This window comes from Ceratotherium simum, chromosome 8, assembly GCF_057802395.1.
Source record: "Ceratotherium simum simum isolate JZ-2026a chromosome 8, ASM5780239v1, whole genome shotgun sequence".
NCBI classification, from domain to species: domain Eukaryota; kingdom Metazoa; phylum Chordata; class Mammalia; order Perissodactyla; family Rhinocerotidae; genus Ceratotherium; species Ceratotherium simum.
This window is the reverse complement of record NC_141907.1, coordinates 17,530,378-17,674,556: the sequence shown is the minus strand read 5'-3', so window position 1 is coordinate 17,674,556 and position 144,179 is coordinate 17,530,378. Positions and strand designations below refer to the sequence as shown.

Genomic DNA, 144,179 nt, shown 5'->3' with positions numbered 1-144,179 from the left:
TAACTTTATATCCTCTACAAGAACTCCCAAATAAATTTAATCCCTGTTTGGGATTAGCCCTCAAATGTAGCTCTAAGTGTTTACTAATTATTATTCTGGCATCCCTCCATGTGGTAAGAATCATAGTGCAGGAATCGCAAATGAACACCGTCCCCAGGAACCAGCCAGGCCGTGTAAATGAGTGAAGTATCTCTGGGGATATACCAGCGTGTGATAAATGGCCTCACCTCAGGTGACACCAAAGCAATAGTGAGTGGGGAAGACTATGGCAAATGGGACAGCTCCTGTGCTTTCCTAAGGGCACAGCCACTTCTCAGCTCCAGTGAATTGTGGCCATGTGGGAATGGTGGCCTAGTATTCCTCAATGTGTTAAATCAGAAATCTCACTTTAATGGAAAGTCTCTTGATTTTTCAATGTTGGTAACTAATTTAAATTTTAAAAGAAATTATTTGCGCTGGGAAATCTCACTGACAACGTTTGAAGGGAAAATCCAGCTAGAGTTTTATAGTAACTCTGGTAACCACGTGGGAGACGGAGGGGAGAGAGTGAGATTGGAGGCAGGAAGGTAGTTAAGGACCGAATGGCCAGGTGAATGAAAATGTTGGCCAGTATTGGAGAAGTGCAAAGAGTTCTGGAGAATTCTGGAGTTCTGGTGGGCTAGAGACTTTCAGGAGATACAATAGGCGGGACCTAGAAGCCAACTGTGTAGGGTTAAGAGCCTATGGAAGAACTAAAGTTTCAAGTTTCTCTGGGGTCCCAGGAAAAAAAAAAACTGCTGGGGCTCAGGTGGAATGTGCGTATTTTTATCAGTAATCTGAAATCCAATTATCCATCTTCCGCAAGTGCAGACACCACTCCTGCGCACAGAGAGTAATTATACCATGTATGGGCTCAGTTTTGATTTTTCAATCAGAGGATGCACTGATACCATTGCTACATTTGCTTGAAAGGTCACGGCTTCAGTGGTTTAGACGCTGGAAAGCAAAGATGAAAATAGAAGCAGAGTGATTTTGTAAAACAGATGGGGGAAAGCAAAGGAGGTCAGTCTACAGTCACTGGCAGGAGAGAGGGATGAGAGAGGCGAAGTTAGGAACTAAAAACTCTCATGTAGACTATGATGCTATAAAAACAGGAAAGGGGGGTGCAGCTGTGAATCTCCCCATTCTGAGTTAGCTTGATACTGAAAATTGAACAACTGATGGTTCTCTGTTGTGTTCCCTATAGAGTGAATGTTTTGTCTATTGCATAAAGACAAAGTTTAAATTACCTTTGAAGTCCTGGAAGTATCTATCATCTCTATTCAGAGACAAAAATAAGAAGCGTTGGCAGGGGGCAAATGTCAGAACACAAAATAAAAAGCACCAGTCGTATCAACTCAACAGTGTTTTTTGGGCACTGCAGATCAAAAGAAGGCCCTGATGATCCAATATTGATTAATACATGGTCCAAGCTCTCAAGGCAGATAAACATTTAAATAACTAATAGCAGGAGGATAGAACAAATATTTTATTAGCCATTTTAAAGAGATTGAGCTTCAGTGTCCAAGGGATAGATATCCGAGTGGCAATGTCCATTTGTTGGGAAGAAGGGCCTAATCTCCAAAAGAGATGTCATGGCTCAACATAATCGCTCAAAACATAGCTTGGGAGTCAATTCTAGCAAAGTCTAGAGATGACTGACATTTCCCAAAGAAAAATTATAAAGCAAAAGGAATGGTATGCCAAGGGTGGAGCCCAGAAGAAGATTCTTTTTTTTTTTCAATATTTTATTTTATTTTTTATATTTTTATTTATTTATTTTTTCTGTGAGGAAGATCAACCCCGAGCTAACATCCATGCCAATCCTCCTCTTTTTGCTGAGGAAGACTGGCCCTGGGCTAACATCCGTGCCCATCTTCCTCCACTTTATATGGGATGCCGCCACAGCATGGCTTGACAAGCAGTGCATCAGTGCATGCCCGGGATCCAAACCCGGGCCGCCAGCAGCGGAGGGTGTGCACTTAACCACTATACCAGGAAGCCTACCCCAGAAGATTCTTGAAATGTGGTAAGCAGGGATTTACTAGATTCACACAGGATAAGCAATGCAATACTTTGTCATTCTTGACTTGTACAGTAAGGGGCATTTAAGCAGTTGGGTTCATAGACACTTGAAAGAGGAGAAGGCCAATGTAGATCTGGGGATGATGACGTTAACTGCGCCAGTGAGGGTCAAAGAGGTCCAAACACTGCTCTGTAATTAAAATGTGAGATGAGGAGGAAAACAATTTGAAGTTCAAAGTAAGTACATAGGTTGTACTGAATCCTCTTCCCTCTGCCATCTTGCCTTCTAGGTTTAAAATCAGTCCCAACTCCTCCATGAAGCTTTAACTAGTCAAGCAAACTGGTTGTTAATTCTTCCACTTCTGAGGTTCTAGAGCACTTACGTCTAACCCTTCCTTGACACTTACTGTTTTACAATTTTGCCTTATTAGCTTGTGTGTATGCCTGATTACTAGGATGGTGATTATAAGTGGTCATCCAAAGTGGAACGCTTTCGAGAGTGAAACTAGGACAGGCAGAATGCTATTGGTGCTATTGATAATTACTGAGGGACAACAGGCATAAGTGAGAACTGTCCTGAGCAACCTAGGTTGTGCCGTCAACTGGACTTATTTCCCTAACTGAGCCACATGGTTCTTTTATCTCCTCAAGGCTTTGCACAGAGTAGATTCAATGACTACATTAGATGTCATAGAATCTAACGTGGAGATTATTACATGACCCAAACTCTTCATTTTATAGGTGAGGTAACTGAGATCCAGAGAAGTTATGTGACTTGCCTGTGGCTGCACAGCTAGTTCTTACCTTGCAGGTCTGTTCTCTTCATGCCTAATCTTGTTTTCTTACTGATACCAGGGACTGATGTCCTTTCTCAGATCTTGCCGTGGGTTTAGAGCCTGGTTGATTAATAACGTTGTCTTGCCTCTTTGGTCAGATGTTGATGTCAGCTTTTTCTACCTCCTCCTACCGTGATCCACAGTGATTAAAATTGTGGTGAGCACATTAAATGCTCAGCAAATGTTAATTGAATTAACAAGTGATCATTGAAACAATGATTCTTATCAATGAAAAGGACTTGAAAGTAATATAGTCAGGTCCTCTCATAAATAGGGAGAATGAAACTCAGAAAGCATTACATGACTTGCTCTAAGGTCAATTTAGTTAGTGGTAAACCCAAACTAAAACAATTCTCCTAGGTCTTTTAATTCCCAAACCAGTATTTTTCCTGCTATGCCCCACTGCTTTGAAAGTGACAGGCAGCAAAATGTTAGCGACCTAAAACGTGAAGTGACATCATAATGGTTTATATTTTTTCTTGTTGTTTCCAAATGCCGTCTTATGTTACAGGACCCTCCACTACAACCCTATGAGGCTGACAAGGAGGCTGAACTGTTTTACAAATTAGGCAATCAAAACTCAGAGTTTAAGAGACTTGGGACTGAATTGGTTCAATTTCCTGAAATACAGAGAATACAAAGAAACTTGCTCAATCTTAATACTGCCCTTGAAAGAAAGTTTTTTTGTTTTTTTTTTTTTTATAATTTAGCAAGGCAAAGCTCTGTCAGCAAAGATATTCTTCAGGGAAGGAGTTGGGATTGTATATTAACAAGATTTCTCCAAGTTACTCATCACCCAAGAAACAATATCCTGATTTACTGTTGCTCTTATGGGGAATTCTTACAGTCAGAAAATCATGGTTCTTTGTTATTTTGGCTAGAAAGGTGAAGAATGTTGGAATCATGTAGTGAGTGGGTTAATGCAAAAGTATGTGACAAAACTTTCAGAATTCCAATTAAAGACATAAACAGAAAAATAAAGAAAAATTAAATCAACAAATCGCTGCAGAGTGAGCTTAAATGTTTCAGGTGTGATGCTGAATTACTGATGTGACTCGCTCTGAGCAGCATCCAGAGTGCTGGCTTCCCCCACAGGACTTCGAGGGGAACTTGGTATTCTCTGCAGCTTCACACTCTTTCTAATTAGGGAGCATTTAGGCTCATGTTTACTTCGCTAGAAAACATTGACCTAAATCAACCCTATTAACAAAGTTTCCCAGGTTGTTTTGTTGCTTTGCTCTGCTGAAGTTCGATTGAGACTATTTCTGATTAAATTAAATGTAAATGAGAGAAGAGAGTGAGAAGAAATGGCAAACATTTTCATTTCTTCCAGAATCTTTGCTAAGTAATAGCTGAACAGCTGTTTTCCTGGGGGTTCATTGGGATCATGAGTTGCCTCATGGAAGTCAGGGACCATGCTTTGCTCACAGTACTTATTTCCAGAACCTCAACAAGCATGAGACTTATAATGGGACCCCAGGAACCACTTGCTGAATAAACCAGTGAGTTACAGTCTGGAAGGCTTCTTGGGCCGACTCCCTGGGCTTCTTCAGCCAAATGGAGGGCTTCCTTGCAGTGCCCCACACACTTACCTTAGCAGTGACCTTATTGGGTTGTAATTGTTTATGTTTTGATTTTGTGTTTCTTTCCCATCAGAAAGTCATCTTCCAGAAGTCAGGGACCTTTTAGATTTTTTATTCTATTTTTTTTATCAGTTGTGACTCTCCATTGCCTCCATATCATTGCCTAGTGATGTTTAATGAGTATTTATTGAATAAAAGAACTAAGGAGGGCCGGCCCCGTGGCTTAGTGGTTAAGTGCGTGTGCTCCGATGCAGGCGGCCCGGGTTCGGATCCCGGGCGCGCATAGACGCACTGCTTCTCCAGCCATGCTGAGGCCGCGTCCCACATACAGCAGCTGGAAGAATGCGCAACTATGACATACAACTATCTACTGGGGCTTTGGGGGAAAAATAAATAAAATTATAAAAAAAAAAAAAAGAACTAAGGAATGAGTTTCTGGTATCATTTCTCCCTTAACTTATGAAGGTAAGATCTAATTATTTATTAAAAAAATGCATAATGTTTTTACTTGAGAGAAAAACACCATCATTACCTACCGAATACAACATAAATATAGTATAACATAATGTGATATCAGTAGTATACAATAATAAGCTATAGTATACAAAACCTAAGACAATGTAAATCATATATAAATATATGACATATTTTAAGTAATGTAATATATTATGATATAATATAATATATAGGGAATAGCAAATAATGTTCAGTGTAAAAGTAGATTTTGTTTTCTTATACTTGGCCTCTTTTTTCTTCAGTATATCATAAAATTTAAAATGACATACACACAATCAGGACTCAGCTCAATTAGTTCAGTCTTAAAGCTCTGGAGTTAGTCCATTTTGTGGCCTTGGGCAAATTGCTTAAACCTCGTTAAGACTCAGTTTCTTCATCTTTAAAATTTATAATAATTTGTACCTTGTGAGTTATTATGATAACACTTAACATTTATTGAGCACGTAGTATGCCCAGGACATCACCACGAACACTTTCTTCACATCCTCAACCTTGTGTCTAGAGACTGTTATCTGTCACTTGTAACAGGGAGGAACCTGAGGCTTAGAGTGGTCTTTTTGTGTGTGTGTGTGAGGAAGATTAGCGCTGAGCTAACATCTGTTGCCAATCCTCCTCCTTTTGCTGAGGAAGACCAGCCCTGGGCTAACATCCATGCCCATCTTCCTCTAGTCTAGATGGGATGCTGCCACAGGATGGCTTGACAAGCGGTGCGTTGGTGTGCGCCTGGGATCCGAACCTGTGAACCCCGGGCTGCTGCAGCGGAGCGTGCACTTAACTGCTACACCACTGGGCCAGCCCCTAGAGTGGTCTTTTTTTTAAGAAGGATAAAATACTTTGTAAACCACATACTGTCTTACACCAAAGAAGGAAGTCTTAACTTAGAAACTTATATGTGTTTTTGAGGATCATGCAAAAATACTTTTTTTTTTACTTTTCATGAAATGGAATCAAGCCAAGACCAAGAAACTCCACATCATACATTAGAAATAAAAAATACCAGACGCTTGAGATGAAAACAGCCACAGAATCAAGGCCTAAATATCCCAGAATCTACACTGGGGATACCCCAAATATTAAAGGGTTGTATTTCACAATGGGGATGGGTTCCAGGACAGAGAGGAGAGGAGGAGAGTCATGGGGTGGGGAGGGGGTCCAACCTGGTCTATGGGATTTAGAACCGTATATTTGCATAGGGTTCTTGTTGTTTATGTGCAAGACCTCTTGCTCCTCATGTTTTAGATATACTTATGGAAAGACAAGACATTGTGATTATTAGTTTATAAATCTGTTGCTTTACATATTACCATTGTTAGGAAAAAGGAAAATTTATTCAGATACAAATTTTATATCAAAGTATTATCACCAGTCTTCTACACAAAGAAATCTGCCCCCTTACCTGGGGGTTTCCGTCTCACTAGCAAAAATCACTCCAACTTCTACCAATTCAAGGCTCCAGTGCCACTGTTATAATCTCCTAATATGATCAGAAGGATGGTAGCGCCCTCCTAATGTGGGTGATTTTGCCTAAAAATAAACACACAAAGCTGGTTGAATGCTCTGAAATCCGTGTGTCTGGAAGAGGTGGGAGAGAAACATGTGTCAGAAATTTGTGCTTACTCACCTTTTATACATGATTCAACTTGGCTTTTAAACACTTTAATGCTGCTTGGGTTTGAATACAGACAGGATTACTCCCAGGCCCCAAATCTTCGTTTTCTCTATGATGTTTAAATAAAGTAATGCATGTAAAACGTTTAAGACAGTGTTTAGCCCATGGCACATGCTCCATAGCTATTAGCTACTATCCTCTATACTGTACTATTATCATGAACATCGTCCTGATGTTGAAGGAAGCATCCCTAGCAGAGAGAGCTGTCCTCCTTCTATGTTCCATGTCATATTTATTATAGCCACTTATTACACTTTAATTGTTGGTTAACTTCTTCCTTGCCTCCACTAGCCTTCAAGAGGTTTAAGAGCAAAGATTATGCCCAGCACATTGTAGATGCTGAGTATGTGTTTATTAAATTGAAGGAAAATATATTTAGCTAGATTCATTTATTTTTCTCATAGTACTTTGTGTAGATTCCCACCTGACCTTGGAAAAGGCACTAGTTGATTATATAAAAACAGTTTGCATCCTTGGAACAAAATATTTTTTATAGTAGGACTTTCTTTCTTTCAAAAGGAAAAATAAGGCCATCTCACAGGCTATAATAAATGATGTCATTATGGCTGATAAAACAATCCAAATGCACATGTGGCTCTGTTTGTTGCTTTGTAATAGAAACTCAGGGCCATGCTGTCATTGAATTTCCAAAGGTTTTTACGACGCAGAAGTCTATTTAAAACACACACACACACACACACACACACACACACAAACACACCATCATGTCTAGTATATTCATTGAATTGTAGAATTTTTTGTGCCTAGCCTCTTTATTCTAAGAGAGTGCCACAGATGGCATAAAATGATTGACATAAAATGATTGATTCAACACCAGAGAGATTATTATGACAGAACTGAGATGAGGATTCTGGTGTCTTGACACCCTGGTCAGTGTTTCTCCACCCCTTCACTTATGCATCCATCTGACAACTAAAAAAAAAAAACTTTGGAGGTTCAAGTTGGCCATTTTTCACTATTGGTCTACATGAGATAGCCCTCTTACAGTGTGGTTGGAGATATTCTATGGGGCCAGTTTCTCAGAATTAGCACCCTTCCACATGTAGGGGGCTGCTTTCAGGCACCCTGTCACTTTAGGGTAAAGGAACGTGCTCTGGACTCTCATGAACCCGAGCTTGAATTCTGAGTGTGACTTTCGTAGCCTTTCTGAGCTTCTCCTCATCTGTGTAGTCATCACTTGAATGCCTTCCTGTCGCACTCTTAGCCTTGGCTTCCCTTCGCCTGTCCTCTCTTTCCTCCTGCACTCAGAGCTGTGGCTCTCTTCTCCCTCTTCTGCCAGGATCCAAAGTTAAGATGCTCAGCATGTTTCACATTTATATCTACCTTCTTCCTTTGTTTCTCTAAACTTAGGCATCACTCCTCCCTTCACCGAAGCTAAGTTATCTCATTCTTTACTTTCACAGCACTCTAAGTGTTTTTTTTGTGTGTAATGATATTCTATGTTAGTCTGCCCTGTGAGACTATAAGCTTCACGATGATCGTGGATTTTGTCTGCTTTATCCATGAATGTATATTAATCAGTTTTGAATCTTGCACAAATATTGAGTGCATAATTAATGAAGAAATATATAGTGTTTGAGTAAAAAATCATGTGAGCCAGGGCATGCCTGACCTTGGAATGGATGAGCTGAGAAGAATGGAACCATCTCCAGTTTCAAGATTATTGTATCTGGATCAAATGGAAATGAAGCAATCATTTTATATCATTTTTAAAGTTTAAAAGTGGAAAGACCATAGAACTGAAATTAAATGGACCCTCCAGTAAGGCCACTGTATCACCCAGATTAGTAACCAATTAAGAAAGCTTCATCTCAATAGTGTTCTCTGAGTTGCCTGAGGATTTTGGTGTTTGTTGTTGTTGGTTTGGGAGATGTTATTTTGTAAGTCCTAAATGGCTGCATTGGATAGTGGCCAAATACAGGGATTTCTAATATGCCTTTAAAATAAATTATTTTATTCAGGTTTTGAAGATACTTGAGGTTTGCAGGTTTTGCTGTTTATTTCATAAAATGACTGTTTTGCCCTGTCTTAAATTTCCTATTTTTGCCATTTTAAATGTGGTGTAGGTATACTGGACTGGGATTCAGAATTCATGAGTTCTAGAACCATTTCTACCACCGGCGAGTTTTGTCATTGTAGTTAAGATGCGTATCCTGTCTGAGCCTAAGTTTTATTCGTGTAGTGAACACAGCAACTTGTCTTATAATCTCTCCCCTTCTTCCAAAACACACACACAAGCACACACACTCTTATCATAGATGTGATAATATGTTATTGAGTCAGTACTTTGGGAATATTGAGTTTGTTTGCTGTCCATAAAGGTTATAGAAGAGTAGCATCTAGCCTCTTGGAATTTTTCATATCTAATATTCTTTTTCTGTATTGTTAAAATAAGTATTAATGATCTAAATTGAATACAAATTTAGGTAAGTTTTGCTGTTATTTTATATAGGTACTGCCATGTATAATACTGATTAATTTATCTCCGACAGCAAAATAAAACATGGTGATCAATGTTTCTGATTGATTTTTTCTGCTGGGATGGTGTGAGTGTACACTGATCGGAGCTGGTTTTTACTGCTGATCAGACTGATGAAGCACAATCTCAATAATTATTTTGTTTTGATGTGAGTTTCTTCTCTGACGTCCACATGGATTTGCAGGCAGATTGTGACAATGCACTCTTATGACAGAAAGAGACATGTTTAGATCAGAGAAAAACCACTTACAGCAGGAATTATGAGCTAACACTGTTGTTAGCCCTAATGTTCTCTCTTTACAGTGCCCCTTTCAAGATGTGCATAATTGATACTGCCATAAGCACTCTCCCATTCTTTTTGCACAGCTAAGAGAATAGAGAAGATTGGAATGCAGAATAAAGACCCAGGATTGTACAGCAAAATTAATTCTGTTCTATTTCATAAAATATTCCATTCATTAGAAATGAATATTTTCATTGCAAATGAACCGAGACAGGCAGATAGGCTGAGCTAGTCCTTTATTTTGTTTTTCCCAGATGATGATGCCAACAGATAGCAAAAACTCAACAAAGGTTTGGCATGTGCCAGTCAGTTATTTCAATGACTATCTCTTTTTTAAAGGAAACATATATAGGCTTCACAAAGTAATCCTTTTGCTCTTGTGGCCTTATCTCCTTAGGTATCCCTCATTTTTAGAACACATATGTGTTCTTATCACTCTGAGATATTTGCTTCCAGAGTGAAAATGTTTTTCCAGCCACAACCTGATTCCATGTTCTGGATAATACTAATATCAGCTGGGAAGAATCTCAGGATTGAGTCCAATAAGGGTGCTCATGTGGTGGGTGCCCTCTGAGATCCAACACACGATGTTAACCTTCAACAATGATCAGGAACCTCTGTTGGAGGAATCAAGCCCTTATGGATACTTTAGAGCAATTTTAAGAGTTTTTCATTAATAAAAATGATAATGAGGACAATGATAGATTCTGCTTGTCAAGTACTTTCTGTCCTCACAAATTCCTGTGGGAAAGGTGTTAATATATCCATTTTATGAAAGAGTAATCTGATGCTCAGAACACTTAGATAACTTGCTGGAGGTCACACAGTTGGTAAGTCATGGAGGCAGAATGTGAACTCAGCACTGTCTGATAACCACTGTGTTCTCCCAGCTTTGGGCTGCTGCCTCTTATTTCTGATTCCAGCGTCACTTCAGTCAAGTCTTCTCAAACACCCACACATGTTGTATCCTTGTACTGAAGGCAGGTGGCGTCGTCAGCTTTTCATGTAGGGCTAGTGCTTCATTTTTCAAGAAGCACAGAGAATTAATCCAGCAAGGGGAATTTGAGAGGCTACTCAAATACCTGAGCTCCTGGGACAGTTCAACTTTTTTAATTATCTGGAGTGAAGGCTTCCCACAAAGTGAAACCTTCAGAATAGGGCCAAACTCGGAAGTGAAACACAGAAAGAAAGGTCCTCTGTGGTGATAGTGAATAGACAGAAGCAGGTAAAATAGCCGAGATGAAGTCAGGGTCTGAACATTGCCACCAGCGTGCTGTGATGGTGCCACTGCGGATAAAAAAGGAAAGGTGGGCTTTCATCGCCAGGGAAGGGATAATGACCAATTAAGAAAAAACAGCAAAGAGAGACAAAGGAAAGAAGAAAAACCAAGAGAGAAAAAATGGAAAGGAGTGCGACACAGAGAAAGTGAGTGGATGGCTGTGTCAGAGAAGATAAGAGAAGATGAAGTACTTTGTATAAGGAGTGACAACAGGGTGTCAAGTGACAGCTATTCTAAGAGCAGAAAGGAAATCTAAACTAAGGGAAAAAACCGTTTCTGTGTTTAAGACAAGAATTAGAGAACAAAGAACAATTTAATGATTAGAGATAATATTGTTAATTCTTTCTATTATATTTACTAATCACTTCCGCATATGATATTTCATTTAATCCTCACAAAAATTCTGTGTGGTAGGCTAAGTGGATGCTTCCACCTCTGTTTTAGAAATGTGGAACTCTAGTGTCTGAGAGGCTAAGGGACTTGTCTACTTGCTTGAATAAACAGTGGAGCTGAAACAAGAAAACGAGTGTTCTGGCCCCATCTAGTTCTCTTTCACTATGGACTGCTGGGCATCTTTGTGTAACGTTAAAAGTACATCTACCTTAGGGTGGCTTTGTCACATATGCTTGGGGCATTTAGTTACTGGGCTAGTCTGGACTTCTTAATTTGAAATAGCCATAGGGATAAACGTACGTAAAGAGTATAGCACTGAGTGTATTTCACCTGTTTCATTTTACTAACCTGAGCTAGTTAGGATGCGTTCATTATGGAATAGGGGTCAAGTATGTCCCAGGTGTGATTTGGGCAGAGAGTGGTGAGGTGGAAACTCAGCACCGGTGGTCTTTGCAATAGAAGCAGGAAGCCAGATTGACTCACCTGCAGCATGTACAAAGGGAGTATGAACTACAGTGGTTATCCTTTGTTCCTGTCTGCCCAGGGTCTCTTTCCCTTCTCATCTTCTTGGTTGTGAATGTATAAGGTGGGACTGACCCATCACCCTTCCTCTAACCCCAAGCAACTGGAAAAGGGTTATGCCCCTCACTGGGCCAATCAGTGTCTTCCGTGGTTACTTTCTGCCAGAATAGGTGGAAAAGATACGTTGCTTTCCATGGCTATTGTTCAGGGGATGTGGGTCGGGGGCTGCCATCTGTCATCTTTTCCACCTCATGGAAGGAACCTGATAGAAAACTCAGAACAGCAAGAGCCCCTGGCCCCGCTGATTGAGTCTCCAGAACATAGAATCAGATGCATCCTTGAACTTTCTGTTTGAGGTAACAAAGAAATCCTCGGGTTAGTATGAGTTGAGATTTGGTTACTCTGCAAATCAGAGTCATATGCAAATACATAGTGTGTCATGATAACAGTCAATACTTACTGAATGCATACCATACGATGAGGCATTCTTCTAAGAACTTTCATGCATTAATCATTTAATCCTCACAATAATCCTATGACATATACACCATTATTATTTCTATTTTACAGATGAAGAAACTAAGGCAGAGAGGTTAGATGACTTGCCCTTAGATCACAGAGATGAGAAGATGCAGAGCTGGATTTGAAACCAGGTAGTCTAGCTATACTCTGTGAACTCTACCCATTCTCTGGCTCTCTTTGTGTAGGTCTCCCCATCTCTCTCGCTCTCTCTCTCTCCCTCCCTCTCTCTCTCTCCCTCTCTCTCTCTCTTCCTCCCTCTCTCTCTCTCTCTCTCTCTCTATATATATATATGGAGGTATATATGTGTGTGTTTCCATACATATATGCACTTAATCTTAATATATATACTTCTCTGTAATGTGAAAATTCTCAGTAATAATGGAATTAATGTTACAAGTTAGAAGATTAATGTTGGTTATGTGCATGGAAATAAGTATCTTAAATTTCATCCCAGTGTCATGGACAAGAATAGAAATGACTACTAGAGCCTAAAAAGAAACTATGGATCTATGAGTGTTTTGGAAAGGGTATAAATAGGAAAATTAAAATGAATGAGTATAATATTGAAGCATCCATATTATATGACATTAAGTCTCTGAAAGAGCTGGTAGTTAGCTGGCCAAATCTTTTTCAGAAGTAAGAAACCAAACAAAAACCTAGAAGCAGCGAGGTATAGGCACTAGAGCACATTGTATATGATTATTGTAGAGAGAAAGATCCCAGTGGGGAGGAGTCTCTGAACAGGTGTTTACTGAAAACTAAGATATTTTGTGAGCCAGAACATTTAACCAAGCCAATTACTGGGAACTTGCAAGGTTAGAGATGTTATCATAAAGCTAGAAAACACAAGAACACTGTATTGGGGAAGCTGCAGAAGAATTATCTAGATATTTCAAAAAAATCATCTTGAAGCACCATCCAGTCCCTGGGTTTCTTTATGTTGATGAATCTGAGTCTGTTTTTCAGGGATTCTCAACTCTAAGTTACAGTTAGTGAATCCCATGCCAAGATGTACTTGGAATTGAAAGTGTTAACTCTCTCACCATGCACCGCTGACATATGCCGCCATAAAAAATAAATTTTCTTATTTTAAAAAGTGTCATGGTCCTATAACTTCCTATTGTATCATGCGAACAAATGCAAAAATATAGGTAAACACTTTTGAAAAATATGTTCTTATGCTTTTAGAAAAGAATTGTCTTTGAATCATGATTGCATCTTAGGACAGGGGTAGGCAGATGGGACAAATTCAGCCCTCCACTGGTTCTTGTAGGGCTGGTATACTAAGAATGTTTTTCATATTTTACAATGTTTGAAAAAATCAAAAGAATAATAATATTCAGTGACTCATAAAAATGATATGAAATTTAAATTTCAGTGTCCATAAATAAAGTTAATTAGAATACAGCCACAGTCATTAATTTACATATTGTCTATGGCTTTTTTGTGCTATGTCAGCAGAGTTGAGTAATCGTGTATGACTCACAAAACTTAAAATACTTACTATCTGACCCTTTATAGAAACAGTTTGCTGACCTTGTCTTAGGATAATAAAGCTATGATGGCGGGAAGCGCTTGAAACGCTCATCCTAGGGAAGCAGCGTTAGTGCCTCGAAACAAACAAACAAACAAACAGACAAATAAATCAATGTGTGTGTGTGTTTGAACCATCCTGCCTGTTATGTTGATATTACTTCCTGTAGTAAAATCATAAACCATGTTGAATTAAAATATACAGTGTTAGTTTAGAAATTTTTTTGTGACAAGTTTATACAATCCTCTGACAAGTGATGCAGTGGGCTATCAATTTCATTATAACATAAAATACCTATATTTTATTTAATAATAGAAAGACTTTATGAAAACTGTGTCCTGTTGAAATATGTAGTCTCATGAAGATAAAAAAGGAAAACATTTAGGTTTTGGAATGAGGTTTTCTTATAATGTCTAGGTTAATTTGTGAAGTGAACAAATTCATGGATTTTTTTCACCCCATCAGTGGATTTGGTAAGGTAAGTGGGATAAAAAATGCATGTCAGCTAGCAAGATTACGATTCCTGTGCTCCATTGTACTACAATATAGAAATTGCAGTTAGAACACTCTGAACATATGATAGGCAAAGAAAAGAATACTCAAAAAAGGGTAGAGAGGGCCGGCTCCGTGGCTTAGCGGTTAAGTGCGCGCGCTCTGATGCTGGCGGCCCGGGTTCGGATCCCGGGCGCGCCCCGAGGCACCACTTCTCCGTCCAACGCGAGGCCGAGTCCCACGTACAGCAACTAGAAGGATGTGAACCTATGACATGCAACTATCTACTGGGGCTTTGGGGGGAAAAAAATGAATAAATAAAATCTTTAAAAAAAAAAAAAAAAAAAAAAGGGTAGAGTAACTCCATACCTCGGAGTTTACCGCAGAATTATTGTGCTCATGCTGTTTGTCTGTCTGTAATTACCAACCAGCTTGTTTTTCTTATCTCTACATTCATGAATTCTACCCATATATTTTATTTGTTTTAAACATTTTATTTCTTTAAAAATATTTGAAACATAATATATACAAAATATATATTTAATTATGCAGGTTGAAGAATGATAGTATCATTGTATACTCATCTTTTATCTCTTCATTACTTTTTTCCTCTGTGTTCTTAAAAAATGCTTTTTCTATTTTCTATCATAATTGCTTATGTATATGTGTCTTATATTCCTTTGAAATACTGTGAGTTTCTTCAAGGCATGATCTTTGACTCATTCTTCATTTCCTAGTACCTGTGAATGTTCACAGTACTTAGGACATTACCTTTGACAGAGTAACTACTCAAACAAATGTGTGCAGAATGAATGAGTGAGTGTACTGCAAGCACTCTGTGGAGAGAAATCTTTCATTACCTGACTCTTTCTTATAGTTACTAAGCTTAAGAGCATTCAGTAGGCAATTAGCAAATGTTGAAATTGAGTGAAAAGCCCTGTTATTCAATTCAGGCACACTCCTGAATGTGTGTGTACAGGTGCTGTGCTGTCCTATGAGTTAATTGGACATTTTCACCAAAGTACTAAATATAATACAGCAGCACCCTGTGAAGTTGTCGAAGTGTTCAAGGCTACCTTATCCATTTATCGAAGACCACCAGTTGCATATACTATAATTGTCATACTTTTTCTCTCTTTTCCCGGCTCTTTCTGTTAGTCATGTCAAGTTGGTCTGCATTTTGGTGCCCTCATTATAGGTTTGAAAATGTCCCTACTGCTCATGTCATTGGGTCCTTTAGCTCTGGGCTGGTCTTGTCTCTTGTCCTCCCTTCTCCCCCACCATTTTAAACTCTTCCCCTTTCCTCCTTATAACACTTCTAAGCTTCTTGATTTCGCTTTACCAGCCAGTGAGAACATTCTTTTTCCAAAGATGACAGTTAACTTCAAACAAACCATGAATATTTGACCTGCTCACCTCTACTTACCTTGGCTGCTTTTGCCAGTGCTTGCTGTGAGAGGCTATTTTTTAAAGTTCTAATTTCTAGCTGTTCTAAGTAGGAAAAGGGGCTGGAATCTGACTGCCTCATAAATAAAATATTACCCTGTTATGCCATCTTCACTGTTAGATTGTTACTTAAGAGCGTGTTATTTTTCAAGGCCAGGAAAATGACTGAGTATTGAAGACTTAAGACTTGATTCAATTGTAAGTGACCTTATCCACGTACAATAAACATTTTGACCAAATGCTTTCATCATAAACCACTTTTACCTACTATGTGAAACTTCTTGAAATTCTCAGTTGAAGACAAATAATTTTGAATTCAGAACTATGTAGAATTTGTATTTTGTGAAACATATAGAGAAAGGGATGCCCAAGGATCTGGAATGTTAGGTATATTGGACATACCTATTATGTACGTGAAATTCATTGGGTAGCTAGTCAACTCAAACTGCAGGTAATATGTAAATAGTTAAGTTAAATAACCAATATGCATTTCCATGTTGTAAACATAATTCTTCATTTGTTATGGAGAAAGTATTATTTGGAAGATAATCTTGAAGATAGTTTCTTGGTAGATTAATATCATCGAAACATGTTGATGCCTCTATAATGAAGTTTAGACTATTATAGGGTTTTGGATTTATACCTTTTAGTAAGGAACATGAGCTGTGACATCAGATAGATCAGGTTCAAATCCTGGCTCCGTTGCTTATTAGCTGTTTTATCTAGTCCGTGGTTTCCTCATCTGTAAAATATCAGTCTCATAATGTTGATGAGAAGATTAAATAAAATATAATATAAAGCCCTTGATGAAATATCTGGAATATAGATGTTCAAGAAATGATGGTTATTATTAGTAGTTGGGTTTTATTCTTCTCGCCTCACAATAAATAGCAATAGTTGTTATTAAGTGTTAATTTAGTTTTCAAAAGGTGCTAATTGACAAGCTGAATAATATTTTGCAAAGTTAATTGGTCTGATTATATGAATTGTGAGATAATATATAAGAACATATTTTGCAACATTTGGGGGCTTTTAGTTTCCTTTTATGAGGATTTTAGTAACATCCACTTTGAAATAATATAAAAACAAAAATCCATCTTTTTGGATAAAAAAAAGTTTCTTACTATTGAGACATGGGTATGAAACACTAATTTTTACTGAGCACTAATTTTGTTCCAGGGACTGTTCTAAGTACTTTACAGTCAACTAACTCTAAATCTTCACAACAACCCTACGCAGTTGGTACAAAGGCTGTCTTTACATACAGATGAGAAAATTGAGGTACAGAGAGGAAGAGAAATGGCAGAGCCTGGATGGAAGCCTGTGCTTCTTCACTCTCAGCCCTGCACTTGTAATCATTATATATGCCACCTTAATATTAGGGAGAGTTACACTTCGAGTAATGAGTCCTATTTGGAGGCAAATATTACTTGTTAGAAATTTGTATTAGGTGAAGATATATGCCAGATGGAAATTGCGATATAGAAATTTTAGAAAAGTAAATGCATCTCCGTGGAGCTCCACAAATCTACTATAAAAATGTGCTTTTAAAATGTAGGTCAAATTTGTAATGAGATAATGTGTGAGTAACCTCTCGTCAGAGCACATATATGGTGGACATTTTAGAAATTCTCAGTTAACACTGAATCAGATTTCTACCTATTATAGTAATTTTTTTGAAAGTTGTCAAGACATGAAGAGTCATTTTGGGATCTGGATTATCAGATATGTCATTTTATTGATGAATAATTTATCCCAGCAAGTTTTCAAAGCTTTTTGCTTTTTTAGTATATAAGATTCTGCCAAGGTTTTTGGTTTCTTGTGATTGCTGTCAACTTTTGAGAGAGGGATTCCTAAAAGGGAGGCAAGTTGCAGTAGTATCCACCAACACAGATTTTGCTGCTGAAAGGAGCCATCTTTAATTTACTTCTGGTTAAAATAATTAACGTTTTGATAGCCAGAAGTTATAACAATACTTTGTTTTCAGATAATCTTAAGCACAATAGAAGTGGACTCTTTTAGAAAAAGAATCACCATAAAATTTTGTGTACAACTAATCCTTATTTATCTCAGAGCTTATTTTTAAAAGTCTCAGTCCTGGACTTTTGACAATGTGGATATCCATTTATTTTAAGGACTTATCAGAAAATTTCAAAACAAGCATTTGACCTATAGATATTATATAATTCAATCATATACTTGGAATACTTTTGGGAGCACAGGGATATGTTTCATAAAATTTGACAGCCATCTTGAAACCTTTCAAGAGTGGCCAGATGGAAGTCATCGCTCATGTAGAAAAAGAATCTATAGGCAGGAATTTCTGGGTACATGTGAAGGAGTAAAGAGACATGGGGAGGGGGAATAAGATGGCAAATCAAATTTTGTCTCAACATAAGGAAGAATGTTCTCATGATAAGGTCCCATTAAAATGGAATGGGTTGTTGGAAAAAATTGATGAGTGTTTTCAAAGAGAGCAACTGACCATCTGTTAGGAATGGTATGGAAAGAATTTCTTTCAGGTTGCTGAGTTTGGATTAAATGATCTGTATGGACATTTTTAAATGTGATGATCTAAGAAAGTAAAATGATAGAATGTTCCAACTTTAAAAATGTTGAGGATCACTGCCTTAGTTCATGAGCATTATAAGAATTAAAGAAAGAACATACCTCAGAGCTCTTCCTAAAAGTTTCCAAGGACCGTTTCAGCAGAAAAAGTAATTTTTGTAGTTATTTAAAAAAAAATTTATGAAACAAGTATTTGGAAGACAAAGGGCAATTTATAATGATTTCTTCCACATACTAGGTAGTAACAATTTCACAGCAGATAGATCTCTATTAGGAAACTATCTCAATGGTATCAGTTAGTGTGATTTGTTTGTAAGCAATAGAAACTGGTGGTGCATGACATAAGCAATAAAGGAATTTCTTGATAAGACAGGTTAGCTCACAGAATCAAAGAAAGTTCTAAGACGGTGGCTTTGGAAAGGACATGAACCAAATCCTCTATGAAGATCTGAGTATCAGAAACTAGTATATAGTGTCTCCAGGATGCCATAAGGGGGATGAACGCTAGCCATTAGATCTTTGTGTCACTCTGCTCAAGATTCAAATTCTGGTGAAAAGGTGTTAAGAAAATATAATTTTGAGGCCTTGCTTGGATCATATGCTCACTCATTGGCCTGGGAAAGAAAAACTCCTCGATTAACAACTCCACCAACATATTCCCAGAGCAAAATTGAGGTGCTGTTATTAGAAAGAGAAATGTAAGCTAGACAGAGGGAAACCCAGCTATGTACCATAATGAGCCACTTTGATTTGAGACATGAAATCTTAACTCCTCTCAGCCTCCTTCAACAGTGCCCACCCTCCTTAAAATTAATGTTCTGGAAGAGCAGGGCACAATATAGAGATGAAGTTCTGCACATAAAATGAAAGGCATTTGGAAATTCAGAGAGGAGTTTATGCAAAGTTTTCTACAGTGAAAAGAAGAAATAGAGGAACTACAACAATGTAAAATATCTGGGCTCTATGGAGGGCCGTAGCCAACTTGAAATTCCTCAAGGTGGGGATGATTGATGGAGTTTTAGCTCAGTCATATCTAATATTCTAAGTTGTTGCTTGTACTTAGCATAACTAGCTCTTCTCCATTACCCTAAACCTGGCCTACAAGTCTGCTATGCATAAGGATCTTTTCTTCATGGCTCTTTGGAATGGTGAAGAATCAGTGTGGAGTGCAGTACAGTAATAACAGAAGAGGCCTCCACAAAAGCACGAAGAGTTAATGGGAAGCAAGCCCTTGACTAGGAAACGAAACTGTCCTGAAATTCATGAGAGTGCTAGGATGCAGAGTGGGGAGGGAGAGTTTCCACATAATTTGAAGTGAAGATTTAAGGCATCTCACTTCTACAATAACCCATATGACAGCTCTTTATCCTACAGTTATTCTTGTCCCATGTCAGACGTGGTTCTGTGCTCAGTATTGGCTCACATTTTTCAAAAAGGAATGTACTTGTACAAGAGTATGGGTATTCTCTCTTTTATAGGAAAGATGGAGGAAGTGAATCACCTCACATATATTACAGTATATTTCAAAATCATTCCTCTAGAAGATTTAGAGATATCTAACTTCAGATTTTCATAATAGTTGGGTTGCATCAAATGGATGTTAATACAAATAAATTATTGTCTAATTTAAATAATAGCTTGCAAATTCTGACAAAATAATGTTATTTATTAAAACTTCAGTTTTTGTTTTTTTTTTTTAATTTTTTGTTTATTGCAGTAACATTGGTTTATAACATTGTAAAAATTTCAGGTGTACATCATTGTACTTCTATTTCTGCATGGACTACATCATGTTCACCACCAAAATACTAATTACAACCCATCACCACACACATGTACCGAATTATCCCTTTCACCCTCCTCCCTCCCCCCTTCCCCTCTGGTAACCACCAATCCAATCTCTGTCCCTATGTGTTTCTTTATTGTTGTTATTATCTACTACTTAATGAAGGAAATCATACGGTATTTGACCTTCTCCCTCTGACTTATTTCACTTTGCATTATACCCTCAATGTCCATCCATGTTGTCACAAATGGCTGGATTTCATCGTTTCTTATGGCTGAGTAGTATTCCATTGTGTATATATACCACATCTTCTTTATCCATTTGTCCCTTGATGGGCACTTAGGTTGCTTCCAAGTCTTGGCTATCGTGAATAAGGCTGCAATGAACACAGGGGTGCATGTACCTTTGCAAATTGGTGTTTTCAAGTTCTTTGGATAAATACCCAACAGTGGAATAGCTGGATCATATGGTAGTTCTATCGTTGATTTTTTGAGGAATCTCCATACCGTTTTCCATAGTGGCTGCACCAGTTTGCACTCCCACCAGCAGTGTATGAGAGTTCCCTTCTCTCCACAACCTCTCCAACACATGTTGTTTCCTGTCTTGTTAATTATAGCCATTCTGACGGGCGTGAGGTGATATCTCATTGTAGTTTTGATTTGCATTTCCCTGATAGTTAGTGATTTTGAACATCTTTTCATGTGTCTGTTGGCCATCTGTATATCTTCTTTGGAGAAATGTCTGTTCAGGTCTTTCGCCCATTTTTTAATTGGGTTGGTAGTTTTTTTGTTGTTGAGATGCATGAGTTCTTTATATATTTTGGAGATTAAGCCCTTATCAGATGTATGGTTTGCAAATATCTTCTCCCAATTGTTAGGTTGTCTTTTCGTTTTGTTGATGGTTTCCTTTGCTGTGCAGAAGCTTTTTAGTTTGATGTAGTCCCATTTGTTTATTTTTTCTATTGTTTCTCTTGCCCGGTCAGATGTGGTGTTTGAAAAGAGGTTGCTAAGACCGATGTGGAAGAGCGTACTGCCTATGTTTTCTTCTAGAAGTTTCACAGTTTCAGGTCTTACATTCAAGTCTTTAATCCATTTGGAGTTAATTTTTGTGTATGGTGTAAGGTAAGGGTCTACTTTCATTTTTTTGCATATGGCTATCCAGTTTTCCCAACACCATTTGTTGAAGAGACTTTCTTTTCCCCATTGTATGTTCTTGGCTCCTTTGTCAAAGATTAGCTGTCCATAGATGTGTGGGTTTATTTCTGGGCTTTCGATTCTATTCCATCGATCTGTGTGTCTGTTTTTGTGCCAGTACCATGCTGTTTTGGTTACTATAGCTTTGTAGTATATTTTGAAATCAAGGAGTGTGATACCTCCAGCTTTGTTCTTTTTTCTCAGGATTCCTTTAGCTATTCGGGGTCTTTTGTTGTTCCATATACATTTTAGGATTCTTTGTTCTATTTCTGTGAAAAATGTTGTTGGAACTTTGATAGGGATTGCATTGAATCTATAGATGGCTTTAGGAAGTATGGACATCTTAACTATGTTAATTCTTCCAATCCAAGAGCACGGAATATCTTTCCATTTCTTTGTGTCTTCTTCAATTTCTTTCAGCAGTGTTTTATAGTTTTCGGTGTACAGATCTTTCACCTCTTTGGTTAAGTTTATTCCTAGGTATTTTATTCTTTTTGTTGCAATTGTAAATGGGATGGTATTCTTAATTTCTCTTTCTGCTACTTCGTTGTTAGTGTACAGAAATGCAACTGATTTTTGTATGTTGATTTTGTATCCTGCAACTTTACCATATTCGTTTATTACTTCTAAGAGTTTTCTGGTGGATTCTTTAGGGTTTTCTATATATAAAATCATGTCATCTGCAAATAGTGACAGTTTCACTTCTTCCTTTCCAATTTGGATCCCTTTTATTTCTTTCTCTTGCCTGATTGCTCTGGCTAGGACTTCCAGTACTATGTTAAATAGGAGTGGTGACAGTGGGCATCCTTGTCTGGTTCCTGTTCTTAGAGGGATAGCTTTCAGTTTTTCACCATTGAGGATGATATTAGCTGTGGGTTTGTCATATATGGTCTTTATTATGTTGAGGTACTTTCCTTCTATACCCATTTTATTCAGAGTTTTTATCATAAATGGATGCTGGATCTTGTCAAATGCTTTCTCTGCATCTATTGAGATGATCATGTGATTTTTATTCTTCATTTTATTAATGTGGTGTATCACGTTGATTGATTTGCGAATGTTAAACCATCCCTGCATACCTGGAATAAATCCCACTTGATCATGGTGTATAATCTTTTTAACGTATTGTTGTATGCGATTTGCTAGTATTTTGTTGAGGATTTTTGCATCGATGTTCATCAGTGATATTGGCCTGTAATTTTCTTTTTTTGTGTTGTCCTTGTCTGGTTTTGGTATCAGGGTAATGTCAGCTTCGTAGAATGAGTTAGGGAGCTTCCCCCCCTCCTCAATTTTTTGGAAGAGTTTGAGAAGGATAGGTATTAAGTCTTCTTTGAATGTTTGGTAGAATTCACCAGGGAAGCCGTCTGGTCCTGGACTTTTATTTTTGGGGAGGTTTTTGATTACTGTTTCGATCTCCTTACTGGTGATTGGTCTATTCAAATTCTCTACTTCTTCTTGATCCAGTTTTGGGAGGTTGTATGATTCTAAGAATTTATGCATTTCTTCCAGATTGTCGAATTGGTTAGCATATAGTTTTTCATAGTATTCTCTTATAATCTTTTGTATTTCTGAGGTGTCTGTTGTAACCTCTCCTCTTTCATTTCTGATTTTACTTATTTGTGCCTTCTCTCTTTTTTTCTTGGTGAGTCTAGCTAAAGGTTTGTCAATTTTGTTGATCTTTTCAAAGAACCAGCTCTTGGTTTTATTAATTTTTTCTATTGTTTTTTTGGTCTCCATTTCATTTATTTCTGCTCTGATTTTTATTATTTCCCTTCTTCTACTGATTTTGGGCTTTGTTTGTTCTTCTTTTTCCAGTTCCTTTAGGTGCATTGTTAGATTGTTTATTTGAGATTTTTCTTGTTTGTTGAGATAGGCCTGTATTGCTATAAACTTCCCTCTTAGAACCGCTTTTGCTGTATCCCATAAATTCTGGCATGTCGTATTTTCATTTTCATTTGTCTCCAGGTATTTTTTGATTTCTTCTTTGATTTCTTAGTTAACCCAATCGTTGTTCAGTAGCATTGTGTTTAATCTCCATGTATTTGTGGCTTTTCTGATTTTCTTCCTATAGTTGATTTCTAGTTTCATACCGTTGTGGTCAGAAAAGATGCTTGGTATTATTTCAATCTTCTTAAATTTATGGAGACTTGTTTTGTGGCCTAATATGTGATCAATCCTGGAGAACGTTCCATGTGCATTTGAAAAGAACGTGTATTCTTCGGTTTTTGGATGGAATGCTCTGTATATATCTACTAGGTCCATCTGTTCTAGTGTGTCGTTTAAGGCCAATGTTTCCTTATTGATCTTCTGTTTGGATGATCTATCCATTGGTGTAAGTGGAGTGTTAAAGTCCCCTACTATTATTGTGTTACTGTCTATTTCTGTTTTTATGTCTGTTAATAATTGCTTTATATATTTAGGTGCACCTACATTGGGTGCGTAGATATTTACAAGTGTTATATCCTCTTGTTGGATTGTTCCCTTGATCATTATGTAATGCCCTTCTTTCTCTCGTTTTACAGTTTTTGTTTTAAAGTCTATTTTGTCTGATATGAGTACTGCTACCCCAGCTTTCTTTTCATTGCCATTTGCATGGAGTATCTTTTTCCATCCCTTCACTTTCAGTTTGTGAGTGTCTTTAGGTCTGAAGTGTGTCTCTTGTATGCAGCATATATATGGGTCTTGTTTTTTTATCCAGTCAGCCACCCTATGCCTTTTAATTGGAGCATTTAGTCCATTGACGTTTAAAGTAGCTATTGATAAGTATGTACTTACTGCCATTTTTTAACTTTTTTTTTTTCCCTCAGTGTTTTAGTAGTCCTTCTCTGTTCCTTACTTCTTCTATACAGAATTGATGGTCACTTTAGTTTGACCTCTGTCTGAAAGCTGTACTCTTTAACTCCCCTCCTCCCTCCTTTTATGTTTTTGATATCATATCCAACTTCTTTTTTGTGCATTTGTATCCATTACGTTCTAATCGTGGAAATAGATAATTTTTCCTATTTGTGGTCTTCTCTTTTCCCCTTAAATCAGTCCCTTTAACATTTCTTGTAACACTGGTTTCTTGGTGACAAACTCCTTTAATTTTTGCTTATCTGGGAAAATTTTGATCTCTCCTTCCATTTTGAACGATAACCTTGCTGGGTAGAGTATTCTTGGCTGTAAGTTTTTTCCTTTTAGCACTTTAAATATATCGTGCCATTCTCTTCTAGCCTGTAAGGTTTCTGCTGAGAAGTCAGCTGATAGCCTTATGGGGTTTCCTTTGTATGTAACTTGACATTCTCTTGCGGCTTTTAGGATTCTCTCTTTATCTTTAATTCTGGACATTTTGATTATGATGTGTCTTGGTGTGGGCCTCTTTGGGTTTATCTTGTTTGGGGCTCTCTGTGCCTCCTGTACCTGGATGTCTGTTTCCTTCCTTAGGTTAGGGAAGTTTTCATCTATTATTTCTTGAAATAGATTCTCTGCCCCCTTGTCTCGCTCTTCTCCTTCCGGGACACCTATAACACGGATGTTAGTGCGCTTGATGTTGTCCCAGAGTTCCCTTAGACTGTCCTCACTCTTTTTAATTCTTTTCTCTTTTACCTGTTCACCTTGGGTAATTTCTTCTAGTCTTTCTTCCAGCTCACAGATCCGTTCTTCTGTATCCTCTACTCTGCTTTTGAGTCCCTCTAATGAATTTTTCATTTCCAGTATTGTATTCTTCATTTCTGATTGGTTCTTTTTATATCTTCCATTTCTTTGTTGACATTCTCACTGAGTTCATCTATTCTTCTCCCCAGATCAGTGAGCATCCTTAACACTCTTAGTTTGAACTCTCTGTCAGGTAGGTTGCTCATTTCTGTTTCACTTAGTTCCTTTTCTGGGGTTTTGTCCTGTTCCCTTACTTGGAATGTATTCTTTTGCCTCCTCATTTTGCCTCTTTCCCTGTGCTTGTGTCTATGTATTAGGTAGGTCAGCTACGTCTCCTGCTCTTGGATAGGTGACCTTATGTAAGTGATGGCTTAGGAGGCTTCCAGTGTGCTTCCCTCAGTTCTCAATGTTCCAGGGGTGGCCCCTATGTGGGCTACGTGTGTCCTTCTATTGTGGCCTGTTAGCTCTCCCTATAGGCGCCCAGGGAGGCTGAGTTATGCTCCTGGCCAGCTGTTGTAATGCTCAGCTGCTTGTAGTTGTTGTGGGCCCTTCAGTCTCTTTATCAGGTGTGGGGAGCCCCAGCACAGTTGGCTGCAAGTTCTAATACCACATCTGTGTTGCAGTATTTCTTTTAACTGAGTAGGCCCCCAGCGTGGCAGGTTGTTAGGCTCAGGGCCTTACAATTGCAGTAAGCCTCTAGCCTATTAGGTCTCTTGTCAGCTCTCTGAGGATTGCAGCTGGGTGGGGCTGGCCTCAGGCACAGGAGCACCCAATTGTTTCAGGCTTTGGAAGGTGGGGCAAACCTCCTATGTGGGTCTTTGAGAAGCACAAGTCTTCTGCAGCTGACAAGCCCTGTTGCCCACAGGTCCACACACACAGTCAACACAGTCCTGCCCCGTGTGAGCGCCCCGACTTCCCCAAGCGGACCCAGTCTCTCCACGGCGGGAGCCCCACACACTCCGCCACCACCCCACACTCTCCACCCGCTCCTTGTGCACACCCTGCCCCGCTCAAGTCAGCTCAGTTGCCAGGCTGTAGAGAATCCAGTCACCAATCTATGCAGGCCCACACGTTGCCTGAGGGTTTGTTGTTGGGTGGGGCCAGTCTGTAGGGTGGGCTGCCTGCCCCAGCTGAGCTGGATTAAATCGGTGCTCTAGCAGGTGGAGCAGACCCTGGGCTAGCAGGTCTCAGGGAGAACTCCAATGGCATCTGTGTCAGCACACTCACACCAGGCCACAACAATGGCCACCGCCAATGTCCCAGTCCCTGGAGAGGTCTCACCCCTCACGGAGATGCACTCAGGGCCTATTAGGTGAGTCTCTTGTCACCGAAGCACTGTGCACCTTTCTTTCTGGTGATTTTAGGATGCTTTCTGGAACGGGTCAGTTTGTGCGCGGGCCCTTTAAGAGCCAGTTTTAGTTTCTTTGTGAACCGGGTTTTCTGGGGGTGCTCCCCAATGCTTTAGTAGCAGGCAAAGTCAGATATTCTGCCACTGGTGTCGATTGTGCTGGGTCCACAAAATGCCCACAGCGGCGGCGCTCCCAGCTCAGGGCCCCCTGCCTCCAGGGAGGCTGCATACCTGTGCGCTGCTCCCGGCGGCCATGAAGCTGGCGGCTTGTGAAGGCGGCGTTTTTCCTCTCCAGAAGGGAGTCTCTGCCTCCTCCACCTCAGTTAGGATTGTCCGTTGTTGCAGGAGTTCCTCTTATCCAGTTTTCAGTTGTGTCTCAGGGGTAATTTTTCCACGAGTAGTTGTAAATTGGCTGTGTCCACGGGAGGAGGTGAGTTCAGAGTCTGCCTATGCCGCCATCTTGACTCCTCTCCCCCAAAACTTCAGTTTTGATTTATTCATTCAAATACATTTTCCATATGAATGTAAATGCTAGGATATTTATCCATTTATATATACTGAATAACTTTTAAATTTAATAAAACTCAGTGTTGAGAGAATATGTTTCAAAGAAACAGAGCATTTTATCTTCATCAAAACCGTTAGAGGCATACTGCCTTCTAAAGGATAATTTTAATGTAATTCAAGGAACTCAATTGTGTCCTTAAAAATGACTTTTTCTCCTTCTTACTGTATCTTAAGTAACTGGACTATTTGAGTGAGAGGAGTTCACAGAAAATCATGTACTGCAGTAATATCATGTAACTATCATGAATAATGGGAATATGAGATATTCAAGAGTAATTTTGTTCATTATTTTTATTGATCAAGTGTAATATGGGCAGAAAATTTTGTAGTCTTTTTTTTTTTTAACTTTAAGGACCTACAGCCTAAAACTGTATTTACTTCCCTATAGATATAAATGTACACCTTTTTGCACTTGCCAAAGAGAAGTGGTGGGAGGTTCAGCACAGAACTTGATGCTGATGGCTGAATGATCTTTAAAGTGATATCAGCATTTGAAATATAGTCCAGTATGAATTTGTAAAAGAGTTGTGTAATTATAGTATTGCATATTGGTAGATATAAAATGATGATAGACCAGCAGGTGACCGGAATACATAGAAGAAACTCATTAAGGAAGAAATTTCACTCTTACTTTGCTGAGATGAGAAGGTTCTCCATGAGACCACGCCCTCGCACCGCTGTCCCAGTGGGAGAGTCATGTAGGCCCATGTACTACCAGTTCAGGAAGGGGCCTTAAGATCACCTTTGGCGGGCTGGCCCCGTGGCTTAGCGGTTAAGTGCACGCCCTCCGCTGCCGGCGGCCCGGGTTCGGATCCCGGGCGCGCACCGACACACTGCTTCTCCGGCCATGCTGAGGCCGTGTCCCACATACAGCAACTAGAAGGATGTGCAGCTATGACATACAACTATCTACTGGGGCTTTGGGGGGAAAATAAATAAATAAATAAAATCTTTAAAAAAAAAAAGATCACCTTTGGCAATAGCCCTACTTTTACAGTATGAGAGTTTGAGTGATTTTTCAAGACCACAAAAATAATTAGGTTGCCAGAAGGCGTGGCACCTCGGTCTCCTGACTTTTCTTCATGTCATTTTCATGGGTTCCTCTTAGTCACTGCTGGTCCAGGAAGTTTGAGGATAAAAAGAATTTTCCCTCATCATTCTGCATTCTGGACTCTGAAAGGAAATAATCAGATGGACTATTTCCTTTTCCACTGTATAGCAGAAGATGCAGGCCTTATTACCTGGAGTAAAGTATGGGAACTAGAAATTGCTTTTTCATCCTTAAATTTTGTATTCAATATTTTATAGCACTTAAGTGAGTAATGAATTATTTTTGTCCTAATTAATTATATATGAAGTTCTTTTAGCAAAATTTAATGTAATTCCACAAAATGACAGGAATAGGGAGAAAAATGTGCCTGGAGATAATTGGCCCAGTGCTGCACAAAAGAATTGAAGACGTTCTTTTGGTGGAAATATTGATGAAATTTCTAAGAAAAGCCTATTCACTAGCAGTGGGAGATAATCAACTTTGGATTATTCAGGATCCAGAAATCCAATTTATAAAATTTTCTTTCTGTCTTTGCACCGTCTCAATTAAATGAATTTAAATTTGGGGAGCAAACTCATTTTGAACACTTCTATGGACATATCATAACTTAATTATTTAATTATGCCTGTGAGCTGTGGGGGAGAAAGAGAAAACCTCCAGAAACTCTCAAAGTGGGTGGTTGTTGATTTTTTGGTCTATTCGGTATCTTTGCCCCTTCCTCTTGGTATTTATCTCAGTTTGTGTTTGAGCTTCCAAATCTTCCTCACAAAACCTCTGCACTTCGGGGGAAAATAAATCCACCTAGCTGCTGGATTAAGGCCATCAGTATATCCTAGGCTCCAACCACCAAGCTGTTTTCAGAGCCCTGGAAGTAGTTGAGCCCAGGAAACATGTGCTGGGGTTTTCTGGGAAGAAGCTCCTTTGCTTCTATAAGAGAGTGACAAGGAACTTTCCATTCCTCCTTCCCTAAGAACATTTCCATTTCCTTTGGGAAACAGTAGCTTTTACAGTATGAGATAAGGTGTCATGTTAAAACATTGTGATTAGAGATCTAGTTAACTGTGAATTTACCAATAACCATGTTTTGTGATTTTTTTGAAAAGATGTGTTTTTTTCCTGGAAATGTACACTGAAGTAGAATAAAATGAGGGAAGTGTAAACACCGTTATCTTGGGTTAAAACTTTGAAAAATAGGACATCTCTTGGCACTGTTGAACACCTGGCTTTTCCCAGCAGGCTATAGCATCCCAATCACAGAGAAAGGTGAGGCAATTATCTCCTTTCTGCTCTTTCTACTTTCAGGCAAAAGCTGTTGACGTACAATAATTGAGTTTTCTCAGGGTGTCTAAAGAAGAAAAGGCTTGTCATCAAGAGGTGCAGCCCAATCCTTCATATTTATCTCTCTCTGTAATTTAAAATTTTTTGTTATAAAATATGTAATACATAAATGAAATATAAATTAAAGATTGCCAAAATGAAAATCTGTGTATTCATTTTCCAAGCTCAAAAGTAAAGCATAGCAGGTAATTTAGGAACCCTCTGTGTGCCCCTCACTGATTTGCTACCAGTAGATCCCCCAAAGTAACCACTGCCCTGAATTTTGCCTTGATTTTCTTATAGTTTTACCACATATGCTTGTATCCATAAGCAATATATTTTTAGTTTTGCTTATACATAGTTGAACTGTGTAAAGTTGTTATACTATATGTATTATTTTGTGACTGTTTTATATGCTAAATACTATGTTTTTGAGGTCAGTCTATGCTGAAGCTATTACCTGTGGTTCATTCATTTTCAGTATTGAATAAGTATGCCTCATTCCATTTATCATTCTCTTCTTGATTGAAATTTGATTTGCTTCTGGTCTTTTTTATTACAAACAGCCAAGATCATTGTCATGCATGTCCCTTGATGCATATGTGCAAACGTTTCTTTAGGAAAGAGTTACTGAGTTATATAGGGTATGAAAATGTTAAACTTCGTATATAATGCTAAAATGTTTTCCAAAGTTTTTGCACCATTTTATTCCCGTTCCCTGCCACCCATAATTGTTGAAAGCTTGGATTGGTTCACATGGTCATCTGTGCTTACCATTAGACAGTGTTAAATTTTTGATGTTGTTAGTAGTTATACAATGGTATTTCATAGTTAAATTACATTTACCAAATTGCTAATGAGATTGACCATCTTTTTATTTGATAGGCCACTTAAAATTTTCTGTTGTCTTTTTTGAAAACTTTATTTCCCATATATCCCCTATCCCCACACATGCAGAGCCTCCCCCAATATCAACATCACTCAACAGAAAGATGCATTTTTTTTTTTAACTGAGGATGAACCTACATTGATACATAGTCACCCAAATTCCATAGTTTACCTTAACGGTTCACTCTCGTCTATTGTACATTCTATGGGTTTGGACAAATGTATAATGACATATATCCCTTACTATGTATCCTACAGAATATTTTCACTGCCCTAAAAATCCTCTGTGCTCTGCCTGTTCATCTCTCACCCACCTCACCCCTGGCAACCACTGATCTCTTTACTCTCTCTATAGTTTTGCCTTTTCCAAAATGTCATATAGTTGGAATCATACAGGATATAGCCTTTTCCGGCTGTTATAAACATCCCTATGTAGGTTTTTGTATGGATATAAGTTTTCAACTCCTTTGGGTAAATACCAAAGAATGTGACTGCTGGATCACATGGTAAGAGTATGTTTAGTTTTGTAAGAAACCTCCCAACTCTCTTTTGAAGTGGCTGCACCATTTTGCATTCCCACCAGCTATGTATGAGAGTTCCTGTTGCTCCACATCCTTTCAGCATTTCATGTTGTCAGCGTTCCAGATTTTGGCCATTCTAATAGGTGTGTAGTGGTATCTCAGTGTTGTTTCAATTTGCATTTTCCTGATGACATATTATATAGAGCATGTTTTAATATGCTTATTTGCCCTGTGTATGCCTTCTTTGGTGAAGTGTTTGTTAAGATCTTTGGCCTATTTTTTCATCAGCTTGTTTGTTTTCTTACTGATGAGTTTTAAGAGTTCTTTGTATATTTTGCATAACAGTCCTTTATCAGATGTGTCTTTTGCAAATACTTTCTCCCAGCCTGTCACTTGTCTTCTAATTCTCTTGACATAGTCTTTTGCAAAGCAGATGCTTTAAATTTTAATGAAGTCCAGCTTATCAATTATTTCTTTCATGGGTTGCATCTTTGGTGGTGTATTTAAAACAGGCATCACTATAGCCAGGGTCATCCAGGTTTTCTCCTGTGTAATCTTCTAGGAGTTTTATGGTTTTGCATTTTACTTTTAAGTCTATGATCCATTTTGACAAATGTATAAGGTCTGTGTCTAGATTCATTTTTTTTTTTTTTGCACATGGATGTCTATTTCTTCCAGCACCATTTGTTGAAGGGATTATTTTTGCTAGTGGGAAAGCTTTGAGTTTCTCACCATTAAGTATGTTAGGTGTAGATTTTGTGTAGATGTCATGTAGTTGAGAAAGTTCCTTTCTATTCCTAGTTTACTGAGGGTTTTTATCATGAATAGGTGTTAGATTTTGTCAAATTCTTTTTCTGCATTTATTGATATGATCATGTGATTTTTTCTTTTTTTAGTGTTTTGATGTGATGGATTACATTGCTTGATTTTCTGATGTTGAGCCAACATGTATCTATATTCATGAGAGATATTGGTCTGTAGTTTCATTTTTTTGTAATATCTTTGTCTCATTTTGGTATTAGGGTAATGCTGGCCTCACAGAATGGGTTAGGAAGTATTCCCTCTGCTTCTATCCTCTGAAAGAGATTATAGAAAATTGGTATAATTTCTTCATTAAACATTCGGTAGAATTCACCAGTGAACACTTTTGGGCTTAGTGCTTTCTGTTTTGGAAGGTTATTAGTTATTGGTCTAATTTATTTGATAGATATAGGCCTATTCAGGTCATTTGTTTCTTCTTGTGGGTTGTCTGTTTTTCACGTTAATTATTGAGTTTACCAAATTAGTCAAATATTAGTGTAACTAGCCTTATATCATCTCTGCTTTGTTTTTTTCACTCTTTTTTAACTTTTATGTAGTATAATTTATCACTATCTTTTATGGTTTACACTTTTGTTTAAAAAATCTCATTCTATTCTAAGGTTGTAGTGATATTTTTATGTATTTTTTTCCTAAAACTTTTAAAAATTTGCCTTTCGTGTTTATGAATTTGATTCTTCCTGAATTGTTTTGGGTTGAGAAGGGTTTCAAATTTATCTTTCCCCCATGTGGATAATTAGTTGCCCAAGGACCATCCTCTCTCCTTCAATCCGCAGATCTCACCCTGTCTCTATGTAGTGCTGGGTCTGTCTCTGGGCTTGCCATGTCGTTCTGTCCATCCTTGTGCCAGTGCCACAATACTTTAATGAACATACCTTTATAAAAAATCTTTATTTACAGCAGAGCAAGTTTTCTACTTTGTTCTTCCTCAAGTGTGTCTTGACTAGTCTTGTCTCCATTCTTTTCCATATAAATTTTAGAAGAAGTTTTTTAAGTTCCTTGGAAAATGCTATTGAGATTTATTGAATCTCCTGTACATGAACATGGAATCTTCATTCACTTATTTATGTCCTAATTACCTTTCAACAAAATTTTATTTTCTTAATTAAGGTTTATATATCTTTTGTTAGATTTACTTCTAGGAATTTTGTTGCTTTTCTTCCTAGCCTAAAAGGTATCATTCCTCAATATAGAAGTTTTCTGGCTTTGGCTGGTTTATATAAATGAAATGTAATTAAATTTTTTATTGATTTTTTACCATTACTTAATAAGAATTAATAAGAGATTTATTTATCTGTATATTTGTGTGTATGCAGTCTATGTAGACAAATCATCTGCAAATAATGCTTCTCCAAATATTTAATTTTATTATTTGTTTTAGCTTGGTGTAGTTTAGTTTATTGTCTTATTGCTCTGGCTAAGACCTCCGTTACAATACAGAATAGAAGTGATGATACCGGGTGTTATCTCTTCCCTAGTCTTAAAGGAATGATTTTAACATCTCACATTTCACCATTATGGGGACTGTTCACTGTAGGCTTGTGTAAATGTCATTTATCTGTTTCAGAAAGTCCTTCTATTTTGATTACTAAAGCTTTGTAGCATAGTTTGAATTTAGGAAATGTGATGCTTCCAGCTTTGTTACTCTCTCTCAAGATTACTTTGGCTATTTGGGATCTTTTTTAGTTCCATACAAATTTTAGGATTGTTTTTTCTATTTCTGTGAAAAATGCCATTGAAATTTTAATTGAGATTTCATTGAATCTGTAGACCATTTTGGGTAATAGGGACATATTAACAGTATTAATTCTTCCAATCCATGAACACAGGATATTTTTCCATTTATTTGTGTCCTCTTTTATCATCAATGAAAACTCTAAGACGTTGGACAGATACTTTTTATTTCATCAATGTCTTATAGTTTTCATTGTACAGGTCTTTTACCTCCTTAGTTAAATTTATTTCTTAATATTTGGTTGTTTTTGATGCTATTGTAAATAAGCTTGCTTTCTTAATTTCTCTTTCAGATAGTGTATTGTTTTTTTATTGAGATGTAATTGACATATAACATTATATTAGTTTCAAGTGTACAACATAATGATTTGATATTTGTATACATTGCAAAATGATCACCACAATAAGTGTAGTTAACATCTGTCACCATACATAGTTAAAGAAATATTTTTTATTTTCTTTCTTCTGATGAGGACAGATAGTTCATTGTTAGTGTATAGAAACACAACTGATATTTCTATGTTGATTTTATATCCTGCAACTTTACTGAATCCATCTATTCTAACAGTTTTTTGATAGAGTCTTTAGGATTTTCTATATATAAGATTATATCATCTGCAAGCAGAGATAATTTTACTTCGTTTCCGATTTGGATGCCTTTTATTTCTTTTCCTTGCCTAATTGTTCTGGCTAGGACTTCCAGTACTATGTTGAATAGTGGTTAGAGTGTGTATCTTTGCCTTATTCCTGATCTTAAAGGAAAGACTTTTAGCTTTTCACCATGGAGTATGATGTTAGCTGTGGGTTTGCCTTTACTATGTTGGGGTACATTCCTTCTATACCTAATTTGTTGAGAGTTTTTATCATGAAAGGATGTTGAATTTTGTCAAATGCTTTTTCTTTATCTATTGGAATGACTATATGATTTTTATACTTCATTCTGTTAATGTGGTATATTATATTAATTGATTTGTGGTAATCAAAACAGTATGGCACTGGCACAAAAACAGGCACATAGACCAATGGAACAGAATAGAAAGCCCACAAATCAACCCACACATATATGGACAACTAATATTTGTCAAGGGTGCCAAGAACACACAATAGGGAAATAGTCTCTTCAATAAACGGTGTTGGGAAAACTGGATATCGACATGCAAAAGAATGAAACTGGACCCCTGCCTTACACTGCTCACAAAAATTATCTTGAAATGGATTAAAGACTTAAATGTTAGGCTTTGAACCTTAAAGCTCCAAAAGGAAAACAGAGAAAAAGCTTCCTGACTTTGGTCTTAGCAATGCTTTTTTTGGATATGATGCCAAAAGCATAGGCAACACAAGCTAAAATAATCAAATGCAGCTACATAAAACTTAAAAAACTACTGCATAGCAAAGCAAACAATCAGTAAAATGAAAAGGCAACCTATGGAAAGAAAACATACTTGCAAATATACATTTGATAAGGGGTGAATATACAAAATGTATAAAGAACTCATACAACTTAATAGTAAAAAAAACAAATAATCTGATTAAAACACAGGCAAAGGACCTGGATAGACAATTTTCCAAAGAAGATACACAAATGGCCAACAGATATGTGAAAATTGCTCAACATCACTAATCATCAGGGAAATGCAATTCAAAATGACAATAAGATATCACCTCACACCTGTCAAGATGGCTGTTATTGTAAAAGACAAGAGATAACAAATGTTGGTCAGGATGTGGAGAAAAAAGAACCACTGTCCCCTGTTTGTGGGAATGTAGTTTGGTATAGCCATTGTGGAAAAGAGAATGGAGGTTCCTCAAAAAGTTAAAAATAGGACTACCATATAATCCAGAAGTCTCATTCCTGGATATATATCCAAAGAAAACAAAATCAGTGTCTAGAAGAGATATCTGCACTCCTATGTTCATTGTAGCATTATTCTCAATAGCCAAGATATGGAAACAAATCTAAGTGTTGACAGGTGAATGGATAAAGGAGATTTTGTGTAGGGCTGATCTTCCTCACCAAAAAAAAAAAAAATTTTTGTGTATATATACAATGCAATATTATTCAGCCATGAGAATGAAGGAAATCCTGCCATTTGCAAAAACATGGATGAACCTGGAGGGCATTATGCTAAATGAAATATGAAATAGAGAAAGAGGAATATAGTATGGTATCATTTATATGTGGAATCTTAAAAAGAAAAAAAAAAAAAAGCATATCTTAGAGAAACAGTAGAATGGTGATTGCCAGGGGCTGGAGGGTGGGGAAATGGGGAGATGTTCATCAAAGGGTACAAACTTTCGGCTATAAGATGAATACGTTCTGAGGATCTAATGTACAGCATGATGACTATTGTTAATTGCATACTTGAAATTTGCTGAGAGTAGATCTTAAGAGTTCTCATCACACACACAAAAAGAGTTAACTATGTGAGGTGATGAATGTGTTAATTAACTTGATCTTGGTAATCGTTTCACAATATATATCAAATCATCATGTTGTACACTTTAAATATGTACAACTATATTTGTTAATTATTCCTTAATAAAACTCGGGAAAAAAAGATGTAGGAGAAAAAGAAAGTCCCTTCTTTGCTAGGATTATTTTGTTGTTGCTTTTATGATCTTCTCAGTCATCTGTTTGTTTTCAATTTTGTCAATTTCTATTCTTTATTCTTTCCTTCTTTTTCCTACCTCCTATGTTCTTTAATCATTAGTCTGTTGTTCTTGCTCTAAATTCTTAAGTTGATGTTGAGCTCATTAATTCTGAACTTTTCCCAACCTTTCTGTATATACCATGTTAATTGGATCCACCAAGTTTTGATATCTAATGTCAGGTTTTAAACATCATCTAATTTCCTAATGATTTCTACTTGGACCAATGAGTGATTTGTACTGCTTTAAATTTTCCAAATGTAGGTAGTTTTTCTAGTTACTTTTTGTTATTGATTCCTAGTTTAATTACTTTGTGATTAGAGAATATGGTATATACTCTATACTGTATGATGCCAATCCATCAAAACATGGAGAATATTGATCTTTGTGTGTATGTGTAAATGTTCCATGTGAAAAATATTCTCACTGTTAGATGTGTCGTTCAACGTATATACATTTGAGCAAGCTTGTTCATTGTGTTGCTTAAATCTTCTGTAGCTTGAACAATTTCTGTCTGCCTGATATTTAAATTTCTAAGACACCACAAACTTTTTCAGTATTACCATGTAATTCCATTAATTTTTGCTTTATATGTTATGGGGTTGTGTTATTGGGGTGCATATCATTATATTGTCCTTCTCTTTACCTTTAACAGTGCTTTCCATCCCTTACAGCCTATTTTCTTTACTAATAATATAGCTATACCAGTTTTCTTGTGGTTTGTGTTTTGCTCGATTGATCAATTGATTTCAAAATCTTTGCTTTCAACCATTTGAGGTTATGTTTTAGATATGTCTCATGTATGCAGCATATAGCTGGGATTCTTTCATTCATTTCTATTTACTTTGCTGAAGTATTTGGGTTTGTTTCTATATTATTTGTGAATTTTCTTATTCCTTTTTTCCTATTTTCTTTTCTTTCCTTTATTTACTCTTTATTGTTTTCTTTTAGATATTTTTTCCTTTTTTTATTTCATTTTTTTTCCTCTGGCTGTTTGGAAGTTTTACACTCAATTTCCATTCTTCTAGTAGTTACTTTTACAGTTCACTATTCCTAATTAACAAAATTTAAGATTAAGAAATATGTGTCCCCATCTTTTGGAGCTACACAAGGATCTAAGGGCACTTTAATGGCCATCCTCCCTTTGCAATGTCAGCCTTATTTTTTCCTCTATTTTCATTCCATCTTCCATTTCCTTCATGTGTATTTTTGCAGAGTTACCAAAATATTAACTCATATATTTCCCTTCTTTTCTTATTGTATTTCAAAGTTCCCATCTGGTATCATTTTTCTTCATTCTTAAGTATATCTGTGATTGTTTTAGTATATGTTTATGGTAAACTCTCTATTTTGGCTTTTGTCTGAAATTTCACTGATTTGCTTTTGGTTTTGGACAATAGAACTGAGTATAGAATTTTATTTGATTTTTTTCCCTCTCCGCATTTGGAAGATATTTCATGCTGATTGTATGATTGTTTAGAAGTCAGTCATCATTCTAATTGCTGTCCAGCCCTAAGTCTCTTCCTTTTTCTTTTGTCTTTTCTTTTTTCTGCTTTAAGATCTTGTCCTTGTCTTCAGTGTTTCCTAAGTTCACTATATGTGTCTAGGAATTGGTTTCTTTTTATTTATATTGCTTCAATTTATATGTCTTTCTAGAGTTCAGGATTCATGTGTTTCGACACTTTTGGAAATTTCTGTTATCTCTTTGAATATGATTGCTTCTCCATTCTCTCAGTTATCTTTTTCTGGAAATTCAGTTATGTGTGTGTCAGAGAGCTTCATATTTTACCTTGGTGTATCTTATCTGTTTTTTTTTTTTTTTTTATTTCCCATCTCTTTGTTTTTCTGTGCTTCCATTAGGGTGAATTCTTTGATACTGCTTCCCAGTTTACCAGTTCTAATCTGTTTAGTCTTTTCATTGAGAATTAATTTCAAGTATATATTATTTATAGAAATTCTGTTAGATTTTTAAAATATACTCACAATTTTAAAAAATGTGTCTCTTACTTCTAAGTCATATTTTAAAAATTTATTTTTTAATGGTATTAACATATATATATTTAGCATCCTGTGGAGGTAGTTCTAGTAAGTGAAGTATTTGTGGGTCTGATTCTACAGTCTTTTTTTTCCCCCCGACTCTCCTTAACGGTGCTTTTTTTCTTGTTTTTAACTTAGAGCTGTTCATTTTGCTTCAGCCTTTATATATGGGCATTCTTTGAGGACTGGGTGGAAGGCATTTTCTCTAGAGAAAGCTTTCGTTTGTTATTTCAGACGTCAGGGAGCATCGCCACACCTGGAACACTCTAAATTCAAACTGTGGCTTGCTATTTTCTTTATGGCACTGTAGTGTAAATTTAGACTGAATCCATATGAGGTCCAACTTGTGGTTATGAATTCTCAGGAGGGTTTATTTATTTATTTCCCCTCAACCCAGTGACAAATTCAAAACAGGCAAGTTTCCTTGTTATCCTGTTTTGTGTGGCAAGACTCTTTCTTCTCCAAGTTTGTGGTTCTGTATTTATGCAGAGGTTTCCTGTCCTCTGGACATCTTTCAAAGAATCTTAAGTTTTCTGGAATTCATCAGAAACCCTCAGGAGGAAAGCAAACTTTGGTGCTTAATTACCTACTAGTTTCTGCTTGACTTTGTTTTGGGCCTGTCTGAAATTCTTCCTTTGTTTCAATTCATTGGTACGTTAGAAATTTTTTTCAGTATTTTATTAAGCATTATGATTGTTTCTTCTATACTGTTAGACGTTGAAGTCCCCAAAGAAGTATTTTTTAAATTCTGTTTCTTTTGCTTTGTTCCTAAGTCTCCTGTATTGCTTCCTTCTTATTTTTTTTCTCACGAGTTGATTATGGGAGTTAAACACAGTTTTATGAATTTCTACTAAGAAGAAATTTGAGATGCACAAATTGTAACCATTTTTTTTTGCAGTATACTGTAGATTTTATAGAGCACCTATTTAGTGTGAAATATTCCAATGCAGTTGAATTTATTGTTTGTTTTTAAATTTTATTGCTTATATACATTTGTGTTATTGACTAATTGGATTATTATTGTAAGATATAGTCTTGTTTACTTTTTATGAGGGGATCAATTACACTACCAAAATATTGCACATTGGAAGCAATAAAACTACACACCAGTTTATTCAAATTCATTTCCATGGTAATTTATTTCTGATATTATTCAGTTCTGTATATTTTAAACATTTTTTTCTATTGTGCAGACAGACTCAAAAAATTCTATTGAGGTTGCTTCTGTCATCATATATAGGTTTTCAGTATTTGCTTTAAATCTCAAACTCTTGAACTCTCTTCAGCTAAAACATAACCATTTCTACTTGTTCACTCAATTTTCGTTATATGTAAATGATATAATTTATGTAGTTAATTTAGAAGAAATAAATTATCTTTTGTTATTTATAGCAAAGAGTTTTCTCTAATTTACAATTACTTGGTTTTTAATAGAGTCATTGGACTTTATATTACTTGCAAATTTTTATTCCTCCTTATTTTCTTTCCACATGTGATATTTTTAATGTGTTTGAACACTAATTTACTAAAGCAGTCTTATTTCAGTAACCATTCTCTTAATTTCAATTAAGTCCTATAGCTTTTCTCTTAGACTAGTTTGAATAAGTTATTTAAAAAAAAAATAACCTCTTCATTGACTAGTTCTGTGCTTTTTGTTGTTGTTGCTGTTCTGTTAATACATGAATATACATGAATATACTAAGACCAAGATATCTGGGTGGGAAGAGTCTAGGAAATATTTAAAGGATTTTAACTAGGATGGTACACCTTTTATGGAAGTAGTCTGCCTGTCCAAATATTTCTGAATTCTTACTCATTTAGTGTAGTCAGTATGAAGTCATTGCATTGCTTTAGTTAACAAATCCTTATTTCTTGTATGCTTATGGTGGATTTTCCAAGTTGAATAGTTCCTTTGGCAGACAAAATCCCCATATACCTCGGTCAAAAATGACTTTTGTGGATTTCAGCTGTACATGGACATTTAGGATAAGATCTGAATGAAATCTAATGGCTTGTGAGACTCTATATGTTCTATATATCACTCTATACCTTTCTAATCTTATCTCTTAGCACTTTCCTTTTAGCTTGCTAGGTATCAGTCCTGCTGGCCTCCTTTTGGAATCCGAAAAGGCCAATTTCATTCCCACTCTAGGTCCTTTGAACTTGCTATCCTCCCTCCTTAAAATTTACATGATTGGCTCTTTCTTTTCATTCAGGTCTCATCTTAAATGTCACCTCCCTAAGAGGTCCCTGATTCCTCATTCTAAATTATCCATCATGATCTTTCACATTTTCCTGTTTTGTTTTCTTCACAAAACCTGTAAATACCAGAAATTATCTTGTTCTCCCTGCTGAAAAGTAGTTTCCATGAGAGCAGGGCATTATCTACCTTATTAATTTCAACATCTGTGATACTGAACTATGCACCTGGCAGAGTAGGTACTCTTATGTTAAATAAATCAGTGAATGAGTCTAGATAATGGAATTCTCCTCAATATAATATTATTGTTGTTATAATAACAATATGTAATAGTTCATAGTCTTAGTTTTTAAAGCATATTCACACGCTTTATGTCATTATCTTCACTCATGTGGGAACAATGTTAATTATCATAAGGGTAATAAATAAATTTTATATAAAAGCAGCCTAATGATAGGACTTTGAAGTACCTTACATAAACCTTGTGATGGGAAATTTCATATTCTGGTAAAGTTTGCTTCATTCTCTACAAATACCTTTCTTGGGAATAAAAGTGATGTGTGAGGAAGCAGTTACCATGGTAAACTTAAATTTTCAATAATGCAAGTGAACTTCCTTTGTAAAAGTCAAAACTAAATGTCATAGATGTTTTTTCCAATTGCCTGTTTTTTTCATGTTTATTTCTAGAAAGTATTTTGTTCTCTTTTTATTTTTTTTCCTCCTGAATGAGTAACATCCCTCAGTGGCACTTGATTAGGTAGGATGAAAATTCTAGAATCCTCTTGGCTCTATACGAATATGTTTACCATTTAAGTCAAGTTCTGAAATGAAAAATATGAAATAATCCAAGAGTGTGGTAAAGTTTGAGCACTGCCAAAATTGACTTCAAAAACTTTGTCTTCTATTTGTTTTTCTTTTTGTAAGAAGGGGTATATCAGTTAGATTTTGCTGTATAATAAACCACCCACACTATTAGTGGCTTAAAACAACAATCATTTATTAGCCTGCAATACTGTGGGTTGGCCATTTGGGCTGGGTCCAGTTGGGCAGTTCTTCTGCAGGTGTCTCCTGGGCTCACTTTCACAACTGCCATCAGCTGGAAGATTGGTTGGGGGCAGGTTAGTACTGGATCACATGTCAACAGATAGTCACATGTCTGGCTGTTGACTTCAATGATGGAGGCATTGTTGCCTGTGTCCCTAGTATGTAGGGACATACTACACAGGGACACTGTGCCATGTGTACCTAGTATGTAGCAGGCTAGCCCAAGCTTCTTGACATGGTAGAAGCAAGATGGGGGAAGCCCCATTGTACAGGCACTTACTAAGTCTCTGCTTCTGTCATATTTGCTAATGTGCTATTGGCTGAAGTATATCACATGTCCAAGACCCGATGCCAAGAGGTAGAGATATACATTCCACCTCTTACTGTGAGGAGCTGCAAAGTCGCATTGGAGAGGGGTATACATATAGGAATGAGGTGAATTGGTGGTCAGCTTTCTGTGATTTACTAGACAAAGTTCCTAAAATCATCTTTTAGAATCAAAAAATCACAAAGGGAAGAAATTTCAAAGTTTAATCACTGACTGAGTGCTTTTCTAACCTTTTAACCTGAATTCCCAGCTAAGTTGTAGTTCTCAATTTTGATATGTGTAACATCTTATATACGTATTGATATGCAGATTCTAGCATCCATCCCCTACCCCATTTTGATTCAGTATATTTGGGGTGTGGTCCAAGAATTTTTTTTTTAACTTATCAATGAATCGTGATGTAGGAGGTCTAGAAGGACTGTATTTTTCTGAAGACAGAATAGAAATGGTATGCATGCTTATGTCTGGACAAGAAATATAAGGTAATCTGTTGAAAGCTTACACTTCTTTGAAATTCATGTTTTATTTGAAAAAATAGAATCATATAACACATAGTTTTATTTAACCTCTAGCAAAATTCAAGTTAAACTCTGGTAAGTTAGATTCCTGTTTACCCATGTGATAAATTTTCTTTTCATATAAGTAAACTTAAATAATATGAAAAACAATTTGTAAAAATGTGTATTATGGAAGTGCAAATTGTTGTTATAATTGATAATATACTCTCCATGAAATCAGTTCCTGTATGAAATATTTGTCTAAAAAGGATCTTTCTCATTGATTTTGAGCATTGTAGATTTAAGAAAAGGGAGCAGCTTAAATAGGGAAATAGCAAATTAGATATTTTTTCTAAGGGATATATGTGCTATTTCTAAGTAATAAATCAGAAAAATTATATTTAAGTTCTAACTTCTTAGTCAACTATATTATTTATGTGAAAATGATTGGATAAATATTTTAATAAAATGCTTAGTACTGGTTATAATCTTATATTGTGCCTTGTAAATTTGATTTATATCTGCTTAAATACAGGTAAACCATCTGCTAGGCAAATAATCTCTACCACTTTATAATCCACTTGTTGAAACAACACTATGAAAACTAACAGTTTACCATGGAGCGAAATGCTAGGTGCATGTATGGTTAGAAAATAACAAGAGACAAATTTATGTGTAAAAACATTTGTTTTAGAGTAATATTATCAAAGAGTCCTGGGCAACACATTGAGTTTAGTACCCTTTGGCTGTATGTGTTGTTTGATTATCAGATTGGGTCTCTGGATTTGTTCTTAATAAAATCCCAGAGGAAGAAACTCTGTTCCTTGCAACTACTTACAGGAAATCACAGGAAGACTTCTGGAGAATGGTTCTGCCTCTGGAGACTGGCTAATTAAACAGTTTTATTATCATCTAATAAAAGACTGCCAGTATGCTGTTTGCCATTTCATTTTCTGAAAAAACATAAGGAAAATTGAAAATACGATTTGTTCTGTCTTATGTCCTGTGAAGATAATATCAGTATGCATATGTCTTTTGGTAAATCATGTGTGCGGATGCCGGGTAGAAATCCTGATGAATTCATTTATAATCCTGATGCAAAGTCAATGCCTACCTTATTTCACTGATTGTGATTTTGCTTCCAGAATAAGTTGGGGACCTAGTCTTTCTCCTGTGTCTTGTTTTGTAAACATTAGCTTCAGGGCTGAATCCTGAGCTACCTTTTATTTATGGATGCGCGTGTCAAACATGCTTGCATTCGGGAGAATCACTGTAGAGATGAGAGTTAAGAAAGAGGTTATTAAGTGCATTTCTTATTTGTTAGCCAACAAGTACTTCAGAGTCCAAGTGAGAAATATCAGTCTTCCCTGTTTAAGTAAAATTCTCTCATTGTGGCGTTTTAACATGAGAGGTTTAATAAATAAGGTATAAAATTTTAAATTGAAATGTTTTAAATAAGTTTACTTATATATGGTATAAAGCAATGTGGGTAAGTGCTGGAACTTCAAGTATCTATTTACTCCCTCACTCATTGCTTCATTCACCTACCTCCTCATTACTGAACACTACTGTGTGCCGGGTAATAGGGGGATTGTGATGATTCACAAGAAATCTTGAAATGAAGACATTTCCCTAACCACATATTCCACTCTACATTTAAGAGTCTATTTAGACCGTGAAAACACTTTCATAATGTTTATTCTCATGTTCTCTCATTTCTCTGTAAAATTTCAAAATCCAATGGAAAATTAATTTCCATCCACTATTTAAAGTTTAAAAATTTTCCTGCACAATTTCAACTGTAGGTAAAATTTTAAAATGATTTTATTTCTTTTTAAATGAAATGGCTCTGTCTTCTTTTTCCCCAAGGAAATGTATTACCTTTAATATTACCTGGTGGAAAATTTAATGACCTTAAACGTATAGTTCATGGGAATTAGTCAGGCCTCAATGGCACCTTCAGGCGGGTGCTTATGTGTTAATTAGAGTCAGAAATTAGAGCTGAAAGGAGGGCTTTGACAATATTGACTTTAAACTTGTGCTTCGCAGGTCGGTCAAGATACACAAGACAACTGCCAAAGGCCAGGTTATCCACTGGGTATCTGACCACTGGAATGACTGGCTTCTTATCATGCTACATAAAAATTAAAGAATAGCAAGTTTTCCCAAACTAGCAATGGCTAATATTGGCACCTGCATTTTATGGTTAGGAATTGTAAATTAAGACTGTCTTTCCCTCAAATAGCAACATGGTCCTTGGAATGAATTACATAACACAACTGAAAATATATTTCAGTGTCTTTTCTCACAATGAATAAGCCTGATGTTTAGTTATCAGTGATAACAATGTTCAGTTATCAGTCGAGTGACATTCAGTTAATGGTGACAATGAGTTTGTCAACCTGGAGTCTCAAAGTAGAATAGCCCTATAATGTGGAAATCAGCTATTTTCTGATGGGTTTGTTTGCATATGAGCAGTCCTTTGAGCAGGACCCAAATTTAGATCAAAGGAAAAAAAAGCTTTAATGATCTTGACGCCAACTGAAATGCCAGAAAAGTTAGAGAAATCTAATTATGATGCAAATGTGAAATTATTGGCACAGCAAAATAAACAAAGCATCTGAACCTTTCTAAAGCCCATTCCAGTTCTAAAATCGCATTAGGTTAAGATTGTAACTGGACTTTGTGAATTAAAATGAAAGAGAAAGATAGCAGAATTAGTTGCCACTCTGGTAGTGATTTGTTTCTCTTGATCAGCTGGATTCAGTGCCCATAATTCTGATGGTTTTATATGACCTGAATGCTTTTCCAAATTTGTATAGATCCAGTTGGCTCATTTCCAAAAAGTATTGACTGGCTGTAGATAAATCGGTTCTGCATGTGGTCAACACGTATAGGAAATCAAGGTTACAGTGCTGTGTGTGTGTGTGTATGTGTATATGCATGTATGCTTATCTTACAATCTAGGGTCATTTAAAATGATTTCTTATACTGTAGTGTTTATTCTATAGATATTTGATGTGAGCTGTACAAGAGAAGAGAAAAAATAAGTCCAAAGGGATATCTAATTTTTTTGATCATCTGATATTTTCTTAGCATATCTGCCTTTTTAATTTTATTTTTTTTTAACTTTCTAATCCATCCAAACTAATAGAGTGAAATAATTCATTGCTTTTAATGGAAAGCAATGCTTTTTTATTACCCAAAGGGCATTTGGTTAGCTATATCAGTCTTAAATATCTTGCCATTTTCCATCTGGGCATTGCTCCAGTATTTTAAGCCACTAAATATAATGAGCATTAAAGATTAAATCCTAGTTCACGGTGTCCCTAAAAGTGACCAAATCTCATATTGCACATCAAAAAGGACTGCTTCGTAATTTTCTCTCTAAAATATGTAAATATCACTCAGACCTTAGAAGTTTGAACAGAGGGTAGATTTTAATTTTATGTGATATTTTGAAAATTAAACCTCTTTCTCTCTGCCTTCCTCTTCTCTCTCTCTCTCTCTCTCCCACACACATGCGCGTGCACGCACGCACACACACACACAAAGGCAATCACAAGAATAGGTTGGTTTAAAATTCCGTTCTTTAAAATAAAAATCACTACATTGTTTCCTCCCGCACAACTATATAGGCACCTGAGATGCTGTTTCTTTGCTTCATTTAACAAATGTTTTTTATGTATCTAGATGCCACAACATAAGATGCCAGGTAAATACCAGGAAGTAAAACAATATAGTCCCGGCATTCACCAAACTTAATGTCTGTTGCAGGAGCTAACAGGTTAACAAACAAACATCAAATTATAAATGAAGAGAAATAAGGAGGTACTTAAGGATGAATAATATAAGAAACAATTTTGGATTGGCTGGTCATGTAAGACAGCTCTGAGGAAGTGAAATCATAGTGAGGACTTGTGGCATATGCTGTGCAGTGTGTTGTGCACGGTGTGTTGGTGGGGAGGGTGGAGACCTGCCTGTTTCCATGAACTGAAAGAAGGCCCATGTGGCTGGAGGCCAGCAATCAATGGAGAGAGCACTGATAGATGACGCTTAAGTGGATAGGTCCTTCCAGAACACTCAAAGTGGCTTGGATTTTATTCTAAGTGCAACAGGAAGCTATTGCCAGGTTTTAGCTTCACCTAATGTTACCACAAGGAAAACCATACAGTTCTCTTTTATTTCCTGGAAAATCTCTACTTGAAACTTTATGAAGAAATTTAGAAATCTGGGCATGAATTTTGCATGGACTAGGTATGGTTTAAAATAGGAGAGCATGTCATGGAGGAGATGTGATCAGCAGACTCTAAAGCCCTCTTAGAGTCTAAAGCTCTTTAACTCAGCTTTTCAAAGTTCCTCTCTGTCCTAAGCTTTTCTTTCCATATACATTTTATTTGATGGGGGAGAGGGTGTTTCTTTCACCTTTTCAATTTCTTAATTCCATTCTCTTATTTTTGACTGTTTCCCTTACAAAGATGAGTTGTGTTATGGCTTAGTTATTGAATTTCCAAGGTTTGATTAAATGTCCATGGATATTCAGAATTATGTTCAATACTAGCTAGAAATAGTCAGTTGCATGAAGGACGTTTTGTATCACATCATCATACACACTACGTTAGGTTTCATCTTTGTAGTGCCCATTCATCTGGCCATTTCATTGTAACTTCTTCTGAACCCGCAGTTGGTTTCTGTTACAATTGCTTTTTAAATGAGATCATAATGCTAGGTTTCATTTTGGAGGAGAGCAAAAATATCCCATTGTTTCCACCAGCAATAACTTCAGTAGTAGTAACAGTTCAACCACCCAAAGAAGCTGCCTGTGAGACTCATCTTCATTATTGAAACCAAGTCACCTGCCACAAAGATGAAACTGGACTTGAAAATTTTTATTTGTAAATACAGTTCATCTACAGTTTTTTCATATGGAAAACCTAATTCGTCCCTACAATTGAGGAGATATTTCTGGAGTTCATACCAGCTGGTAGTCAGGGTGGGACAGATGGTCCAAAGCTCTTTAATGGGGGGAAGATAATGTGTTGGCTTGGAGAGATCTTAGTAAAAGACCTCATAAACTCTGTTTTTGATTGAAAAAGTGTTCTATAATAATGTTTTCACAAGCAGTACTTTCATGAGAATGGAGGCCAGCTTTATATACATGATCACTTGCATGCAGCTTTCATCAAACAACAGAACATAGCAATTATTTTTTTTATCTCAATGTATACTTGTAGATGTCTGTCTATATACCCACAGAAAATAATTATGCTGTTTATGTTAAAGCTAGAGGTCAGGGTCTCCCCCCGCTTTTATCTTATTTGAAAGCTCTGAGGAGTCTATCACTTAAAGAACTGTTAGATCTCACGTCCTCTGTAGTGATAATGGTACTGGTAACAATGATGGTGGTGGTGGTAATGATTTCACCAACAAAGATACCCAGCTTATTATACCATTACAAAAGTTTTTACATATATTGACACATTTATTCCTCACGACAATCCTTATTGTTTTCTCCATTTGACATTATTACTCTTATTTTACATTAGCATGTTTAATTCTCACAAGTCTATTATTATCCCCATTTTACAAATAAGGAGATTGAGGCACAGATATGTAAAACAACTTGCCCAAGATCATATCACTAGATAGTGCTTGAGACGAGATTCAAAAGGCAGATAATTCTAGACTCTACATTCTTTTTTTTTTTTTTTTTTTTTGGTGAGGAGGATTCGCCCTGAGCTAACATCTATTGCCAATCTTCCTCTTTTTGCTTAAGGAAGATTGTCGCTGAGCTAACACCTGTGTCAATCTTCCTCTATTTTGTATGTGGGATGCCACTACAGCATGGCTTGATGAGCAGTGGATAGGTCCACGCCCAAGATCCAAACCTGCGAATGCTGGGCTGCTAAAGCGGAGCCCGCGAACTTCACTATGCCACCAGGCTGGCCCCTGGACTTTACATTCTTAACCCAATGTGCACTGTGATCACAGCATTTCTTACGAATGACTGAATGAATTATCACAGGTGTAATTTGTACAATGTTTTATAGTTTACATAGTACTTTTGCTTATATTATCTGACTACCGAAAACTCTACAATGTTGGTGAAAAATGGATTTGAGAAAGAGCACATGTTTTGGCCAAAGTCGCACAAGTAACTCTTTGTAGAGCTGGGACTCCTTCCTCGCTTTTATGGCAACAAGTTCCATGTCACTTATAATTGTCCCTGCTGGAGCAGGACATTATATCCTGTGGGACTGAACATTGAGACAGTCATTAAGGACACCATATGCCTGGAGGAGACGTTACGTGTGCTCTTAGTTTGAAGGTAGTGATAGGATTTGTGAAGTTTGGTTAACTGGAGCTTTAGTTCCCCCTTCTCCTGGGACGTGAGCCTGCGAAGTCGCTCTTTAGTCTTTTGGTCTTCTTGGGGCTCAGTCAGCTCCTTTGATGCCTAGAAAATGTATCAGATTTTACTAACCTTTTAAGTTATTATTTTTGTTCAAGTATCTCTTTGACTAAGGACCCATGGCATTTCATAGGGTCTTAGACTGGAAAAGATTAGATTAGAAAGATGTGAATTATAAACCTATGATTCCCAGTGTGGCCCTGAAAACCTGTCTTATCTTCTCTGAGCCTTGCTTTCCTCACCTGTGAAGAGGGAATAAAAGCACTGACATAGAAGAATTTCTCTGGCTATTATGTGGAATGATGTATTTAAAGCACATAGCACTATGTCTGGCATATGAAAGGCACTCAATACATTTTGGGAATTATATTTAATTCAATGGTGGCTCAGATCTAGGATGTGAATGATTCTATCTCTGTACAGAAACCAGTAAAAGTGATTCATGAAACTGTTTCAGGAAGTGTTTCTGTCTCTGCAACAATTTCTCATCAAGTGAAAGATAAATGACAAGGGTCTGCTTCCTTCATTTATACTTTACTGCATTTGGTGGTGTAAGTGCTGCTATAATGATATTTTTGACATTTTCAAAATGAAGCTCTTATTTATTTTATGGGTTTTCATATGCAACAAAAATAATATATTTGCATTAGTCTGCCTGTTTCTCTCCTCTCTACTCTCCATTTACTTATGTGTGTTTATGGTTTTGTACCAAAGGTAACTGGATATGTGTCCTCAAATTGCTATATTTGTGTTAAGTTTCAAAGTTTGTGACCACTGGGCAGGTTTCTTGAAAGTTTTTCTCTAGGATTATGCTATGGACTGAACGTTTGTGTCCCTCAAAAATTCATGTGTTGAAACCCTAACCCCGATGTGATGGTATCTGGAGATGGGGACTTTGGGAAGTGATTAGGTTATGAGGGTGGAGCCTTCATAATGGGATTAGTGCCTTTATAAGAAGATACTTCCCGGAGTTTGCTTCCTCTTTCTGCTGTCCACCATGTGTGGATACAAGGAGAAGATGACCATCTACAAGCAGGAAGAGGGCTCTCACCAGACACTGGATCTGCTGGCACCTTGATCTTGGACTTCTCAGCCTCTAGAACTGTGAGAAATAAATATTTGTTACTTAAGCCACCCCATCTATGATATTTATAGCAGTCCAATCTGACTGAGACAGATGACAATGATTTCTTATTGAGAGAAGAGTGATTCTATCTTACCCCTCTATTTATCTAGGTCTTGTAAAAATTATTTAAAAAAACCATTTTCTCTGTTAATACTTATTTTGTAGCAGGAAAATCTGTGGTAACTTGTAATTTGTGTTTTTAACACTGTTTGTTCTTTTTACATTGTATTCTTTCTCTATTTCAACCAGATAGCTTAGGTTTTCACCTCGGGGATTTTGCAGGACAGAAAATAAAACTACTTGAAGCTGGGGACTCTTGCTTTCTTCTGTAAAGACTTAAATTTGTTGTGGAGGTGATGTGAGTTGTTCTAAAAGGGGGATGAGAGGGAAGTGAAAGAATTGTTTTTCTTCCAGATTGGAAGAATTCAGATGTTTTTAAGGGTTCTATGAGTATCAGAAACCTTTGCAGATTATGGCAACATCAGGAGAGGTGGTAAGATGAGACATCAGAGGATGTAGCCTCTTGGGGCAGCTAGGAAGGCTGGACCCAGGCACAGGATCCTATCCCAACTTTGATGCAAATGCCTGGGCCAAGGCCTACGAATCCTATGTCCCAAGCATGACACAGAAGCACCAGAGCTTATGGCTGTGAAGGGGCTTATGCTGACAGAGACAATGAGTGCACCAATGATTTGGACCAATGGCCTCACTGAAGGGAGGTGTCTGGGTACTCAATTCTTTAGCATTATATAAGAGCCTGAGATCTTTGTATAATCTTTGTTTGATCTGGTGGTTGATTTTCTATGACAAGACGTGATATTAGCACAGACTTGGATTTGTCTTGATTTAAGAAAATAAAGAAATTGACATTTTTGGCAACTTAGATTTGTGGGCTGAGGTTAATTTCACTACAGTTTCTTGTATGGCCAAGTACAATGTTTATGTAAACAACTCTTATGGATCCTGATATTTAGTAACAAGCCCAGCCTTTTGACAGCTGACAGCTCATGGTGTCATCTTACAGTGTTGTTTAATTTTTCATTGTTTGTCATGTTTTCTGAGCTAGGATGTGAGTCCTTGAGTACAGAGACCTTGTGTTTATTTCTTTGCAGCCTCCACAATATCTGGGATATCACTTTGGATACCTGTGCTTGATTCTCACCATTATATTTGTTCTGGAGAGTATTATAAAGAAGCAATATTTATCATTGATACGATGCTTATTTTCCTGGACTTTTAGAAGACTGTGATCAGTTAGCAGTACTCGTCTTGAGGGGAAAAATTAGGAAACAAAGGATGGGCACAATCTCAAGTAAGATAGACTCTTTCTCTAGGACTAGATACATTCTTTTTTTTCTGAGAAAAAGAAGGGATAAGATGATTTTAGATAGGTACAGCTAGATAACATCTCTGCTAAGCATACTACCAAGAAGGCCTGGATTTTGTTCTTATGAATATACCAATTTGTCTGGTAGATGGGATACTTAAGGGTATTTATTTTATTGAGCCAAACTGTACATTTACCCAGCACACCATTGCTTGCAAGCGTTTCAGCCTAAGTTTATTCTATGATAATTACTTAACTGAACAATTAATATAGCAAACACTGAGTATTTGTGGGTATTACGAATTTCTGGACAATTTCCACTATTAATTGCCATTTGGTCTCATTTGTAAGCAGGACAAGGGCTCCCACTGAAGCCTTGCTTGTGTTGGTTGCGACACATCTCGCAGCTGTCTTGGAACACCCTTAAATGTGCCTGTTTTAAAGTCCTCCAGGCATCATGCTGGTTGTGTCCTTATCTGGCCATGTCACACACTCCTTTTCTGGGTCAAATCATGCACACTACTTTTATTCAGTCTTAGAGGAAGGAAAAGGAAAAAAAAAATACCACTCAGACCTGTCCACAAAGCTGTTTTCATCTCTTCTTTCTGCAGTGTTCCTTTTTTGGACTCCAGTGGGCAAGTACTAGAAGCTCTTATCCCCACATGAGTGAAAGGCCCAGTGAATCCTGCCTGCTTCTCCCAAGTTTTGCTACAGGTTTACTTACACCAGTTCTAAAGCAGGATCATGAGACAAAAGGTTTTATTGAAAACACCTGGATAGCATTCTATTATTATCCATTTCATTCATTAGTTTAGAAGCTTTCTTTAAGATGTGAATTGTAGTTTAAAGTCTAAAAAATTCCTTCACTCTTCTACCCAAATCCTTATACCGTACCATGTACCCCATGGTGAGTCATAGATGCGAGGATTCCTGCAATAATCAGATGCTGGGTTTTACTCTCACCCATCTTTCTCTAACTTTGGAAACTGAGGCAGCTTATTTACATAGGATTAAATGGCATGTTGAAGCTTGGGTTTTTAAAATACAGTCTTGCACCTCATAATGATGTTTTGGTCAACAACAGACTGCATATGTGACAGTAGTCCCATAAGATCAGTACCATATAGCCTAGGTGTGTAATAGGCTATACCACCTAGGTTTGTGTAAGTGCACTCTATGATGTTTGCACAACGACAAAATCACCCAATGATGCATTTCTCAGAATGTACTCCCATCGTTAAGTGACTCATGACTGTAGTATAAATCTGCAATTGCTGCTATTCATTAGGGCATCTCCGATTCTCACATTCTGTTACTTTTGTCCACGTGTTTTCGAGCCAGAGGGCTCAGGTTAAGCATGTAATAATTTTTTCTCTGCTTAATATCAGTAGTGCTAATACTTCCTCCTCTCTAACCCCCCGCCCTGCCCTATACTTTAAGAACAAAGTGGGAAGGGAATATATTGGGGCTACAAAAACGTATTTCAATGTTAAATCAATGGTTGGTATTGGTAGACAGCAAAACCTTCGTTTCCCTTCCGCATTTTCCCACAATCAGCTTTCTGAATTTTTCAGCTCACTCAGATTCTGACTCACTCAAGAGTTTCTTGTTGCTTTGGTGTTTGAAGTACAATGGATTCCACTTTCTTTGGGGAATACCCTAGCCTAGCTGTTGGCCAGTGATCTTCGGTAATAGTCCTTCCTTCTTATCTAAAGTTTGTAGGTACCAGGGAGAATTCTGATTTGTATGAGGTTTGGGAGAAGAGAAGGTGGGAGAGTGGGAGGAGGAAGTAGATAATGATTTAGAGGACAGAGGAGACCGCTAGGAGTTCTGATACCTGCTGTGTAGCTTACTAGCTTTGTGATTTTGTGCAGTTTAATCCTCTGTGCACCACTGTCCTCATTTATGAAATTGAGGAGTCTGTGTTTTATGCACTTTACAGGATGCCATGAGATCATGTATGTAAGACAAGTGATGTACATTTAGTGTTAAATAAATGGTAATTTTATTATTTTTTTCTCTTATCTTCCTCTTCTTTTCCCAAAAGGCTTTGCATGTCTGTGCGCCACAGTCTTTGTTGGTGCCACACCCCTCGGGGTTAACCTTCACGGTGTCTCTGTCCACTCGGTCTTCTGATCCTGGTCTTCCCCAGTGAGGTGTCAAAATGGAGGCTCTGGAGTGCTCTGTTGAATTGTGAAATGTTGGTACCATCTACCTTACCTTAAAAAAAGGACTCAAATTCTAAGCATCATAGGCAGTTACATGGTCTGCAGGATTCTTTGATTAATGCCTCACTTCTGTCTGGGAAGCCAGCTCTAAACAGGCAGGGCCTGCGTCTCATCAATTCCCTTTCAAATTCCAAAAGCCTAACGTGATGTCTACCCATCAGAGGAGCTCTACAAATTAAATAAACTCATGACTGAAGGTGCAGATCACTAAAGTAGCATTCAGAGAAATACTTAGTGTGTAAAGTGAAATAGCTAAGCAGGAATGAAAACTTCTTGTGCTTTAAATAAGTAACTAAGCTGTAGACACTATAAACCTATTAGGGCATTATAACACCATGAGTTTCTGGTATCTGTGGTCCACTAGATGAACGCCCAGGCATGCATGAAGAAGCCTGGGTAATTCAGAGCCCTAAATTCGCAATGTGTTAGGTGAACTCATGCTTTCTTATCCAGAGAGATTTATCCTAGATCTTATTCCTCCATTGAGGAAACATATTTCTCGAAATCATTGAGCTGTGAAGCCTGGCTTGGTGTGTCAGGAATTCTTTGCTTAGAGAGAGTTTCTTCTCAGAGCAGCTCTTCCTTTGAGAAACTCCAGCAGGGCTTCTGTGGCTCCTCTGTTCTTCTAGGATGGAGTGCAGGTCAGGCCAGGAAGCCATCCCCAAAATTACAGATTCAGAGCTAATGGAATCATGTTCATGAAAGAGAATAGACTCTAGAGGGAATTCCAGAATTTGAATATTTTCAGTAAAACAGACCTTACAGATCATTTAAGACTAGCCATCATTTCACATATTAACCGTCTACGACCTAGGGAAGGTGAGTGACAAAGGCAAGTCTTGTTCCATGATGGGGTGTGACAACATCCGAACTGGACCTCAAACCCTGAAACCATTGATTATCATTCCTTCTACCCCATGATGTATATATGCCAGAAATATACATTCTAGGTGGGATGATTTTCATTGTAATTAAATAAATGCATATATGTGGACTTTACTACAATTTTTATTTCATTTTTTTATCTTACAAAAACATTTCAGACAAGCATATTCAGTCTAAACCTAGCTTTGAGGGCAGCAGGATATTTTGTCCCTCCAGTTTTATTCCTGAATTTTATGTAAAGTTCTGCATGCAAATAACTTAGTTATAGAAGCAATGTGGAGGCAAGGCTCCAATTTGCTGTATTTACCCTTGATTGGGGGTGCACCAGGAGCCAATTTTCATTTCAATGAGCAGCTCATGGATGCAATTACTTGTATGTGTAATGAGGAATAGCAAGGTCAGAAATTTTGTCCCGTTAAGTGGACCACTGAATAATGGAGAATTTTAATCCCAATCGACCAATGGAGGAGCATTGGCACAAATATAGCAATGACATGACACATTATTTAATGTTCTTATCAACCTGGAGCCACGGTTTATTAACATGATTTCTGGGAACCTCTTATATATTTTTAGAAGTTGAAAGAATAAGTCGTTGATGAATTGGTTAGTAACTATCAACTTGTATTAATTTTAAAGGTGATCTTAATATGATTTATTGATATGCATGGCAAGCCACCTTAGAATTAGGACTTCTTCTAATGGACTCACGTATCAGATGGCCACAAACCAACATAAAAGCTATAAAGTAAGTCTAACTTTCATGGAGATGTGTAGGTGATCACTTTCAGGACAAACATTGGTCTTTTAATGTCTATATGTTTCTCTTTCTTTCTGCAGAAGAATGCTTTAGTCCTATATATTTGATACTTCTCACATGTTTTTCCTTTCAGCTTCCAATTCTGATTTTTAAAAATTAATTATTGTTTAACATCTATGTAGCCCATTAGGTCATGAACTTCAAGAGGGAAGGTACCATTGTGCGTTTACTCACTGTTGTGTCTCCAGTGCTAAGTAGAGTGCCTGAGATATATCACAGATAGTCAGTACATATTTACTGAATGAATATAACTAAAAGATTAATTGATCATCATTTACAAGTGCTATATCGTTTTTCATAAAAGTAGTTGGTTCTGTCTGTAGGGACAAATTTTAACTACAATTTTCTCACTTTTCTGTACTTTTGAGCACATAAGTAACATTGATATAATAACTACATATCACTATTGAAAGATTCAGATAAATATAAAATTGTAACTGACAAACCAGAAGAACACAGAAGTTTTTTTCAGGTGAGTAATAAATAAAATACTGTGTGAGTTGCTGCATTGTACTGAATAAAGTTGAAAAAGCCCTACCTCACACTCTGTGATGTTTCGCAATGCAATATATATATTTTGTTTTGCCACCTGACTTTTGAGGGGCCCTGCCTAAGAAAACGTTCACCTGCTGCCTCTGTTGCAGCTTCCTCTGGAAGAGGTCCAGAGTATAATATTTTGGTTACATTCAAGCATAAGAAAAGCAGGAAAAAACCTCTTCCACCATGTTCTTTCCTAGGCCAATTCTGTCATTTGTCTCCTGTTCTATATATCAGAAGAAGACCAAGGTACAGCTTGATGTGTCTATTAAAAAAGGAAAATCGCTAGAAGGAAAGCAACTCCATTAATAACCTACATTCTCAACACATTGATTAATTCATGCTTAACTCTTAATACTACTACTACCAGTTATGGAATCCTTAATATGTGCCACACTCTACATTATGCCCTTTATATGCATTGGGCATAAGCTCAAAACGTCCTAGGAAGTGGTGATATCGCCATGATTTTATAGGTGAATGTTTGAGAAGGTGAGTCATTAGCTGGTAAATGCTAGAGTTGGAATTCAAGCCCACATCCCTCGGACACCAAGTCCACAGTCTTGGTAGTTGGGGTGGGATGTGCTCACGAACTGGCCAGGGCTCAGGGTGAGTGTGGCTGGAAGGAGGAGTTTTTCTGCTTCCCATATTCCTCAAAAAATCCTCCATAGAAGAAGAAGTTTTGTGGTGGAAGATAGTAGAGAGATGTTCCAGATGAAGAGTTTTTAAAGAGTAAAACTGCAGGATACAGGGTAAAAACCCTTGGACCTCAGTTGGGTAAACCACAAATCTAGGTATAGTTCCACCAACTTTTGTTTTTTAACAACTTTATTGAGGTATAATTGACCTACCATAAAATTCATCTGTTTTAAGTGTGCAATTCAAATGATTCTTAATAGGTTTATAGAACAATGCAGCCATTATTGCAAGTGGTGGCTCAAAAGGCTATGTCCTCTCATTTATCAACTCACCATAATGGGGTGGGGGAAATCTTCAAAGTGAAATTTTAATCTCTACCACTTAAGCCAGTGAAAGAATACTTTTACTTGGTGCTTTTTTTCTTCTCCATTAAATTATATTTATTCCTCTGTTTTCAGGTAAAAATTCTAAATCTGTTCTTAGCTTTCTATATTTCAGGTTTCAATATATTTGTTATTTGTGCATAGAATGGGGTTAGAATGGGCAAGCATGAAATAATATGTTTAAGAAAGAAGGTACTAGTGTGGTGAGTGATAAAGTCTTTATCAAGTCACAAAATTCTATAATTTAGCTTCCTTTCTTATAACACCTTGGTAGTTTTACATATGTTATCATAAAGATATGAAAATAAATTTAAAAAATCTTTAGAATCATAGGTTTGTAAAGTGGCAGAAGTCTAAAGTAATCTCTTATCTATTTGGGGGCAGGTGAAATATTATTCCCCAAAACATGAAACTGTTGAAATTTGGAGAGTGTAAATTAATTATTTACTTTTTCATCAATTATTTGTTGAGCAACGTCTACATCCAAATCACAGGGTTAGTTTTTAGTGAGAATTAAAAAAAAATCTTTTAAAAATCCCACTCCTGTCAGCTGAGCTGGCGTGGCTCTAACAGCAAACTCATGGTGTTCACTCGTTGAATATGTACAAATTCACGGAATACGTACATCACACAAGGTCACTGTGTGATCATGAGAGAGTGAGATAAAAACATGACCACTCTATAATCGTGTCTGATCACAGACGAAACAAAGGCACAGGCCAAACCATGAAAATGACCAAGTGTGCCTCTCTCCCAGCTAACCTGAGTGACCACTGCTGCTTTACCAATGATAGTTTTAGCATCACATTGCCATTCTTGTCTCCTAAACAAAAACTATTAACATATCCAATCATAGAATTGCTCTTACTTTCTACCAGCATGCAATCCAGAGCAAAATCACATTTTCTTGACCCTTCCAGAAAAGCATCTAACACAAGTCCAAATCCTATAACAAGCGCCTCTTAATACCCTCTACTGAGACACCCACCCCCGCAGTTCCACTTGGTTGCTGTCTCCCTGGTTACAATGAGCTGATAAGCTTGACTTTGCTCAACTACCGATCTATCCCTGATGGCCTTTGGCTGGAGGATGTCTCCATTAGTGTTGAAGGTAAAACACATGTCTCAGCTCAGATTGAGCTTTCATTCTTGTCAGACAGACGTTAATAACACAATTTGCTAATTAGTGGATAGTTGCTGATGAATCAATGCTTTGCAGAAAGGAATTTGGATGTGAGGATGTGTGGCAGGAGTCTGGAAGCTTCACTGAGGAAATGTCTCTTGAGCTGAGAGGTGAGAAGGATAATTAGGGAAGGGTGTGAAGGGCAGAGAGGAAGGACCTGAGACTGGAGAAAGTGTGGTGCTCTGGGGAACCTGAGAGAAGACCAGTAGGAATAGAGGGCAGGCAGGGATGAGGGGAGATGAGGTAGATTTTAGAGGTTTTGGATATTGAATATTTTGGCCTTTGTTCCAAAGAGCAGAAGAAAACCATTGAAGCATCTTAAGGAGGATAATGGTGTTATCATATCACAGTGCATTGTGCAAAAGTTTTTAGATGTTGTGTGAAGAAGATATCTATGAGGATTCACAGAGAAACTGGTTAGGAGGCTTATTCGGGGAGGAAATAATGAAAGCATGGATGACAACAGAGGAAGCAGAGGTGGAGGGATGTAGACCCATTTTAGATATGTTGTATTTTTAAACTAAGTAGGATTGGGTGATGGATTAGGAGCATGGTAATGTGAGGGAGAGGGCAGTGTTCTGGTTTGGGCAACTAAAGAGATGGTAGTGCCATTCATTGGCTTGATGAATGCCAATGCCACATTAACTGACTTCACTAAGTCGTAAAACTACTGAATATTGGAGCTAAAACTCACCTCTTCTGTCTTCTGGAGCAAGCCTTTCCTCCTTTTACATTCGACCCTTGTTGGTATTATAAAATGAAGTACAAGGGAAGACATGGAGCCAGGAGTATTTCAGAAGCATAGGTTCAGGGATTGGCATGCAGCAAGCAGAGACCTTTCTTGAAATACAGCATCAAGTTGCTGTAATAGTCGGTCATTTTTAAGGCTCTTTTTAAATTCTGAGATCAATCATTTTAAAGCCGACTCTCTCATATTCTCCTGAACAGGAAAGGGTGTTTTCCCGGAGTGGAGGTGCGGGTAGGGGGGTGGGGAGAGGAGAATGAGGCCAAAGAAATGTGATTATATGTGTGAAAACCATCTTTCTCTTAGATTTCATTAGAACTGATTCTCTATTTTCTTTTCTTGGGCCATCCTTCCATCCATTCGCTATGATCTTCATTCAAAAACATTTTCAGAGTGATTAATTTCCATGTCATCTGCTAGAAGTTGAAGATAAATAACAATGAGTAATTGTTATATAATGTGGAGGAGTCAGGAAACCTGGTTTTAGTCCCAGCTCTGTTCCTGTTTTTATGTACGTTTCTTTAAATAATTTATTCTTTCTTTACCTTTATCTTATCGGCAATATGGGAGTAAAAAATACATATCCTGATTATCTCGTAGGTACCAGCCTTTATTCAGGAAAGCAAAAACAAAAGAAAGTGTCCCCCAAACTGCTGGGCAGCATTAGGGGGGCAGCAATATACTATGAGCTTTGATTTTTTGTGAAATGGGGATAATATTACAGCTTGCCTAAGGTTTTCAGGATAAATAGATGAGATAAGACATGTAAAACTGCATTAAATACTAAATATCCTAAATGATAAATACTAGTCGTATTACATATTAAAACCCTAAAAATCTAAAATATTCATTTATTATTGAAGAAAGACATTTTAAGTATTTTTGACACAGTGGACAAATATACTGTAATTTTGATTTATAAGCCAAATAGCCGTTCCTAGGTCTTAGTAGCAGGGATTAAGAAGAATTAGAGTAATATTAACTCCCACTTTCACTCGGCATTCTCTCTCCCATGAAAAGCTTCAGGACTTCAGCCCTTTCTGTACCTTACCTGTCCCACCTCAAATAATTTTTTTAATGACTTGAATTCTGTTTATGTTCTTATCCTTTTCCTCTCACTTTTTTCACGATGATTTCTGTCTGTATGGCTCTTAAGAGTGGTGTCTCATCACAGCTGCCTCTAAGAGTGCTGGTCCTGGCCCAGCATCTATGTCCTGGTGTCACACAGCTGCAAAAAAACAAAACAAAACAAAAAAACCTTCATGTGCCAATTGTCACCACTTTGCAAGCAGTTTTCCAGGCAGATGTGCTTTATCACTTTGTCCTAGACTTGTATTGCTTTGGCCACAAATCTCTTCTAGTGGCCTAAACCATTCCATGGCACAATTTCCATAACCACTCATCTAATGTCCTGTCCCTTCCCTGTCTTACCCCAGGTACAAAATAGAAAACAAATTCTTCTAGGAAATAGTAGGTGGTTACTGGTCTCATTTTTAAGTTCACTTCAAAACCGCTGCTTTTTCCTATTCCTTATCTATTAATTACCTACCGCTGCACATTTATCTACCTATTTTAGAAGTTTCCTTTTTTTTCCTTGACTACATATATTTACTTTCTTATAAGTTAAAAAAAATTTTACATGTACCTTCTATTACTGATATAATCATAAACGTGCCTTGGACACGAAGCTGTGAAAATCTGTTAGAATCTATTCTCTTCCACTTCCTAGTTAAATCATCCGAGGAAAAGACATAAAATTCTTTGAAGCTCAGCTTCCTGTAAAATGGACAGATGCTTCACTGGATTTTTCTGAGAAATCAATGAGAGGATGTCCTCGAAAGAATCTTGCACAGTGCCTTGAAAAGTTCCTGATTTAGAGGATGAATGCAATGAAAGTGTTTGCCCCAGGTTGACAAAAGAATGCAGGAGAGAATTCTCATGGGAAATGTTGGCAAATGTTGTTACTAGAATTCCTTTTAGAAGCTGTATAATGCTTGATTACCTGAGGCATTGGTGAGAGTTTATGTTCTCCATCACAATATTGCATCTAATGTTTGGCAGTATATTGTATTCTGCTATATCTGCAATTTATTTTGGGAAATAGTTGGTATGAGGAGTTCTATATTAAAGTAAGCAGTATTGAATTTTTCCTTCAATTCCTCTAGGCCCTTTTTTTATTATTGGCTTACTCATTTTTTTTTCAGATCATCATGTGAACAATGATACAAGTAAAAACCATTCATCGAAAACAGAGATTGCAGAGGTTTGGGCAGTAGGTTGTTGTCTTAGGATAAATAGTTCATTTACTTCTTCTGATTGTAAACTTCTATTTTATTTGAAAGTATTTTTCCTTAGGAGTCACTGTTTTATTTGTATGTGTGTGTGTTTTTTCTTTAGAAATGATGATGACTTCACAATATTAATTGATCTGATCTGGCTCATTTTGTAATCATTTCTTTGGCCAGAGAAGGAAAGAAAATGGTGGTACAGGCCCTTTTGCTAAACATTGTTAAACCAAATCTAACTAACATAAGGTGAAGATTTTATTCAATAAAAGAATTGCAGCAAATCTTCAGCATCTCACACGATTTTAATTGAAAACAGTAAAACCAACAATGAAAACTGATAGTTACGGAGCTTCATGGCATAGCTAAAATTCCTAGTAAATTAGTGTAGTAACCGTCCTGATTCAAATAATCGCATCATTATTGGCATAATTTTATTAACGACCTGGTAGAATGAACACTTTTGGGGGAAGGAACTCATTTCTTTCCAGGAAGTTGGAGAAAGTTCAGGAGATTTCTTTAAGCTCAGCTGTCAAAAATTTATGTTCTATGTAGACATTATCTTTAAGGAGAATTTTTGTCCAAATTGGGTGGAAAAAAGAGCAAGACAGACTATATTCCGTAAAGAACCTTCTACTACAAAACATGTGTAAATACTGGATACATATGTAAAGCATTTTTTCAAATGCATTGCTGAGCAGCAAGAATGCAAGGGAGATCCTCAGAGGCCAAAAGTGAACAGAAGCTGACCTCTAGAGATGAAAGAATACTGTACTAGAGCTGCTGTCTGTCCCATGATACCTTCTGATCATGGATAGCTGTGAACTTCTGTTTTGATGACAATGGGGGCATGGAGGAAAGGGAACAAAGCTTGGAACCTATTCTAGGTGAGAAGTATGAAAATGAACCTTCCCCACTGCGTAAAGCTGGGACCCTCAAGGTGTGCAGAGAATGGGCAGCAAGTTTTGTCTCAAAACTTGGCAATGGACAGATGGAAAAAGTAAAATTTCCCTTTGGAATTTGCAACTATAATTCAGCCCTCCCATCAGTTAGCAGGTCAAATTTATACTAACTGGAGATTGAAAAAAAACCACAAGCCTAAAATGTATCTTAAAGATGTTCCCAAGATACTTGCAGAAGGAGAATCATCACCAAAAGATAAAGGGGAACCCAGGAGGGAACCCAGGAGCCAGTCTCACGTGTTCCAAATAAGATTGCTTCTTCCTGGATCGTTATCATCATTGGCAGGAGTGACGTGGTCCTATTGTGGCCTTCGCTGTGTTTAAGCCAGGCACACAGAAACTCAGATGTCCCAAGTCATCCTTCATCCCAATTAGGCTTCAGGCACAGTGAGGATCTCCCTGCATAGCACTCTTTCCTCCCTTCTCTGTTTTATTTTCTCAACATTTATTGTCATCTGACATACATTTTGCTTATTTGTGTGTTACCCTCACTGAGATCTAAGTTTGGTAAGGGCAATGCATTGTGTTTTTTTCACTACATTATCTCTGGTGTCTAGAACAGTACCTGGCACATAGGAGATTTTCAATAATTATTTTTTTTTAATGAGTAAAAAAGAATTTCTGGAAATAATATATATAATAATTGAAATTAAAATTAAAAACTGCAGATTAGATACAAGTAAAGAGAGTATTAGCAAACTGGATGTTAAAAACTGAGGAAATTGTCCGTACCTGCACAGAAACAACAAAATGGAAAACATGAAAGTTAAGAGATAAGTTAAAGATAGGTTAAGAGATATAGAGTAAGAAAGTCTAAATATGTCTGTTTAAATAGAGATTGTCAATATTTGAAAAGAAGAGGAGAGTTTCCTTTCCTTGCTAAGTTCTAAATTAAATTACTCATTATTTTTATGAAACAATGAATAGAAGATTCTGAATTACAGAGATAGACATCAGTCAAATGGGGTTTTCAACAAAATTCCTTTTGTTTTCCACTTAATAATATTATTAGTTATTACCTACATTGGTTTCTTAGTCATTTTTTGCTTCGGTTTCTTTTCTGTAATTATTTCAAAATTCTAAATGGTCTAGACTTCTGTATCTCTGGCAGAGGTTTGCAACTATTTCTGTAAATATTTTATGAATAGACATATAGTCTCTATCACATGCTCTTTGTTTTCTCTTCAAACCCCTTCTACAATGTATATGGATATCAAATCATCACATCGTACACTTTAAATATATACAATTATATTTGTCAATTGTTCCTCAATTAAGTTAAAAAAATGTCAAAGCCATTGTTACATTATGATCCACACAAAAACAGTCCATGGGCTGGATTGGGCCTGACTTTAGTTTGCTCACCCCTGTCTTAGGAGGTGAAGTCAGAGAGAAGTTAGTCTATGGTCAAAGTCTATGGACATGACTAGGTCACTGCTTTCCTGAGATGAGAAGACCTGTCTCCTTCATCTATTCTATGCCTAGATGATTGACAAATTGACATCCAATTATGACTTCTTCTCATTTGGAATACTAAGAAGAAGGCTTTTCACTTATATAAAAATTACAAAGTAGCAAACATGCAAAATTTCCCATGACTTAAAACAGGCTATAAAGACCTTGAATAATATCCCATTCTGAAGTTTCTTCTGCTTGTAACCTTACAATACCTTGGTAATGACATGGTCTAAGCTTTTTGATACCAGATTCTCAAATTAACAATGTATCAAGTCCAATTTTCTTCACCGATAAAGTGAGGCTTGTCACAAGGTAAAAAACTCCTCAGACTTTGGGACAGGATTTTCCAACCCTGGCATAAGTTTCATTAGAAATTTATTCTGGTGTCTCTTATAGCATTTAATGTTGCATTTTAATTATTTGCTAAAATGTTTGTCTTCCCTCGTAGAAAGTTTCATGATGACATGTACTCTGTCTTAGTCATCTCTGTATTCTCAGATCCAATGTTTGTAATTTTTTTGTGTGTGTGTGTGTTTTAATAAGCTAATAGGTATTATGCTTACAATACTCAAGAAAGGGAAGGATTGGAGGAAAGCAGTCAGGGAAAGAATGAGATTTTGTCTTGGTAGAAGCCTTGTTTCCCTATGTATATGGCTTTAGATACACGTTCAGTCACTTTTGTAGATATTTATTTGTGCAACATAATATAACTAAAGGGACAGTAAATTTTTTGTAGCAGGCTAGATGGTAAATATTTTAGACTTTGTGGTCATATCGTCTCTGTTGAAACTGCTCACCTCTATCATGGTAGGATGAAAGCAATCATAGATGATACGTAAATGAATGAGTGTGGCTATGTCCCAATAAAATTTCTTTGCAAAAAGAGGCAGCATTTAGTCCATAGATTGTATTTGCTAATTTCTGTTCTAGAGAGAGGGAAGGGAGGGAATTCACTCACTTCTGCCACATGGTTGATATATGGCATACAAATCTTAGTCAAATTTCCAGGATTCAGAAGTCTTTTTTCAGTGGTGTGCTAAGGGCCTGGACGTTGAATTGTGCCTTATACCCTCTCCAGTTCTCTATTTCCCTTGCACCAGGGTCATCCAACAAACATTTACTATCATATTTTTAACATGTTAAACTCAAGGTCCTCCTCTTTACTAGGAGATAGCTAAGCAATTTGAGAGTTAATATTTAAATGGCTGCTACTATCCTAATTTGTTAACCACTGCCTCTACCTTCCTCCTACAATCAGGTATCATATACCTTTTAACTCTGGGAACAATGCTCTTAGCCAATATTGGTATTGAAGATCATCAAAATAAATAAGCCTTGATTAGCACTTGGAGAAGTCTTTTGCAACTTTGATAATATAGAACAAAATTTAAGAGTGTGGAATCTGGAATTATCCATACCCGGATTCAATTCCTGGCTCTGCAGTTTACTAGAAATAAGACTTTGACCAAGTTACTTCACCTCTTTAAGTGTCAGGCACTCCATCTGTGAAAGGTAGACAGTGTGGTGCCTTATCATTAGATTGTCGTGAATACTAAAGAAAATCGTTCTTGGAAAGCACCTAGCACAGTGCCTGGTCTGTAGGAAGAGCTCGGTAAATATCACCTATTATTATTAGCAATGGTAGATCATTAAACTACGAAATGGGCTATTCTTGGTATGTTCATGCTCTGAAGATTATGACAGTCTGAAATTATAGAGTTTTTTTCTTTTCCAGGATAGATTGCTATATAAAATCAATCTTTATATAAAATCAATTTCTCTTCTAGGAAAATGTCATCTTATACTTGATTAATTAAAAAGTTTTGATAATGTTGAAGTTTAGAACAGAAATTTATTATGTATGAGTGAAAAATATTGATAGGCCAAATAACTAAGTCACATATACTAGTAATCTTTAACCTACTTAAAGAACTGATCATTTTGAAGCAGAGTAGCTTTTGTCCATCCTGATTTTGTTGGTTTGTTTCATGTACATTCTAAGCATTGAGTAGTACAGGACATTCAATTAGTGTTTGAGGAATGCATAAATGTGAAACTGAAATTTAGTGTAGGCTATAAATTTTCAGTGACCATTGAAAGTAGATTTTTCTTTACTTTCAAAGTGTATTCCCTCCAAAGAGCCTACAATTTTTTTTTCTCTTACTGGATAATATCCTGAAAGAATGGCTCCTTGGATTTTCATTTTTAATCTTCGGTGTATACTACACATGTGCCCAAATCCTATATTCATGTAAGTCTGACATGTTTTCATATGTCTGTACTAATCTCCTAGAATTAGAAGTTAATATGTGTGTATAATGTGTGTATATATATTTTCATATTTCCTATATTTAAGCAAAGCATCTTAAAGGGAGAGAAAGAAGGAAAGGAGAATTGTAATTATGAGATACTTTGGGTGGGCTGGGGGAGGAGAATCTATAAGTATCTCTCCTAAAATAAGCTTCATATCCTTACACCATAAAATTCTGCTTTATATCTTGGCACTGCTTTTTCTTTACACTGTCTATCTATTCCTTCATGTCCATTAATCTCATACACATAGCGATGATATTAGGAATGCATGTAGGAAATTTACTAGTATGTCATACAAAGCTAACAGCTGCCCTGCTGAAGCTTTTGCTTCTAACTAGTTTCTTCAGTCTCAGTTCACTCTCTAAGGATCAGAAATCAATATATATCTTGTCTTAATATTATATATTTCTCTTGGTATAACATTTGAAGACCAGATAAAAGTCACTGTACCTGGGATGAATAATCATGATAAGAATATAACCCATTAAAAACTAAATAAAATGGAAACCAAATACAATAATGAAACCCTGATACAGAGGATTGCAAGGAAAATAGAAATTATAAACGTTGAAATGTGGAAATCTCTAGCAAGAACTAAGACTACATTATAAGAAATATAAAACCATAGGATATAAATACTGTATAAGAAACACAAACAGACTATGCAGAGTGAACAAATCTTTTTTGAGAAAATGAGTGAGGCAGGCAGGCAGGCAAAGACAGGACAGTAATATAATTCTGGGTAGTGCCCATTAAAGAAGGCAGTTGACAAGATGGGAAGACCCGAATAGTCTCTGTGACCAGTGATTGTAAGAAACACTACAGCACATTCATGCAAAATAAAAATGGATTCCCTTGCTCAGAGTATGTGTAAGTTTTGTTAATGTCTGAAGAATTAAATCTAAAGGGAGCATGATAAGCATCAACTATTGATAAAAACTTTTCTCAGTGTGCCTATCATTTTACAACAGAACACCCAAACACCTAAAGGGCGACATGTCCATGAATTTTGAGCTTTTCAGGAATATATAATCTTGCCACTTGTGAACCACAGAATTAAATTGTTGCTAAATATATCAGTCCTATATTCACACTCTGAATTTTTATTATTCAGGCATAATAAATAGAATTCCCAGCCCACATTGTTATTAAATAACATATAGATGCATTATTTTAAAAACTATCATCGTTAAATAATATATAGATGTATTATTTAAAAAATAAGAGTAGCTCACACATATAGTCAATCTTTAGAGATGGTTATTTGTTTCAAAAATTGAGGGGAAAACCTTTTTTAAAAAATGGCTCATTATCTTTAAGAGTGCATTCCTCAGGTACATAATTTACCTGTTTCGTGGAGAATGAAAGGCTCCAGAGAATCTGTGCTACAGATAATTAGGAAAGAGAGAAAAATGGGTACAGAACATGTTACACTTAATATGAACCAAGTCCCTTAACATCCTGTGAGAAATGGGAGTAAAGAGTAAAACTTGCCTTAAAATATTTTAATGTTATACCACATGAGAACAAAACCCAGAGATCTCCATGTTTATTGGGGTTTAAATTTTTTTTTTTTAAGAAGTGTGTTGCAGTTGCAGAATTTGCCAGAGATTGTGCAATATATGCTTGCATCTCCTTTTGTTAATCTATTTTTAAGGGAAACAGAAAGCAACAGAAAAATATATTCTATAGAATGTACACAAATAAATGGCATCCAAAACAACATTAAACGATTCAAATGAGGAGAGTATTTAAAGCTCATCTGGAATTTTCATTGACTTTGATCAAATCCTAAGTAACCTAGTTGTTTTAAAATTGCTCCCTCCTGACAACTGAGATTCTGTATTAAGATCATTTTACTTCATGGGCATTGCACAGAATAGATCCAAAGGGCATTTTTCCTTAAGAATGTATTCGTTTGCTAGGGCTGCCATAACAGAATACCACAGACTGGGTGGCTTAAACAGCAGAAATTTATTGTCTCACAGTTCTGGAGGCTAGAAGTCCAAGATCAAGGTGTCAGCAGGTTTAATTTATTCTGTGGCCTCTTTCCTTGGTTTGCAGATGGCCGCTTTCTTGCTGTGTCCTCACATGGTCTTTCCTCCGTTTATACACATCCTTGGTGTCTATCTCTGTGTCCTAATTGTATATAAGGACACCAGTTAGATTGGATTAGAGCCCACCTGAAGGGCCTCATTTTAACTTTATCATGTCTTTTAAGGCTCTATCTTCAAATACAGTCACATTCTGAGGTACTGGGGATTAGGGTTCAACATATGAATTTTGGGGGGATGCAATCCAGCCCATAACAAGAGCCAAAGCCACATTGGCTTAAAGTACTTGAGAATAATCATGAGTTTGGCTGAAGAGACAAAGGTCTCAGCAATTTTTTTAAGCCAGAATCTCATACTCCAGAACTTCCCTCAGAGTTTAAGGTTGAAAGCCTCCCCCGAGGGCACACTCTGTATTTTCAGCATCCTTCTTGCGGTAATTATTACTCTACTTAGATGCCATCAAGAAGTTGCTGATGTTCATTCTGTTTACCAGGTGTGTGTTTTCTTGACACAAAACAACTGATTGAAAAGTGAACCATTCAGTCAAATATTTATGAGTATATGGCTCTTGACATGGGATAGAATTAAGTAAAATCTGAGGTGATCCAATGAATGCTATCTTCCTGTCTGGTATAGTTCCATGGTTTTCTTCAAGGAGAGATTGGGCTCAGGCCTGGAAGACAATTTGTATAGGGAGGTTTTGTATCATTAAATTGAAATACATGTTTCCACATAAAGGAAGGATTCGGGTATTTATTTTATTCTTCTCCAACGTCTTGAATTATAAGTTTTGAATTTTACTTTTTTTTTTCCCATTATTGAATAACTACTTGTGTGTCTTTTTTTTTTTTTTTTAAATCAGAACGTTGCTGGATAAGTCCCCAAATACTTCCTACAGAAGAACATACTATTTTATATATACTGGATTTGCAAATTTTCGTTTATATTTGCAGTAGATTTTTTTTCGGGAACCCATTTAACGCTCTGTAACCTTTAAAGGTCCAGCAAAAACTGGGATTGCACATTACTCCTGGCCATCCTCACTTCAGTTTGCTTCTCAGGAATGGAAAATTTCTGCTCTCAAACACTTAAGGTAGTAGCTTTCCCTCTCATCTGTTGACTCTGAGACAAAGGATTCTTTCCAGATTTCTTTCACATACTCTTAGCATTGAGAATAATGCCCTTAACCATCATGTTCAGGTTTCTAGCTTTGGTGTTTATAAAGAAATAAAAAAAACTATGGATGCTTCTCATTGTTACAAGATGAAATCCCAAGAATAACTTTGTAAGTCATGGCCCTCCACAACGAGGGCTTCTCCTCCATGTACTTAGAGTGGTAGTCAAACCTTTGGATACAACTCTGTGTCTGCAGCCCTGCGAAGTCACAGCTGGGCTCCCCTGCGTAGAAAGTCCTTGCTCTTGTCTCTGCTGGCCTCAGCCCAGCTATAAAATCGCGACCTTCCCAAGTGCCCCAGGCCTTCATCCTCACTCTTGATCCTGACCTGTCCTGCTTATTCTTCATGTAGTGGGTTTCCCAAACTTCAGTTATTCATGACCATTTTCACCATTACTGCTGTTTATACACACCACCTATTCTATTATTTAGTTAATAGTTTTCTTTAAATCATTAAGTTTTGACTTAATACATTTATTTATGAAGGAAACTTTATGTTACTAGCACACATTTAAAAATCTGTGCCATTTGTTATTAGTGGAAAGTAGATATAAAAATTAACGTCATGGAAATGAAGTGTTATGGAAATTCTTAGGGCTTACTTGTGCCACGCTCTGGATAATTATCTTCATGTAGCTTCACTGATTCCTTCATTTGGAATCATAACTTCCAAATGAGACATACATAACAACTTCCTTTTCTACTTGTTTTCATTAGAGTCCTTAACATGTTAATTATAATCATTTTAGATACCCTATGGGATAGAGCCAAAATCTGTTATATCTGAATCTGGTTTTCGTGCTTACTTTGTCTCTTCAGACTGTTTTGATTGATTGTTTGTTTTTCCTTTGGGCATGCCTTATAATTTTTTTCTTGAAAGCCAGACATGTTGTATTGACTAATAGGAATTGAGGGATTGGCCTTTAGTGTGTAGATTTCAGTTAATGTGGCTAGGAGTTGGACTGTATTTAGTGTTGGCTGTAGCTGTAAATGCTACAGGCTTCACATTCCTCTAGTGCCCTTGTTTTGGTCTTTCCTATGTATTGTTCCTCAGAGAGTCTGGATGGACAGGTTTTCTAGCCACAACCCACTGTTCTTATACTGGAGCCCTGTTTGGATAGCGGTAAAGTGAGGGGGAGACAGAGTGTTCTATAATCTGATTAAATTTCAGTCTTTTTATGGGCCCTTTTTTCAGGACTGTGACCTTCATAAGCCTTTCCTCTCACAAAAATTGCAGTCCTCATAAAATGATGCATTCCAGAATAGAGATTTTTGTGGATTATGCAAGCAAACAAAGGAATCACACATTTCAGTTGGATGAATGCAAGAGCTAAGCATTAAAGTTATAAGTTATGAAAATTGTGATGCTACAGAATGGCATCCGTTTAGCTTCTATTGTCATTAACTTAGGTAAATCATGTAAATATGGCATCCTGCAAAGCAGTAATTCCACCCTTTGTTACAGTTAGGTTCTTTTTAAGATTATAACGTAGTAATTAAACTGGATTATGTTGAAGCATCATTCAGGGTATCAAAGGGATGTTATCAGTGAAGCATGGGATTTTTAGGTTTGAGGATAGAGCCCTCTTCTGGCAATTTTCTTAATATGTTTTCTACTTTATGTTCAAGTGGAGGTACAATGCAAAACTTGTCCTGGAAATCAGATTTTTAAAAATTTCAAGTTGAGCAGTGGAACATAAATGATCACGAAATGAGGGTTTGGTAAGGTAAATTCCTCCCCAGTTCTGATGTACATGAAATTTGAGTGTACTCTGTAAAATGCTCTGGAAAGAAGATAAAATGAGTGTGTGTAGAGAGTCTTAACATTAAAGCGATTGCTTATAAATATTTCCAGCATTGATGAAGTATGTTTTTAACCCATAAGCAATTTTGAAAATGTTTTCAGGATTGCACGCATGTATCCGGAAATGGCTGTTCAACGATCTGCTCTTATTTCCTATGAAAATGACCGTGGTGCTTACTTTGGATCAGTTTCATTTTTCATTCCAGCCTCTCAGCCTCTCTTTCCCACGGCTTAAACCTAATCCACACACAGGCTGTATGCGGTTTCTTCTCAGGCTCCTTTCATTTGCCCCTGCACATAATGGCCTTGCCTGGAGCCCTTTCCATGAAATGACATGCTGAGCTGGCTTTTCCTGGCAGTTTCATAACCAAAATAACACTTCCCTGCTTTTCCTGGTGTCAAATGGCTATCGAGACTGAAAATGTAAAGCAACCGAATTTCAGTTCTGGGCTCACATTCAAGTCAATTTACTTTAAACTGAACACAAACTGAATCTGATGTTCATTTTCATGAGTAATTGTTGAAAAGCCAAATTTGGGCAGACTGCCTTAGAAATCATATTTATTTAAATAGAAGGAATAACATAAGACTCTCCTAAAGTGATTCTATCTCAGGCCTGATTTTTTTTTTTAACGCACAAATATACTATCTTCTTTTGTGCATAAAAGCAGTGATCTACACAGAGAATTACATCTTTGTATTTATACCATTTTAGGAAACTGTATATAAACAACTTTTTAAGTTATAAAGATGTAAGCTATCTATGAAAAGCACATCTGGTTCTTAACACAGATTTAGAACAGATGTTACATAGTCCTAAACATCTGTCCCCCCGTGACCCACTTGTTGTACTCAATAATATGGAAATTTCGATTTTTGAAAGAAGCATTTTTCGGGAAGCAAATTGTTGACATGGTGACCATTTCACAGACCAGCCTTAAAATGAATGTGCAGCTCTCGCCATCTAGTGGTCATATGCAGAAGACAAGCCGGAAGCAGAAGGTTTCCATTGTCCCATTAAGAGTAGCTCTCTTCCATTATCTCCTAAGATAACTTGTCAGTTGAGATGAAATATTGAGACTGTAATTTACTTCTTTTTCAAATTAAAGTTTAAAAGTTTCAATCATTCACAAAGGAAATAAAAATTTATACAGGCCAAGACGGATTTATCAAAATTTCTCCCTACTAGTGCGTACTACATTTGTTATTTATCTCCGTGTGTCGCTTCCTCTATGAACCCTTCCCTGATTCCTCCCAGCACAGTTAATCATTTCTCGCTCTTGGCTGCCATGTTATATTATTCCTTTATGGGACTGGCATGCTATAGAGAAATCCCTGTTCTTTGGAACCAGATGCGCCTGGGTCATAATGCCTGCTCTAGCTGTGTGACTGGAGGCAAGGCATATAGCCTCTCTGAACTTCAGCTACTCTGTTTTTACAGTGACGAAGCCATGATCATATCCACTTTAACAGGTTGTTGTGAATATGGCAAGGGATCGTGTGGGGCCTGTGAGAGCCCTGAATGGTAACTATTTTTGTAGTTACTTCTGCATTAACTTTTATTAAAGAACTAAAACATCAGTATTTGTCTGTAGTGATTTTTCTCCAAATCACCTGTGAGTTCCTTGAGGGAAGAAGCTTCCTTCGCCATCTTTGTATCCTCGATGTCCAGTGACATGCCTGGCACAGGGTAAACATTTGTAGAACGCGTCCATCTCGTTCCATCTTGCCAGCAAGGCTGTAGTTTTATGAGGTTAGAGGCTGGGGGTGAGACTTCTTTGTATTCCTCATCCATCGCAGCACAGAACTTAGAGTAGTCGATTAGCATGTGAACGATGACTCTTTGATTGATGTGCTGAAAATCAGACACCGTCCACTTTGTCATTCAGCTAAGTATTAATGTCATTCAGCTAATTAATGAAGTCCCAATTCAAGCATATATTGAACAGCAAGTTTTTTTCATTCTCCATTTCCCATAAAATTTCAACTCCTTGTTTACATTGTCAGTTGCTTAATCATCACTGATAGCATTACTCTTAAATTGATATGAAATTCATCAGTGCAAAGTAACAGAGCTATCTTTTTTATTCTTTAGCTCCCAAATTTTGAACTGTGCAGTGTGGTTTATTTTCAGAAGGGTGAATGTCTCCTGGTTGAAATAAGATTGACAAGGCTATTGTTGAATTCTGGGACTTGACTTTCAGTTTCTTTGGGGAAATCTGTCAAGTGGCCTGCCTTCAAATTCACAGATTTTTTTCTCCCTTGTTGATTTGCTGTCCCACCTGGAGCAATAGACATATGATCTGAAGGAAGTTTCCATGGCACAGTTGATGGGTGGGTCCCTCCCTATCTTTTGCAGTGGCTCATTTCTTCTAAAACTGAATACAAAAATGAAGAGGTTAGAAAGTTGGGTAGATGTTTGTTGCCCAGCTCAGGGGCCTGTCAGCAGCGGAAACCCTTCCTCCTGACAGTCCACATGTTGTGCTTGACAGCTGTGATGTTGTTCCACGGGGACGCCGCGTCATTTCTCACTCCTTCTCTGTCACTTAAAAAGAAGTACCTTTCAGAGTTTCCTAGGATTTCTCAGGTTTACCTCCGGTTATTTACAGATTCTGGGGGGGATGGATGCTATAAACTCTGCAAGTCCTGCCTTTAATATTTTTTGACTTGTATTTCTTTTGTAAATGCTTTGGAATATAAGTCACTGCAAAGATACAAGTGGCTTAGGCTTCTGACACCTATGAATAAACTGTCTTACCAAAGCACAGCATCTTGAAGTCTAATTTGCTGAGGATTCCAAGTTATTGTATAGGGAATATAGTTCTGTCAAGGAATTTGAGAATCTACAAGTTAGCTATAGTGCAGAAAAGAATGTTCACGATTAAGTTTGCTGTTGCTGAGAGCAGGTTTTCCAGGTTTAAATTCCAACACTGCCATTCTCCAGCTTGGGAAAGCTGCTTAACCTCCCCATGCTCATTTCATGGAAATGATAGAAGTATCTACCTTCTAAAGTTCTTATTCCTTGAGAACAGAACTTGGCATTAGTGGACATTCAATAAATGTTCTTAGTGTCATGTAAATTATTCGTCTTAGCATTAATATTTGTATTTATAGTCATATTATTAGTGATCCTCAGAGGTTTCTTTCCTTCTTTAGAGTTTTATGGTCATAATTGGTTTGACCCACAGTAAGTGTCCAGTAAAATGATTTCTTGTCCCCCACCCCTCCATAAAGAGTCTATCACTGACCTTCCTTACCCAAGATGGCTGCCACTGGAGAGGATGAAAGACTGAGGCAGAGGCCATGGGGCTGATAAGAGAACTAGCCATATTCAACACCCCTTAGGATTTCCAAGAAATCATGGAGACTGACTTTCCATGAGGTTGGAGGCCCTGTAACTGCAAGTGAGAGCTTCAGCTACAGAAAGATTGCTTATGTGTGTTAGATAATAATAACTCCCGTTTCTAATGTGCTTACATCACGCTGAGCACATACTAAATGCTTTATGGCATTACCTTATTTAATAGAGGTAACGTTTGTATGAAATGATGGTTATTATTTCTGTCTTATTGATGAGACAACGGGTTCAGCAAGCTGATGTAACTTGTCCAAAGTCGCATGATAAGAAGTCTCAGGGATAAAACTCAAATCCAGGTTTACATATTTCTTGAATCTAAAAAAATACTTGAAAAATAAATCAGCTTGCTCATGGGGTAATAAGATGTAGTGAAAAGAGTTCTTGGCAGGTATGACAAGAGAATACTTAGAGCTTGCCGTGTTGGGATGCTCATTTAATGCTCACAAGGAGACACTATTATTTTCCTCCTTTATAGATGAGGAGCCTCCCCCCAGGTCACGTGACTCCTGAGCAGCAGAGCTGAGATTCAGCCCAGTCTGGCTCTGCAGTCTACACAATGGTGATGGTGTCAGAGCTGGGCTCCCATCTCAGTAGGGGCACTTACCAGTTACTAGGCAACTTACTTGACAAACCCATGTCTTGCTTTCTTCATTTGTACATTAGTGATCCCACTTGCTCTAGCCTCTTTAGAAGCTTTCTATAAGAAGTAGAATGCTTTCTAAATTTGTAAAGCATTATGAAATATGACCATTTTTTACCACTATTATTCAGTCCCGTGCAGTGTGCAAACCAAAGCAATATACATAAAAAGACATATATTGTAGAATAAACCTATTAGTTGTTTTTTCTATTATGCTTCACTAAATAAACAAAAATAAATAAATAAATGCATAAAATAGGGTCCCTTTATTTATGCTTTGAGATAGGCAAAGAGTATACAATGAATTTGGCCTTCTTGAAATTAATGGAGAATAATTTTACTAATCAATGCAAAACTTCAAAATGAATCTAAAGGTTTATATATACAAGCTTTTAAAACAATCAGAGATACAATCTGTTTTTGTAGAAGTCATCACATTTTTAGTGCTTTTTATTTTTGTTCTTAATGCTGACCAAGTGTTTTCTTGTTCCTTGTCACTTTTTGCTGGAATTGAATCTTCTCAGGGCACTTAAGGATGAATATGATGACAGCTGGATATTCTGGCTTCTGTTCTGAATTGGGTAGTATATGAGGCAGTTAATTTGTAAAGTTACAAAAAAAAGGAAAAAAGACACTGATGCATTGAAGTTAATACTAGATTCCCTAAACCCATTCTCTATTCCACTTTTGGCCTGAGTGATGTAATTCTCCTGGACAAATGGAGAAGCATTTGTGGAGATATGGGAAATTATGCAGGGTCTGTTGTTATGGTCAAGTGAGGCGGTGTGCAGCTGAAGCACAGGGCGGAAGTGTCTTATTCCCAATTCAGTGAATGTTGGAAGGCCCTTGTGTGTGATGCTCCCCAACTACTTGTGGCTCTGAACTCAGGGCTCAAAGCCAAGCTTCAGCTTATTTGGATTTTCCTTGTGCTTTGAACGTTTCTGCTCTCAGCCCACTCTCTGTCCTAATCACTTGTCATTCGTTCATTCCATAGGTGCTTATTAAACCTAGTAAACATTGTTGGGTGAGAGCAACATGAAGATGAAACACTGCGTGGTTTTGAGCCTTGAGGAAGGCAGGAGGAAGGAGAAAGGGGAAGAAGGAAGGAACAGAGACTTACATTTTAGTGAACACCTGCTAGGTAGCAATTGCTGACTTGGATTTTTGAATGCATCAACTCTCTTTATCTTCATAAGAACTTAGGAGGTAGATGTCACATCCTTTCTTCAGATGGGGGAATTAAAATGATTAAGTTTGACCCTCTTAGACTCACTTGATTATTTGCTATCACCTTTGACATCTCAGCTCACAGTGTGTCATGTCCTGACCTTCCAGACAAGTTTAGTCTGAGCACTGTTGGTTACAAGCAATAGAAACCCATTTCTAACCGGCTTAAGAAAAAAAAGAGAGAGATTATTGACATTATTGTCTCATATGACAAGAAAGTCAAGGGATATAGCTGGCTTTGGAGGCTCCCGTGGCTCCCCTGAACTCCATCTCTCAACTTTGCTGTTTTGGTTTTGCCTCGTTCTGCAGATGGGTTCCTCCATGTGATAAGTGGAAGTAGAGCGTCAGTACAGACAGTTCTAGGCTTACATCAGCTCAATTTAGCAAGCTGAAAGAAAATGGAAGCCTCCCCCAAATTTGATGCCTCTCTCTACAAAAGGAATTTATATAGCCTCCCTTTGAAACTCAGCCCTGGCATGTGACTTGCTTTGACCAAAGAAATAAAGCGTCTCTCCTCTGGGAAGTAGATTTAAGAACAAGCATATAGTTCACCATGATCTTTTCTACCTAGGAAGCATATGCCAGAAGGAACCTCTGCCATCAGGGTCCCTGAGTGACTGCAATGAGTACAGTCTCTATGTTTACTCATGATGGAAGTGTATATATACATTGTTGTTTTAAGCTGCTGAGATTTTCTGGTTGGTCATTACCAAACCATAACCTAACCTTCCCTGATTATTGGACCAGGGAAGGATACTGGCTTATCTGACTCAGGTATTATGCCCATCCTTTGTATATTGACTGTGCCCAAGTAGGTGGTATACAGTGAGTAACCAGGTTGAGTCAAGATACCAACCCTTTGGCCAGATTTGGGATACTATGATGGCAAGCGCTTCTCAGGCTGAGTGGGAAGGGACAGTTCCCAATGGAAATGATGGTATACAGGTAAATGTCTACCAAAATTAGAAACCCCAGGTACTCTAATTGGCACTGTGTATCTGTTTGTTTTAATCAGAGTTTGTAATTATGCATTTATATGTGGGATTATTAGATTAATATCTCCACCAGAATATCAGCTCCAGGAGGACAGGTGTGCAATTATATGCCCAGTGCTTAGCAAAGCACCTAGTGCAGAATCAATGTCCAATGTTGAATGAATACATGTATAAAGAAAAAAAAGACCAATTAATAGTGGAAGAAAAAATGCAGATTTTCTTTCAGATTTTAGGGTACAATATGTCCCCAACATAGTTTCAGCTCTGTGTGAAGTGTTATAATGGGAAGGCAAGAGAATTAATGAGGAGATCACCAACTTGGGAATCAAATAATCTTGGAAACAGATCTTGGCTCTGCCATATTCAAGGACCAGGCACACGTTAACTATTTAGATCCTCAACTTCTCATCTATAAAATTGGATTAATAACACCTCTTCATAGGGTTGTTGTGAGAAATAAATGACAAAGAAAATGTCATATTTAGTGCTCCGTCGGGGGAAAAGCATCTAACTCTGATTGGAGAGACCAGGCCTCATAGAAGAGAAGGTGTTTCAGTTGGAGTTTGACAAAATGGAGTGGAGATGGTAGAAGAGAGCATAGTGCAGGAGGAAGAACTAATTTGTACATATATATGGTTGCATCAATAAGCATTTCCTGATTGGGGAGGATTAGTCATTTGGTAAGGTTTGAGACTGGAATTGAGTTGAGAGTGGTGACAGATGAGGCCGAAGTCTTCTGGCAAGTAAAGGAATGAAGAAGTCATCTATCTATCTGTCAGTCTTCTGGTCACTGATTTGTTTGATTTGCCTCCACTTGGCAGATATGACTTTCCAAGTTCCAAGGCTAGAGACATAACCCTTATTCTTACATAGCCTCGTTGGTCACATGAGGCAATCTTTGACATAGGCTGGAATAGTGACTCTCAATCCTGGATTTAAATATCTCAATCTGGAGCTATAAAAAAAACCATAATACCTGGACACAACAACTATCAAGTTGAATCACACTCTCTGGGGGCACCCACTAGTGTGGCTATGATAAAATGACAGATCAGATAATAAGAAGGGTTGACAAAGGTGGGGAGAAATTGGAACCCTCCTATACTACTGGTGGGATTATAAAGTGGTGCAGTCACTTTGGAAAACAGTCTTGCAATTCCTCAAAAGGTTAAACATAGAGGTACCGTTTGACCCAGAGATTCCAATCCTAGGTATATATTCAAGAGAAATGAAAACATCTGTTCAGACAAAAATTTGTACATGAATAGTAATGGCAGCATTATTCATAATAGCGAACATGTGGAAACAACCCAAATGTCCATCAACTGATGAATGGATAAATAAAATGGGGTATATCCATACTGTTGAATATTCTTTGGCAATAAAAAGGAATAAAGTACTGATTCATGCTACAACATGGATGAAACTTAAATAAAAGAAGCCAGACACAAAAGGCCACATATTATATGATTCCTTTTATATGAAATGTCCAGAATAGGCAAATCCATAGAGACAGAAAGTAGATTAGTGATGACTTAAAGCTTGGGGGAAGGGAAGGATGGGGATGGTAGCTAATGGATATGGGTTTTATTTTTTGTTTTTTGTTTTTTTTTTAGTGATGAAATGTTCTTAAATTGGTGGTGATAGTTGCACAGCCCTGTGAATTGGACACTTTAAGTGGGTGAATTGCATGGCATGTGAATTATATTCCAATAAAGCTGTTACCAAAAAAAAAAAACACAAAAATTTCTAGGAATGGGGTCGGATCATCTGTGGCTTTTTTAAAGCTCCTCAGGTGATTCTGATACACAGTAAGAGTTGAAAACTACTAGTTTATATGGACCAAACTAACCCATCTCCACTGTCATACACACAGTTTAAATGACCTATTGTTTGTGAGGAGTGGAGTGGGAGTTGGGGCAGTCAATAATATATCTTCATAGTTCAAGAACAATTTCATTCCTGCTTTTCATCAGCTAATTTAGCTTAAAAGACCATTTGGATGCACGAAAAGATACTTGGTCATGAAGGTCCTGGAAATATTAAATTAATGTCAACTCAACATCGACTCAATGATAGTTGATCAAATTTACTCTGGTAAAGAGTAGAAAGAAACTAAATTTAGGACATGATCACGGTAAGATAAATGAAAATGCTGTGCGGAGGAGCCAGGAGTTGTACTCGTGGATGATCAATTCTGCTTTTCTATTTGACATAGTTGGATTTTCATCAGATTGTTCCAAATGAAAATATATGTTTGGGGATAAAGTGTCTGGCTTTATGGTTACATTCTTGAGATGTTTGACGTCTACTTATAATTTTTTTTTCACATTCAAAATATGTCGTTATGTCTGGTTTCAAGAAGACATCCTTGTGCACATGTTTCTGTGTTTGGCAGGTTGACATCTTAGAATATGGGTAAGTCAGAGCTAAAACCACTGACTTCCATAGAATTTTTTTTACAACTCCAAGTTTTTATTTAAAATATAAACATTTATTTTTCAAAATCAGAAAATGTGTTCTCTAGATTTACGAATACTTTCCTTGGGCATGAAGGTTTTGTTTGTTCATTTGAAAGCTTTTTAAGTTGCTGTTACACATGCAATGATAGGGCACATAATTTGTTGGAGTCATGGTATATTTATATTTATATGTGCATATACAGCTTTGATTAGATAAATATTTCTACAAAGCTTCTTAGGAAAACAGAAGTCCCTTCCCGAATTCTTTCAACTCTACTGTTTTTTTTATCAAATAATGCTGCTACTTCCTGAACTTTCAGTTTTGGACATTATCTCTTGACTTACCACAGTGGAAGATGGAAATTTAGCTCTCTTTACACATTCCTCAAAAATGTACATTTATAATACTCTCATCTTTCTACTATAATTATGTGATCATTTCGGGTAAATAAATCTTCAGTGTTTATGTTATGGCTGTAAACGCTAATGCTTGAAGATCCATGCTTACAATATGCTTACATTGCCTTTCCTTTGTATTCTTTTCTTTCCTTGGAGGTGATATGTCCTCTTTTGGTTTGCTTTAGTTTTATATGTGTTTATTATTAATTTATCTTTAAACTCATGCCAAGGATGTGAGCAGCCACCAGAAGCTAGGAGCGAGTCAGGGGATGGATTCTCCCTCAGACCCTCCTGAGGGAACCAACCCTGCTGACTTCTTGATTTGGGACTTCTGGCCTCCAGAGCTGTGAGAGAATAAATTTCTGTTGTTTTAACCCACCCAGTGTGTGGTAATTTGTCACAGAAGCCTCAGGAAAATAATACAGGGTGTTATGTTTCTGAGTAAAGCATCTTCCAGTCTTATGCCTGCAGGTGTCAGTTTGGGTGCCAGCCTTCTGTGAAGTGAGGCTCATGTGGGTGGGTGTGGAGAGGCCTGGGGAGTCTCAATACTCAGGATAAACACCTCCTCTGAATCTTCCCTGTATTTAACAGGGTACCCTCACCTCAAATGCATGTGGTTTCACCCAGTTCTAAAGCCCTCAGTTTCACCTTTCCAAAAAAATAAGTCATCATTCTTTGGCAGATGAGGGCGGTAGAGAGGGTGGGTTGCCCAGCTGTCAAGGGTGGAGTAGAATCTGGGAGGAGGTCTCCCCAGTTCTTCTTAGTCCTTTTTGATTGAACATGTGGAAGTTGGGCAGGCAAATCATGTTGCTTCTCAGTTCTGCACTGCCGGCTTAGGATTCCATTTTCTCCAGGACAAAAATCAGATTCCACACATCCTCGCATTTTCCAGCTTCTGAAATTTTGTTCTCCACTCCTGTTCTATGTCATTCTCTGCTCATACCATTATAACACTTCTATGCTTTCATTCCAGTGGTTTCTCTCAGAGGGGACGTGTGTATTTGGTCTGCTATCTATAAAAGGAACCTCAGATGTGTTTTCATAATATTTACTGAGCATCTGAGTTCTTTCTGAAATCACGTCTTCGAGCAATTTTGACATGCCTTTTTCTGTAGACGTCACTTTTCAAAAATATCCTTCCATTTTTTAATATTTTTTACTTCAGGCTTTACAGTTACTGTAGCAGGAAAATCTGTGCTCAGAAGTATTTTTGTACTTTTCAAATGCTAATAGAGTTACTATCCTTGTTTGCTGTGTTATGTGACCCTAGATATATATTATACTTCAACATTACTACTCCAAGTTTATAATACCCTTAAAATGGCCATAAATATAAAGATGAAAGAAGAATGCTTGTATACATCTGAATATCTTTTTGGGGGGAACATCATATTTTGTTTTTCATCATGGTGGAAACTCTTATTGTACAGAAATTAATAGGATAGAAAATAGAGAAAGGCAAGAGTCAACTGTATAAGAACGGTGGGTTCTAGTGTCTGACACACACACACACACGCACACACACACAACATACACAAACACATACACTTTTAATCCTCACAACTATCCTGTGAGGTGGGTGCTGTTAGTACCTTCCACATTTTACAGATGAGAAAACCAAGTCAAAGAGAGCTAAGAAATTGGCCCAAGTCACACAGCAAGTAAGTGACTGAGCTGGAATTTGCACACAGGCAGCCTGGCTACAGATAAGCTGGCACAGAGTGAGAGCTAAATACATTTAGCTGATATTATCGTTATTATTATTATTTTACATTATAAAAAATGTAAAATATTTTAAATGTAAAATATTTCTAAAAATTACATTAGAGTACATTTGGATCATATTAGCTGAGCTCCTCCAAAAATCCTGTTATTTTTACATTATGCCATAATTTTTATCAAAGGATACTTCTAGAGTTATGTGAAATATGCTTCTACATTTGCTCTAAAAAATGCTGTCTGTAATATTTTGTTAAAGTTTGCGGAATCTCCTTAGTAAAGCAACGCAAGAGAATAACTTTTTTAGACTTTAGGTTCAAGGAGACAAACAAAAAGGAAAACATATAAACATATTTCCCTTTGAGGAGTTGACATGTGGCCTCCATTTTGATCATAAGAGTTATGAAAATTGTACATTTTTTTCTGCCTTAAAACTCAGTCTCAGAAGGAGAACAGACAACTTGACGTAGGAAAGCCAGGGCAGCCCGCTTGTGTTTATCCTTGAAGGACTATGCCCTTACCTATTGATTCATAATAATCAAACTACCATTCATGTCCCCTGAATCAAGTATATAGTCTAGCGATGATTATAGTCTAAAATTACAAGTTTTATAGGCAAATCTTCCCCTGGTTTGGGCATTTGAAGTAAAATTTCAACTTTTATTAATTGATATATGTCTTAGTCCATTCAAGCTGCTATACAAAATACCATAGACTGGGTTGCTTATAAACCACAAACATTTATGTCTCATGGTTCTGGAGGCTGGGAAGTCCAGGATCAAGGCCTTGCAGATTCAGTGTCTGGTGAGGGCCCCCTTTCTGGTTCATAGATGACCATCTTCCCACTGTGCCTCATGTGGTGGAAGGGGCAAGGGATCTTTCTGGGGTCTGTTTTATAAGGACACTAATCCCATTCATGAAGGCTCTGCCCTTGTGACCTAGTTACCTCCTAAAGGCCCACCTGCTATACCATCACATTGGGGGTTAGGATTCCACCATGTGAATTTTGAAGGGACTGAAACATTCAGTCTATAGCACTGTATGAAAGAAGAAAATGATAAATCATAAACTTATGATAACACTTAAGAAGTAAAGAACTGAAATGTTAAAAAAATATATAAGCAAAGAGAGTCCTATGTTTGTAATGGGCTTATTAAGAGAGCTGAGTGACAGAGTATCTATTTCCTTGCCTATAAATGATCAGTCATTTTCTAGGGGCAGAGTTCATAGTATGAACCTTAACATATGTAAGGTTGTGAGCGTCTTGTACGTGTCAATGTGATCAGACACGACAGAAATTTCAGGCCCATCATTGGTGTGTTTGGTGATGTAGCTCATCCACCATTGTATCCTACTGTAGAAATTATACAGTATCTCCATAAGTCCTATTACATCTAGTGTAAAAATTTCCCATTTTAATTCCATTTCCTCAAAATGGTATGCTTTGTGGAGTACGAGGGTACTTTAGTGATTGTTGTATATTATGATAGTGATTAATTGATTATTGATTACTGTTATTGAGCTGGACGAGATATTATCCAAGTGTTTCTGAGAAATATAAATTCATGATGAGTTAGAGACTGAAGACATCTTTGAAATCATTAGCTTGAGTTTCGTCATTTTGTATCAGAAGAAAAGGAGACTCAGGAAGGGATAAATTATCATGTCACTATGTTGCTAGAGCCTCACTTTGTGACTTTTTGTTTACTACACTTTCTACTTCACCACGCTATAAATGCAGGCACACCCCATACAACAAGATGTATGTTAAAGCAAATTCTGGTATGAGGTGATTGGCAACTGGCCAATTTGTTGTCTGCCTGGTGCTGCTTCTCATTTCATGAACTTCATAATAGTAGAACCCTGCATTTCTTTGTGGTTGAATTTTATGGTAAATTTTTAGTGGATATAAAATATGATTTTTATTTTATGTTGATATTGGACGGAGTTTATGAGCATGACTATGGACATGCTGTGGAATTGAGCTAGCCCATTAATAATATGAGATTCCTTATAATGTCCTCAAAATATTTTGCCCATCAGTGTCATAATTCATGTAGGTGCCGAAAAGACAAAAGGTGTAATAATGACTTAAAGATTAACTTTCCTTCTCATACCAGGTAACTCCATGAGCTTCCATAGGAAAAATGTCTAGATAAAATCTCCTTGTATAGAAAAAATGTGAACGCTATTCTTCAAAGTAAAGTAATGACTAATTTCAAGAGCAGGGAAATAATTCCTAAGCATAAAACCACAGGGATAAAAACAAGAAGAGAAGACTGATATATTTGACTAAAACAAAATTTAAAATGTCTACATATTTAAAAAATACCATGGATAAAATGAAATAATATATGACAGGGAAAAACGTTTACAACATACAAGAAAAGGTGTTAATTTAGTTGATTTCCTTTTTATTATGATACAGACACCAAAATAGAAAACCTGGCTTAGAAGCCTAAGGCATTTTAGAAATGCAGAAATAGAAATGGCCAGTAGACATATGTAAAGAAAGTATTCACTGCTAATTAAATAAATATAAATAATAATAGCACCCCATTTTTCTTCATGTAGCTTTTTTTTTTTTTTTTTGGTGAGGAAGATTAGCCCTGAGCTAACAAGACTAGTCCTGAGCTAAGATCTGTTGCCACTCCACTTCTTTTTACTGAGGAAGATTGGCCCTGGGCTAACATCCATGCCCATCTGCCTCTACTTTATATGGGACACTGCCACAGCATGGCTTGATAAGCAGTGCGTATGTCCACACCCGGGATCTGAACCTGAGAACCCCAGGCTGCTGAAGTGGAGCAAACGAACTTAACCACTATGCCACTAGGCTGGCACCTCATGTAGCTTTTTAAAGTATATAAAAGAGAGTGTTGATGAGAATGTGGAGAGAGTAGCACTTTTATAGGAGTGTGAATTGGTATAGACTTCTGGAGGTGAACTTGGCCATGTATGTTAAAAGCCTTCGCATTTTGGTATCCTTTGATACTAAGGAGCTATATTTCTAGTACTCTTTCATATAAAAATCAGAGTCCAAACTTTTTAAAACCAGGATATTGCTATACCCCCAAAAAATAACATAAAGAAAATGAAAGCAACCCGAATGTTCAAAAATAAAATGATATATGATTAAATGTAATGTGGTCACTAAAAGAATATCAAACTACATAAAATTTGACAATATGTTTTAAACAAAAAACATCAGATTACAAGGTTGTACGTTTTTGAAAGCTGTATACCAGAAATTATCTCTGGGAAGTGGGAATGCAGGAATTATTATTTCCTTATTTGAGTTTTTCTATATTTTAATGACTATGTACATTTTATAATGAGAAAGTGTTACTTAATCATTTCAAATATGCAATAAACTTTCCAAAAACTGTGGAAATCCAGGAGTATAAAATAAACCAAGGAAAAGAGTAGATGTGTATCGATTTCTCACTTGTAAAAGCAAATTTCGGGGGGCCGGCCCCGTGGCTTAGCGGTTAAGTGCGCGCGCTCCGCTGCTGGCGGCCCGGGTTCCGATCCTGGGCGCGCACGGCCGCACCGCTTCTCTGGCCATGCTGAGGCCACGTCCCACATACAGCAACTAGAAGGATGTGCAGCTATGACATACAACTATCTACAGGGGCTGTGGGGGGAAAAAATAAATAAATAAAATCTTTAAAAAAAAAAAAAAAGTAAATTTCAGTGGTTACCAGTAGGTGGCAGTAGCAAATAAGCAGTGTTTTAGGAATGAGGGCACGACATGGGAGAGAAGTGTTTCTCCTTTTTAGTTTATAATCATTTGTGTACTTAGATCAGAATTTATCTTTAAATATAAATGTACTCAGAGATCAAAAGAGTCAAAACACTCTTGGAGGAATTTCTAGTACTGTTCTGAGGGAGAGCAGAATCTATACTTTACGTGCTTACAGGCTTATTTTATTATACTCCATTTCTAATTCAGTCCATGGGTATGTGCACATTGAAGAGGGCACCCAAAGGTTTCTTGCTCAGAGTTTTGTAGGCAGTGGTTGGTGTGTAACTGAGATTGATTTCCTTTATGATGTCACGTCTCTCCATTTCCCTTCAAGGAACAGTGTGTGTAACAAGAGCAAATTCTTGGAAGTTATGTCTTTTCCAGTGATTACTTTTGATTTCTTTGACCTGAACCGAGAGCTCCAAAAATACTAAAATAGGTAAGTCCGCGATAAATTCACTTGCTTTGTACTTACAAGTTGGTATTTTCTTTCATTAAATTATGAATATATTTCAAATCAATTTTTGAATCAAATTTTGTGTTTATTCTGCTCCCACTGTATACATTTTCTCTATGGCAGCGGAAAAACAATGATGGATGTTTCATATATGTCAGGATATATCATTTTATCTTGTAAGTTTGCTCTCATTCCAGACTTGTGCAAGTTTCCAATAACTGTATTTTGAAATAAAAAATAAGCTGAGACTGAGAGGGCTCATGAAACTCGGGGTCACAGGACTTATAAGGATTGCAAAGTGGGAAATAAAGCCAGCTGCAGTTACGACTATCTTCTGAGCCATCAGCCTCTCTTTCCTGAACCTCTGCTTCTGCTTCCTGACCCCATCTCCTTGATTTCTCTCTCGCACCACCTCCCCACCCCGAATGGCCTCTTCACTCTTTCATAAAGCACATTGCTTTCTAGAGCGGTGACACTTGAAGTCTTCTCTCTGGTCCTCTTCCTCACCTCTTCTTAGGTGTCACTCTTCGTGTGGAGAGAGATTCCCTACTTGCTTCCCTGTGCTCTCTATCCATTTACTCGGCTTTGTTTTTCTTTGTTGCAGTGATCACTGCCTGACACTTGATCCAAACTACCTTGTTTCATTGCGTATTTTCCATCTCCCTCTCCTATACAAGAATGCACTCCCCCAAAGGGCAGGGTCTTTGTTTTGATCACCGCTCTATCTCAATACCTGGAATAATGCCCAGAAGGTAGTAGATGCTCCTTGAATTTTTAATTATATAAGTGAATGAATGAATAAATCAGATCTGCACTTTCTGGCCCCCAGTCCGTTCTTCCACAGGTCTGTTTAACAAGGGTTGGAGTAGGATCCTTGTCGAGGGATACCAGACTCGGGAATGGTACATTAGGTGGTGCCCCTTGCCAGCTCTTTGCTGCAGGGCAAGTCAGGGAGCCTTACTCTCTCTCCTCGTTCTTCTTAAAAGATGAGATCAGAATAATCTTTACTTTATCTACCTTATTAAGTTGTAGGAAGATCAAAAAGGAAAAGATTTTCATAAAATCTTGCTAAACTATGAGAAAGAAAGCAAAGCAGTAATTGTTATTTGAGAATTTTAGGTTCGCCAATTGGGCTTTAGACTAGCAGTGATGACGGTAAAGGAAAACCTGGGGATGTTTATTTTCAGGCAGTGGGGAGGCCAAAGGGAGGAATAGGAAGCCCAGGATTTTGAAGAGAAATGAACTTGCATGTAAGTCAGTCCCTGCTCGGCCTCTTGCCTAGGTCACTTTTGGGCAAATTATTCAAACTCTCTGGGTCTCAGTTTTCTTTGTGTAAAATGATGTAACTGAAACTGCCTTGAGGGGTATTATGGAGACATTAAGTGGGACGCACATGAAGCACAGTGCTTTATTATTGCGAGCGGAGTGGCCTGGAATAAACCTTGCAGAACCCAATGATCACATTTTCTCATTAAAAAAAAAAATGTATTGTTCAGGCCCGCGCCTGCCCCATTAGCAGGAAGACGCCTGAGGTTTCCTGTCCTTCCGCTTCCTCTTCTGGTTCCTGGAATCCTCACCCACAGAGGGTTAGTCCCATGTGAAAGCCAAGTGGAAAGAGAACTACAATCCTAGTCCACCGCTGCTATTACATGTTATTGCCACATGGTGGCGCTGTTTCAGATGGCTCCTTTATAGTCCAACAGCCACTTGTGTACTTTGTGCTTGTTCTATCCAGCTCCCTGCAGTTACATCAGCATAGTGCTTGGGCTCTGGGGTGCCAGCTCTCTGTCCTCACAAGCACGGTGCTCAGGTCTCCAGGTCCTGAGGGACTTCCAGTGTCAACTACATGCTGTGCTGAAGAAGGAACCCTCCTCCATGACCCCTGCGGCCATGTCTGAGCTCGGCTCACTGTCTTGAGTCCCCGTCCTTGCTGGGGAGTAATTCCTCTCTGTCAACTAGTACCTCGCTCAAGAATTGCCCATCTTCTCCACAGGGACCAACTCTGCGTATCAAGGGATGAAATAGTTTCTCTAAGCAACACAAACGTGCGCATGCACACCTAGAGTCACACACACTCACAAGTCATTTATTATTGCCTTCTTCCAGAACAGTGGGCATTCATTTGCATAATTAATAAGGCCACTCAAGTGACCTTATAAGACAAAAAAGATTAGACTCTTTTGATAGTAAAACAACAACATGCCCTATCTTAAATTCCTATTAATATTGTTGTTATTTGATTGTCATAGTGATGGCATATATTCACTGATAGTAGCACAACTTAATTTTGAGAAGAAACACCGGGCTCTGTCACAAGTAGGCACAGCTGCTGTATGGATCTCATAGAGTCACTGCTTCAATGCAAAGCTTTTAATAAGAGCAGCACAGGGGTTATGAATTGAACCGCCCGGGCAGACGTCTTCCCCAGACTCTCACTAATGCCTCTCGTCAATGCCTCTGCTCTCCACATTTTCCCTTCCGGCTAAGCTGGGGGGTTAGAGGAGGGCTGGGCTATGACCAGAGCTAAGAAGCACAAGGTGCAGCAGAAAAGGGCAAAAGGGGATAGTGCAGCAGGTCTCTTAGTCTCCCTCTCATCTGAGCCTTTGGTGGAAAGGGCAGCAGAGGTTTCCAAGGCTCCCATATGGCCCAGTCCATTCAGGGGTGTGGATCTTAGCTGGTTTTAAAGAGCAAATTCACCATCTTTTAGTGTTTTCTGGGAGCCAAGGCATTAACTGGCAGTAGTTTATATATTCAGGGTTCTGATCCTGGCCAGATATAATTAATCATCACCAACTGTGGGTACAAATGTGACACACTTTATTTCATTTTTATAGAAATAAATCACTGAAAACAAATGCCTTAGTGTCATGATATAGCCCAGGGCTCTTACTTTTTCCACTTTCTCTCCGAATCAGACTAGCTCGTTTATGAACTTTGTCATTGAACTTCCCTTATTCCTCTTCTAAGTTGCAAACTTAGCACATTAATTGGCACTCACTCGGGTATTGCCTCCTTTAGTATCTTTGCCTTTTCTCTTCTCTTGAACTTCAAAGTTAGTCTCCTAGGCTGGTTTTATAGCCATGTTCCTAGAATTGCCCATCTACACCCTCTCTATTCTCCACACAATTGTCTGAAACAGTTTACTTGTTATCTCCAGCCATTATGGAAAAAGCCTGCTTATCATACTTATATGATTTCTATTTCTGCAAGTCTGTGAAATTTCTATAATAAATTGAATCTCTTCTTACTGTTTTCCCCCACTCTCCTGGCTTTACCTACAGAACCATACTGTTCATTACTAAAATGTATAATCACATTTAGACCAAATGATCTAATTGCATAAATTTTCTCCTGATCCAGAGTTCCTGGCACTCGAGCCATTTCCTAGCAAACCTATTATAACTCACAGGCTGCTTCCAAATTCTGTGTGTTGGCTCAAGTCCCCTTTTCCATAAAAAGAGAACTTGAGAATTTTTACAATTTGAGATAAATCAGGGATTGTTTTTCTTCCTTTTGCCACCTTCATTTTTCAATGAAAAGAAGGATGTGTGCACCAAAGCTGAAATGAAAAATTTAGCATCTACTGTAGAAAAAGCACTCGACTTATGTTATTTAACCCTCAGAATAAGTAACTGTGCAAGTTTAGTTTTCATTATTCCCTTTTGCTGAGAAAATTGAAATTCAGAGAAGAGTAATAACTTGCTTGAGATTAATCAGCTCAGAGAACAGACCTTAGCCTTTCTATACCTACCACTGCCAACTAATGCTCTGGCTTCCAGAAGACTCTCAAAAAGTGGTGAATTTACTCCTTAAGACTAGCTAAGACTTTTATTCCATACTCATGAATGGGCTGTTGTTTTTAGTAGCCAACGGAATATGTTCAATGGCTGGAGTTCAAAATTTAAACCAGTTTTTTTTTTTTTTAATTCAGTAAAAGAAAAAGAAAAGAATTATAACCCTTCTTTGTGGGAAGAGAGCAAAGCCAAGTGTATTTTTTAGTTACAACCAGGCTGACCTAGCAGTTCATTTGTCTCTATGTGGGGCCCTAATCACCAGCACCTTGTGTGTAATAAGCACCGGATGGCATGTGCCATTGTGTTAGAGAACAGCACAGCCATGGGCTTTGTTTATTGTGATGCATAGTCAACAACGATAGTTAAAATGATAATGGCAATAGACAGATAATTTGGGCAATGTTCTTCTCATTTCATTTGTGTGAACTCAACCATGATTCAGGAATTGTTATTCAGTGGACCTGCGCTTATTGTTAGGGATGCATTCCTGAGTGTCCTGACAAGGAAGAGAATTAGATCAATGGTGCATCCGTCCATTCCTTCTAGAAGCAATTATTAGGCGTTCATCGTGTACCAAGGACTGTCCTAGACACGAAGACTTATACCCAGTCTATCATTCAGGGATGATAGACTTTGAAGGTCGGAGCACTTCTCAAATCATCACATGAATCCTCCCCTTCCAATTCCATTTCTTTCTACACGCCCGCCCAAACTTCTGCGGTCCCTCTCCCTATCTTACTCTTATAAAGACTTTGTGAGCATTCATTCAAAGAAAGAAGAACCATGACTGGGAGAGAGTTTTGATTAGTAGTGAAAGAATCTCATTGCCCTAGCCCACTAATAACATTGATAAAATGTTTAAGTGTTGGCCAGTGGAAGCCATCTTTATTTATAGTAAACTATTTATTATGGTAGGCTTTAACACTTCAGAATAAAATAAAATAGTGGTGTCTTTTCTTGTTTCTTTTGTGTTTGTGGCTGAAGAACAGTAAGTATACTTGGCTTTGCCCTGAGACTCATCTAACCAAGGGCAGCCAGTTCTGTTCAAAATTAATTTTCGGTAGTATTCTATAAGTTGAGGCCAGCCCAGATTTACTGAGTCTGGTACTGTACTAGGCACTGGATGAGACATAAGACAAGGAAGACAGTGCATATAAAGTGGATAACTAATTGTAAAGGCTTTGTTGTAATATAAAATATAAATATATATAATACAAATATAAATACTTTATTATTTAGATAAATAAAGTGCTGCTTACTGAACAAATGGATGAGAGTTTGAGGAAACACAAAGCACATGCCCATAGGGAAAAGTTTATAAGAAAAGTTAACAATTTCTGATCTTCTCTGCTTCCCTCTAATGTGTTGCTTTCCAATAAGCTACAATTGTAATGGCTGTACAACGTTCAACTGCGCGAATATATCATTTTCCTTTGCTATTGGCTTATAGGTTGAATCCTATTTTGAAGAGTTACATAAAATGAATCTTTTTCTCCTCCAAACTTCAGATTTTTTCCATTTATTCACTGAACAAGCCTCAGATGGGCATTTAAGAAAAAGTACATAAAGAAAACTGTGTATGACAGCCTAATAACTGCTGTGCTCCAATATGGAAGTTATGCTGTTAAAAGTTATAGGGTGCTCTTCACAATTAAAATAATTAAGACCTGTGCCTCTTCGTTCTCTTTTTCATTTTGTCATGCTGCTGGCAGATCACGTATTTATTAATAAAGTCAATCTCCAAAAGCCTATCATTTTCCTATTTATTAACAAATTTAGAATATTACTTTAATAAAGACAAGTATTTAAGCTTGGATTTAAACCAATTTTCCCATTGTTAACAATTTTTAGCATAGTGTGTGGGTGTGGTTTGAGTGTTTTCACCCATTTTAATGGCACAATTGCTACCAGAATTTTTCTTTTGCTGCCCTGCTTTATGATGAGTGTCAGCAGGGCACTAAACGATCATTCACTGAACCACTAGATTCTAGTCACTGACTGGTTAAGTTTGGGCTGCGCAAGTGAAATATTAAGAAAGAAGCTTGGGGTGGGGGAGAAAGTGAGCGAAATTTTCAGCAAGAAAAACCATGAGTAATAGAGATGTGGAGCAAGGTTATGGGTGAGAACATCATTCATATTTACATTCAACATTGCTGCTAGTAGGCTGCTGTTCTTGGGTCTGAGTGCTGCTGAATAGATTAGTTTAAGGCGTGTCATCCTTTCTTTTTCAGGTTAACTGTAACAGGATGTTTACATCAGTGAAAATAGTTAGAAAGGAGAGCAAAGCAATCAAGAGTGGAAAACCTGAGGAGCGGTATATTAAACTCCAGCAGAGATGAAGGATGAGGACTTTAACTTATGTTGTGATTCCATTCCTCCTGGATCCACAGTCCTGTTAGGCATTTAATAGGAGGTCATAAGGAGGGGTGGCAGGAGCATGGATGTGAAGATTCTGGAAACTTAGGTTTTCATTCCAGGTTTACTGCTGTGTGACCTCAGGAAAGTAAGTTCACCTCTGAGGACTTCAGAGTCCACAGAAGTCAACTCTGATGTGAGAGGCTGAGCCCAGATCAGGCTGGTCAACAGGTCTCCTCTTCTACAGCTTGTTTGCTTAGGACTGACTTTTTAGAACTAGGTGTGAAAGCCATATTCAGAGTCGGCTCAGGGAGAAAAGTGTCCTGATCAATTACTAATGTCTGTGAAAAGTGGTATCATTACTCTCCTTGGACAAAACCATCGCAGACGGTCTTCTATTAAATATTCTATAATTCTTTGACTGCAGAAGATTTGTGTGTCCTGCTAATATAAAACTAAGAAGATTCAGTTGAATGCTTTCATTTTTTAAAAATTGGTAATTGCTTGTGTGATTTGTAAATGACACATAAAATACAGCCAGTGTTGTTGAAGAGCTGTGTGGTGATTAGAGGACTCAATCTTGGGGAAATGTGTAAATCCATCAAAAAGGGAAAATTATCCAAAGCAAACGTTCTTACCACGTCATTGTGTGGAGAAATTTAATTAATATTTTTAAATCTCCAGAAATAAGATGGAAGAACGGTGCAAGTGATTGTTCTTAGTGTTAGAGAAATTTTGCATGGGACAACTTGGTCCATCATATTTTCTAAGTCAGCTGTCCTTTCTTTCACAGTTGTCTATGAGCATACGATTCTTCTATTATAACATGTCAAAACCGTGAGTGATACTGTTAACAAGCCCTTATTGAGTTTTACTCTGCCAGGACACATTCAAAGTGCTTTATGCAACTCAGTTAATTTCTCACACAAGCCTAATTAGTGGGTATTATTATTATCATCCTCATCCTACAAATTAGGAAACTGAGGCACAGAGAAGTTACACAACTTACCCAAGGTCATGTTGCTCGTAGGTGGCAGAGCTCTTAACCAGGACATTCCCTTACTGCTGATAGTGACAATAATTGCCATTTTGAGGGTCTCCTCTGCACCAGGCACTTTCCCAAAAGCATTTCATAAATGATCTTGTTTCAGGTCTATTTTACAGATGAGGTAACTGAGGCTCAGGTTGTTTAAATAACGAGTCCACTGTCACCCAGCTAATAAGTCTCAGAGCTGGGAGCCTCTAATTCCAAAGACCATGAGGGGTTTACCACTTTCAAGGCTTCTCTTCTGTAGATTGTTATGCAACTGTGGATATTCCTTTTGTTAAAGCAGAGTCAACAAAGCACACATATTGAATCTGGATCCCATTTACTGTGGGTTTACAGAAGTGATAGACTGCAGAAAGTCTGAAAGTCCATCTTGCATAAGCATGTGCCCAAGTCCTGTACACATCTGCATGGTGTACAGCGGGCTAGTTGTCATCATTTGGGTCAAAGCTCCAACCTTACTTCCTCAGAGAGACTTTCTGTGATCACCCTATTTTTAAAGTACCTCCCAAACATACATTCTCCCACATAACCACACACACATCTGCAGTTACATTGTTCCTGTTACTTTATTTTATGGTCTTCAGAGCACTATTGAAATTATCATTATTAACATTATCCTATCTATTCTTTACCAGGAAATAGTTTCATGAGAGCAGAGATCTTGCTGGTTTTATTTACCATTGTATCCCCAGTACCTAGGATGGTATCTGGGACATGGTGCAACCTAAAATTTTTATTGAATGAATGAATTTTGCTTATTCTTCTTATTAAAAATATCAGTAGCAGCAAATTTTTATTAACCGGTTTTGTATGTGACTTGCATTGTGTTAAGTACACATTTTCTGAATTTATTTCTAATAGTAAAATTATGGAGTGGGTCCTATTAGCCTCATTTTGCAGGTGAGGAAAAAAGGCACACGGAGGTCAAATTACTTGCATAAAGACACACACGTGGTAGTTAAGAGCCAAAAGCCATCTCATAGAGACCATACCCAATATTGGCCTCACCTGTGACTACAAAAAGTCCTCAACGGTTTGATCTACTCTTTGGTTGATTTTCCCAAGAAGCCATTTATGTGCCTTCATTAATAATTTTGTAGACAAGATTTAAATTCAGCTAACATTTATTGAACATGGCGATAGATTGAGTGGTGAACGTTATGAGTCTCACTTTCTAAGGCAAAAAGGTGATATCGGTATTGCCGGCAACTGGTGAAGCCAGAATACAAACCCAGGACTTGATTGAAGTCTCCTGCTCATTCTGTTATGAAGGAGCTGAGTCTCCTCTGCTAAAGAGAAATAGCATTACCAGCCATGTGTCTCCTCACCATAGTTTTCAAACTGTATTTTGAGAGGAAGAGTTATGTCATGGTAAATATTATGATTCCATTTTAAAGTACTCTCTTGAGGCAGATAACATTTGAATCTAGGTTTTTGAGAGTTATTTAGTCCAAATCCATACATGAGTTGATTTTCTTTTTTGGCAGAGGCTAACCTAAACAAAGAGGTGTCCTGGACGATTTTCTTTTAATTTCCTTTCTTTCAATGTGAGTTTTACATTTGCATTTCAATATCCCTAAATGGCAAGTGAAAAATTTCTAGAGCTCTCATTGATTTGCTTTCAGGACAAAGAATAATTTCAGAAGTAATTCAAAAATACCAAAGCAGATTTGTGCCCCTCTTAAAGTGGTCAGATAGTTACTAAACTAATAAACATGCATTTGGACTTCTTCCATACAAGAGAGAAAAGCTGCAATTGAAAGATATTCCTTATAATACTTAACTGTTTTAAACACATCCTACTTAGGAACATTAAACAGCAACAAACAAACAAACAAACAAAACTAAAACCAACCATCCAGAGATTCCAAACTGACCAAATAGAAGAAGGAGAAATGTTTCTGCATTTATATGGGAACTGGGAAAGAAATGGAGAAATAAATATTCATGTTTTAGCTACAATATGTCAGTAGATATTCCTTTAATGTAGATTAGAATTTTTAGGTTGTCAAGCAAATATTCTGATTCTAAAAAGGGAGATAGGCCCATAAAATTAAAAATGTGTTGCATTCCCTAGGCTGTTTTAGAAGTGATAGAGCCAGTTATAGCTTCTAAGACAATCTAAGGAAAAAATGCAATTTATTGTATCAATTCAACCATAACATAACAAAAGATCATTACTACGTCCCATCAGCCACTGTAGAAATTGTGAGAAGCTAAATTTCTAAGACCACATCAAGGCTAGAACATTAGTAAATTTTTTTTCTGAGAACTGTATTAATACAAATTCAAATGCCAAGTTTTTGTTGAATATGTACCAATTTTACCAATACTTTTATGAAAGACCTTTTACTAATCCCCAATTTTTTCAACCAGGTATTTGACCAGCATGTGATTAGGTGACTTTCCTGAGAATGCTTGGGAAGGTCATTAGTTATGTCTAAATAAATATTTGGATGCTGCTACACCTCCTTCCCCTGCCTGGTCAATTGATGAGCCTGATCAGCAGCGAGTAAACTGAAATTCGGAGCATCTTCCTTGAGATTAGAGACCATTGCTTGTGATTGTCCCCAGCCTTTTGTCCTTCAGTTTCAGGTGCTCTGGAGAAAGGCTGTCTGTTCCTTTGAGATGTTCAGCACTGCTCCTCTCTGCTATTTTTATGTGATATTATTAATAGATGAATAACTGAAACCAAATTTTATTTCAGTGTATATGCTTGGGATTTATTAGAGTAGCATAACTGGAGTCATTTGTTCTATTTAAATTTGAGCCAGAAACTTTATATTCATGGCCTCATTTCCTTCTTCCAACAACCTGTGTGAGGGGGTCAGGTGGGCATCATCCCCATTTTTTAGATATGAAAACTGAGATGGAGAAAGTGACCAGATAATTAGTGGCAGAGACAGGATTAACATCCATGCTTGACTCTGAGAGCTTTCATTCTTTCCGTTCTCCCTCAAGAGCACTGATTTTTATGTTAATTCTGTACAAGATGATACTGTCTTGTTTAATTCAGAAGTTTTTCAGGATTGCTTTTGCCGTCTTATTGTTTCCTTTCCCTACATATTGTTTAGTGACCTTTCTTTTCTTTAATGTCTTCATCCCATCCTAGGAAGCTGAGGGCATAGGGAAGCTTCAATTTTTAGGCATGTTAATTAAGCAAATGGTTATGTGAAGTGGGACAATTTAGAACAATGATCAAGAAGACAAATCTTCTGTAAAGACCTGGTCTGAGCCCTGGATTCACTATTTATCAGTTGGGTGATGTTGGGCAAATTTCGTATCCTCCATGTGTGTTGGTTTCCCCATCTGCATAACTGGAATAATGGTCATACCTGATGCTCATGGTTATTCATGTATTCATCCATTCAACAAATATTTATTGAACTCTTATAATGTGTCAGATACTCAGTAGTGAATTAACTAAGTGGCCTGCCCTAAAACAGTTTATGTTCTAGCAAGGACAGATAGGTAATTAATAAATAAACTTAGGTAGTGGTAAGGGCTCTATAGAAAGATAAAGCAGGATAAGAGTGAAAGAGAGTCGTGGAGGAGTGGAAGGATGAAGAGGCAGGGAGGGATATTTTTTTATAAGGCGACTAGTTATCAAGTTATAATGAAGCTTCCATTATAAAGTGGCAGATGAGTAGAGACCTGAAAGAAATATCCTTGAGAGAATTAAGGAAAAAACCTCGCGTATAGAGTGCTTTTCAAGATGCCTGCTACGGGAAGATACAAACCCTTACTACATGCTCATTTTATTTTATTTATCTTATTTTATGTACGTATTTATTTTATCGTGATAAGAACACTTAACATGAGATCTACTTTCAACAAATTTTTGGGTGTACAATACATTATTGTTAACCCTAGACACTATGTTGTATGGTAGATCTCTAGAACTTATTCATCTTGCATAACTGAAACTTTATACCCATTGATGCTCATTCTAAGTCACTAGATGCAAGCTCCCTGAGAAGAGGGGACATTTCTGTTTTGTTCATTGCTGTACCACCAACACACACAATGCCCGGGTAGATTTTCAGTACAACTAGGCTGTAGCTCTTCTAGTCTCTGCCTGTTTCCTGATGGCTTTGGCAGAATGGGGGGGTCAGAAGATGCTGAGAGTGAATTAGATAGCTCTGAGGTAGCAGTCACCTGTCCCACCTCATTACAATGTCATCAGTGGTATAGACCCTGAAGGCTTTTGGGCATGAGCTTGACTCTAGTTTCATAAAAGACGTGATGCTTCAATAAGAAGTTTCCTTAAAAGCAGCTGTGACAGAAAACAACACAGCTTAGGTCCTGAAAACAAGTCAAGCCTCCCCCACTGACCTGGCCAGGGACACAAGGAGGGAAATGTACCATGGGGGATTTAAAAGGCAGAAGCTTCAGTCTTGTTTTGACTCAAGCATTCCATTCTGATTTGCTGTTAGCTTGCTGGAAATAGCCTAGGCGTATTCCTTAGAGGTCAGAAAGGACCCTCCTTCCTTTTATTCATTCAATTAATGTTTACTGGCAAATGCATGGGGCCAGCCCTTTGGCTTGCAGAATAGAGAGTTTTTTTTGTGTCCTCAGTTCCTAGTTCCAAACTCTGTGCCTAAGGCATGAGATCTGAAAGTTCCTGCTGTTTAAACATGGTGTCTGCCATGAGGTCTATGCTGTTTTATTTGGCGATACCAAAAAGAAGTGACTGCCTCTAAAATAACTTGAGGATAGCTAGCATCTTGTGCAACCAGAGACTGTTGAACAAAGCTGAATGATTTATAGGGCAGTCTCTTACGTGGATTTGCTTCTGATTAACATGGTATATATATTTTTTTCTAGGATCTTAGCCAATGTGAAAGACTTTTGTAGATTATGTATTAGGAACCTCACCACACTTTACCCTACACTGTTTAATTGCAGATCTTAGAAACACTCACTCAAAGATGCCAGATATTTAACTAAATTTCTGGTTCAGTTTTGCTAAATTGCAAACATCCTCGAAACACTGATAAACAAGAATGAGCCTCCAAATGCCTCCAGAAAGGCAAAATGCTTAGAAAAAATAAAAACTTTTAATTGCAGCAGCACATTTTATGGTCAATAAAGTATTCAATATGCTATGCAGCAGGGGTATTTCAACTGAGAGTCAAATAAAAATAACTGTGCATGTGATAGCTCAATGAAAAGTTTCTTTTCTCAGCAAGAGATAAAAACCCTCAGCAGTTTCCGGCCTGACATATTTGATGAATTGCTTGCACAAAGAGAATGTGTGGATTTAGTCTAGCTAAAACAAAACAAACAAATTCCTGGTAGTAGGCTACTATGGAAAGTTATACACGTGATTCTGATTGGTTTGAGATTATTTAAAGAAGGCTTCTCTTAAATATGTGTCCCCATACTCAGACTCTGGTGATTTTTCTTCCCAGGAAGAAATAGCACTTCTTTCCTTCTTCTCTCTCTCCCTTTCTTTCTTCCTTCTCCATCCATCCATCCATCCAGCCAGCCAGCCAGCCAGCCAGCCAGCCAGCCAGCCAGCCATTCACCCATCGATCCACCCATCCCTTCCACTGATATTTCCTAAGCATATACATGTACCACCTTCCGTGGCTTGTGCTAGCCAACATCCCTTCCTTTGTAAAATGGAAAAAACCCAGAAAAGCGTGAATAAAGCTTTGTGGAATCTCAGGCAAGGGAGCAGCTAACGGCCTTGGGAAACTAGCAACAGCCACACAGATCTGTAACTGTTGAGATGGGTCTTGAAGGAGATTATATCACCAGAGCCTTATTTTCTGTTATTAGTTTTGTCGCCTTTTCCTTGAACTTATCTCACTTGGAGTTCATTAACATCTTTCATATTGTGACCATGCACATAATATTCATTGTTCCGTTGGGTTTTAATACTCTTCCTCCCTGAGACTCCTTATCCTCATGGCTCTACTTATTTTTTCTATCCCCATGTTCAACCCAACTATGATTTCATATGAATGTAAATGGACCTGGACATTCCAATTACATTTATAAAACTTGGACAGATTACCTGGCAGGTGCAAATGTCCCTTTTAGAGATAAAAAGAATCATTTCATTTACTTTTCTTTAGGCTTTTTATTATGAAAATTTCAAACATAAACCAAAGAAAGTGAACAGTATAATAAACTCCATGTACCCTTTACCCAGTTTCAACAATTTGCCAATCTTATTTCATCTTTTAATTTAATTGGTGGGGGGGCATATTTTAAAATAAATGCTAGACAATACTTGGCTCCTGCAAATTCTTACATATGAATCTCCAACTGAAAAGAACATGTTTATACATAAACCCCATGCCATTATCACACTTAACACAATAATAATTCTTTCAAAAATTTAATATTCAGTCCGTATTTCCATATTCACATTTCCTCCATTGTCTCAAGAATTTTTTTTTAAAGTGTGTTTGGTCCTTTTATTAACAAAGTGCTTTTGATGCATTTGGCTGTTGTGTTTTCCAAATTTCTTTTAATGTATGACACTTGCTCTCCCTTCCTTTTTATTCAGGCCTTTGGTTTGTTTGAGAAATGGGACACTTGTTCTGGATGATGTCTTGCACCCTGGAGTTGGCTGAGGGCTTCCTCCGATCCTCTCTGTTCAGTCTGCCCACTGTAGAGACTGGATTAGATCAGGTTCTATTCATTCTGCATGGCCTGGGTAATCAACCAGGCAGCAGGAGAGATGTAAGAGAAATGAAACCCAGTGTGTTCTCCAGAACTGCCACGCAGTAAAGTCCTCTCTGTGATTTATTTTGGGGTACAAGATAGGACCCCCTACTCCCTACGAATGGGTGGTCTTGGTCTTAAGTAACAATGGATGTCTGCAGTTTTGTCTAACAAGGAGGTGGGGTGACTCCATTTAACTGAGTCTATTCGCCTAATGGGATTGTAAATTTGAGGCCAGGTCTGAATTGTTTTAGGCCATATAGTAGAAGTGGAGTGCTAACATTAGCAGTCTGCCTTCTCTATCCTTCTAATCTACAGCCCACCTTTTCAACTACAAATCAGTGTTGGGCATTTGGAAAATATAATTTGAAAGGTTAGTAGATTATTAGCCTTCTCAGGACAACCACGTTTCTGACTCCATCTTGCACCAGACAGTACACAAGATTAGATGAGAGCAATGTATATAAAATATATAGCTTACTTAATACTTGGTCCTAGTAAATACTGGGTTTATTTTGAATGTGTATTTATAATGAGCCACTTTTCTCAAAGAATGTCAATGCCTCGCTTATTTGATAGTAAAACCGTCATCAAACACAACAACTGCACCCTGATTCCCAACACAGCCTAGGACCTAGAGGTAAGGAGAGACGTCTGAGGGAAGCAGGGATGCAAGTATCAACTCTGAGCATGCTGATGAAAATCTTTGGGCTCTGAAATCATTATGAAAATTTTCCTTTACATTAGCCTCATACCTCTTTATTTCTGCCGCTTTCTCTCCTCATTTCCTTGGTCAGATGGGACTGTGCAGCCTTGGAATATATATGTGGCCTCAAAATTCTATGGAACACATTCCGTAAGGTGATTTCTGTGTCTACTTCCATATAGTATCAATAAGTTGGGTGTACTTTGGTGAGTCAGTAGAATTTCTTTAAATGAAAATGATGATCATAATCTTTTCGTTTGTAAGATATTTTAGGGTTTATGAAACATATTCATATACTCTGTATCATTTAATCGTTAAACAATTCTGTCCTAAACAACAATTTTATACCCAATAAACAAGGAAACATGGAGAATTTAAACAACTTGTTGAATATTATGGAATAGGGAATTAACTCAGGTTTTAATTCCATTGGCTTATTAAAAACTGTTTCAGACACTTTCTTTGTGCTGGTTTTATGCTTAGATAGGGGTATCAGAGTGGAAGATATAGTTCCAGCCTCAGGAAACTTAGATTTTAAGTATGAAATATGAAGTAATGAGAGGTATAATCAAAGGGGGCAAAAGAGAAGAGTAAGAAATTCATTGGAGAGGGTGTTCAGGCAAGGATCTTGTCTATGTGTTTTTCAAGCAAGCATGCCCTGCTGCTCTCTCTAATCAAAGATCCAGAAGGTTAAGAGGCCTGGGCCCTCAGTGTGATGGCAGCATAGTATGTGTGGAGGTCAGTAGTGGGAGATGTAGATGCAGAAGTAAACAGAAATCAAATGACGAAGGCCTTCATTAGGTAGATATTGCAATGTCCTATCCAAAAGGGGGTGAGAGTCTGAACTAATGTGTGGAGAAGGAGAGAAATTCTGGGAGGTCGTCAAGTTCTTTTCCACCATAATTACCACTTGCTTGCCTGGGGGTGATGTCGACTGGAGAGAGGGCCATAAGTTTGGACCAGTGAGGAATTAACACTTGCCACATTGGTCCTCCATTTGAACATGGAAGAGAACTGGAGAATAATGACAGCCATCAAGGTGGACTTCCACTCAGAGACAGCAACGATTACCGGAGCTAATGACCCAGTCTTGACAAAATGCTTCTGGAGGAGATGGACTTTGTAGAAATTGTTTGCCATCTGATTGTTTTGAGAGAAACACCATTGACTCCCCATCATTGATTAGGTTCACCATCGATTTCCCATTGAGAATGAGCACAGAGGAATGAGTGTTGCTTTCTGCTCTAATAGGGAAGAAAACAGGAACACCAGGAGCCTTGACCATATCTTCCATTTAATTTTGAAAACGTGTTTGGGTGACGTCAGTTCTGAGAGACTGTGTTGGAAATAATTTGCCTCGATGGTATTTTTATTGCATAAAGTGATTCACAATCAGGAGTTATAAATTTTATCTTCTGAATGGTACACCTAAGCTGTTACTTTAAGAAGTGAGTAATTTGTTCTAGTAGTTATTAGGATCTTGAATTTTTTTAAAAGCAGTATTAAACTGCAGTTATTACTGAAATAACTGAAATCGGTTTTCTTGTCTTTGATACCATCCATCTGCTGCTCTTCTCAAATATGGGGAATGCTATAAAAACTCAGGATCTGGACATTAACAGGAGGATTTTCTGTCACTAACTTTTTATTTTTTCAGTCAGCAACACTAAAACTGTCTTACCACAGTCAGTGTCATCTATTTATTTTCTTATCCCAGTTTAGATGACTAAAAATGCAACAAATGATTATTAATGACAGCACAACCATTCTAAAAATAACTGAGCCCTGGGTTACTCCCTTCCGAAACATCTCTAATGATTTACCTATGTGATAAATGATTCATGTCAAGGTCCAAAGTCAGTCTTCAGGATATAAACCCACCCTTTAGGCAAAAAAGATTCTGTAAGTGAGAACAAACTGAAAAGCATGCCAAACGTGTACTTGTGTAAATTTCTTTCATATTTTCAATTTTCATAATTCATAAATAGATATATAGTGCAAAATTGACATTTACTCTGAACCATTGATAACAATAAAGAAATAAGTATTTCTGTCCACTTTATAGCTTATCAAATGCTTATTACATGCATCATCTCATTTAATCTTGTCAACGATCCTGTGTGATTGATATTGTAATCATGTCTATCTTCTAGAGATTGTAAAATGGATATTTGGGGAGGCTAACTGAATTGCCCAATGGAAAATTCCAGAGTGGAACCAGTATCCTTTGACTCCAGCTGTTTCTGTGTTCTTTCCATCACACCATTCTGCCTCCAATATTTAAAGAGATAGTTTTTGTGAAATGTGGCATTATTCTTTCTGTAAACTACTGTATTAGTTTCCTAGGGCTTTCATAACAAATTGCTACAAACTAGGTGATTTAAAAAAACAGAAATTTATTGTTTTTCAGTTCTGCAGGTCAAACTCAGTGAGTCTGCAGGGAGAGGGTTCCTCTGAAGACTCTAGGGGAGAATCCTTCCTTGCCTCTTTCAGCTTCTAGCAGGTCCTGGTATTCCTTGGCTTATGGCAGCATTACTCCAATCTCTGCCTCCGTCTTCACATGGCTTCTTCCCTGTGTGTCTGTCTCTCATAAGGACACTCTCTTTGGATTTAGGGACCACTCTAATCCAGTAGGATCTCACCTTGATCCTTACCTTAATTACATCTGCAAAGACCCTATTTACAAATAAGGTCATATTTATAGGTTCCAGATGAACATGAATTTTGGGGGGACACCATTCAACCTATTACAACTATGTTTCTCATGTCTATTCTAGTAGGGAAATTAGAATGCTGATTAGTGTTAATATCAAATTAATGAACATGGTTTGAGTCCTGAAATTTTTGATGGGCAATTGATTGCCCAAATTTTACAATTTGGGGCTCTTCTTGAACTCCGGGATTGTGTGTACTCTGATCTCTATGTGTTACCAAAGAGTAAAATATACCATTTCACCAGTCCTGATGGTGCAGTATTCTATACCCTGCACTTACTAGATACCTATATGTTGGAACTTGCCATAACTTGCTGTATATTTCCCTCGCAGTTGTAGAGAAAGACAGCAAGCATCTAGTGTTTCCTGTTGTTGAAATGCCTACAAAACTTGTGAAATATGGCTCTGACCTTCAGGCCTATATAGTGGGTAGTCTCAGGTTGACAGCCTGAATAGGGAGTGATCTCATTAGAGCTTCCTGGAAGGTGAGCTTGATCAACTAATGATTCTCAAATCCTTATGATAGTAATCCCCGACTTTTTCCATAGAGTCATCTCTTTTCATTGTTATGTCTGCAATGACTGGAACAGAGTGAAGGTGGGGTTGGCAATGGGTCTTGAGTGAAAGTATCACTCGTATCAACATAACAGTTAGTTAAAAAACATGTGACAGGGTGAAAGCAAAGCATTTAAGTAAGCAGCTCTCGTGTTAACCTAAGCTTCATAGAATTGAAACTAAATTTTTAGAAATTCAATCCAATTTTACTGAAGTTGAAATGATTATTTTAAACTATAAAAACCAATACAGGTTGCTTTTTGGAAATTGAAAATATGTAATACCAGAAAGAAAAAACAAACTAACCTTCAGTTCTATTATTCTCAAGTAATGAGTATAGGTTTATTTCCTGTCTTCTCTTATTCTATGCACCTTTTTGACATATAGCTTTTGCATTCTGCTTTATTTTTTTGAAAATAAAATTGTATATATTTTATGTTTTTCATGGTCTTTATAAGTCTCATTTTTTGTGGCTGTATAACATCTCATCAAGTGTAGAGTTTGCATAAGAGTTTCTCCATTGTGGGTATTTAAATTGTTTCAAATATTTTTGGTATTGTAAATAATACTCTGATGGGTAATGTTTCAGTAAAGATATCTTCCAGAGTAAATATGCTGATCTCTAGATATAATTTTATTATCTTTTTCTTGATTATACCATCTATATTGAGAGTGTAATATTTTTTATAGTCCTGATCTATAATGTAAATTTGCTTTCCAAAATGGTTTGCCAGTGTACACTCCTGTCTGTAGCATTCAAAATCCTCATTGCCCTGAATCCTTGCAGGCATTAAAATGCTAACAGCATTAAAATGTTTTTCTAATCATTACTAGTTTGACAAATAAAAAATAGAATCATATTTTACCTTTAATTAACATTCCTTTACTTATTAGCAAAGGTAACGTATTTATGTATTTTTTAGACAATATTTCTTTTTTGAATTGTTTACGTCTGTTGTGGCCTGAGTTGTGTCCCCTCGAAATTTCTACATTGAAATCCTAACCCCTAGTATCTCAGAATGTGACTGTATTTGGAGATAGGGCCTTTAAAGAGATAATAAGTTAAAATCAGTTCATATGGGTGGGCCCTAATCCAACATACTGGTGTCCTTATAAGAAGAGGAGATTAGGACACAGACACACAAAGACCAAGAGACAACCATCTGAGGACACAGCAAGAAGGCAGCCATCTGCAAGCAAAGAAGAGAGGTCTCAGGATAAACCAAACCTGCCAGCACCTTGATCTCAGACTTCTAGCTTCCAGAACTGTGAGAAAATAAATTTCTGTTCCTTAAGCCACCCAGTCGGTAGTATTTTGTTATGGCGGCTCTAGCAAAATCATACAATGTTCCTTGCCAATTTATTTATTGTCTTAGAGCTTTTCTTAGTAAATTATACAAGCTCTTTTTGTGTTAAACACACTTATTGTTTCCTTTTTGCATTTGATGCAAAGTAATTATTTGCCTTTTTCATATTTTTCTGGCTTACAACACGTATATATTTACTATTTTTCCACAAATATTTACCTTTTCCTTTGTGCTTTCTTTCCTAGTACTTCAAAGCTTAGAAAGTCTGTCTCCCTTAAGAGGTTTGACACCTTGTCACTTTTATTTTTTGTTAGTTTTTCTATGGTTTGACATTGACCTCTATAACTGTTCTCTATGTTTGAGAATGCAGACTCACAAAAGTAGGTGCATTTCAGATTTGCAGAGCAAAGCTTTCTTTAATGTTTTTATGCCCTGACCAATACCCAATCATTTTTATTTTCAGCCACTCGTTTAAGGTAATAGTTATTTTCAGACACTGTTACTTCCTTTTGAAAACCTGCATTGTCAAAATGGAACAACAAATTCATTTTTTAAATCTTCAACTTTATTAATATCAATAGTTAGCAAGACAAAGAACCTAAAGGTAGATTGTCTTGCAAGATGAAAGAAACATTTCCCTCTTTTTTTCCTTGTTTTCACTTGTGATTCTGGTTCTAAGAAAAAATTTTAAGTCTTCTTTTATGTATTATTTTATCCAGAGTTTCTACTTTTGTTTTCTTTGAAAATCTTTCTAGAACTCATGTAGAAATGTCTCTCTTTTCTGCAGCTCTATGTTTATCTCATTTAGTTTTGCTCTCAGGTCCATCAAAAAGGCCATCTCTAAACAACACTCTTTGTCATTTCAAAATATAAAACTGTCTTCACTTTTAGGATAAAATTATCTGACCATTCTAGAATTTTTCCTGAGTTGAACTACCTTATGTCAGTGCTAAATAGTAAAAATCGTCGTCTGCAAAATTACTTTAAATAAAGATTGGAATGGTCTTCTCTGAAGAGGTGAAGAAGATATTTTCTTTACTTTTTTTTAATCGAGATGTTTGACATAACATTGTGTTACGTTTAAGGTGTACAACATATTGATTTGATACATTTATATTGCAATATGATTGCTATTGTACTGTTAGCTAATACCTCTATTGCATCACATAATTATCGTTTCTTCTCGTCTTGGTAACAGTTAAGATCTAGGTTCTCAGCCAGTTTAAAGTTTATAAAACAGTTTCGTTATCTGTAATCACTGTACTATGCATTATGTCTCCTGGACTTATTTATTTACTGGTCACAAGTATGTATGTACCTTAAACAACTCTCCCATTCTTTCCTCCCCTTATCCCCTAGTAACCACCATTCTACTCTCTGTTTCTATGAGGTTGGGTTTTTAGATTCCACATATAGGGGAGATCATATAGTGTTTGTCTTTCTTTGTCTGACTTACCTCACTTAGCATAATGTCCTCAGGGTCCACCTATGTTGTTGCAAATGGCAGATTTCCTTTTTCCTCATAGCTGAATAGTATTCCAATTGTATATATATATACCACATCTTCTTTATCCATGCATCCGTAGATGGACACTTAAATTGTTGTCATATCTTGGCTTTTGAGAATAATCCTGCAATAAATGTGAGAGTGTGTATATCGCTTTGAAAACTTGTTTCTGTTTCCTTCAGTCATATACCCAGAAGTGGGATTGCTAGATAATATGGTAGTTTAGTTTTAATTTTTTGAGGACCCTCCATACTGTTTTCCATAGAGTTTGTACCAGTTTACAATCCCACCAACAGTGCACAAATTTTCCCTTTCTTCATATCCTTGCCAACACTTTTAAAATTTTTTATTAGCAAAGTCTACTCACATACAAGGTATATTTATAAGATATATTTATTCAACAAATATTTACTAACACTCGTTACAAGCCAGGCACTATCCTGAAGTTTGGGAAGGCAGTCAGAGTTTGTAGAGCATGGACATTGACCTATGAGAATGGGTGCTGGCTATTGTTGGGAGCAGGGTCCCAGAGGCTCCCTACTGCCCCTTTACTTGCTGGATTGAGAGTCCCAGGGGCTCAGGGAAGCAGCTATTCATTGAAATGCTTCAATATTTTAGCAAGCGGTATAGCCAGATCAGACTGTAAACCTCCTCCTGGCTCATTGTTATCTTTGAGATTAAGGAAAGTGAATCAAACAGATCCTCACCTCTGGGTATTAATGGGTAAATGTGGGAAAGCAGGCATGCATAGAAGGAAGTCACAAATGCTATAATAGAAGTACATCCAGCGGAATCCCAAAGAAGGCAAGGGCCAGTGCTATATGAGGATGAGGGTGAGGAGCACAGTGAGGAAGGACTTCACAGGGGAGTGACCTTGCTAAGTTGTGGAAGCTGGATAAGTATTCATCAAATGGTTGAAGGCAGAAGGTGAATCATGACCAAAGATCAAGTCAACTTTGTAGATCATAGTCGCCACTAGATTTGCCATCAACTTTAAGGTGAATAGGTCTGCCAAAGGTTTATTACAGAAGTCAGCCCTAACCTCACACTGTTTGAAGTTATAGTAGGGTCTCATTAACAGCAGTTGAGGTAGATGGCGGATGGAGATGAATTCTTCTCCAATATTTGGTTGTCATCTTGATTTTCTGTTCCCCTGGATTCATTTCCTATAGAACTTCAGTCAGATCTAAGCCCTGGAGTAATCAGACAAGCATAACCTTGGAACATCAGTGCTCATGGCTGTGCCCCTCACATTTTCAGCATTCCATTAATTATGAATGAAGGGCATAATTTCTCATCTAGAATGTTGCAGTAGCCGAGAAGAAAACTGTACTTCGCAGAGAATAACCTCTGCACCTGCCCTCTTATCATCTTGATGGTGAAGTACAAATTTGACATTGCTGATTTTCTTAGAACACTCAAGTTGAATTATAATATTTTTTTAAAAAGAGAGATGGGAAAGAAAAAGAGAAAGTTGCATCCTCCCCAAAAAAGGAGTTGTGTCAAGGAATGTGGTTATTTCTTAATATTACTGTGGTAGGCAAAATATCCTCCCCACCAAAGGTGTTCACATCCTAATACGCAGAACCTTTAAATATATTACCTGACACGGCGAAAGAAACTTTGAAGATGTGCTTAAGTTAAGGATTCTGAGATAGGAATATTTTCCTAGATTATCTGGGTGGGCCCAATGTAATCACAAGATTTTGTTAAATGAAAGAGGGACATGGGAGTGTCAATGTCAGAGTGATGTGGTGTGAGAAAAATTCTACCAACCATTGTTGGTTTTGAGAATGAAAAGGGACCATGTGCCAAGGAATGCAGGAGGCCTCTAGAAGCTGAAAAAGGCAAGGAAATGGATTCTTTCCTGGAGCCTCCAGAAGGAGTGCAGCCCTGCTGACACCTTGATTTTATCCCAATGAGACCCATTTTGGACTTCTCACCTCTGGAACTGTGAGATAATAAATTTGGCCACCAAGCTTGGGATAATTTGTTATAGTAGCAATAAGAAATGAATACAAGTACTTTTTGATGTAATTGTTAACTACTGACCGTGTCTCTACACTCCCAAAGTAAATCCTCATGTAAGTCTCTCCTTCCTACTTCAGCTCATGGTAATCCATTATACTCTACAGAAAACCCTTTAAATGTTTTTATTATAAAAGCAAATACATGTTTATTGCAGAAAATATAAATAGGCTGAAGATACAAATTTTTCCCACTACCAAGAGATATCCTTCTAATCTTTCTACTGTAGGTGTTTATGCTCTTAATATATTTATATAACTTGTAAATTTCACTATTCTGCTGGACCTCAAACTGCCTTCAGGTTTTTTTTTCCATCTCCCCATATGTATATAACTTGCCTCCTCAGCTGATTTGAAAATGCCTGCCTCCTTGAGGTGAGGGACTAAGTCTGGTTGTCCTTCTTTGTGTCTCCCCCAATGCTTTGAGGACTGATTCATATATATACACCATTAGCTTGACAGTTTTGCCAGTATGTGGATCTGGCCTAACTCATATGCCTTAGTAATTCCATCTTTTCAGTGTAGTAGATAATTGGACTTGGAGATGCTGAATCATATTTAGAAAACTCACAAGAGACTAAGGAGGATACAGCAGAATACCACCTTCTTACTTAACAGTGGGAAATTTGATTGTCAGATCCACCACAGGTTTCCATCAACCTGTCTCCTTTACTCACAGTAGAAAATCACATAGGGAACCAGGTCATAATCAAGACGTTTGCTGGGCAAACATAGAATCATTCTGAATGGAATTAATTGCTTGTTTTTAATGCTCAGGGGCCTGACCTCACTGTTTGAAACATCTGTCTACAGCAGAGGACTCTCCCAGTCAGGGAGTTCCTTAATCTTGGTATCCTTTCCTGTGTAGTACTTGGTTGGACAAAAAAAACACATTGAAACTGTCATTTTTGGACAACCCTGCAAAGAAATCTGCCTTTAACATAATACTTTTTTCATTAGGTACAATAATGCCTTTTCAGTATTGCACTTGACTTTTTTATTTATGGAAAAGAAACATCAGTTTTCTCTAAGGTACCTTTAAATTGGAGTTGATTTTACATTTTAACTCCCAGAGCTTTGAAAGTGCTTTTCTTCTGACCATAAGTCTGCACCAATCTTTGTTTTGTTATTTTCATAAAATTGTTGATTTAAAACTAAGACTATTGGGTGACAGTCTGGGTTCCATCAGAGTTTCTGGAATTCTGTAGCAAGTAGTGGTGAGATTTATGGTCCAGAGAATGCTGGACTCCACTGGAGTCCACTGTTTTTAGATCTCATTTAAAATCATCCAACCCATCACAGTGACGAAAGATTCCTCAATAGGTGAGATGGTAGAAGCAAAACATGGCTTGGATTTCTGAAATATTCCGTGTGCCGCTACATGTTAGGTAATTTCCTTTTGGGAACATCCATTCCGTTAGTTGTTTCCACCACTCTATTTGAGTATCCAGCAGACCTACTTCCCCTTCCAGCTTATCTACCTTTTCATGTAGCAGCTAATTTCATGGGAGCATACAATATCGCCCACCATGGCAGGAGGCCAGTTGCCCTAGCTGCCTTCCCAGTGAATTAAAGCCCCTCCTATGTAAAAGTAGAGAAAATAAAATTGGGATTGGAAACATTACAAGTCAGCATTACATATGACATCACTTATGTGAACAGGAAAGAATGTACTAGTCACCTTTTAAATTGCCATATTGATACCTATCATGGGCTTATTTATTTTTCCATTCTATCTCTCTGTGTCATTGAGTCTCGGATTTTCTCTTTCTCCCTCTTTGGTGATAGCCAACATATTTTCCAACCAGTGTTTATTAAGCACCTCTTCTGAGTAGAATATTTATTTTAGAGCAATGTAAAACCCTGGCCATATTTTCTTTTCTTGAGTGTTTATAAACCTGGAACAGTGAGGCTTGGGTTTAACAGCAAATTACTGTTTAAATGTGTATGAGGAGAGCAGATATATCACATTTATTCAGTATCTGCTATATGCCAGATTCTCCACTCAGTTTTTTCCATTCATTATTTTATTTAATCCACAAGATACACGATGAGATTAAAATTATGGCCATTTTCCTTTTGAGAAAATGGAAACTCAGTAAAGTTAAATAATATCGCAAAGGCACATAAGTGTTGACATCATGATTTGAATGAAGATATAGCTGATTTAAAATCTTTTGATTTTCATCTTTTAACAAATTTACATCCAGTACAATGAAAGCTCCTTTAAGGTAGGGTCCTTATCTACTTATTCACCATTGGACCTTGCATACTTACCAGTCCCCAGCATATGTGATAATGATTAATAGTTATTTATGGAAAGAAAGAAGGAAGAAACAGATAGAAAATAGAATAAGAGAAGATGGTAGGGAAGGAAGGAAAGAATATGAAAATACTTCTTTGCTTCAGGTAGTTCAAGCATCTCTTCTATAGAATATAATGAATTTGTATACTTGCTTAATGAATATATGTAAACATTTAATTATTGAAAAGCACCACTGTGTATGTGTATAGTTGTGTGTGTATTGAGTATGTGTATATATGTATATGTGTGTGTGTGTGTATAAATAGCTTTGAGTATTTGAAAATGTGCTTAACTATGGTTACTCGAGTATATGCAATGTCATTCATATTTTTGAAACACTTTTGGGCTAAACTCATATGCAGAGGTTAAACCCACTGTCTTTAATGATTGAATGAATATGAAAGCAAATTAAATCAGAAATTCCTGCTTCCTTGTAGATACCATTTTTGGTTTTGCTATGAATCAACCATTGGATACTTTTGTTTGAGCATTTTGTTTATTTATTTCTCCTTTGTCATAATGCTAGCTGGATTTTAATGAGAGAAACAGAAAATTGGCTATGACATAAAGAATCAACTTCAAAGGAGCTATTAAAGACAACCAGGAAAATATTTTTGGACGCAACTGTATTTTAACAAGTATAATTTTTTCCCCATGCCATAATGATGTGAGTAGCATTGTGAGTTTTCTGTGCATATGTAATTCATTTATTTCATGAAAACAATAGTTCTTTTATGATATTGAAATTCTTTTGAAACAATTATAAGCTGTCATATATGTCTTTGGAAAGCAAATTTTTCCATATAAATTTTCCCGATACTTCTTTGAAAAACAGTCATTTTGGGGGCTGGCCCGGTGGCGTAGCAGTTAAGTTCGCGTGCTCCACTTTGGCGGTGTGGGGTTTGCAGGTTTGCATCCCAGGTGCGGAGTTCACAGGTTTGGATCCCAGGTGCAGACTGACGCATCGCTTGTCAAGCCATGCTGTGGCGGCGTCCCATATAAAGTAGAGGAAGATGGGCATGGATGTTAGCCCAGGGCCAATCTTTCTTAGCACAAAGAAGAGGATTGGCAGAGGATGTTAGCTCAGGGTTAATCTTCCTCACACACACACAAAAAATTTGCAACTATTCTGTAAATAATTCTGCCTAAATTATTTTGAGAAAAATAGAGATGAAGCAATCTAAGAGCTGCAAGCTTGAAAAATTGTCTTTTTTGAAACATAGATTTAATTTTCAAACCTTGAACGTAGCTTTAAGAGTTTATATTTTACTTTAAAGGCGATTACATTCATTGTTTTAATTATACTATGTATATTTGAAATGAATTTTAGAGCAAACTGAAATTTTGTGGAATCAAGAATAAGTGAAAAATAAATTGCAAACCCAGGAGAGAAGTAGTACATTGATGAAGAACAACGTTTTTGATCCAGACTAACATGAGTTCAAATCCTTGCTCTGCCACTTCGTGTTGTTTTCCTTGACAGGTTACTTAATCTCTTTTTTTTCTTAATTCCGTTAAAAAAAATCCTTAAAACACTAAGGAATGCACATTTTACGTGTGTTGGATGTTAATCAGATTGTGATGACAAGATTATCATCAAAGCAATTATCACAAATTGGTGTGAAAATTGATCCTCTTTTGATAAACACAATATATAATATAAAGTGAACTGGCACAATTTTTTACAACAAACATTAATTGTAGTATATTTTCGTATAACAAAAATGCATAGTCTTAGGGTTATACAGCAACAGTTCTTGAAAGATGACTATTAAAACAAACTTTTGAATATTATAGGAAAGCTCTTTTCTCAGTTTAGAAAACAGACAGACATTCAACTTTTTATGATGAGCAAATTTAACTTAAATTTTATGATAATGTGTGTACAGATTTTTACCTTTTCTTTCTGAACAATGTATAGTGGCTAGTCTAGTGCTCTAGAGGACCTTTATTTATGTCACTTGTATTATTTAATTTAAGCAACAGAAGTAGGGCCCTGAGCTGGAAGGTTGGAGCAATGACCAAGATTAATAGCAAAATAAAATCCTGCATTTGGGCTGGTCCCGTGGCTTAGTGGTTGAGTGCGCACGCTCCCCTGCTGGCGGCCCTGGTTTGGATCCTGGGCGCGCACCGACCTGCTTCTCTGGCCATGCTGAGGCCACGTCCCATACACAGCAACTGGAAGGATGTGCAACTATGACGTACAACTATTTACTGGGCTTTGGGGAACAAAAAAAAAAGGAGGAGGATTCGCAATAGATGTTAGCTCAGAGCTGGTCTTCCTCAGCAAAAAGAGGAGGATTAGCATGGATGTTAGCTCAGGGCTGAAAAAAAAAAAAAATCCTGCATTTTGCAAGAGGAAGAACCATTGCCTGGGAGTTGAAAAATCTGAGTGTTTTCTTGCTTCAGCTTCTGTGTAGCCGTGTGGTCTTACTTAAATCATGTTACATTTTAGGATCTCATTTTTTAAAAATCTGTTTGCACGGATGATTTTTCTGATTTCTTTTGGTTCAGAAATTATAAAATTTATCTTGTTTTACCTTTTCATGGGTGACCACTTCAAGAAATATTTTAGAGAGTTAAAAAAGTGGAAAGTGTATATTAGAGGTAAGATCAATGTGTGTAAACATGGCTTATGAAAATAAATTGAAAAATACTAGAAAAAGAATGACTGTTTCTTGGGCGTGGTTTGGCGTAAATGATGAGAATTTGAATTTTTGATTAGTGCACATTAGGATAAATTTATTACTACAACATGACACTACAGATAGGCAAATTTCAATGTCTGACGGTGAAGAAGACCTCAGATTTTATTTCTGACTTGGTCACTGAATAGGCAGCAGATCCTCAAAGGGATGTGGGCCTTGATTTCTAACTCTCAAACGAAGAGGTTAGGATAAATGATTAAAACATTTTTTCCACCTCTGGTAGGAGTCTGAGATGCAGTCTTAATTAAAATCAGAGTCAAGAAAACCAAAGGAAAAGTTCTTCTCTAGCTGACCATGTTTAGTAAATCAAAGATTATTTCCTCATATATATAGTGCAAGCTTTTAATGAGCACTAACTCTGTGTCAAGCCTGGGGATTTGAAGATGGGTCCCAGAAAGCTAAGTCTTGATAGAGAACTACACAGAATTGTCTATAGTGTCATAGGATCATTACTATCACAGCAGTGTGAGCAAAGTGCCACTGGAAAATACTGAAAAGCGAGAAAGGGGCCAATTGTGCTTAAGGGTTCACGTATGAAATGACATAATAACTTGATGTATGAGCTTGACTTTGTCAAAAGGAGGAATCGGGATGAGAGCATAAAGGCCCAAAGTTTGAGTGTTCTGATGCCAGGAAACTGGTGTGGGAAACTGACTAATTCTGTGTGATTTGAACATGAACATTAAGGGCCAGATCATGAAGGCTTTTTGAATATACCATTTCAAATTATTTAGATTTATCTTGTATATAATGAGGCTATTTTAAAGATGGTTACATAGAAGAGTTTGTGAGGGACCTAACTCTTCAGTATAGAGGACAGATTGAAGGATGCTGAGACTGGAAGCAAGAAGGAAAGGTAGGTGGCTATTGTAGTGCTTCAGGTGAGAGATTCGTCGGTGTGTGAACTGAAACAAAAGCTATGGAGGAACTATTTCAAAGAATATATCATACTTGGAATTTGTGTGAGTTAGGATGGTCTGGGTCATGCTGGAGTAATGAATAACCCCCAAGTATTAGTGGCTTAGAACAACAAAAGTTTATTTCTTACTCAATATACGTAAACAATCCAAGTAGGAATTTAGGGAGTGACATTCAGACATTCTTTGCTCATCATACTCATTCAGGGACTTAGGTTGACTGCGTCCACAGTCACCACTTCAGGGTTAAATGAACACAGCAATTCACACACTGTCTCTAAAAGCTTCAATCTGGAAATGGCCCATTTCACTTCTGCACACGTTACATTGACAAAGTCAAGTCATTTGGCCAAGGGAGCTAAAAAATGCAATCGTATAGGGACTCTGAAAGTGAGAACGACAATATAGGTGAACAGCTCTATTAACTATGATAGCAAACAATTAGATTTGGAGGAGACGAGATGAGAGGAGCTAGGACAACTTCAAAGATATTTCTAGCTTAGACTATTTATGCAGACTAGTTCTCATTCTTTGTCTGACGAATTTTACTTATCTTTACTTGCTCTTCTTCCAGGAAGCTCTCCTTGACCATGACTAGGTAGGGATCTAGGTTAGATCTTCTCAACGGTAGATGTTGATATATATTCAACAACTGGCTGTCTGTGGGAAAAAAACCAACTCTGTTTGGTAGCATTTGTTTAATTCCCTGGTGTAAATACTCCCACCATGGCACATTTCAAGCTACCACTGTGATGCCACTAAACAAAGTTGGTAACAGATGCACAGTAGCACGCCATTCTATGACATTTCCAACATACATGTACAATAGAACTAAATAAGCTCAAGTGCATAGATAATAGTCCAATGTAATAAAATAATTAGGAAGTGATGGAGTTTCAAGTGTTTATAACCTTTGTTTTAAATCTAATTTATTTAATCGAAACTTTGTCTAATTTAATTTTTAATAATGGCTGTATCCAGCGACTGGCTTACGAAATTCCTCCACGTGTAGCAGTTGGCTCTCACGGGCTCCCACAGGCTGGCTCCACATGCCACTGGCGTCTTCTTTTCCTCTACACTCCCACAACACTCCTATTATTGCTCTTATCAACTTTATTTTAATTATTCATTTACCCACCTGTCTTCTCTGCTGGACAATGAGCTCCTCAAGGAAAAGGGCATTGTCTCATCATTGAATTCTTCAGTGCTTGACGTGGTGCATGAACACAGAAGAAGCTCAGCAAATGCCTGTTAAGATAATGAATTAATGAAAACATATTTTTCACGAAATAGGCAAATTAGTGGTTTCTCTTCACACTGATCCTTATTTGCAGGGACAAAGTCATTCCATTTCACTGAGAAAGAGCCGCACCACCAAATTGCTCTTATGTTATACCTGCAAATACTACCAGACAATACTCAACTGTTTAAAAAATATCTTAGATCCCAGCTTTGCTCTTTGGGTGAATGCCAATTTTTCTCAAAAATGTCTCATGGTAAATGTGCATTCAAGACCTAGACTGTAGCGTTAGAAAATTCTGTTGTTCTTTTGGAATTTTATTATTACATTTTCTTATGTAAATGATCTAAATATAACCACTTAAAAAACATTTTGTTTCCCAAATGAGATGTTATTAAAGACAGCAATTGTGTCTTATGCTTTATTCATATCCCTTTTCCCTAACACATTATTGCTCATATCATAGTGACTCAAAGCATTTAAGATTTGACTGTTTTACTTCTACCCCAGGTACCAGGTATAATAAATCCTAGAGTATTTTCCAAAGCTTCCTATAATTCCTCTGTATTTTCCATTTTAATGAGTTAGCTGGATATTTATTATAGGAATGCCAGTTCATTCAACTTCGAAAATAGGAGGTGAAAATCTCATTGTATTATGTGTTTTTTTTTTTAGCTTGATTAAAATTCAGTATCTTGACACTGACTTAAAGTTGTCTTCCTGATGTACATTCAGCTGAAATAGCACTTCAAGGACAATAGACTGTTCCAGCTAAGAATGAGTTCATCGCCTGACAAATTGCAGATACTTGGTATAGCTGGATTATTAGAATCCTTATCTAAATTGTTTACATGTCAGGTTTCTTTGGTAGCCCAGAATAATTTGGATAAATGAACCTCCCCGTTGGTAATTACATTTCCTTAACAATATTTTGGTGAATGTACATAAAAGGTAATAATAGCTTCCACCAGCGCTCTGTCCTGCAGCATGTCACAGCCCCAGATTCTGATAGTGTCTGACACTTATTACTTAAGTCATATATTTCTAAAAGCAGAGGCCTCTGCAAGGTCTTTTCCCAAATGATACTGTCTCAAGCTGTAAAGAGGCAAAAATCTGATTATGTCTGCAACGTTCCGTGGATGCCATACACATTTATGGGAAAGCCCAAATGTTCTGAACCAGGAATCAGCAAATGGAGAATATGAAATAGAATCTCTAGAGGGGGGGAAACTTTCCACCTTCCTCCTCCTTTCAAGCTACTGCTACACTCCCTAAGAGAGTTGTCCTGCCTCCCCTCTCCTGACTGAGAATTCCTGCTCTCCCTGCTGTTGAATCCCCTGGTTATTCATGAGCAGGTGTTGTCTTAGGTACTCGAGGACAGGAAAATGTTGAAAACATTGTTCCATAGCTCTTTGTATCAAAAAAATAAAAAGAAAAATCATTGACTTCTAGATATTGTACTTGCTATTCCCCATGAACACGCATTGGTTTCAGATTCCTACCAAGTAAAATTCAGCTGTACTATGGGTTAAAACATCTGTGTCCTCAAATATGCCCCACAGAACACTAATCTTGTCCCATGGTATGTGTATGGGGTGGGGAGGAGTTTCCATATTAATACAAATTTGTGGAATTCTGTATATAATTTATCCTTCTTTATTTTGGTGAGGAAGATTAGCCCTGAGCTAATATCTGTTGCCAATCCTCCTCTTTTTGCTGTGGAAGATTCGCCCGATCTAACATCTGTGCCAGTCTTCCTCTACTTTATATGTGGGATGCCTGCCACAGCATGGCTTGATAAGCGGTGCATAGGTGTGCTCCCAGGATCCAAACCTACAAACCCCGGGCTGCCGAAGCGGAGCTCGCAAACTTAACCACTACACCACCAGGCCAGGCCCTAATTTATCCTTCTTTTAAATTTGTAACACATATTATACTTCAGAATCTCTGAGAAATCCCCCCATAAAAAATATGTGTGTGTGTGTGTATGTGTTTATTCAGTCTAGTGTTTGCCAAATTCTGTTTGTTATGTATATCAGTCAGGGTCCACTCAGGACACAGAAACCACACAGTCATTTGAACTAGAGAATTTTAACGCAAAGAATTATTTATTGTAACAGGATTCAAGTAAAAATCAGGATTGGCTCATGAAAAAATAAAGAGAACTACTAAAAGTAGAGACCTTGCCGATATAAGGAGCTACCACTGCACCTAGGGATGAGAGTGCCCAAGGAAAGCCTCATCCTTCCTCTCTGGGCTGAGATCCAGATTGCATTGGAGAGGGCACAGCTGTTGAAAGTTCACTATTTTCTATTAAAACCTGTTATCCTTCATATCAATATACTTTTTCATATTTTTGCTTAAGTGAAATTGTATAGAAATAGAATAGAAATAGAAAAGCAGTGTTTTGGGGCAGGAATATTTTGGGATAGGATTTTAAGCCTTTTTCTTTGCATTTCATTTCTCCCACTTAGCATCATAAGATTTGGACCCTGACGATACTTAGAGTGAGCGGACAGTAGTGGACAGCCTATCACTTTTCAACACTGGTGTCCTCCTTCCCTTGACTCCACCTTGAGATGTGAATATTGAGGCAATAATTGCTGAGGTGAGAACTCATGGCACTGGATCAATGCTAGAGTGAAACAAGGGGAGTAGAAGAAGGAGCTGTTCTTTAGGGATGAGCTCTGGGAGGCTCCACTGAGTGGTAGGAGGCCCCTGAGCTCTGGCTTTGGATCCAGCTCTGGGTTAACTCCTGTCTGCTCTTAAATAGCTGGGTTGGCTTTGCGCAAGATTGAATATTTTAGAGTTATTGTGATGGATAAGTGAAAAATGCAGACCTTCAGATTACCCAGAAAGAACACAATAGATAGCAATCAATATGACTTCTCTTCCTTCTTGCTTCTCTGGGACTGAAATTCATAATTAAGGAGAGACAAAACAATCACTTAGTATGCTTTGAAATACATTTTAAGATCTGGGGTTATTATTTTTGATAAATTTCATATTATTTTCCCTGTTATACATCGTTTCATCCTAGAATGTGGCACTGGAAAGGTCTTCAAGCATAATCTATTTTATAAATGGAACTGAGTTGAAGTAGAATAATTATTTTTACTAGACGATTTCCCAAGCAGTCTCATTTCCTGGTATATTACACCCATTTTATGTATTTTACAAAACAGTAAACCAAAGAAGTAAGTAACCAACTTATTCTGTAACTAAGAACTAAACCAAGATTATATAATCAATGTTATTCAATTAAACATATATATATATAATTGGAGTTATTGGAATATATATATAAAAAATAAGGAATGCTGGTCAACTCCTGATTCTGGAGTTTCTTATTGAGTTGTAGGGTCTACTGTGCCTCTGCAGGGTACTGGTGCAAGTCTGTCATATCTCTTGATTTTTGTGGAGGTTCATATTTATCTAGCAAGATTTTCTGGTCCTTTGAACACTTTTAGAGTATGAAAAAAAGAGTAGGTTCATGTTTTGACAGAATAAGATGATAATCTTGTGATAGTATTGTATAGATAATCACATAATTAAGTTAATCATGACTTATATTCTGGATATCAGAAGACTATACAAAACATTACTGATTAGAGACTTGTTCCCATGAAGGCCTAACAGTTAACATCTTTGGATATTGAATATCAGTAAAATTGTAAGTTTTTAGCCTTTATGATGTCAGAGATGAGGTACTGGGGTGGTGATCAAAAATGGCTTGATTCAAGATTAGCATGGAGATGAGAATGACCATGGCATTTTTAGCACATTATTTTTGCCATATATTCTTTGAACTTCCCAGCCCATCTAAAATCCAATGTGGTTACTGATAAACTTTTCTTCATATAAACATTTTACTTTCAACTCCTTTTACTCCCTTTTCTCAGCCTCTTTTCTCATCCTCCACTATGTTGAAAGCATATTTCCATGTCTAAACATCCTGACAGAGATCTGCTGTATCTCTTGTGTATAGCTCGGTGTTTGTATGTGTGCATGTGTCTTCTCTTTACATGTGAAGAAGCTGCATTATATAAGAAAGAAGATTCATAACAATTAATTTGTCTGACAACAGGACAGACTCTCTCAGCAATAATGGGCCCCTGTCATTCTGAGGATTCAAAAATAGTTTGACGTCTGTCATCAAGATGGATTTCCAAACCGAGTAGGAACAAGACCCAGGTGACTTATATCATACCTTCCACCTTATGTCATAGTTTGTGGTTCTGAACAGATGCTCATTTCAGAGCAAGTCAGAATCAAAATAAAATTTCAGCTGAGCAGCTAACTAGACAAAGGTCTCCAGCCGTTCTATAGATTCTCTTACGCCTCCTTTACCCATAGGGTCATCACTATGTTTTGTTTAATGTTTTATTTCTTTCCTCACGAAACTGATTTTCCTTGAGATATCTTACTATTTCCAAGCCTCATGGCCTTCCTTGCAGGGACTTCAGGCACTGATGAATAGCCTGTGTTGCTGTCCCTGGTGTGGTTTAGTGCTCTGCTGGAACGGGTCTAGGAAGCTGCTTCTTCACCTGAATTCATCCGTTCCCACACGTGCAGGGAATGTCAACTGTGTGCCAACACTGTTCTCTGTGGCCATAAAGTTAAAATCTTTTTCTCTAGACTGTGAACTTCTTGAAGGCAAGAATTCTGTATTGTGTTTAGTTTGACCAATTGTAATTCTAAGTGGCAAATGTTAATGAAGAGTTAGAGAAGCAGAGTATCACAGTGTTTAAGATCTAGGACTTAGACTTGAGTCCCCTTCCTCAATTTAATAGCTAGGTGATCTTCAGCAAGGCACTTGTTACATCCATTTTGAAATAATCTTATGTTCATATTATAAAACTGGATATTTTTGACATCTACTTCGAGTAAAGACGGAGTAACAGGGACCAGGGTTACCTCCCAAGTGAAACATATAAAAACCAAGCAAAACCATAAAATATCTGTTTTCAAAACATTGGGCATCAGGCAGTGAAGAGCAGTGATCCTGCAAGATGGGAAGTAAGCTAGCAATGTTTGCTTCAGGGATAGTTTTCTAAAACTATTATTAATGAGACTTATCTTGTATCTGATTTATGATTTATTAAACTTTATGCATTAAACACTTTCAAACAATAATTAACTTTTACAATGTGCCACATATTATGCATTTATGTGTTTTATAAAATATTCAAATGAAAGTGAAATTTATTAGTGTGTGAAATACAGTTACATGTCGCTTAACAACAGTGATGGATTCTGAGAAATGTGTCATTAGGCGATTTCGTCATTGTGCAAACATCATAGAGTGTACTTACACAAACCTAGATGGTATAGCCTACTACACACCTAGGTTGTATGTTATAAATCTTAAAGGACCACCACCGTATATGTGGTCTGTCATTGACCAAAATGTCACTACGCATGACTGTATGTATTTCATTGATAAATAAAACTGTCATTTAAAATTCTTACTGGGTTAAGATCAAAGTTTGCAAAGCCTTCTGATTTCTCTGTATACTTTCAGGCAATTTTCAGTGGAATGAGCCATAGCCATTGAGCCAATGAGCTATTGCCTTAAAAATCCTTCCATTAATTGACTTCATTCACAGAAGTATTAATATTTAATGAATTAATTCATTAAAATAATTAAATTAATTTACTTATACAAATCTGCCCTTGTGGCTTCGTAGAACATAACAAAAATCTTTGCAGGGTCGGCCCCATGGCTTAGCGGTTAAGTGTGCGCGCTCTGCTACTGGCGGCCAGGGTTTGTATCCCGGGCCTGCACCGATGCACCGCTTCTCTGGCCATGCTGAGGCGGTGTCCCACATACAGCAACTAGAAGGATGTGCAACTATGACATACAACTATCTACTGGGGCTTTGGGAAAAAAAAAAAAAAGGAGGAGGATTGGCAATAGATGTTAGCTCAGAGCTGGTCTTCCTCAGCAAAAAGAGGAGGATTAGCACAGATGTTAGCTCAGGGCTGATCTTCCTCACAAAAAAAAAAAAATCTTTGCATGAATGCGAAGGGAGATGGTGAAATTCTTGTCCCAGTAGTCTTGCATTTTGCCTAAAAGAATTACTTTTGGAATAATAATATGCTTCCAAGAAATTGTATTCCCTAGGTAAGTACTGGGATCAAAAGATTTGTAGCAGCCTCTCCTCTAAGTAGTCCCTGGCATATTCCTTATTCCTTTTTAATTTAGGTTAAGCCTGGCAAATTAAATGCAAAAGTGTCTCTAATAATCAAATAAAAAAGCTGTGTCTGTTAGGATGCCATTGGTTGAAAGTATGTGACTAAGCAAAAGACAACCAAGACCCCAAATGGTGCCTATCCAGATACAGATCTATAATTATTTATTTATTAAAGAAGTATTGGGACCGGCCCCGTGGCACAAACGGTTAGGTGCTCACGCTCCGCTGCGATGGCCGGGGTTCGCCAGTTCGGAACCTGGGTGCCCACCCACAAACCGCTTGTTGAGTCATGCTGTGGCGGCGTCCCATATAAAGTGGAGGAAGATGGGCATAAATGTTAGCTCAGGGCCATCTTCCTCAGCAAAAAGGGGAGGATTGGCAGATGTTAGCTCAGGCCTGATTTTCCTCACAAAAACAAAAAAAAAGTGTTTATTGAGGTCCTCATGTGGGTCAGGCACTATATGAGGTGCTGAGTGTCTAGCTCTAAGCACAAAGATAAAAGTGCGTGCACTCACGGAGCTTAGGTTCTAGAGGGGAGAGACAGATAGTAAACAGATGAGTGCAAGAAACGAGCATCTGTGTGTGTGTGTGATGTCATATTGCAATAAGCTATGGAGTAAAATAAAGCAACAGAGGGGATAGGGAGTGTGCAGTGTCAGAAATTTCATTTTCAATAAGATGGTCTGGGAAAGCTTCATTGAAAAGCTGACTCTTTAGCAGGGATCTGAAGGAGGTAAGACAACGAAGAGTGGACATGTCCTTAAGAAGTGATTTCAGGCAGAGGGAACGGCAAGGGCAAAATCCTGGAGGCAAGGCATGTTAGTTCTTTTAAATGAGCATCAGATTTGTGTGAATCATAGTGAGCAGGGGTCTAGTAGGCAAGATGAGGTCAGAGAAGAATCGGAGTCAAATGATATGGATGGTTTAAGGATTTTGCCTTAACTCTGACTGGGACGGGTAGTCATTGGAGAGACTTGAGCAGAGGTGTGGATGTTCTGGATTTTGTTGTAAAAGGATCACTCTGGCTGGTGGGTTAAGAGTAGACTGTAGATGTCAAGGGCAGATGCAGAGATGTCAGTTAAGAGGTTATTACAATAAAAAGGCAATAGATCATGGCAGCTTGGACCAAGGTTGTAGGGGCGGCAGTGGTAGGAAATTCTTCAATTTTGAACGTTGAGCCAACATCATTTGCTGACAGATTAGATGTGCAGTGGAGGGAAAAGGTTTTGTTTTGTTTTAACCTGAGCACCCGGAAGCATGATGTTGCCGTTTACAGAGACGGGAAAGACTCTGTGGGGAACAACTTTGAGGCAAGAGGAGATTTGGAGTTTGGTTTGGGTTACTTTTGAGATGTCCATTACACATTCAGTTAGCTATGTTGATATATGAGTCTGGAGTTCAGGGAAGAGACTCAGCCTGAAGATTTGTATTTGGAAGTTGTCAACATTGCCTGGGATGAGATTATCTGGAAAGTGAGTATAGATAGAGGAGAGGAGGGCTGAGACTAAGACTTGAAAGATAACAATTCAGGAGACTGAGAAGGTGCAACCACTGAGTAGGAGCAAAACCAGGAGAGTGTAGTGTCACAGATATTGAGTGAAAAATTGTGAGGGAGATGCCTGCCCCTTTTATTGGTTATGTCCCAGGATGTGGTTATGTGAAGGCTGCCATTCTGCAAGCATGGTGAACAAAGACAGATGACCTTTTTTAATATAGCATGTGACTCATTTTTTGTGCTCCAGTAGTAAAGAGAATTGGCCAACAGCAAATTTGAGAAATAACATTTGTCAGATTCTTCGCACTGTGTAGCAGCAAACAATATTTAGATCCCTCTTCCCTAGTTAGATCGAGGCTGTGGCTTGAGGGAATTAGATTTTACTCCCAAGTAATGAAAGAATGAACTTTCCCCAACCTTACAGAAGTGAACTTAGAATTTAATAGCAGTTTTCTAATGTATGATTGACACTGATCAGAATTGATTCTCTCATTGATTGAATAAATAGTATCAATTATCTTCATTGTGTCAGGCATTGTGCTAGCCACCATATGAATGGTGGTGAACAGGATGATTTCTCAGTGAGCAGGCGTTTGGGGAGGGAAAAAGACAATCGAACAAGCAATCACATTGTAGTGTGATAAGTGATTTATTTGTAGAAGCAAAGGGAACTAAGGGTGTTCGTTATCAGGGACATGGAATCTAATCCTGAGTTCTAACCAAAAACTTCCTAGAAGCAGGATTCAAACACTGGCATTAAATGTCAGTATTCCCCAGGACCATTTGGACACACCCATTCTTGGTTTTTGAATTCCTGTCTCATGATGATTTTCCTAACTTGTGCTTTAGGCCATCCCATAGTCTAGCAAAAATATTACTCAACCTTTTCTGCTACATGAGACTCATCTTTATGCCTAGACACTTCCATGTTTAGTGTTTCATATGCTGCTTTTTTTAGTTCCTTAAAATGCGGTATATTAATAAGCATATGACATGTTTTTTTAAGAGAATGTTAAGTCTGACTATTGAAGGAACGACTGCTTACCCCAGAAGCAAGTCATTTCAGTGGTACTGTTCTGTTATTTATCCATGAAGAGTCTGAAAGAAGAAGTAAACATCTCCAGACTAATGGTCTACTGATGTTCTAGCTGCATTGAAACTAAGCATCAAAATTAATGAAGTCATGAGACAACATTGTTATCCATAGACTTCCTACAGTATAGTTTGCAGATTTTATGCAAATGAACTTGAGAGGAATCAAGCTATTTCTGTATGTATACTTTTAACCTACGTGACATTTGTTTGCTCTAGATTAAGGAAACACATATTGTCAAAGCAGTACAAATCAGTGATAGAGTTCCTTCCATTTTATTCTTTCCAGAAATGTTCAGATTAGAATTTATTTTTCCCTTTAAAGTATGATCTCTCTTTTAGTACAGAAGATCCCCGAGTAATTATTTAATTAGTAAATTAATTTCTTATCATTTATTATGTACCTGCTACATGCCAGTTACTTTGCTAGTAACTGGAAATCGACAAGTTAGAAAAACACAATCTTTGTCAGAATTTAATGATGAACATTGAACAGTTTTAAAGGGGAAATAGACCCTTATGAAGAAGAAAAACTTGACAGAAGAAAGTTGTTTTGGTGTCCTCTACTTTCACTTACAGAGACAATGAGATAAAATATCAAAATGGTAGGGTCGTTGTTTCAGCTATACATATAATCTATTTACTTCTGATAGTGCAAAGATTACTGGGCCTTGTTCCAGAGTGGTAATCCTCCACATCTCCCGGTGGGTTGAAGGCTTATGTTTATCCCTCTGCAGAGAGAGACGTGTCAGAGATAACAATTGTATCTTTGAACGTCTCCTGTCTCTTCAAGTGGTCTACTGGTAGTTGCCTGATTTCATTTTGCCAGCTTTGTAGCTGATATTTTTTCTTGCCTTTTTACATTGAGTATTTTATGGATGACTTCTAAGTGTGAATCTGAGGTATCCAATTTTTCAGCCATATTCCAAACACCAGCTCCAGATTATTATTTATAAATAGTGTGAATGTTGTGACAGGGAGTCTAGGAAAGAAAGAGATCTGGGGCTTTTTTTCTAGATATAGTTTTGAAATATTTACTAAGAAGCCTGAATTTCTGGATTTGTGTTTTGATGAAGAATTATTGGCTTAAAAGAAACTTGCAGCTCCTTAACAATAATATTAGAAATAATAGGATGGAGAAAGTAGAGGTGTCAAACAAATGATGTCCAAGATTTACCAGGTTTAGACACTGAATCACTCTGAGTAAATACAGAGTTGGAAAGTTTTGACATCTCGCAGAAACTTTTACAAAGCTGCAATGTTTACAAAGCAACTCTGTAAAGGAAGGAGTAAGGACTGAGTAGAAGAAGCTCAAAAGATAATGTGGAGAAAAGAACATCAGGCCAGAAATCCGAAGACCTTATTACAGTGTCTGGTTCTGATGTGGTCGACATTGAACCTATATGCTGACGTCTCCTATATAGCAGGCTGTGTCACGCGCTCCTTGGATCTCTTAAACAAAGCTTACATGTTATCTTATTCTTCATTGAGCAGCAGATATATAATGGAGACTTTAAAGTCTCCATCATCTCTTTACCCTGGAGTGAAAATACTGTGAGAAGTTATGTGTAAGGTGCGTATATTTACTAAGTGAACATAAACTTGCATGCTAAATCCAAGAATTTTATAGTAGTTCTTAGGCCAACAGAAGCAAACACAGTATTTTTTCCTAGAACTCTACAGGTTTGAAATTAACTGAAGACATAAAAAGGACCTCAGAGTTTATATAGTGGTGACGCTACAAAGTCATGAGTTGCCCCACGAGCTACACACAGAAATACAACACTTCATTTTATAGTTACAATTCACCTAAATTCTTAGATGTTATTTATGTAATGATAATTCATACATGTTGAATGACAAGCATGTGCTGAATATCTCACATGCATTATTATTACTCTTTTCACAACACTTTAGGGTTATATAGATGATCCTGAGACTGAGCAAAGCCAAGAAAATGTTGTGAGGGTGAATAATTAGTAAATTGGAAAGCTGAAATTCAAACTCTGGCTTACATGACCCCCAAACCCATTCTTATTATTTCTACATCTCATTGGCTCACGGTAACCAATTATTGGATGTCTCTTAGTATCTGGACTCTGTGATAGTCTGTTCACTTATGTCAGATCAAAAAGATAGAGAAGCACAGATCCCCAATCCTTAAATCCTGACCATTTACCATCATTCATGTGGGTTCTATTCCAATTCAGAACCTCCTTAGAGCCTTCTCTCCAACTTATAAGGCGTTCACCTATCCTGATGATCTTCCCTGGATCCTGTACAAGTTGCACCATTATTCCGGCCCTTCCAATATAAGACCTGCATGTAAAGTTTGTTGAGCAATGTCCTTCGCTCTTTTCCTCAAGATCGTAATATGATCATGGCCCATTGAGGTCTTAACACTCTCATAGAGAAAAGGCCTTAAACAAATAAACTCAAGTAAAACAGAGTGTTTTTCATAGTCCAGATTCATTTATATCAAAATCAACCCAGTAATTTCCTTGAGGAATCTGTTATATCAAAGTTGACTTAAGGGTTAGGAAGGAGGGCTTGCACTTACCTGAGATGGTAGGTTATGTGTACGGCCAACAGTTTTCATGTGTAAATTCTCTAACCATGTATGACTGAGCTCCTGTGGGACACCAAACCTTTCCTGAGCCATTTGTTGTGAGTTCTTTCTGCTTTTTTAACCTCATCTTTTCCATTTCCTAACACATCACTTCTCCATTAGCCATGCTAGCCTCAACATTTCTTCTCTACATGGATTTCATATGCATTACTTGAAAGAGATGATGCATAAATACACCAGGTGAAAGCCTAACATCTGATTTAACCAGGCATGGGTCTAAAAACTTGTCAGAAGTGAGATTACTAGACAGAGAATGAGAGGCAGCAAAAATCTTTGGCACAACCTTCTCCAACAGCTCTTGTTCCCTAATTTGGATCCTGAGGATCCTGTCAACTCAAGGGAGGGTCTTCAGATTTGGGAAACAGATAAATTTTAGCATCACAGAAAGATTTTTAAAAATTTATGTTGTTTGTCTTTTAGTAAGTGGGGCCTGAGTCAACATGCTTGAAGAACTTACTTATACCATCTATGTGAAATCATGTCCTACGGAAAATAAATGGGATTGGGGATCAAGGCAGCAAGTGACCCATTAGATTTTACTATATTGCTTACCTTTATTATATGAAATATCTGTAAAATAAATATGTAGGTAGATAGGTGGGTAAGTAGGTGGTTAGATAGATAGATAGGTATGTAGCTATATAGACAGTAACAATCCTTATGGAACTTCTGTCTTTTTGTCTGAAGACACTACTTTCCTTATCATGTTGCTAACACTGGGAATCCTTTCACAGCCTACTCTCTTGAACATTAGACATACTGCCTGCCAATGTATATATAGTCACAATAATTAAAATTATGTTTAGGGGCTGGATCTGTGGTGTAGTGGTTAAGTTTGTGTGCTCCACTTCAGCAACCCAGGGTTTGCAGGTTTGGATCTTGGGTATGGACTTGCACACCATTCGTCAAACCATGCTGTGGTGGCATCCCATATACAAAGTAGAGGAAGATAGGCACAGACATTAGCTCAGGGACAATCTTCCTCAAAGCAAAAAAAAAAAAAAAAAATCAGGAAGATTGGTAACAGATGTTAGCTCAAGACCAATCAATCCTCCTCACCAAAAAAAAAAAACCCCAAAATTATGTATAATCATAGAGTGGTAGAAAGTATTACCATAGGATGTGGAAATAGCAAAATGTAATATGCGCAGTAAAATGGCAACAATAACGCATTTTTGTGAGACTTCAGGAGCTGTAACAGGCTGCACGGGGAGCAAGTGGCAAGAGAGCCAGAAATCCATCCATCCGTTCTCTCTGGAGTCCGGGAGACAGCAAGGCAGTAACCATGCCATCTCGCCAAAATTGCTTTTCTAATTTGAATTGACTTGGGATTTCTCTATTCTCAATTGAAAATTCTGGTAGTTGTCCAAATGGTATGTGGAATTAAATCTGCATATACTAGCTAAAAATAAGAAAACTTTTGGCCTTGAGGGAGCATTAGTTATAGTTTCCTGCCCCCTCCAGGCTCATTCATGCCTTGGTGTTCTTCAGGTCTTGCTCTTTCTCTCCTTAGAATGTGAGACTTCCCTGGTTTCTCTCCTAGCCACTTGCAAAAAACCTACTCGTTTCCTACAACTCATTGCAAATTCTTTTTAGAAACACCGACAACACATTTTCCCTCCTCCCCGTCACGCGCCCAAAGCTTGGCTATAACAGCCCCGTGATACACTGAGATTGTTTGCGTATCTCTCTTCCCAACTGGGCTATAAAAGCCAAAGTTTCAGACCTGGTTTAGATTCATTTTTACAACTTTCTTCAGCATCTAGCAATAGATTGAATAAATGAATGGTTTTTCATAAAATATCTCTTGATTTTACTGGTGAAAGACTGACTAATGAGCTCAATGGAATAGTAATTTGACTGAATATCACATTTATGATTTTAAGGACTCTTAAGTTTTTAGTGCAAATCAGAAAATAGATACCTTTGAAATAAAGTAATCTGTCTCTCTTTACACCAGTGATGTATTCACATAAATAAAACACATAGGCAGTGCTTAGAGCACCTTAAAAGATAAGCACTATCTAAATGCAAAGTCATATCTTACGAATATGACATGTAATTTGAAGAAAATTAACTTTAATATGGTCATGAGGGTGACTTTATGTTGGTTTATTATTATGAAAGAAGGAAAGAATTGTATAGACCCCGTGAATAGTAAGTGCTGAGTTTACAACCATGCCTTATTGTTGTGGCAGCAAAAGTGTTATTGGATGTATTAGAGTATTATTTATGGGCTGGAGCTCAGCATCGTAATGATGAAAATCAAAAAGTATTTGATAATGAGAGGGTGGGTGAATTTTTATGTAATAATTTTAGTCAATTGATCAAGAATTTCAACCCTGATATGTACTTGCCTCCAGAAATTACTTGTTTGCAAAAATTGAGTGGCTGGTTTATACTTTCCATTAACTGGTTAAAAGATGGAAATTAAGATGATGTAACTGACATTGATCTTTGTAAAGTATATCACTAAAGGTGGTAACTAGTCTAATGCTTCCTTTTTACTTGATGCCGTCTCACTGTTTAGAGTTTCTTTCTTTTTAAAAATTTGTTCGTTGTTGGAATCTTAGAAAACTGAGAAATAAAAACACAAAGAGGAAAATATAAATTTCCATAGATCCCCCAAATGCAGAAATAATCATACATAATCTTTTGGTGCAGAGACGTTAAGTAACTTGGCTAATGCTACACCACTAGCGAAGGCAGAGATAAAATGCAAACCCAGGCATCCATACTTTAAATCGTTACACGATACTGCCCTCACTGAAAAATTATTTTGTACGTAAACATTGCAGTTAGCTCACTGAACAATTAAACAGAACTTTGAATTAAGGCTCTAAAGTTACATAATAGCTTGGAATCATTTCCTTTCGCTGTGAAGCATGGTCATTTAAATCTGTGAGAACAGGTTGGTAATCATGGATAGATTCTCCAAACTAAAAAAAAAATGAAAATGAAAACAACATTAAGAAAGAAACTTTCTCCAGCATTTGGATATGAAAATCAAGATGGTAGAATCTAGTTTAAATTTTCTTGACATCGATCACCTGTGAGGCTCCATTTGTTTTTGGAAGTTTGAATATTATCTTGTGTTCTCTTAATCTTTTTGTCTATTTATACTCTATGTAGAGAAATTGGGGATGTATTGTACTTACTATGGAAAACACTTCATGTGATATTAAATGCAGCTGGCTAATGCACATTTCTTGAGCATGAAAGAGAAATAGAGTTGTATTTAAATGGAGCCCTGAAAACTAGAAAGGAGCTCTCATCACCAGGTGGTAGATGAATTGGTGTTGACAGATGTCGAAAAGGTATCAAGTAACTGACCCTCCCACTTTTGCTGCTTCTTTCACCTGACACAAAAGTTTCTTTTCTCCACTGCTGATGAGAGGTCATGGTCTAGCGCTAGCCTCTAATGCACCATTGATTTCTAGATGGTTTAGGAATAGTCACATTCACTTATTTATTCAACACATGTTTATTGAACTTTTGCTTTGCCTAGCTCCGTTGAGCTGGTAACACAAAACCTGGCTCTGACGAAGTACCATGTTTTCACATTTACATTCATTTTCAACATCATCACCCCGGGTTCATACAAGGAGAACGTATAAGAATGCTTTTCTCTCCATAGGTTGTCTATGGAGCGTCTGTTAGCAGCAGCTGAGGCAGCAGCAGGCAGATAATAAATTTAAATTGACTCCCTTATATTTCTTTATGTTCCTCTGAGATGAATGGAGTTCGTTTCAGAGTTCCTGGGTATCTAATATAATTAGGTCTCCCTCTGTCTCCCTTTTCCTTCTCCTCTCTGACTTTCTCTACTATATTCTATCTCATGTATTGAAGATATGTATCTCTTATTGATTTCCAACATTAGGTGCCATCAATGATTAGCAACTATGGAGGTTTCATTGCAGAAAAGTTTACATACTTCTTTATCGATCACTTCTTAGAGTAGCAGTTGTGTTGTGAAACAATACACATCTTGGCTTGTTTTGTTTGTTAGGTTTTTGCTGCTGAGTGCTGTCATCTTAACAATGACAACTGCAATGCACATCATTGATTATGCTAGAAGAGATTAGAATCCAAAAAGTGCAGATTTTGACATCTAAAATGAAAATGCACTAACCTTGGGAAAACAGAAATTTGAGGACCCAGGAGGGGTCCTTTGCAAACAGCTTTGCTCATTAAAATAATCTCTTAGTTCTCTTATTTATCCCTTGCTTATATAGTTTTGTCTTGTAGAGTGATTCCTCACACTGTTTAGTTTATCATTTAGAGTTAATGTTTTAGGGTTCCTGTGATCATAAGGATACCGATGTAAGAAGAAAGAATTCATCAAATATTAGCAAAATAGAAAGAATTTTTTATGAAATTTTTTTACAATTTTAATGAAATTGTAAATGTGCTTGCTTTTGAAGGAGGCCCTGCTAGTTTATATTAAGTGTGTTACTGTATTTAGGAACTCCTTAGTATTACTTGGGTTGAATACATAATTATCAATATTTGCCTGTAAAACAATAGCAATTTTATATGATTCAACCTGATAAGTATAAATATGAATACAGTAATAAATACTCTATTTAGGTAAGGTGGTGTTTTAAATAAGTGTATTTTTCAGATCATCAAAGCTTATCCCTTCAAGTGTTATAACTGCTATATTAATCAGATGAGATGGAACTCTTTCTAAGCATAGTCACTACTTTCCTCTCTTCTCAAGTAGAGTATTCATACTCCTTTATTGAAGACTCCAAGTCATTACTACAAATACTCTAATCATACTCTAGTTCAATAATGAGATGTTCTCAATAGTTGTGAAGTCTGCAAGGGTATTTATGAGAACTTGTGCTTGGTTTTATAGCTTTTCTCTTCTGCATGACTGGTAAACTGCAGTCTCTTACTTCTATATGTTCTGAGTGTCTCAATCATGCCATGATATGAGCAGATTCAGGGAAAAATAGGTAAGAAGAAGCCAGGACTAGGAGACTAGTTACTTAAGCCCAAGTAATGCTGGTGATACATTACAAGACAAAGAAGCAAATTAATAATCATAGATGAGGAATATAAAGCAAAACTTAGAGTGGGAACTATATTAAAGAAGAAACTATAAGCAGGAATAGGGGGCCAATATAAAGGAACAGTGATCAAAGGTCTTGAAGTCAGAAAACAAAGGAAGGAAAGAATCAGATTATGAGTACTATGTACAGATTCTAGTGACTTCAACTCAGTTAAGAAAAATAAGCAAGCTAGCAAAAGTAAAATTCCGGACTGCTGGCTGTTGCTTCTTCGTCCCAGTCTTAGGCTTCTGACTGAGTGTAGGTGGCCCGAAACTTGCCAGGTGGGTTTTCCACTGGGGAAAGAGAGTCCCATTGGTTCTGACATAGCCTAATTCTTGCAAAGACAAAGGCTCAGCTTTTCTAGAGGATCATACAATGCTCAGTGCATTTGATTTACTGCTTATAATCCATTGGAATTTAGGGAGCTATGTAGTTAATACATAATGAACTATATAATTAACATTGTCAAAATCACATATAAAATCTGAGTCAGTAGGGCTCTAAGCAAGAATCCACAGAGATCTGATTAATCAAGTTCATAGTCTTAAAGCAATGCCTCTCAGTGGGGGTGATGTTTCCCCTAGGAGACATTAGGAAATATCTGGAGACATTTTTGGTTGTCACGACTGCAGGAGTACTTCTAACATTTAGCAGATAGAGGCGAGGGATGCTGCCAAACATCCTACAGTACACAAGGCAGCCCCCAACAACAAAGAATTTTCTGGTCCAAAATAGTGTCAACGTTAAGAAACACTGGCTTAGGAAAGCTAAGAGCATAAGAGAGGAAAGTGGGATCTGCAAGCATCCTTTGAAGCCTGTAAGACTCAATGGTTTTGGAAGTACAGGGTCATATGGACTAAGTAACTCCAGTGTGGTAGACACTGGAAGGACAGTGGGCAAACTGGGCCAGCACAAGAACTTGTGTTACCACCGTTACCTGGGTTTGGAGAGAAGTGGTTTCGTAGAAGATATTTTTAAATTTACTTACACTGAGCTCTTAATAATCAGTCACTCCCAAAGGAGGAATGGCTGTACTAACTGAGTGACAGCAATATCTGGTCATAGCCCTTTGCTCCCATCAACAAAGCTATTTTAGATTGGCAGGGGTGAGTCAGGACCAGCATTGGAGGTGAGGGAATTTGAATGGTTAACCAGACTTGGAGGCAGAGGATGTGATCCCAACTGAATCACTTATTGGGGTAGACATGTCCATCAGGGCATCTTATAATTAAGCTCCCTAACTTTATCTAATAATGACTCCTTATTATAGGATTTTGAGGAACCAGAAGTTTCTGCCTCTTATCAGACACTCAAGACTGTTCTATATTGCCCCCATATGTGGGCTGAGCCACTCTGGCTAATAGAGTTGGGGTCCCCTAGACAACTATCTGACCATCAAAAATGACCAAGAATGATTTGGCTTACTCTTAGCCTTAGCTGCTCCCCATAAAAAGCCTTAGCTGCTCCCCATAAAATTAAGATCGTTGTAGAAGAGGCTTTTCACACAGCTCTATTAATAAATTTTGCATATTAATTCCTCCGGTTAGATATATCCCATGTGGCTCCACTTTAATGCTGATCTTAAAAAAATCAGAGAAGCTGTATCGAAGTAACCTGATTTTACAGTTCCTTCCTTAATAAATGTTTGAATGAATGAGTGAATGAATAGTATGAGTCAAGTGAAATATTTCGCAATTAAGGTACCAGATGCAGAAGGAAAAAATTGAAAACCATATTATGAAAACTGTAGATCTTTTCAAGAGGAAAGCCAATTAATTTTTATGAAATAACTTTTTCCAAGGTCTGGCCCGGTGGTATAGTGGTTAAGTTTGCACCCTCCACTTTGGCAGCCTAGGGTTTGCAGGTTCGGATCCCAGGCGCGGACCTATGCACTGCTCGTCAAGCCATGCTTCTGCAGGCATCCCACATATAAAATAGAAGAAGATGGGCACAGCTGTTAGCTCAGAGCCAATCTTCCTCAGCAAAAAGAGGAATATTGGCAACAGATGTTAGCACAGGGCTAAAATTCCTCACCAAAAAAAAAACAAAAAACCTTTTTCCAGTTAGTACTTTTTTGACTGATGCACCTTACCCCTGATATTTGTAGTCCTATACAGTTTCTAGAGCAGATATAATTCTTCTACTTCTTGGGCTTGATATAAGGATACCATAGACACCCAATCCACATTTGTTAAACTGAATTGAAAATAATTTATCTTGTAGCAGAAATGGCAAAGATATACTATCTAAAGTTGTATCAAGACAAAACAGCAAAAATGGAATAGAAGGCATTTTGTTCCAGTTCACTAAGGAGAATACCGTGCTCTCATCCATTCAAAAAATAGTTTGGCAATAGATAAAGAAGAAACACACATGGTATATAGTAACTTGGTACTATAAAATATAATACTTTAAAAAGGCAGATTATTAAAAGACACTATATAATATCCATTCATAGGTAATTTTAAAAGCTGTGGGTCAGAATGTCCTCTATTGCTTCTCCTTCATCTCAAGCAAATGTGTTGAGTGGGTGAGGAGGTTGAGGGCTTTGAGGGAGAGGTCTCTCAGAAACCTACTTATTAACATGCCAGAAACTACCAAGTCATAATCCTTCTTCCCTTTCTCTTTCTTCCTCCTTTCCTCCCTCCTCCCTGTCCCCTTCCCTCCTTTTCTTCCCTCCTTCTCTGCGCTCTCTCTCTCTCCTCCATCTTTGTGTCTGACTCTCTTTTTTCTTTGTCCTGTCTTCCTTCCTTCTCTCTCTCCTTCTCTCTTGTTCATGTCCTAGATTGTCATTAGTAAAGAAGGACTCATTGCTGTGACCTTCTCACAAAGAACAAGGGAGTTTGGGGGGCAAACAAATGCTAGGGGAGATTGTGTAGTCAATATGTCCAGAAAGGGAGAGATGGACCATTCCCAGCCCCTATGAGTGAGAGATTGCCACCAGGAACCATTGAAGATGCGGTCATTATTGATCCATTAATCTTAAGAGAAAGTTTATAATTATCATACAATTATCAAAGAGGACAATCACCTCAAAAAGATGATAAAATATGGCACTAAACTGTATTTTTTAGGGCATAAGTTTGATATATTCCTCAGCTTTCTAGAGGAAAAAAAGCTAAGGATATAAATTATTTACCCCAATATGTCTAGTGTAGAATCACATATTATTTCTAAACTGTTAGAAACTTTTCAGAATCGAATGAAAGCTCTGAACTGTTTTGTCAGAAAATGTATACATACTCATACTGTTTCCATTCAATTTTATAATCTTTTGAAACCCATCCGTGGATCTGTCCATGCTCTTGTACTATGAAGTACAATGATTTTGGTAATTATTTTCCCATTGACTATACAGTGAATGTTTACACGATAAAAGAAAGAATGCAGATATATTCCTACATTGCCTGTAAAATGGTTAATTAGTTAAAATGGTACTAACTCCTACTATCCAAATAATAATCAGAACAATGTTCAAGAAGATTCCCCTAGGTACTTCAGGGTACTTTTGATGCTTCCCCTGACACTATTTGATATTTGCTTTAGAAAGATTTTCTTCTCAATTCTGGATCTAATAATAACAGTAACAGCAGCAATTTCCATTGACGAAATATCTCCTGCATACCAGCTATTTTCCAATGTGTTTTACATACATTATCTCATTTAATTCTTATAAAATTTTATTGGGTAGATCTATTAGGTGGGCATTATTAGTTCCCTTCACACATGATTAAATTAAGGCTTAGACATTTTTAAATTATCTGGACTAAATCATGGACAATAGATGAAAGAGCTGGCATATGAAGCCCAGAAGGCCAAAATCCTTGGTCCTTGCTCTTTCTGAGGTGTCCAATGATAGAGTGAATGCCCATGCAACATTATCTCCTGAATAAAGAGTGCTAAGAAATAAAAGAAGAGGAGAATGAAGACTAATTTGGCTAATTGCTGCTATGGCCAGATTTTTTTCAAGTCTCTAAATGGAGAAATTGCCCTTAAATCCCACACAACAGCAGCTGTCCATGGTCTATGCTGTGAGTGCCGGAACAAACATTGGTGGAAATGAATCTGTGTTTTAGCAGCAAAATAAAAGGGAGATTCTAGGCTTATCGCAGAAGAAAGATATAGAGAGAGTTTATCTAGGGAGAAGGCTACATGAGAGAGGTCTCACCCACCATATTGTAAGAAAAATCTATCTGTGCTCATAGACTGTGGGTGAATCTTCAAAATGTGCCCAAATGCCCATGAGATAAATAGTTCTTTGCTAAAGGCAAAATTATTAAAAACATTGAAAACATACTCCTCAGACTGATGTAAGATGGGGGTGGGGTGGGGGGGTGGAGTTTTTTCGCCTTAATCCTATTTCACTGACACACAAGGAATTACTCTTTAGGACCAATAATAGTAGACTTAACCTAACTGAAAATAAATCTTACTCAGTTTGCTAAGCTCTATCTTCTAAAATTCCTTAAATGAACTATGGCATCTAGGTCCCTATATAAAATTATTGTATCCATTAAAAATGATTCAGAATGGTAAAGAGGGTATTATTCAATAATATTATTTTTAGAAGCAATCATATTAACTTTTGCTTTGAGTACTTTTAAAACATTGGGTTTATCTGTTGTAGTTTTAATGGCTCCTATAGCAGAAAAGGGGCAATTCAATGCTGTAACCCAAATGAATGACTCATGTGGGTTTTTCAGGCTTCAAGGAAGCAGAGACGTGGGCTATGACCTTCCACAATGCTTTAGAGCATGTGTTTTGGGGTCAGGCAGAGTGGAACACATTTGAAATGTGATATACCACAACGAATTTAGGAGAGTCAGTTAATCTTTCTCAGCCTCAGTTCCTCTGTCCTTTTCAGAGGATAGGAAGACCTATCTCAAAAGTCTCTTGCAAAGATTAGATAACTGATCAGAATTCTTCACCAGGGTGCCCTGCCCATAAAGAGTACTCAATAAATAGATATCATTGGTGTTTTGCAAGAATAGAACCTTTAAAGGAAGTTCATATCACAGACTCATTATTTTCCCTTTGTCTGTGTGTTTCTTTTTTGCAAAAACAATATAAAAATAACAGGGAATTCAAGTAAAACATTACCTAAATTTCTCATCACTTAATGAAATTTATGTTTTCCTTTAATTTGTGTACCTTTCTCATACATGCATGTTAAAATTTTTCATATTTTCATAAACTTTACAGTTTTGTAGTCTAAATGTGAGCACTATATCATGAGAGCTTCCGTTTTGTTGCAGTCTCCTTTTCCTTATATCATCTGTTCTCTTCCCTCAATGAAGTAGGTTCCCATTCTTTGCAGATGAAACAGGCACATGTAGAAAATGTTTTATTTCACAAATATAGGATCGTATTGTATACATGTCTTTGTGCTCATTTCCTCACTTAATAATATGTAGTAGGCATGCCTCTAAGTATATGACACAAACCCACAGAAATAGAAGCTCCATATCATAAGGGTGTGTTTATAGGGTTATTTATCACAGTGCTGTTTGTGGTAGCAGGACAACTGAAAACATCCTGAATATCTGTCAGCAGAGGTATAGGTGAATAGCCTGAAGTATGTCCATGTTAGGGAACATTATGTGGCTGTTTAAAAATATGTAGTTAGGGGCCGGCCCCGTGACCTAGCGGTTAAGTTCTCGCGCTCCGCTGCTGGCGGCCCTGGTTCAGATCCGGGTGCGCACCGAGTCACCACTTGTCAGGCCATGCTGTGGTGTCGTCCCTTATAAAGAGGTGGAAGATAGGCACAGATGTTAGCCCAGGGCCAGTCTTCCTCAGCAAAAAGAGGAGGATTGGCATGGATGTTAGCTCAGGGCTGATCTTCCTCACACACACACACAAAATATATATATAGTTAGAGCTCCTAGTGTAGACATTTATTTTTTTCAGTTGGAAAAGAAGCCAGGAGTTATTTAACCCAATGCCTTCATTTTACAGTTCAGGAAATTGAGACCTGAAGGCAATTTGCCCAACTGTGGTCTTTGAGAGAGCCAGAATTCAAGCCTGGCTCTCAGTCTAGTGCTCATTCCACAGCCCCATCTCTTGGCACATTGGCTACAAAGTTCACAGGGAGCAGAGGGTCAGCTGTGGATGGATCTGAGTACGAATCTGCAGCATGCATTAAAAAGGCTCTTAGTCCAACTTCTGTAGTGAGAGTTTAATCGTGCATTTACCGTACGGGAGAGGGTGTAACATGAAAACTGCATTAGATGGTTTTCGGTTACAGCATATAGTTAGTGTCACCCTTTGTCACGCATTTGTTCCCTGACTGATTTTCCTGGAGAAGGTCAGAGCCCTGTGTTACTTTGCTCTGCACCACCCTGGCAGGATTCTGAATATTTAATCATGCTGCTCTGATGAGAAGGGGCTATGGCAGCCAGTTCCAGGGGACTGTGTGCGGTGTGCTCATCCTTAGACCGCTGTTTGGAAATGAATCCTTAGGGCACGCTCAAGGACATTCAAAAGGCACAGATTCTGTGGCATTCTTGTCCTTCAGCTAGTCAAAACTGAATTTAGAATTGTGACACAAAGTCTAAAAGAAGTCTTTATTTTCAGCATAATCTAATATTTTGCTTTATGGAAGTCAAAACAAGAACATATAGTTTTGGGACACTGGCAGCAGTTGTGTTTTGTTGTCATTATATTGCTTCATTTGCCATAATGACATGCCAATGTGTGCCCTCCAATTCAATTTCATCTGAAAGTTGCATGTACTGGCAGCTCTAATGGTTATCATAATATGATGTAGGTAATTATTAGCTGCAGGACTAGCATATGTGCTCGGATGTATTTTTTTTTTTGGCATTTGGCCTATGGCATAAGTATAGTTATAAAAGCATGAATGGAAACTTGGAAAGAAACTTTGCAAAAGAGACGACTCACACTAAAGAGAATCATAACCTGGTGTATGATGTTACTGAGTAAATATGTCTCTGTGATTATCTAATGCCATTGCAGTTAATATTTCTAGGCATTTACATAAGTGACAAAATCCTTTTTTATTGAACAAATCAATATTTCAGTTTTAATATCACCCTTAGTTATCATAAACTTTAGACTAGTTCTTAGTTTTCTTTTTTTTTTTTTTTTTTAAAGATTTTATTTATTTATTTTTCCCCCAAAGCCCCAGTACATAGTTGTCTGTCATAGCTGCACATCCTTCCAGTTGCTGTATGTGGGACACGGCCTCAGCATGGCTGGAGGAGCGGTGCCTCGGCGCGCACCCGGGATCCGAACCCGGGCCGCCGGCAGCGGAGAGCACGCACTTAACCGCTAAGCCACGGGGCCGGCCCCTTAGTTTTCTATTTTAAGCTCTTTGATTTTTTTTAATTTGCATCTTCTTGTTTTTAAAAAAATTTCTGTTTTATGATAAATAAATAGTATAAAGCAGTTCAGTGTTGAATGAAAAATAAGGCCAAGGCATTTATAACTGGGACAATGTGACGGCAGCCTTGTAGGTCACCTCTGTGTCCTTCAGAGGTTTATTCATATTCAGCTTTTACTGTCACTTCTATATGGATGATTTCTACACGTGACCTTCAACCTTGACCTTGCTTCTGAATGCTAGCTCAGCATTTCTCAATGCTCAGTATGTACCCTACCATCATCTGAAACTTAATTCCTGACCTCTGCCTGGTAAGTAGTAGAAACTCAATAAAAATTTCCTGAGGGGCTGGCCTGGTGGCACAGCAGTTAAGTGTGCGCACTCCGCTGCGGGGGCCCGGGGTTCGCAGGTTCGGATCCTGGGCGCGCACTGACACACCACTGATCAAGCCACGCTGTGGCTGCGTCCCATATAAAGCAGAAGAAGATGGGCATGGGTGTTAACCCAGGGCCAATCTTCCTCAACAAAAAAAGAGGAGGATTGGCATCGGATGTTAGCTCAGAGCTGATCTTCCTCACCAAAAAAAAAAAAAAAAAATTTCCTGCGTCGACTCATCAACTGTATGTGTTAGGTGAGAGTTAGGAGGAGGCCAGAAAACTTATTTCTCCTTTCAGTTCTTTTCTGTTATATACTGTGCTTCACTTAGTTACCTGAAACTCAAAGTTGTCTTTTCTGAGAGCTCACCTCACAAGAGAATGAGGAAGGAAGTCCTGTGCCTCTCCCTTACAAAACAAACAAAAACAAACAAACATTTTTGGCTGGAGTTCAGCTTACATTAGTCCCCCCTTATCTGTGGGGGATATGTTCCAAGACCCCCAGTGGGGGCGTGAAACTGCAGATAGTACCGAACCCAACATATACTATGTTTTTTCCTGTATATACATACCTATGATAAAGTATAATTTATAAATTAGGCACAGTAAGAGATTAACAACAATAATCTATAATAAAATAGAATAATTATAACGATATACTGTAACAAAAGTTACCAAGGATCTTAGTAACCTCAGCATATGATTATTTTTCCCCTTATTCAGTGGAGAACTTTTAGCTTTTCATTTAAAGGAAGCACTTCACGGCTTCTCTTGGGCATATCTGAATTGCCAGCATCACTAGTCTTGTGCTTAGGGAACATTATTAAGTAAAATAAGGGTGACTTGAACACAAGCACTGCAATGCCTTGACAGTTGATTTGATAACCCAGAGGGCTACTAAGTGACTAACAGGTGGGTAGTGTACACAGTGTGGATACGCTGGACAAAGGGATGATTCACGTCTAGGACAGGACAGAGTGGGATGGCTCCAGAGTTCATCACTCTGCTCAGAAAGGCGTGCTATTTAATACTTATGAGTTGTTCATTTCTGGAATTTTCCATTTAATATTTTTGGACCATGGTTAACTGCGGATACCTGAAACTGTGGAAAGTGAAACCACGGATAAGGGGTAAGGAGGGACTACTGTACTTGTAAGTATGTTAACCAAATCATACATATAACATGATGATTGAGAAAGAAAGACTAATCTTCAAAAAATATAATAGAGGAGGAAAGAGAATTAGCATGCTGGATCCTAAAGTTTAAACCACGTATGTGGCCTAATTGTTTTTAAATATATTGGCCATTCTAATAAAATGTTGTAAAAAGGCAATGCCATTAGATTTGAATAGACACCACAGGACTGCTTGTGGTTGATGACTTTTGTTGAAGTCAAATGAGCAACCTGATTATTTTAAACCTGCCTATTGATTGCCTTTGATATAACTGAAAATGAAGCTTCCTTGACTCACTTGTGGTTTGTTTTGAAATGGAAGGCTGGAGATGCATTACCCAAACCACATCCCAGCCTCTCAGCGACTGCAGGTGGCTTTAGGCTGAAATATCTGATAGATTATTGGAACTTTTATAGAACCATAATTACATCATCTTCAAATTACAATTTAGTTTTTCTTTGACTTTTAATTGCAAGATGCCAGTTGGCTTAGGTTGCTTAGATTACAAAATTTCTGTGTTTCTGAGAACTCAGGAGATACTAAATTTGTAAGATCATACTCAGAGATTCTCTGTCTGTATATTGAAGGTGGGGCCCAAGAAATCTGCATTTTAAGTAGGTATTCTAGTTAATTCTGATGTAAATAGGCCAAAAACCATACTTTGAGAAAAACTGGGTAAGAATGTGGATAAAATTGAAGTGGATAATTTCCAGGGATTTCCATAAAGAAAGAATATTTGTATGTGAACGCTTTAAATTTTCTATATAATTGTAGGATATTGTCTTAATATTCCCAGTAATCACATGTGTTTTTTCAGGCAGGAGATTACAAGGCTGCTTAAAAGCTGAGTAGAAGGAGTCTGAGTAAAGGCAAACAACTTGCTATTTAACTCCAGCACTAAATTTGAACGCTGGTTCCTTACTCTATATGGTCCATCAGAAAGTGGGAAAAAAATCTATCTCGAAGAAAATAAGCTAATATAAATTTTTCAGGACATAGTTTTCAGGGTAATTTTGTGGAAGAATGGGCCCTTGAACACCTCAGATACACTTTTTTTTAATAGTCTAGGAGTAAATCTGTGACTGGGAAGGTGGCAACTTTCCTCCTGCTGACCCCTCAGTCTACCCTCCTTTGAAGGTTCTACATGTTGACACAAAAACCTGTCTCCATGACCATGATCTCAGACATATCTCTGCTTGTCAGGACTCTCCAATGTGTTTTTATTTTCTTTTAAGTACAATGCATGCGTCTGATTCTAACTCTCAGGGCTCTTCTTGAGTGAAATACATCTATTCCCAGCTCCTATAACAATAATAATAAAGCTTATAGATCGGGCTCCAGGCGAGTGGAGCCTCATTGAAGGAGCCCTCAGTTCTAGCTAGCACATATTTCCAATGGGCTGTTTCTCTAAAGTATACGCTTACGTCATAAACACTTGTTATTCACTTCTGAACACTCATGTATGAAAAACTGTGGCTCTCCTTAAAAACAAAACAAAAAATAGCTAGAACTTCATCTTCTGGAAAAATTTTCACTTCTTTAGTCCTCCATTTTTTTTTTAAATCTCATAATTTGTATTAAATAGATACTTCTATGGATCTATTTATATGTAACTATTTGTCTGTATTAACTCACCTCCTTAATGCCAATATTCTTATAGCTATCAATAGTTTTAGTCTCATTGTATGATGTTAAATTATGATAGGAATCCTGAATAATTGCATTATCTAGGTATTACCTTGAATACTAATTAGATGTTTTTTGTTGTTTTAGGCCTAGGCACCGGAAAGGGGGACTCCTCGTGCCAATAGATTTGATTTTGACTTCCTTTGTATTCACAAAGCTGTTTCCAAAGTTAATGCAGAAGTTATTCGCATGTTGGCATGCTCTTTATTCATTGAAGTAGGTGAATAGTGATGTTTCTGGAATAATAATGGACCTGGCATTGGGACATTCCTCTCTAATGGACATGAGTTAGTCTGATATTTTATCAAGACCCACTTTCAAAACCTGTGACTTTGCCGCGAGGCTCTGCTCTCCTTCCCTCTGCAGCCCCATGGTGAGCTATTTTTAAGCTGCACATGTTTAATTTTGCAACTTGTGACAATTTGAAAAGCATAACAATGTCTATTCCCACTGAGACACACAGAATACACCAAGATGCATTGAGAGGAGCAGAATTTGGGGGAAAACTCCATTGTTGCAAGAGTCTTCTGGGAAATCACTGGGTTCTTTCTTCCTTGATGGAGAGCCAACCTTCTTCCTTTAATCAATTGATCGTGTTTATTTTTCCATTCAAAGGAGCAATGAGGGTGACCCAAGTGTTTTTAAGACTTGCTTTACTTGGACTTGAACTTCTCAAAAAGAATTGGTCAGAAAAAACATTTTTTTCCTTCCAAAATGCAATTTAGGAGAAATGCGTATTAAAATGCGTCTGCACTTCCGCATTCCTCTGTAACTTACTTGATAAGACCAGTGGTTGCCTGTGGAATCATCTCTCATTATAGCACCTTTGGTTCTTACCCCTTGGAGCACCAGTTTGCCTTTAAATTTAGCTGTAACTTTACTGCAAAAAACTTTAGTAGCCTCTGTACCATGTCCTAAAGGTACTAACTAGTTGGTTTTTTTTTTTTTTTTTTAAAGATTTTATTTATTTATTTTCCCCCCAAAGCCCCAGTAGATAATTATATGTCATATCTGCACATCCTTCTAGTTGCTGTATGTGGGACGCGGCCTCAGCATGGCCAGAGAAGCAGTGCGTCGGTGCGTGCCCAGGATCCGAACCCGGGCCGCCAGCAGCGGAGCGTGCGCACTTAACCGCTAAGCCACGGGGCCGGCCCTAACTAGTTGGTTTATCTAGAAAACCCTTAAGCCTTCAGGAACTGTTGTAAAGTTGACTCACATTTCTCTGTGAACGACAGAGGCTTTGCTCGAGCATTTCTGAAACATTAAGGACTTCTGTTATTTTTGAACATGCGACCTTGGTTATTGATATTATTGAGGGTAATGGTTATATTAATCCGAATTAGCTGATAATTAAGAGTATTTTTATTTTTTATTTTCTAATACTCTGTGACATTTTATATTTATCTTCCTAATTATGTTTTGTGTTTTCCTGAGGATAGCATTAAGCAACAATATTTTCCCTACACACCCGCAACAAGTTCCCTGATAAAATTGGTGATTTGTAATTGCTTTCCCTAAAGAAAAGAGTGATCAGATTGGTGCTCTGGGTTTCAACATCAACAACGAGCCTTTACAGAAGGCTGATTTCAAGAAAGTTCCCAACAGAATGATTTGTACAGTATTGACTGACTGTCCAGAGGCTATAGAACGATGCATATGCAAAGAAGGTACCCAGATGTGTTCTCTAGATATGCACATGGCTCACTCTTGCACCTCCTTCAAATGTTTGCTCAAATGTCACCTCAATGAGGATTTTTCTGATCACTTCAGTTTACTTGCACCACCATCCCCTCCCTCTATCCAGCATGTTCAGGTCTCCTTGTCCCATTCTATTATCTCTTTCCTGCTTTATAATGTAAGCTCCACAAATCACTGGTTTTGTCTGTTTGGTTCACTGGTATATATATATATTCATTACCTAAAACAGTAATATATAGAAGGTGCTAAAAAGGTATTTTTAAAATTTTATTTAATTTTTAAGTAAACTTTTTATTTTGAGATAATTGTAGATTCACATGCAGTTGTAAGAAATGATAGTAAGAGATTCCATGGTAAAGTACTCAATTTCCCACAATAGTAACATCTTGCAAAACTATAGGAGAATATCACGAGGATATTGACATTGAG

The 144,179-nt window shown here is 37.4% G+C and overlaps 1 long non-coding RNA gene across 2 annotated transcripts; it reads left to right on the top strand.

Annotated features, from left to right (window-relative positions):
• Window positions 1-25,953: 25,953 nt before the first annotated feature.
• LOC147916407 (uncharacterized) lies at window positions 25,954-143,037 on the top strand. Of its 2 annotated transcripts, XR_015552889.1 has the most exons (4): window positions 25,954-26,110; window positions 85,012-85,116; window positions 117,476-119,195; window positions 142,140-143,037. It is a non-coding gene; the product is annotated as an uncharacterized LOC147916407 (long non-coding RNA). The 2 variants fall into 2 exon arrangements; XR_015552888.1 differs by lacking the exon at window positions 142,140-143,037 and having other exon boundaries at window positions 117,476-120,150.
• Window positions 143,038-144,179: the final 1,142 nt, after the last annotated feature.